The following is a 105996-nucleotide window of genomic DNA, read 5'->3' on the forward strand; positions in this document are numbered from 1 at the left end:
ATCCACCCACCCGTTTAACATATATTAATTTTTTAATCAAAGAATTTTAATAATAAAATATGAAATGTGCAAGAAAATTATATGTATTTTTTGTTGCAAATTAATTTTTCAAACAATATATTGTTATTGTTTCCTTTTTAATTAATAAAATTAATAAAACTATTGTACAAATAACCAAATATTAAAGTTTATGTGAGTTTTTTTTCAACTTTAATACTCATCCATTAGTCATCCGCTCCACCCGTTTCATCCGCGGATGATGGACGGATGGATATGGATGATGGGTGAAGCGGATGATGGATGGATGTGGATGGAGCGATTAGAGTAATGGATGGATGCGGGTGAAGCTCCACCCGATCCGAATCCGATCCATTGCCATCTCTACTTGCAACATACTCTTAATTGGGATGTGTTATTAAGTTAGAGCTACTAACAATAATTGATTAAATACACATTAGTGGAGTAATTAGCTTGTAGTGGGTCCATTTCCAAGCTGTTGAGATAATTGAATTTGGCAGTTGGAGATACAATTGACAACTTTGGAATATGCAAGTTTTCTGTGAGTTTGTCACATACTTGACATCTTTTGGCCCACAGAAATATGGTTTAAACTAGTGGTCACCAATTTATGTATCTTTATTAAAATTTGATCTTTATGATTTTAGATTCATTTGTAGGATTTTTAGTGTATATTGTAGAATATATAGGAATATTAATATAGGATACAAAAGAAAATCTGTAGTTTGACACTGATAATTTAGAAAATAAAATTAAAAATCAATTTAGGGCATGTTCACATTTACTGAACTGAGTTGAACTGAACTGAACTGATTGGAGCTGACTGAACTGGACTGATTGGAGCTGAACTAAACTGAACTGAATGAACTGAATTGAGCTGAAATGAATATTTTATGTGAGAGGGAAATTAAGAGCTGAACTAAACTGAACTGAACTGATTAGAGCTGAACTGAACTGAACTGAACTGATTGGAGCTGAACTAAAATTAAATAAATGTAAACAGAGTCTTAGTCGTTATGTCATTTAAGAACATTTTGTTGCACACTTGCATAGCCAATTAGCCTCACCAATGGGCTGGTTTTGACATCGATCAATCTAGTCGACTCGAAGATTAGAAAATGTTTATTTCATCGATAACTGGCATTACGAGTAATTATTTCACGATCTTCAAAATCTCATCCGCCAAAGATATAGATAATGGCTCAAGATAGATGTGCAATTTATTCCAATTGAGGGGAGGTAATATTGATGAGAACGTGTAGATTTTACCGCTACTACTCAATTACGATTGCACTTTGATATTGTTTACTACTCATCTTATGAAGTGTACTTTGGACTTGACTGGTCCAATTGGCACTATCCAAAAGTTTGAACTAATTAACCTAGTCACATGACAAAGAAGTCCAAGTTATTACTGGATTATCAACTCAAATTAGCATGATAGCCTCAAAAGATTTTAAGACATTATATATAGTTCTTAGACCACATTATATTATCGGTGAAACTTTCTTACAACCTCGTTCTATTATCAAGAGTTTTTGAACTTTTTTTCCATAATTTATTAGATCTTATTTGAATTTATAATCTGAAAATAAATGAATGTAAGGTGAGCAAAATAGGACATATATACATTTATTGTAAAATTATACAAGATATTTAGGGCCTGTTCTCTTACGTTGAAATTCAGTTCAGCTCAATTCAGTTCAGTTCAGTTCAGTTCAGCTCCTAATTTCCTTCTATTATAAAATATTCATTTCAGTTCAGTTCAAATCAGTTCAGTTCAGTTCAGCTGAGTTCAGTTCAGTTCAGTTCAGCTGAGTTCAGTTCAGTACAGTTCAGCTGATTCAGTCAATGAGAACAGGCCCTTAAATGAATTATTTGTTGTACATGGGTAAAATTAGGATTTTATCACACGATTATCAAAACATGAGTTATTTTAGAGATTATATGGACTTGCAGGAACAAAATCATTCAATAGTTTTGTAAATAAATAAATAAATAAACATTTAATAGTCTTACCTCTTACTATTTCTAATGATGGCAAATGTGTCATTGGACACCAATTTGGTGCAAACTTGTAATTCTAGATTTCTAGCGATAAGTTTTATTTTGTTTTTGTCCATTTGAGTCACATTCAAGTTTGATGTAAACTAATCTTCTTAATCGTGTGATAAACTATTAAATTAAGTGTTATATTATGATATACTTGTACAAATCAAGTATTAGTTGGAATGTTGGATTATATTTCGAGCCACATACGTTGAGATCGGGTAATTCAGATTAGATATCATGTTTAGTCAATTTTAAATCTTTAGAGGTGTACTTATGAAGTTATGAACGACCCATACTAGACCATATAAAACTCCAATACCCTCAAATTTAAGACATAGATTTTGATGCAACTCACCATCTTCATTAATGTATGTATGTGTCTTCTTCTCATATGCCAAAAAAAACTACAACTTAATTATAGCTTGGATAGTATGTAGGCAATGTAGCATTCAGCATGGATGTGGCCGGTGCAAGGTTTCACAATTGTTCGGAGGAGAAATTTCGAGTGCCAAATTAAATAAATATAAAAAATTGTACTCGTATGAGTTGTGTCTAGTTGACTAGTTTGATACTTCAAATGTTAATATCTTTAATTATAATAATGTGTTCAAGAAAAATATATTAAAACAATGCATTAAAGAAAAATTTAAGTTTTTTTTTTTTCTTAATATAAACTATCAAAATTCAAAGATATCACAGTAAAATATGTTAATAGTGTTAAAAATATATTTTACGGCTATTTCACCAAATGCCACTGAGCAATTTAAAAATTCACCAAATGCCATCGGACTTTTCAGAATTCACCAAATGTCATCCAATTTTAAAAAAATTTACCCAGTGCCACTAATGACCAACGACCGTTAAAAAAATTCACACTGCCCCCTTTGCTACACCCACACGCACCACCACATCAGCCACGATTAGCACCACCCAGCTCCCTTCGCTGCTCCCACGTGCACCAATTGGTCTAAATCCTCAACCCCGATGCACCGCCACTTCACCGCCACATTACAAAACCCATTTGGGTTTCGGGTTCAACCCAGAAATCCCATTTTCTAGGGTTTCGGGTTTTCTGGGTTAAGTCGATTTTTGGTGGTTTAAGGTGAGGGAATGGGGTTTATAGGAGCCGGAAAACAGGGGAGGGGGTGGTTTCGAGGCTGCGGTGGTCGGGAAGGGGTTGAATCAGAACCGTTGCTCGTGAAGGTGGAGGTTGGTTGTGGTTTTCGCGGGTTAAGGTTAGATTGGATGGGTGGCGCGTCAGGTAGGGGAGGTTAGAGTAACAATGGGTGGGGGTCAGTCAGAGTAACAATGGGTGGGGGTCGGCGACAGCGAGTGATCCCGACTCCGGCAAGTCGGTTTCTGGGCTGGGGAGAGGTGATCGAGTTGCGTGAAGGGAGGGAGAGAGGGATAGGGAATGGTGGTGAAGGTGGTTCCGGTGGTGACTGGCCGTTTTCCGGCGAGATGAGGGGAGGGGCTAGGGTTTGGCGGTGGTGGGGGTGGTTGGGAAAATTTTGGGTTTTTTTTTATTTTTTATTTTTTGTATTTTTATGAATTAAGATAAATGGTCCAATTATATCATGATGCGTGTCATGATTAACCCCTAATTACTAACGGAGTTAACGACCGTTGGTCATTAATGGCACTGGATGAATTTTTTAAAAACTGGGTGGCATTTGGTGAATTCTGAAAAGTCCGATGGCATTTGGTTAATTTTTAAATTGCTCAGTGGCATTTGGTGAAATAGCCGTAAAATATATTTTTAACACTATTAACATATTTTACTGTGATATCTTTGAATTTTGATAGTTTATATTAAGAAAAAAAAAACCTTAAATTTTTCACTTATTTCTAGAATTGAAAAAATAAATTTAAATAAGAGTTATTTCGTACTTCGTATTTTGTATTAATTATGGCAACTGTAGATAAGATAAACTCTATAAAATAAGTGTTTCTAAGGATTGCTTTCAAAAAAAAAAAAAAATGAGAGAAAGAAATTAGGAGCTAAACTAAAATAAACTAAACTAAGCTGAACTGAGCTTGACTGATTGGAGCTGAACTGAATTGAAATTAAGCTAAAGTAAACAGGCACTAGGGCCTGTTCTCTTACGTTGAAATTCAGTTCAGTTCAGTTCAGCTCAATTCAGTTCAGTTCAGTTCAGCTCCTAATTTCCTTCTCTTATAAAATATTCATTTCAGTTCAGTTCAGTTCAGTTCAGCTGAGTTCAGTTCAGTTCAGTTCAGCTGAGTTCAATTCAGTTCAGTTCAGCTGAGTTCAATCAATGAGAACACAGAAATACTTGCGTGGACCTGGTTCACAATAATATTATTGTGGACCCGAGATTTGTACACACGCAACTGACATTATATTGAACATAGTGACCTTTATTTTTAACATAGTAACCTTTATTAAAAGTTGTAGAACGTTTAATACAATTGTGAACTTGAAGTATGACGTTATGACCCTAATTTTAACATAGTGACCTTTATTATTAATATTGACCTTATAAAATATTTCATTAAAAAAATTAACCTCTTATAGCTTATATATTACCAAATGACTTTTATTTTCAACAAATTAACCTTCATTTTATTATAGTGACTTTTTTTTTATTAATAAAACAACCATAATTTATCTAATGTTAGTGGTCCACGTACAATAAATTAGTGTGAACCAGGTTCATTTAAGAATTTGTAATGAGAACATGCCCTAAGTTTGACACAGTATATAAACAATTAGAATAGTCCACATGATATCAAATAAGTAAAATCATGTGATCAAAATACAATCTAAACTAAAACGAAAGAAGTACTATGAAAAGTACCCAAGGAGCTACTGGAAAGTATTCTTTCGTGTTGATATAAATACAATTCAAGTGAAAAAAAGGCAAAATTGGACACGTAATTCATGTCCAAAAATTAAATGAACGTTCATTAATAAACAAAATATATTATGGACCACCTCTTATTAATTCATATCTACGAGCTAAATGAATCATTTAATTGACCAAGTTAGTAATCTCAGTACATAATCATACCACGGAGCATCAATGACAATGACCTTACTTTTTAAAGCTTTACATTTACATATAATGTAATGTAGTTTTCTTAATAAAAATGTGCGACCTACATTGATTATTTCTTAGTTGATATGTCATACCCGTACACGTTAATGAAGGCACAATGCTAGTCCTATTACTTACTCATATAGCCACAGTTTATTGTGACAATCTAAACAAACATAATTTGGGTCAAATTCTGAAACATCGTGTCATTTCGAATTCTAATCATACTAAATTATTGTGCTCTATAGGTCGAATTCTGAAAATGGTCATTTGAATTAAATCGAATTAGGTTCTCGTCTGATTACTGAACTGAGCTGAACTGAACTAAACTGAATTAAGCTGAATTGATTGGAGCTGAACTGAACTAAACTGAATAGAGCTGAAATAAATTGTATATGAGAGAAGGAAATTAAGAGTTGGACTGGACTGAACTGAATTGATTGGAGCTTAAGTGAACTGAAATTAAACTGAAGAGAACAGACTCTTAGTTATATTAGGTTTAGGTCAGATCAGTTTGTTAGTATTTGATATGCACCTCTATTTGTAGCTCACTTGTACAAAACAGTTGACATAAATAGTGATTTGGTCATAGGAATTTTCTACAGTATGATGAAATATCTTATTGGATAAATTTTGGAATTCCTTGCCTATTTTCAACAACTATGTAAAAATTTGGAGTTCCTCACCTTTATATATAGCCGAGTTGAATTGGACATTCCATCTACATTATCTTAATTTACTTGTCCAATGAACAAATGACACAGCTTCAAAGAAAAAAAAATATTGGGATGTAGTGAGAAAATAGCTTACCATTATAGAAATATAACTTGTAACGCATTGAAATTTGTTAATTTGAGATGGAAGAAATTATGATTTATCAATTTAACAATCTTAATTAAGCTGGTTTGATTGATTGTTTTATTCTAATTAGGCCCTATTCACTTCACCTTAAAAAAATAATATTAAGTAAAATAATTTCAGTTCAATAAAAATAAGTTCAATTCAGTAAAATTAATTTCAGTTCAGTAAAAATAAGTTCAATTCAATAAAATTCAGTTTTCTTAAAGAAAAATTTTAATAGAAAATAAGTATAAATAATTTCAGTTCAGCAAAAATAATTTCAGTTCAGTAAAATTAATTGAAGTTCAGTAAAAATAATTTAAGTTCAGCATATATAATTTTGTTTCAATAAAAATAATTTCAATTCAGCAAAAATAAGGCAAAGTGAACGGGGCCTTACAATGCCACTCAACAATTAACACAAACTACTTCAAAGACTTGCAAGAAATAGAGTCACTAACTAAAGAAAATCTCAGTAAAATCGATAGAAATGCACTTATACTATGTGTAATGTGTCACAAAGTTATTTCAATGATCTAATTAACATGTATACTCAAACTAGTGACTACGACGTGAAGGTCATTTTAGTCATCAATGTATACCTTATACCTTATACCTACTCTTTCTTAATAATATCAATTTAAGTTAACAATCACTACACAAAATAAATTGTCATATACTGTACTCAACTTAGAACTTTTACAATTTAGCTTTCTTTAACTAATTATAAAGGTTTCTACATACGTACAATATTTGTTTTTTAACTTGATCACTTTGCATTTTATCAAGTCTATTGTGAATTTCTTAACTAGACAAAGTAAACTGAAGGTACCTGCGTAATAAACGGAATTATGGAGTTCAGGAAGAGAGCTAAGGCTTAAGTCTTAAGGACGCCCAAACACCTTTGCTGCTGCTACTTTGCAAGGATCCACAGGATATGATGTTGTAACTCGGTTTGACTATTGACGCGGAAGAGACTGAAGAGGGTGCTTAGGAGAGTACAAGATGGAGGAAGTTGATTTCTCTTGAAAAAAAAAATGTACTATTGTTTTGGTAGCGGCCATAGCATAGCAAGCAAGCTCATGTGCAATGACATTGTTCTGGTCCCTTGGGATGTGGCTCATAGCAATATTCCAAGATTTCATTTGCAGCAGATGTGCAAAATCCTTGACAGCAGCAGCTGAGACCTGACATCAGTCTCAACGTCGAGATTGTGATTTTGAAACCCTTTGCTACATTAAGTACTTCCTTGAGAGTCTTGACTGTCTATCTCTATTTGGTATCAATGTCGAACTTGGTTGTGTTGCACTGTCTGTAACTTGCTCAAATTCAATAATCAGTAGTAAAAAAAATTTGGTTAGTTTTTTTTTTTTTTCTTTTGATGTGCCTCTCTGCATCCAATCTGCTATTCTGATTTCTCAAACTTATTAGTCTTTTCCAAGCAAGATTTACACAACTCTTTACATTCCTTTTTTTTTAAAACCTTATCATTGCACATTCATTCCCAGACTCCACTTGACTAAATGCCCAGATAAGGTGGATCCTGCTCTTTATTTGTAGCTAAATTGTTCAATTTCGCCGAATTTTTGAGATTGTGTTTAAATTATGTGAAGAAACCTTGCCTTGTGCAAATCTAGAACTGTTGAAGTTTAGATTAAAAAATTAAAACAAAGAGGTTTTACATGGTGATCCTGTTTTCGCAATTTTGTAGCTAAAGTTTATGGCTGCAATGAATCAGCGTTTTTTGTTCATTTAACTAATGGCAGTCTATTTTTTGATGAACTTTATAATACGAAGTAGTCTGTAAATGTATTTTCAAGTTAGTTGAGTTTACTATCAACTGCTAAAAAAATTAGTTGCTTATAAGTATATTGTGGAGACTAGGGATGAAGACGGATTAACAAAACACAACATCAGAGCTTGAACTCAACTACTTAAGCACATATTTATGCAACACTTACTCAGCTCATTGCATACCTTATTTTCTTTCAATCTAGTTCAGTATGACAGTTCACTAGTAACTTCTTTGGTAAGAGCGCAAAACAAGGCAATGCATTAGAACAAATTTAAGACGGTGATCTGATCAAGAATAGAGTCTGTTTTAGTAGGAAAAAGGGTTTGGGTATTTCAAAAAACAAATGCCAATAGTCAATATTACTACTAGCTCTCGTTGTAGTTACACTGAAAATAAAGACAAGGATACAAAACAAAGGCCACGCCCACTAAAAGCGCTTGAAATTGTACTCTTATAGCCTAGTAAAAAGAAACCACTAAAACAATCCAGCCTGGGTGCCATACGTAAGCCTAGTCCTGATCTTAAGCAAAAGAACCTGAAGCACCAGGAGCACCAGGTGCACCGCCACCAAATCCTCCAGCTCCACGACCAAAGCCAGTCCTCCTGCCACCCTGTAGATTCAGAAACAAGCAAGTCAATATACAATGAAAGTAGATGGTCAGGGTGATCAGGCTTAGACAAATGATTAAAAATGCAAGCTATAGTTTCATGAAGGATTCAAGGTAAGTAAGACAATATAAACAGATGTCTTGTAGAACTATCCTCAGGACTAAAAAAATATGTTCAGCTTAAAGGAAGCATACACTTTCAATCCATCATACAAATATACGAAGTATACCGCTAATAGACAGTTGTTAATTACACAACATTTCACTCCTTTCACAAGGGAAGCTCTTTCTCCTTGTGGTTGACACCAGGGACCCATCAGCAAGTCAAAGCAATGGGATAATAATTGATCATATATACTCTTCATTTTGAACTCAATATAATTAATCTCCATATGGTCCAATAATAATATAGATAGTATAAACTAATTCAATATTTAAATAATTCTGAAACACAAAAAAACACCGTACCAGGAAGAGGAGGATAATATTCACACAAAATAAAGAATATACATGCAGAGAAAGTAATTAACCTAATAGGTCTAGTACAACCAAAAGTTAGCCAATATCATATTTTTTATTATGTGTTCTTTTCAATATAGATAGTAGTGTTCTTCAAAACACTTACACCAAATGAAGGCTGGTAATCGGCTGGAGCTCCACCCTTCTCACCACCAAATTCACCGGGTGGACCACGGGGACCTCCACGGTATCCCTCACGATCACTGAATCTTGGTCGGTCTCCTTCAAACCTGGGTGGGCCACTGTAAACAAACAGCAAACCAATAGACATTTTAAAACTCTCACACCAAGCATGAAAACCCTTTGCCACAAAGGGCAGAATACAGATAAGCAATGAGTAATAACATACCGTGGGCGATCACCACCAGGACCCATGGGACGACCAGCAGGCTTAGTCTGCTTCTTCAAGGTAGCAGGAACAATTTCTGATGGCAAGTTGAGGTAAGTCCTCAAGAACTCAATACCGTCATTCGTCAAGTACCAGTAGTAATGCATCCAGGCAAAGGTCTCGCGGACATACTCCTTTGACTTAAAGCTCTGCATGAGCTTAATCACTTGCAGATTTGGGACATCGATGTCGGGGTGCTTTGCAAGATTGTAGTCCTTCTTAGCAAAGCATACACCCTCTGCATTTACAAGGCGACAAATTCAACAAGGCATGTATAACATCAAGCATAATTTGCACACACCCAAAACTAAAAACATACTACTTCGTACACCACTAATTCAGAAATTAAATTTGCCACTCTAACTCTAACATCTCTATAAATGGCATCAGAAATCAATTAGGGGTATGATGAATTATTGAAATTAACTCCTAAATGTATCCCAAATTCAAGAAATCCAATTAGCAAGTAGCCAAGTATATAAAAAACTAGCAACAAAATTCAATCTTTAAATTGCTATTAATTAATCCAATTAAGCTCAATTCACAAATCAGACCAAAGGAAAATAATTTATAACTGCTATATAACATTCTATAGCCAATTGACAAATTATATGCACATTTCCTGAATAATGTTCATCTTAACCAAATTCCATGTAGAAATATATTCATCAAAATTATGAAGAAACAATAACAAATTACAAAATAATAAAGTAAAATGAAGCTATAAACACATACAAGCATATAAAAAATTAAGCAATAACAGGACTAAAATTAAATCAATTCACAACATAATTTAGATAAAAATCCATTCAAAATTAAGAAGGATTTAAAGACAGACCTTGGAAGAGGTACTTGCAGATCTCCTTACGATTCTTCTCTGGGATAATCTGGAAAAAAAACCAAAATCAAAATCAGAAAATCAACAATGATAGTAATTGGAAAATGATAAGATGATAGAAATTTGCAGAAAAATTAAGGTGAAGAAAGAGAAAGAGATGAAGAACAAACCATGGCTGCGCTTGAGATTGAAGAAGCGAGGAAGAAGAAACAGAGGCGTAAGAAGACTCAAGCAGCAGTGTAAAAGGATCTCCTTCAAAACCCTAATTTTGATTGTGGTTTTATTATGCCAAAATTATTCAGGCCTTTTTAGGGTTGGGCTGGGCCTTGTTGTTTTCAAACCTTTTTTTCTTTTTTTGTGTGTAGCTAATATTTGGGTCCAAATATATTTTTTTTTTTTTTTTGGTAATCCAACCCGGTTGACCTTTTGTGCTGATTCGGATTCATGGCTCAATTCTGAGTGGTTAAGTTTAAGTCTCTTCTCAATTGTTGTTGCAGGGGATCGAACACACGGTCCTTCTTGTCAAGTGTAGCCTCAGTTACTACTGGACCAACAGTCAATTGGTTGGATCCAAAGAGTGTGTTGTACATTATACCATGTTATGTTGCCATGTACTCCGTAGCATACAATATCCGTTACAATAGAAAAATGTAAGTAGGGTACTTGAGAATACATGGGGTATTATATGGAAAGATAGTGGTGTTAATATTTTTTAAAAAATAAGGAATATGAAAGGAAAATAACTAACAAGAAGTAGTAAGAGATTGGAATGGTGATTATGAGAAGATATAGAAAATTAATATTTAAAAAAAAAAAAAAAAAAAAAAAAGGAGATATAACACTTATAAAAAGATGTAAAATAATTTTCAAAAAAAAGATGTAAAATAAAAGTGTAAGACTAAAAAAAAAAATTGAAGAGAATAAAAGTAATTAATTGACATCTTGTTAGATTTGTCTCGATTTTAGTTAGTTTTAAAATCAGTGTAAAATTACTTCTCAATCCCAATTACATATTTGAGTTAATTTAAGTCTAAATTAAAGAGTGATATAATAAATCGTTGGAATTGCTCCAAAAATATGGCATCAAGATTTCTTGTGACCATAATAACGATGATAATAATGATACCGTACCCTCGAAAATTGTCATCGAAGCTATTCTCATCTTTGATTATTATTATGAACCCATAATTTGTTATCGTACAAACGGTCGAAGATTGGTGAGTAAAAGAAAAATACCTATTACGATCATCCTTTTAACCGTTTTTGCTCTTCATGTAGAGCAACTCTCTCTTACAATTTATTCGTCTCTAATGAACACATGTCTAAGAGCCAAGTCATGAAACGGTTGAATATTATATGCGACAAGGTATGGAACATAGCTACGACCATGGAACTAACCGATGGTATATGACTATATGTTATGTATTTGAACTTCTAAATCATGGGATTGTTCGTTTTGGTCATGAACGAGTTTGCAATGAAGAGGAGTTCGATGAGTGGACTAAAGATGGAAACGATGGTGATGGCCGGTGATGTTGAGGAGGAGGAAATACCATTAATCGACGGGTTGGAAAGGGTTGATGTTGATAATGAGGATGGTAATAATGGTGAGCTCTTGGGAAGGGAGTGTTGTATATGTCTACAAAGTTTAAAAATAATGGTGGAGGACGAAAATTTAAAGGTTGGTAATAATGTTGCTAGTGCTACTAATGTTGGTACTATGATAAAGTCTCTTGTGAAGTTGCCTTGCGAACATGTGTTTCATGAGACTTGTGTACTTAGATGGCTCTATACAAATCACGTTTGCCCATTTTGCCGACTTCAGTTGTCTCAACATGTTGGTAGTGATGATTCTGATGAGAATAATGATGATGGTTTTGATGACTTTAGTGATGATACTTTTGATGAATGAAACTAGTATGATTTAGGGTGTTGATTTATTTACAAAACTAGATTAGACTCGTGCGTTGCACGATTTAAATAATTTTGTTATTATGCATATGAAATAAATTTGTTATCATGCATAAACAATTAATTTTATTATTTATGTAAAAATGAGTGCCAATTTTTTTTTAATTCAAAATTGTGCAGTGTAGATTAAAATAATAATTGTTTAAAAAGAAGATTAAAATAAAAATAATAATTAATGACATCATCAATAAAAATGGAGAGAAACTTTTTAATGTGAGCCTGACTCGTAGGATAATTTATGGGGATGATGATATCAGCAATGTTTTGTTTTAAGGTCTGTTCACATTTAATTAATTTCTGTTCAGTTCGGTTCAGTTCAGCTCCAATCAGTTCAGTTCAGTTTAGCTCCAATCAGTTCGGTTTAATTCAGCTCCAATCAGTTTTGTTCAGTTCAGCTCTTAATTTCCCTCTCTCATAAAATATTCATTTCAGCTTCAATCAATTCAGTTCAGTTTGGTTCAGCACCAATCAGTTTCAATTCAGCTCAATTCAGTAAATATAAACAGACCCTTAGTGATAGTTAATAGATACGGAGTATGTGATACTTGAATGATTTAGGGTTTTAATTTAGAAACAATTCATAATAGTGGATGTGATCGATGATGAGCTTATTTTTTAAGTGTTTCATAGTTTTTACAAAAAAATACGAAGTACTTAGTTATTACTACGGAGTAGAGGTAAAAATCGAGCCAACGTCGTGATTGTTTTTTTTTTTTGGGCCCTTACTCTTACACCACTCAAATTTGTATGGAGAGTAAAAAATATTTGTGCTACACAATTGTTAGAATTTGTTATATAAAGCCGGATGTACCATACAGTTGTTGCTATACAGTTTTTGCTATTTATTGATAAAATGAAAAACAAACGGCAAAATGGGTGTAAGCTACACCCGTGGGCCGTGGTATATAACAGCCTCTCGACAACTGTTGAAACACTGCACGTATGGAACAGCAACTCAGATTATCAATCTTTTTTCTTCAACAAATCCTAAAATTAAACTCAAATTGATATTTCACTAAATTACTATCAAAGAAGTTCAAAAATACACAAAATTATTCCTAAAAATACTCTATTAAATCCAAATTCCTCCTAATTTTCAGTAAATTAGTGCGGAAGAAGTTAAAACTTCCGTCGATTTCTTCCCAGAAAAGTGCCGTCAAATTGCGAAGAATTTGTGAATTGCAAATAATTTAATTTTGTGGGTCGCTTTTCTTGCTGCAATGTTGGTATCTTTATTTCGTTATCCTTTGCTCAAGTTTTTAAATTTTAATGAATCTGGGATTTCTGAGTTTCTTGATAATTTTTGGAATTTAGTTGTATATACAATGTAGTACCCTCATTAGTGTTTAATTATGGTTTGATGTTGTTCTTTAAATTTTTGGTGAATTTGGAGTAGTGTGTAGTACTCTCAGAAACTATGGTTTAAGCTCAATTCTTTTTTAAAGACTGTTAATTCATTAATTCAATGTTATTCATGATTTTTAAACTATGGTTTTTGCATTGATTCTATGATATATATCCCTTTGATAAATGTTGTTGCTAATTAATTGGAAACATGAACTCAAAGTGAGGATTTTAATGGAAGATTGTGGTAGATTTTCTGGAAAAGATCGACATTTTGACTTCAGAGGTTGATGGATATTGCAAAAATTACTGATATGGAGTATTCCTTTGCATCACCATTGGGTAGGGTTAGTGTTTGATGGTTTAATTCCGAGTATACGATATTGAGTTTTGATACCAATGAGCCACATCCTATACTGACCTATCATAGAAATTGGCCACTGCCTAGTTAGTTAGGCATTGGGTTAGACATTGCTTTCTTCAAACTAGGACTTAGTTGAGAATACATTAATATATACTATGACACAATATCTATTTGAACCTGCCTGCATTGCTGAGTACAACATGGAAATTACTTCGTATGATACTACAAGCCGAATAGCTGAGGATCTTCCTCAAAACACAAGAGTTGCCTTTTGCGCCAATGCTTCTTCACCAATTGTACCACCACAGTGACACTTAAGCCTTCTCTACCTACGTATGCTAGCATGGTTTGTGATTGCCTATCTCCTCTGCCTTCGTTTTGGCCTACCTACCACACGGCTTCCCTTCTTCCCAATAGCCAAAACTTTTCGCATTTGCAGCTTCAAAGTGTACCTTTAGTAGTCATGTATGTTGGAGAAATTATCAGTTTTGCTGTTCGTCTTATCTGATTTCCTGACCATTATGATGAGTTTGGGAGCAAGCATTATGATACTCTTCCAGCATGATAGAAAGCAGAAAGAGGAATCTCTGCAGATTATGATCAGTTTATCGTTATGTCACCTTATGACTTATGTGTCTTCCAAACCTACAAGGCCACTATTGAAAACTTTTGCATACTAAACTTCTATATTCTTGTGTAAGCAAAGTTGAGGTTTTATCTGCAGCCAAATGTCAGACGTAATTTTATTAAGCCTCAATGCTCTTTTATTCAAGGATTTTGACTCTACATTTCTGTTTCATATCACTGCCTATTTATGGTCGAAAAATTGTTGGTAATCTTACTTCATGGTTGAAATTGGTAGAGCCAACAAAAACATCCAAACTACTAATGCTAGTGTTTTTTGTTTCAGTTCCTTTTGGTGAGAATTGCCGCAGAGTTTACTGTAATCCCTAACCCTCACCTCCACTCTGTGCTTAAGGCCTTAAGCCAATAATTGGTTTGATTTGAGGATGGAACATTATGTGGTATCACTGTGCTCTTATGCTTATAGTGTTCGCATCTGTATGTTTGATTTATCAGCTGTGAATTCAGCTTATTGCCGTAGTAGTTGTTAAGATATTTTTGAAATGTGAATTATTAAATGTTATTCAAAAAATTGGTGGTTCTCATGCTCAAAAGATTATGAGTTAAAGTTGATTCCAAAATATGAGATCTTATAGACAACTGCTACGTAAAGTCTTTTGCCTGAATGTTGTCTTGTGGATTAATTTTTTGTTCATTGTTGATCTCACTTAAGATTTTCTAGGTCCTTTTCAACTGAAGTTTAAGGTTTATAACTTTCAACATGAACATGTTCTCATTTAGTTGTGCTCATTTCTATCTTAACATGCTAATCTGTAGGAGGAAAAAAAAGTCTATCATCTGATATTCTGATTTGGAAGACCCTTCTGATCTGAAGTAGATTACTGGTACCTTCAACATCAGTGATGAACACTTCTATGGATGGTATATTGGAGGCAGAGGAGCTGTCAACTTCTATAGATGGATTGAGTGATTCTGAGTTCTCTTCACAGGATTCTGCGGATGATGAATTGTACAGTGAAGCAGGCTCCCAAACCAAATTGCAATTCAGGTATGTATTCCAATATGCAAAAGTTGGGGAATTTTGAATAAACTCAGAATGACTAAACAGCATGTGATCTTTCTATTGTAGGAGTGTTGTCTGTAAGGCTTGTTGGAAAAATGAAATGGGTATGGCTGAGATCATGAAACACAAGGGCAATTTGTTGAAATCGATGGGGATTAATCGTAATGGCAAGATATATCTTTCAATTGAAGAGACCCTGTAAGTTATTTGGTGACCTTTTTTGGCCCATGTCTTTTTTATCGTTGTATTTCCCTTACCTTAACAATGATGCTGCAAGGAATCAATATGATGTATACCTTTTTTTTATTTCCTTTCACTGCTTTGCCAAATGCCAAGTGGATTTTGTGCAAGCCTTTTGATTTGTTGCCTTTTATTCTATGAGATTGTTTTGCTAAATAATCTTAGCCTCTCTGACAACTGAAGTTTGTCAATTATTTAAGGTAGATTTCTCGGGTCTGAGACTGAGTACCATGTGTACTCTGCCAACTTCTTATTATCGAATCTTTTTGTTAATCAATGATTTGTTTAAATCAATGTTGGCAAGCTTCCTTTACTTGAACGCCTTTAGTTGCACTTATAGGTGCTCTTTTGCAGTCACTAAAACATAATGAAACTACTTTTTGGACAAGTAATTCTCAATAAGCTTAGTCTTACCTGATAAATTTTATCCAGCTGATGTTTTGGAAAAGCTATTGACACGTCAATTGTCCATATTAAAGATATTTATCTTTAACTGTTTTAGTCTCTGATAAGTGTTCAGCATGATAGGTTTTTAATACAAATAGGGGCATTGCTTCTTGTTGATGATAAAAACACTGCACTTTCTTTAAGAGAGATCTATCCAAAAGTTGAAGAAGATAAGAATGGTTGCAGTTGGGAAGGTTTCAAAATATATCAGCTTCTTAAGTCTCTTGGCTACATTGTAGGGAGGCTTGGCAATCCATGGAGCCTGAAGAGCGTAAAGAGTTGCACACTGGTTCCTGATAATGCATCCGAAAACGATAATGCGACACAAATTCTAGTTGCTGGGACTTCCATTGTTCAATCATTGAAAAATTTACAACTCAAGGAAGCAAGTCCTTATTCTGAAGATGATCTTCTAAATAGTTTTAAGATGACATTTTCTGAAGAATCAAGATTGGTTGTCCATTTACCTGTTTATGAAGTTTATCTTCCGAACAGCCAGTTCAAGAAGACATGTCCTGGAGATCCAAATTTTGTTGTCTATCCTTCCAGGTAAATGCTTCTGGAGAATCCTATTTTCGTTTCATAGCTGGAAAATTTGCAATTTTATTATTGAGTCGAATGAAATTTCTGAAAGTCTTAAGCTTTGCAAAATCCTAGCACACACTTGTCTAAAATAACAGATGAGACTTATATCCTGAGTGTTATAGAACATAGAAAGCATGCAATATCTCAAATTTGTGAGGATCACGAGGAAATATTGCATGTGGTCAAATCAGTCAGTCAGAAAATTTGGGATAACATCATATCAGAGGAATATAATTAATATTTGACATATGCTATTTTGCTGTCAGTTTATGATGTAAGTTTCATAGTGTTTTGTAAATTGTTTTTAGTTTATTAACTCTAAAATAGCAATTTCTTTGCTGAAAATAACAGTATTGTGACGATGCTGAAAATTAATTTTGCATTGGAAGATGATAAAATGATGTAGAAGATAGGAAATCTTAATACTAGAATTTGGTAAGCATGATTGCATGACATTAAGTGATCTAATTGTGGTATTATAGAGTGTGTTTGATGCACGAAAAACCAAGAAATAGTGTTATAAATGATAGATATGTTACCCTCCAGTCTCCTAGTCCATTGCAAGTAGAAAGATGCTCTTGACTTTCTGCATTGGCAGTGTTGTACTGATTTTGGTCAATATCTCATTTGAAGCACTGCTCTGTTTTTTAGATACATATAGTAGAATTGTTTTTTTTTTCCCCCCCCCCAAATATATGCATGTAAATTACTTTAATATTGTGTCATTCAGTGGCCATCCACCTTCACTATCTGATATCAAAGAACTGGAGAGACAAAGCAATGCACTTCCTTTCAAAATTGGTCATGTAGATGATGGACGAATTAGTTTGTTCTCCTTTGACAAAATGGAGCTTCCTGTCTTACTGTGATGGCGTGAATTATAGTTTTCTAAGAACAAGGTACAGGGAATGTCAAACTCTTTTTTGCATTAATTTTGTGATCTCAGAAAATTTCCTTTTTTTTTTTTTTTATATGTACTTTGTTAAAAAAGTGTTCACTACGTAATTCGCAGTTGCCTGGGTGGAATCCACAAACGCCTCTGTCGTTCAGTGGTAGTTTTTAGGTTTTGTTTGAGCTGTGTTAATGATTTGGTTTGGGCGCTATAGTGGTGGCTGTGGAGAGGAGAGGTCTAGTGGGGTTGGCGAGGCAGCATGATGATGGCAGGCTGAAAGTAGTGATGCATGGAGTGTTGGTGGTGGCTGGCAGTTGTGGTCAGATGCATGGAATGGTGGTGACAAGTTAGCAGCTATGATCAAATGGGGTGCTAGTGATGGGGTTGATGTCTTTACGGCGAATAGCAATTTACTTCTATGAAAGCCTAACAATACAATTGAGATCCTCTAGTACGGAGTCAAGATGTTGGTGGGATGTAAAAACTGTAGATTAGTAGTTTATATACAGTATTTACTGGGCGATAAATTATTAAGGATGTTTGTATTTTTACTAAGTGTGAATTACCAAACCTTTTTCTTTCTTTTTACTCTTTTGACCCGAACTATATTTAGACGAATTCAAGTACATTGATCAAAGAAAATTATGGTTTTTACACACTTAATTGATTACATATTCTAATAGCATAATGATCAAAGAGTGATCACTAGCTATCACACTTGATTACCAATTTCTAATTTGCCATATGATATAAACTCACCGACAAATTATATGATCAAAGAAGCAATCAAGTTTCTCAGAAAATAGGTAATTTTGAAGCATCACTGCAACACGTCTTGTATTTACCGGGTAGCGCCCGTATTTAAACAAAAACCCAACCTAAAATGTACTCGTAAGACGGAACAAAAAGCAGAGATGATGAGTTATTATTATATTATTTCAGAAAAAACCTACATTATTATTATTATTATTATTATTATTATTATTATTATTATTATTATTATTATTATTATTATTATTATTATAACTAGAAACTTAAATTAATTACTCTATGGCCTTGCCTTTTGGTTCAAGAAATTAACAAAAATTATATCTTTCAACCGACTAGTAACATCATATCATATCTTATCCAACGCAAATTAGGAAACCAAGATCATATATTTGGTAATTATTTTATTTATTAAGATAAGCTTCCTCCTAATGTTGGCCAATATTCTCACCTTTCTTCTATACATATATATAAGGTCTCCTCTAACCCCCCTAACAATTTACACAATAGAAGTACGTACGTACGTACAACTCTCAAATTTTTTTTTTTTGTTGTTCGAAGGTTCTTGATCATCATTCAACAATGGAAGAAGTCGTAGTCGGTACGTCGTTCGAATTGCTCCATAAGTATGGCATCAAGATTTCTTGTGACCATAATAGTAATGATACTATAACCCCGAAAATTATCGTCAAAGTTATTCTCATCTTTGATTATTATTATGAACCCATAATTTGTTATCGTACAAACGGTCGACGATTGGTGAGTAAAAGAAAAATACCTATAATACCCAATTACGATCATACATTTAACCCTTTTTGCTCTTCATGTAGAGCATCTCTATGTTATAGAATGTATGTCTCTAGTAAGCACGTACCTAAGAGCCTTATGGTGAAAAAGTTGAATGATGTACGCGAAAAGATATGGAACATGGCTACGAGCATGGAGTTATTTGATGGTCGTTTGATTGAACTTCGGGATCATGGGATTGATCGTTTGGATCCTGAACGAGTTTGCAATGAGGAGGAGTTCGAGGAGTGGACTAGGCATGGAAACGACGAAGATGTTGAGGAGGAGGAGATACCATTAATCAACGGGTTGGAAAGGGTTGATATTGATCATGAGGATGGTAATAAAGGTGAGCTCTTAGAAGAAAGGGAGTGTGGTATATGTCTACAAAGTTTGAAAATCATGGAGATTAAGGAAGGCAATGAAAGTCTAAAGGTTGATGTTAATGTTGCTAGTGCTACTGGTGTTGGTGCTATAACAAAGTCTCTTGTGAAGTTGCCTTGCAAACATGTGTTTCATGAGACTTGTGTGCTTAGATGGCTCCATACAAAAAATCATGTTTGCCCATTTTGCCGGTTTGACTTGTCTTGGCTTGACATTAGTGATGATTCTAACAGCGATAGTGATGATGATTTTGATGACGTTAGTGATGATTCTGATGATGATAGTGATGATGATTCTGATGACGTTAGTGATGATTCTGATGATTCTGATGATGATTCTGATGACGTTAGTGATGATTCTGATGATGATAGTGATGATGATTCTGATGACGTTAGTATGATGTTTCTATTGACGTTAGTGATGATAATTCTGATAACGTTAGCGATGATAATTCATGATTTAAGGTGTTTGTGTTTTTTTAAAGATATGTGGTACTTGTATGATTTAGGGTGTTTTCCAGAATTTAGGAAACCAAGTATAATATGGTTTTTTTAAGTGTTTCACTTATTCAATTGGTACAGAGTAAAGATATCAATTGATAAATAATCGAGCCATTGTATTGCGTTTTTTTTTTTTTTCTCTCTTACTGTTACACCAATTTGTATACGGACGACATACGGTGTATCACATTTGTGAATGCACAAAATAAAAATAAAAAAATTTGGTTTTTTTTTTTGACAATTTTTTACCCATCTATTGAGCGTTAGCATAATAATGCCAACACACTTCACTCAACTATTGAAACTGCAACAATGCAACAGCAACTGCAAATTCAAAACCAAATTCATCAACAAAAAATTCCATGGAAATTAAAAATCAAAACCAAAAACTTTCTTCTCAATTTCACTCTTAATTTTAACTCACACAAATTTCCTTTTTCTTTTCTCCTCAATCTTAAATTCCCAAATTTCCATCTCTTCCTCTGCTCAGATTATCAATCTTTTTCTTCAACAAACCCTAAAATTAAATCCAAATTTCTCCGATTTTTCAGTAAATTACTACCAAAGAAGTTCGAAAATACCCCAAATTATTCCCAGAAATCCTCTATTAAATCCAAATTCCTCCGAATTTTCAGTAAATTAGTGCCGAAGAAGTTCAAAATTGCGAAGATTTCTTCCCAGAAAAGTGCCGTCAAATTGCAACCAGCTAAAAGTTTGTGGCTCGCTTTTCTTGCTGCAATGTTGGTATCTTTATTTCGTTACCCTTTGCTCAAGTTTTTAAATTTTGATGAATCTGGGATTTCTGAGTTTCTTGATAATTTTTGGAATTTAGGGCCTGTTCATATTTACTTAAATTCAGTTCAGTTCAGTTCAGCTCCAATCAGTTCAGTTCAGTTCAGTTCTAATCAGTTCAGTTCAGTTCCAATCAGTTCAGTTCAGTTCAGCTCTTAATTTCCCTCTCACATAAAATATTCATTTCAGCTTAATTCAGTTCAGTTCAGTTCAGTTCCAATCAGTTCAGTTCAGCTCCAATCAGTTCAATTCAGTTCAGTTCAGCTCAGTTCAGTAAATATGAACAGGCCCTTAGTTGTAAATTCAATGTAGTACCCTCATTAGTGTTTGATTATGATTTGATGCTGTTCTTTAAATTGTTGGTGAATTTGGATTAGTGTGTTATGTTTATGGGAAGTTTCAATGTAACAATTTCGAGTAGGGTTTAAGCTCAATTCTTTAATTTCTTAAAGACTGTTGATTTTTTTGTTAATCTGAAATGAAATGTTATACATGATTTTTAAACTATGGTTTTTGCATAGATTGTATGAATTGTTCTTTGATATTTGTTGTTGCTAATTAACTTAAAGTGAGGATTTTAATGGAAGATTGAGGCAGGTTTTATGGAAAAGATTGACATTGCATTAGACTTCTGAGGTTGATGAATATTGCAAAATTACCGAATGGAGTAGTGCTCTGTATCACCTTTGGGTAGGTTTAGCGTTTGATGGTTAAATTCCTGAGTATCCGAGATCGGGTTTTGATACCGGTGTGCCTCATTTGATACTGACCTACTATAGAAATTGGCCACTGCCCAGTTAGTTAAGCATTGGGTTAGACAATAGACACTGCTTTCTTCAGACTTAGACTTAGTCGAGAATACATTAAGATATATGACACAATATCGATACGTACCTGCCTGCATTGCTGAGTACAACATGGAAATTATGATACTACAAGCTGAATAGCTGAGGATCTTCCTCATACATAATTCAAGAGTTGCCTTTTGCGCCGTTGTTTCTTCACCAATTGTACCACCACAGCGCCACTTAAGCCATCTCTGCCTCCATATGCTAGCATGGTTTGTGATTGCCTATCTCCTCTGCCTTCATTTTGGCCTACCACACGGCTTCCCTTCTTCCCAGAAGCCAAAACTTTTCTCATTTGCAGCTTCGAAGTGTACCTTGAGTAGTTGTGTATGTTGGAGAAATCAGAAATGATCTATTTTGCTGTTCGTCTTTTCTGATTTTCTGACCATTAAGATGAGTTTGGGAGCAACATTATGATACTCTTCCAGCATGATAGAAAGCAGAGAAAGGAATACAATCTTTCTTCAGATTATGATTGGTTTTTCGTAATGTCACCTTATGTGTCTTCCAAACTTATAAGGCTACCATTGAAATTAGCAGGGTAAACGAAAACATCCAAACTACTAATGCTAGTGTTTTTTTGGTTCAGTTTCTTTTTTATTTCCCAATTATGCAGTCAAGTATCTGCTGTGGATTGCTGCAGAATTTAGACTGTAATTCCTAACCCTCACTTCCACTATGTGCCTGAAATATTGATTGGTTAAGTTATTTTTGGTTAGGTTCGGTAGTTTAACGATTAACATGTGCATGTTGACATATCACATATTCACATATCTACTGATGTATTCTTGTTGATGGAGATGAGATGTTATCCTATTGCTAATGACCCTTCCAATCATATCAACGAGGCCAAGCAAAGTGAATTGATTGAGGTATGGGTGACATCTTCTCCCCGTGGGTTGAAATATTAAGGCACATACGCGTCCAGTTCTTCTGTCAATACTTTAGTGTCGTGCCAATGTAACAGTGACCCCATCTTTCACAGTGAAAGGTTCAGCCAAAGTGGTACATCAGTGTCTTGACTTGTAAGAGTTTGGGATTCCAAATGTTTGTAACTGCATTATATAAACGGGGTCATCAGACAAGAAAATATTGTACTTGTAGTTGTTGTTAGCTTGATTACATTGGATTTGTGGAGAAAGCTTTGAACAATGACTAACCAATTGCAGCACCTTTTGGTTGAAAGTAGCAACTAGCAAGCATATGGAGCAATTATTTGAGAACCTTAATGTGTTAACTGATGAAGTTTTAAACCCTTTTTGAGTGCTATAACCAGTCAGATTTGAAGCAAATGAAATATTGAAGTGTACTGTATTCAGTTGATCACCTGTCTCTTTCTTTCTACTTTTTTTTTTTTTTTTTTCACTATGTCTCTTTATCTCTGATCTTAGTCATCTTACCCCCAACACCATCTTCTGTGTTCACCAACAATAATCTGGGTCCTCGACTCCTAGGTTTGTGTCCTGACTATGTCTCAAAATTAAAAGAAAAACAGGCGGAATATATTCAATGTACGTAGGGACATATAATCTTGACTCACAATTTAGAGGTGACAATTAGGTCATTGGTTTTTAGTCATCGCATATTGAGTTTGAGCGATGTCCAAATGGATCAAATCATGTCAGGTCAAGAAATGTTTTTGGTTTCAAGTTGGCTCTAGCGTCAATATGGCTTTAGGATTGAAAATGATTATATTATTATACTCGTACTATACACTATGATTGTCGAGTCAATCAAACATAGGCCGAATCTTTAGTCAAATGATTTCTTGTTGAGTTGGATATTTTAAGTAGTGATCAATCTTAAGAGTCTTAACAAGTTGGAGTATGTGATTGTGTGCACCAACAATCCCAAAAGAAGTTGGATTACAAGTAAATGGAAAAAAAGGCCCAATTGTATTTGCAAAAGTTGGTAAAAGCAGAAAAAGAGAAATGATTTAAAAAATATCGTCGCCTGAGAGATTCGAACTCTCGCGGGGAAACCCCATGTACTTAGCAGGCACACGCCTTAACCACTCGGCCAAAGCGACTTCATGTACAATGTTGAATTTTTAAAATATTTATTACTTTACAACACTGTGTTTTTTGTTTAAGATTGTGTTTGAGTTTTTTCATGAATCACACCATCAACATTGCCTAGTTGGAACTTAGGATCTAAAGCAAGTCTTTTAAAAAAGTGTTAGTTGAGGCATAAATGCATGGTTATACTAACTCTATTTTAATTTGTTTGCCCTATATATACTTCATTTTAGATGTCCCTTAAAAATTGCCATTTTCCAAATATTATAATTACGCACATCCACCACTTAACCCACTTGCATACACTCGTAAAAGTGAAAAGACAAATACACCCTAATCTACTTGCAATATTTTTGGTTCATTTCTTATTAAAGCACATTTTGCTTATTGATAAACAAATAAGAACAAAAAGAGTATAACATAAACATTAAGATACAGAGGAAATAAAAAAATGATACTTTCTTCATCCCTTCTTGCTTGCCCCATAATTGCATATTCACTTTATCACATTATGTGTGGTAGCATTGATGAAGGTGAAATGTTGTGGAACTAAAAAAATAATATTAAGTAAAAATAATTTTAGTTCTGTAAAAATAATTTCAGTTCAGTAAAGATAAGTTCAGTTCAATAAAATTCAGTTTTCTTAAAGAAGAACCATAATAGAAAATCAGTAACAATAATTTAAGTTCAGCAAAAGTAATTTCAATCCAGTTAATTAATTTAAATTCAGTAAAAATTATTTAAGTTCAGCAAATATAATTTTAATTTAGTAAAAATAATTTCAGTTTAATAAAAATAAGGTGAAGTGAATAGGGCCTTACAAGAGTAAATGATAAAAGCTCAAATAAGGTGATCGGTCCAATTTCAATAAGCCCTAAATATTTTTTTTTGTCTATGCTAATCTGATTTAATTTTGGCAATAATAAATTAAAGAGGATAATATGTCCATAGTCATATACTCATATAGAGCACACTTAAAGAGAAAATCAAACTAAAAATCGTTGGGACAATTTAAAGAGACGAAAAGAGTATTAATTTTAATGACAAAGGTAACTATACCTTAGAATAGCTACAAGCCGTCTCAAACTCTCAATGGCGTCAACCTCAAGTGAGTTGTACATAAAATCCAAAGACTATGTAAAACATCTTAAACAAATTTTGAAAATTTAGCACGAAGTGGGTCCCACTTATAAAAGAGGATCATACTACTTCAATTGGGGCCCACTAAACACTTTCGTCTACAATTAGAATATACCTTTGCACGCGTGCTACCGCGCGTGAGGGTACATATAATATCATTATTAAAACATTCATTTAGTAAAAGTGGGGTCCATAATACTTATTTTGGACCGTCGATTGATCATCTTTCTTCTTCATCCAACGGCTGATATTTAGAGTCAAAGACCTCTTTCGATGGGTTTCTTTGACTAAATATACTGATAATGAGTGATGAAAATAGAAATAAAAAACATATGCTTTTTATAATTTTTTATTTATTTATTATTTATTTATTGGATTTGCCTTTTCACATACTATAGTTTATTTATTTATTTATTTATTTATCTATTTATTTTAATTAAGTTTATATCTCCGACCTTTGACTGGATTGTCACTTCAATCAAGGTGCTTTTCTTTGAAAAATTTAGACACCTACTTTCATCCAATTTCACTATTTTATTCCAATTTCATCCAATTTCTTCTATTGTCTAAAATGAGTTTCGTGTCTTCACGAGGATTACTAGATTATCATTACTAAGGCCATGTTCTCTTACGTTGAAATTCAGTTCAGCTCAGCTCAGTTCACTTCAGCTCAATTCAATTCAGTTTAGTTCAGTTTAGCTCCTAATTTCCTTCTCTTATGAAATAATCATTTCAGTTCAGTTCAGTTCAGCTGAGTTCATTTCAGTTTAGTTCAGCTGAGTTCAGTCAGTGAGAACAGACCCTAATACTCATACAATCATGCTCCTTAATCCTATCTTAATGTTTAATAGCAACCGCTTTAATTGTTTAGAGTAATTCTTTGATTAGAATCGTTAAATGTGACATTGTGATACTCCTATTTAAATTTTTATAAGTAAACGCTTTAATGGTATGAAATTGTTAGAGATATGATATCATCCATAGGTGTGATATATTTTCCGTATTGACCCTATTAGGAGAATAATAAATTTATCTTTATTTATGTTAAGAACATATCTTTAGGTTTATGGTCAGATTAGTATATCTTTTCCGATATTGATGATATCATATCTCTAACAGAAATAGATCTTTTTATTATAATTGTTAAATGAAATCTTGATTAATTTGTTAACTTCATTTGTGAAAAGAGTAATAACTAACAAGTAATGAAAAAATGAGGAAGTAATAATTAAATACCATTATGTTGAATTCAACAATACATGGAAGGTGAAAGTGACATTCATGCATGAATAATACATGATTTTGTATAAATTTAGACTAGTAAAAACTACATGTAAGGTGCATGACATGTTGAATAATACCAGTACATGATATTTTATTTTTTTTCATACTTTATACGAAGTATATGTTTAAGGAATTAAGAGGACGCATAAAATTTAAATTTTAAAAATTAAACTAATTGATACACTTGTCATCTTGGTACCCATGATTTTTATTATCAAAAGCATAAAACTACAAGTTGATGTACTCCGTATAAGATTATAGATAACATTTACACCTGTTATATTTGATTATTATTCGGATTCTAATGGAAGGGGATGAATAGTCAACATCAAGAGTATACCTCGTTAATGCTTGTAACATCAGGAAGTATTATAGAGAAGGTTTGAGTTGATCATTCCAGTTATAACAATATTTATACTTCAAATTAATGACTAGATTAATTACTAGACAACAAAAATATTTGATAATGAAAGCAACTTAAATAAAAAAAAAAAAAATAGTAGATCCTAGTGATTCTTAACATTCAAATGTTCATCATGTCTTTAGACCATTCAAAATGAAACTTGTTCAACTCTTTGTAAATCCATATAACCTTTCATTCTTTCAATCAAACTCCATATAACTCCTTAAATGATGAGGGGATGTTACTCGAGTACAATTATCCCTTTAAAAAAGGTTACATAATATGTACAGGACAATGAAACAGCTAAATATGTTCATTGAATATAATTTAAATCTTCAACTTCAATCTTGTTGCTTGTAACACTTGATAGCTAAACATATTTCATCAAAATAGAGAATTTGATTTCCACAATCTATTTAGTTTTTGTTATGTATAGATAAAGAATGCCTTGATATTGATCTTAGCTTTGCTAATCCAACTTAAATTGTTAAGTTAGGAAAATTGATTTTAACACACCATTACACTAAAGCTCATTATTGTTAAGTTAGGAAAATTGATTTTAACACACCTCTTTGTGAGAAGATGTACACCGTATTCTCACAAATTCTCACAAATTCTCAATAAGTGTCCCAAAATAATTTATGTGATTTAGTTTGTTATTACCATTTTAGGAAGGTTACTAGAAGTAGAGTCCAAAATCCAATGATATAAGGGCGAAATCATCATTTCACATAGGGGCAAAACCGTCTAAGATACATAATTTTTAAAAGGGTAGTACAATAATCTGTTGTCTTCATTCCAATATTTTTGATTACACAACCTCTTTTTACTTCATCAAATTTAATGATGCAATCACACTAAATTTATTAAATACACAATACAAATCCTTCATAATTAATACTCCTATTCTATAATTTTCTTCCAAAAAAAAAAAAGAAAATCAATTTCATAAAAATATTAAATTAATTTAAAAAAAGGTATTTAAAAATCCAAGTTCTTATGGTAGGTTTGACCACTGCCTTATTGGGTCCGCCTTTTCTCTCTCTACTTTCTCTCTCTATCTTTCCTCCACTCCGAAACTTGTTCAATTCATAGTATTACTAGTACTTGTATATTTTCCCTTTTTTTTTTCTGGCATTTGGAAAAATCTTTATGACCTTTCCTCATTTCTTCATCAGCTTTCATTTGACTTGTTGGGTTTTTAATTTTTCATCTCATTTTCTACTTCCTCACCAATAAAGATCATAGCTTTGATTGTATAAAGTTAGCTAATTTAAGGTACGTTTCTTCTAATTTTCCTTGTATTTTTTTGGATTAATTTGTTCAATTAAAGTTGTGCAATTTGTTTACATTTAATTTAATTAAAGTGAGCTGCTAATTTGATCCATTATACTTATTGGGGGTTTTATTTTTTATTTGGAGTTTATGGTTATCTTAATTTTCTTTTAATTTGGGGTTTGTAGTAGATTAGTTCAATTTTGGGTTTTTGTCATTAATCTTGTTTTTCAGGATGATTTATGGGTGTATTTTGGATCTGGGTATTCTTAGTTTCCCCCTCTTTTGGTTGTACAGTGAGTTACAAAGGGTACTGATGTAGACGGGATTCGATCTCGGGTATCGGGTTATGTGTTAATGATGAATATTGATAGTGTACTTGCTGTAATAACCTACAGGTTATTCAGATTCGTTTTAACTTTTTGCTGGCGGATTTTCAGGGGGAGTTACAGTTGAATACTTGAATGGATAAAAACTTTGACAATTCTAATTTGGAATTAATATGCTTTTTGAATGAGTACTTGTTTGCTTGTGATACTTTTCAATATCTATTCATGGATGTTTTTTTTTATTTTTTTTTACATTCAGTTCATCTTTAAATCAGAGGTGAGTGGGGCAGTATGGTGTTGAGAATTAATGGAATAATTTGGTGTTAAGCTCCTTAATTTGGTGTTAAGCTCCTAACTTATTTCTGGATTCTGTTGTAGTTTAGTGCTATTAATTTGAACATACATGGAGTTTTAATCTGGTTGAGTGACTGATGTGAATGAGGTTGATCGAGTTTTCCGATTTTTGTGTTCATCTTGGGGCATAGGAATGTTTAATTGGTTCTAATTTGTTGTCTTTTAGGATAGGTGATGTTATTGATTGAATGTAAGTAGTTTATTGAGATGTAAGAGGCAATGCCACAAACTTTAGGTTTCTTGGCTGTAGTTTAGGAGCTTTGGTTATTAGATAAGGGCATAAGGCATCATTCTCGGTTTGACTTCTTATTTTACATTTGTGTAGCCGGCTCCATCGGTTCCATCCTATTAGGATTAAGGCTTTGACATTATTGTTGTTTGTACCTGTATGCTGTAAAATGTATTCAATTTTGCTGTTGTTTGGTGTGGTGAGATTTCTGTAATTGATACCAAATGGTGTTTTTTGGTCGATGCTCATTTTCTGATTTCGCATGTGTCACAGGATTCTAGATTGAGTTACATGCTTGAAGAGTTGTGAATAAAATGGGTTGTTTCACAGTCTTAAAAGGTAAAAAGAAGAAGACTGATCATAGTGTACATATCAAACGTGTACTCCCCCAGGAAAGTACACCAACAACCCTTCCTGAACCACAAATCCGCAGTCATGCCCTGCAATCAGCCCCCCCAAGTTTTCGCACCCGAGGGCAGCCTGCTCAACCCACAGAAAAATTGACTAGTAATAGGATGCGTGCACTTTCTGCGCCATCAAGTTTTCATGGAGATAGAGAGTTGTCATCAACTGAATGTGAAGAGAGAGAAGAGTCGAAATCCCAATCACTATTACCACAAGAACAAAGGTCACCTAGTCCACAGCCTCTCCCGCTTCCTTCGCCTCATGTTTCTGGTTCCCTGAAAAGTACAGGGAGCTTTAAAGTGAGAAATTCCAGTGCCCCTTCTTGCGCTTCAGGTCCACTGCCTCTACCCCCATCAGGAACACTAAGAAACTTTTCCTATGAAGAAATTACATCTGCTTGCCACAGTATTTCATCAGAAACTTGTACATCCGAGAGTCTTTCTTCAACCATGTTTAAGGCTTCCTTCTGCGATGTTTCTTCTAGTGCGAGAAAGATTGAGGCCACTGTTACCCGTTTTTACCCTACAGCTCAGGTAATTTGAAATTGTTTGTTTTAGCATGTATTAATATGCATGCATTGAGACTATAATCGTCAACATTTTTGAGGATATTTTACTTAGCAAGCTCTTTTGTGGATTTTTACTAACACACTGTTGTTTGGGTTTTATAGGGTTTAAGGGATTTTGTGAGTGAGGTGAACACACTTGCATCTCTTCAACATCCCAACCTATGTAAGTTGCTTGGTTATCATGCACGAGATGGCTCTGACCAGAGGATATTGGTCTATGAAAGGCTACACCATGGAAGCTTAGATCGGTTATTATATGGTAGATCAGATGGCCCTCCGATTGATTGGAATACAAGAGTAAAAGTAGCTTTATGTGCCGCTCAAGGACTTACCTTCTTACATGAACAAGGTCCATTCCAGGTAATTGCAATTTATATCCATGCCGGCATTATATGAATATAATCAATGTTTGCTGTCTATTGGAGCATATTATATACTCACAAAAACACTTAGCCTTGTGACAATTATGCTTTGAAACTTTCAGAGAAATTTTTTAGAGTGTAGCAATCAAGTTTTTTATAGTAAAAGGTTTCAGGATTTGTCTCTATTTGTCTGATTGTCTCATTGTTGACAAAATCGATTGATCTCAGTTGTTAAAGAGAGTAAAAGCTTGCATGTCTGATGAAAGCTATCTTCCTACTTCTGCAGGCAATGTACAACGAATTTACTGCGGTAAATATTCAGATTGACAAGGATTTTAGTGCAAAGCTTTCAGGATATGGCTGTGTTGGCCTCCTTCCAGAAACAGATGTCTCCAATACCTCTTCGGTGAGTATTGAGTAATACTGCAATTGCTCTTGGTATAATAGGTCATACTCTTGTTGTTGATGTTTACAGATTTGCAGGTTAAAAGTGATAAACATAAAAATAACTTATTGTTTGTCTCATATTGCTATACAAACCATTTTGAAATAGTCTCTAGAACCATGAGATTGAGTTGAGAATATACTAAGTATACTAATCATTTGTTCCCTAATCGACAACCTTGGATTTCTATATGGGGTGTTTTTTTCCCTGATGGATACAGATTCTAGATTTCATAGTGATGATTTTTACCTATTATATTCTGCTTGCCTCAATAACCCTGCGTACTAAGGATGAACACAAATAATATCCTTTAGTTTGGTTGAACCATCATCGTGTAGAGGAATGTGGTTTTTGTTTTACGAAACCATTCATCTAAAAGTGGTAACAAGTTTTGCTTCCTGATTTTCAGGCACTAGGAAATCTTTCTGTGGAGACTGTGGAGAAAGGGTTACTCACCCCTAAAAGCAATGTTTACAGCTTCGGGATAGTTCTCCTAGAAGTTCTCACTGGACGGAAGAATATGGATAGTCGACGATCCAAAGAGGAGAGGAACTTGGTCAAATGGAGTTGGCCATTCCTTGCCGATGAATGTAGGCTCTCCTTAATAATGGACCCTCAGCTGAAAGGGCGATTTCCCATAAAAGCAGCAAAAACAGTTGCTGATATAGCTCAAAAATGTCTTCAGAAGGACCCTTCAGAGAGACCCACGATGAGAACAGTCGTGGAGAACCTTAAATCCATACAAGATATGAAACATTCCTGCCGGTTTCCTCTTCAAGAACCAGGAACTGTTACTGGAAAGCAGATGTTTCGATCACCCAGTCTACCACCTCGCCAAAGTTATTCTCACCCCTCACCATCTAGGGCCAACACCTCTTCCGTCTCTCCAACAAGGCCATTCACCTTGCCCTTATCACTTCCTCCTCGTGCTTGTTCTTCACTTCTTTCATTGGATGACATTGAACGGCAAGAGGCCCGAAAATCATCATCATCAGTGGGATTCCGAAGATCTAGTGTTGAAGGGTTCTGATTGTTAATATCTTGAATTTTCCCCCCATTTTCTTCGTCCTCGTATCTTTTTTTTTTTTTTTTTTTTTCTTTGGGTTTTATCTTTTTTCGAGTTATACATGATTTATTATACAGTATAAATATGGCGTTCCCCTCCTATACCACATGCCTCATGAATAGCCTTGGAGGATAGTGGTTTTGTAGATATCGAGTTCGAGTGTAACCCCTCTACAATATGCTGCAGTTTATGAGAGAAATGTGGTTTTCTTACGATTTTTTCGCCCTTGCCCTCGTTTGTTTCTAGCTTGATCACCCTGAGCTCTTGACTCTTGAGTCAGTCAAGTCGGCCTCAATAATCACACTGCAAATGGTATACTCCCTTCCAATTTTAAGTCGTTAACTTCATTTAGCAAATTTCATATGGTAAATCTATGTTGCTTGGACTCGGGAACGGGTTTCGGACACGGACACATGTCCAAGTATCCAATTCTGCAATTTTCAAAATTATAGGCTACGGGGACACTGTCTAAAATTTGGACACGGGTGCAGGGACAAATCATATATATATATATATATATTTTAAAACAAATAAATCGTACATTACAAAATTATTAGAATTTCATTAATATTAAATTGAATTTTGTTAATCCCGTTCCAAAAAAAAAGTAAATTATGTTAATAGTGTACTAACAAGTCCTTAAGTAAAACAATAACAAAGTGGAGAATGAGGTGTGAGTGTGTCCAAAGAAGTAGATTTCTCCTATCTCTCACGTGATCTGATAACTTTTTTTTTAAAAAAAAAAAATCTGACGTAGAGTTACAGCTGTGACCCATCCACCCCCTATTCGTCCTTTCTCCTTCCTTTTTTATATCACTTTCTTCGTAAAACATAGCTATGTCCGCCATTTTGTGTTTAAAAAAAAAATGTCCGCCATTTATAATTTCTAATCATAATTCTCTAAAATCATGGCATAGAACTTCAAATTTCAACTCCAATTATGAGGGTTTTCCACGGTTTTATATCTGAATGGCAAGGAAGTATTTAGTATGGTCTTTTCTTGTATTTTTTTTAGGGATGTCATTTTATATCCTATGTCCAATAAAAAGAAATTAAAATATAGAATATCATTACCCATATTTTGATTTCCTTTTTTATTGGACATAGGATATAGAATTCATCCTTACACTCCGGAATTGTTGTCCGACTACCTGCATGATCAAATTGTTGTACATTCATTGGGCCTTTGTTCTGCTACAATTTTGTGGAATATCATCGTCCACATACTGTATCAAGACATTTTCAGGTGCTCGATAACATTGATCTTGATCTAACCATTGACTTCAAAAAAGATTATCTAATAAAGGAGTTGAGACAGTGGCGGGAGATGGATAGTCGGTTAGCACAAAGCTACCGGCCTCCAGCCACCGAAGTTGCTCCCTCCGTAATCCTCAATAAGCAGTCCACACCACATCCACTTCGCAGCAGCGATCCCCCCTGCCTCCTCTCTGTTTCCTACCCCTTCTTTTCAAGGTGATGGGAGTGAGGGGCCTCATACCTCTTCTAAAGATGGAGGGATGGGGAGCCTCATACCTCTTCAATTGAAGGTGATGGGAGAGAAAAGACTCCAGTTGACAATCCAGTTAAGGACGATGGGGGTGGGGAAAAAAAAGGTAATAAAGAGGCGTGGTATGCTGCCTCCCTTTAGAGAACCTGTATTGGACCCAAGAATTAATAAGGGCGTACTTGTATAAAGCTATACATTTACCTAGGATGGTGCCGGAGAATAAGGCCTAGTTTTGTGCTAGGATAGTGTCTTTTATTTTGTTTGTTTTGTTTCTTATTCTTATAGTTGTTTTTCTTGTAGTTCCTAGCTTTGCTTTCTCTTGGGGCTTGCCCTCGGCTTCACAAAAAAAAAAAAAAAAAAAAAAAAAAAAAAAAAAAAAAAAACCTCCATATTTGTGTTTCCCTCCATAACAAATCATCCTTAACGGCTAGTAAGATGCTCAAGCTTTGCTGCAACAACAATGGCGTCAAAGCTCTCAATTTCATCATCTATAATTTCCATAATCCACTATTCTATTCATCTTCTTCGTCAACCTCCATTAAAAAATTCCCCTTTTTGGCGAATTACTTGGTTGATCATCTAGGGTTTTCCAAGCAACAAGCTCGCTACACTTCCGCCAAATTCGAACAACATCCTCGAGTCAATAAACTTAAACATGGGGTGAGTAGCTCAAAATTCATCTCTAATTTTGATTTAGTTGTTGAATTTTTTAGGCAAAATGGATTTAACGATTCCCAGATTCGAATTGTTGTATCTGCTCATCCTAGGGTTTTGCTCTGTAGAGTTGATATAACCCTAAAACCTAAAATTGATCATTTTCTGAAAATTGGGCTTTCGAAACCCGATTTCGTTGAGGTTGTCTCTGTTAATCCTTATGTATTACTCAATTGTCACCCTCAATTTGTTAGGGCAACTGAAGCTTTGAAGGATGTTATGGGTAATTATGAAAATGTAATTTCTATTATGAAGAAATCACATTGGACATCAATTAGTGGTATGAGTAACAATCTGATATCCAATGTTGCTTTGTTGCGGAGTTATGGAGTCTCCATTGACTTAATTCGTAAACGCTTTTCATATCAATCACAGTCCCCTTTATTAAGGATAACTGAAAAGTTTAAGGGTTTCTTGATTAGAGCTGAAAAATATTTGGGTATTCCTCGTGATTCGTCGAGGTTCTTGGATGGAGTTCATTTGATGGCTTCCCTTGGTGAAAAGAATTTTGAATCAAAGATTAGAATGTTTGAGAACTTTGGGTGTATGAGATCAGATGTTTTAGCCCTTGGTGGGAAAAATCCAATGTTGTTGGGGTTGTCTGAAGCTAGGATCAAGAGGTCGTTGGAATATCTGATAAAGGAACTGGGTTTTAGCCCTGATTATGTGATGTCTCATGGTGTCTTGTTAAGTTATAGTCTGGAAAAGAGAATTATACCACGGAATAGAGTCCTCTTGGCTCTGAAAGAGAAAGGTTTGATTAAAAAGGATCACGCTCTATATACTATTTTAAACCGGTCAGAGCCACACTTCTTGAACAGGTATGTGCTCCCATTTGAGGAAATCCGTGAAGTTTATGCTAAAGAATTAGCTAAACTTAGAGGTCATTCTTCTGTGAAACGTTCAAATGAAGTAAGAGCAGGTGACAAGCCCTGAAGATGATATCAGCTATCAATTGCTGTTGGTTGATAGGTAAAGTGCATTGTACAATATATGAAGTATGATTGATTTTTCATTTGGGCCATACCTTCTTTTTGTTATCGCAGATGAAACTACAAAAACTGATGATAGAATTAGTCAATTAGTTGCTCTTGGTAGTGAATTTTCTGTTGAAGAGTCTTTGTTGTCAAATGCTAGATATCTCTGTAATAGCTGATTACTAGTGTTTCTTCAATATGTCTGAATTGTTGGTACTCATAAAAGAACTCGAACTTTCAAATTACAATCTTGTATAGCATTGTCTTGGCTACAAGCCTACAATTGCTACATTCTCCTGTGCTTCATTTCTTTTTTGGTGTTTCCACACTGTTCATCCTTTGGGCTAATCCGGATTCGGGACTATTATAATAGTTCGTTTTTTATTGACTTACCTATCTACTGATTTCATAATTTCTTTTTCCAGGGGGAGGGGGTGGTTACTTGGAAAGTATTGGCAGACGTATGTAGTTATGTATAGCATTTTGATCAATTAATTTGGTAACCCTTATTCAAACCTAATGCAAATGAGGCTGAGAAGTGGGGGGGGGGGGGGGGGGGGGGGGGGGTGGGTGGGGTGAGTTGAGGGGGGGTGGGTGGGTGGGAGGAGGGATTAAGTATTAGCTGGCTGGGTATATAAAGTATATTATGTTGCATGCAGTTGGAAATTGGGTTGTTAAAGAAGCTTGCTTTATTGTACCTGACTTATTCTCTTTTCCTTCTAACTGGCCACGTTTCCAGTTTGGTATGTCTCAACTCTCAAAGTAATAGGTCAAATTTCCATACTAGTAGATTAAATTATGAATCTTCCCATATTATCCTTACTACTAGGCTCTTATCACTCTATTCACATATGATCAGTGCCCAACAAATTACTTGGTGTGCTGACGTGATTGCTTTATGTATTGTGTAACTACTTGAAAAGAGGCAGGCTACGATTGTTGTATACTAGTAGAGGTATTGCTGATTCTTAGTATGTCTGTGTTTTAGGAAATTTCAGCATGGAAGAGAGGCATGATCAGTTAGTGTTTTGTAGAAAATGTAAGTTGAGTCTTTTTACAAGATAATCAGAAACTGTTTGTGTGTTAGTGCTGAGATCTGTTCCTGTGTGCATGATATATGTAATACACTGCTTATCTGACTTTGTATTTCTGATTTAACAAGGCAGATAAATATAAACGAAAGCTTGAAGTTTTGATTGATAATGGCAAAAGAGGTTACAAATGATAGGTAAATAGCTTTAGGCTATTATTACTCTCTTTGATAACTTGGTTATCACTTAGTTACCCGAGGTTGCCATTCTCTCTCATTCCACAGACCACAATACAAAGCTCATACCTTTCTACTGCTATGCTAATTCCCTTTCATATTCAAGCAAAACTACATAATAACTTAATATTAATAATAATTGTCCGCTACTGCTCAAGAGTATCAAAATTCAGTCCTATGTTGCCACACTCCTTAAGTCCCTAGTGCTTCCTTAATTAGTTTTGTCTCATAATGCTGTTCCTTACACTGGGTCTATTACAGTATATAATCAGATATGTGTTTATTCTTAAATCTTCTTGAACAATCAAGGATATGTAGTATCTTACAACCCAATTCCTGAATAATTCCACTTACCAAATGAGCCCTATTATAGAGGGATGGAGGGAATGTTTAACTTTCTATTCATTCTGTTGGTCAGTTGCCTCATCAGCAAGGTGGCTGTGATCCAATTGCGTTTTGCAAAGACACCATATTTTGTTTGTTTTGCTTTCCTGGAAAAGAAATGTCTGCAATTTAGTGATATTTGCTTAAAGATTTGGAAATCACTGTGGACCTGTGGCTGTCTCGCCTATCTTTTGCAGATATTGGAATCTATAATCTGTGACTGTTTTGCTGGGCTCTTCTTGCCTTTTTTTGCTTTTTGGAATGTAGTATCACTGTCCTATTTCTATTAGAAAGTGTGAGCCTTTGCTGGTTTTCCCTAGTTGTTTGTAAAAGAACCAATTACGTATACTTTTAGTAAGAGTTTTTGCTTGAATAAGCTAGCTAGCAACCTTTCAAAAAAAAAAAAAAAGAAGCTAGCTAGCAATAAATCATAGTCAAGGGAGGATTCAAAGTCTTATCCGAATGTACTGAGGAAATATTGTTTCGTTTGTGAATTGCTCCTGTTAGAAAATTCATTTGTGAAATGCTCCTGTTTGCAATCTCATTTATGATTAGAAATTGGCAAATTGAACCTATTTTTCTCTCTCCTTATTTGCAACCCTATTCCAACCTAAGCTATCTATAAATGGCCTATCTGCTTCTTGCAAGCTGTGTTCCTGTGTAGTTTAAACTTCTAATGTACTGCTAGATCTACCTATTTACCATCTGTATTTTAATATTTTAAAGCTGAGGGTTTATTTTTTTTGTTGCATTTAGAATTCAAGATACAATTATCAAGAACTTGAAAATTTTATTTGATTAAGGCCTGGTGCTGAATTGCTGATTCAGCTATAAAGTAAGCGGCTTCTCTGACTGTGGTAGCTTTCTCTTTTTAAGCTTTATTGTTTTTGTGACTGTTGCTTCTTCTGCACTTTCAGTTTTATTAACCTTTTTCTCTTTTTCTTTCTGTGTGATGCTGTATGTTGCTCCTTCAATTAACTTAGATTTTTCTTTAATCTCTTATATACAGATTAAACTGATGCATATGATCTAACTGACCAGTTACAATCCAAATTTTGTCAGGGGTCAGACTGTGGGAGAAGATCATGATATGTAAGAATTTTTTGAGAAGGCTGCCAAGGATGTTCATTGCATGAGTTGAGTCGTGATCATTGATTCCTTGATTGAAGATACTTCAATGGTGCAACGATGCATTTCGTAGCAACGACCTAGGAGGCTAGATAAGGTGGGTGGAGACGACCGATAGTGAGGATGACATTGGAGGCCAATTTGGATATGGAGATGAAGAATCTTACCATTGTAAGGAGAGAACTGTATAGCTGTATAGGAGTGGAAATTCTCTTATTAGTCTTGGTTTTGAACTCTATAGAATATCTTGTATTAAAGGGTGTAATTGGCCGTCCGTTAAGTAATCAGTTATAGGTAATGGTAAAGGAAATGGATTTAACTGTTATAGTGTAATTAACATCTATGCACAAGTTATGCTCCTAAATTTTTATATTGAAGAATTTGGTAAAGTAGATGTGGGCTTTGGCGGATAATTGTCTAAAACTTGTCTAGCAAATTTCTCCCTTAACTTGATTAGATTTCTTTGCCTAACTTAACTAGTATTGCAAAATTATAGGAAGTACTTCTTTTGTTTGTTTTATTTATTTATTTTTATATTTTTATTGCACTTTCGACTCTTTCAACACTATGGGAGAAAATCACCTGTCCTATAATTTGTGTCCCACTGGTGTTCCACTAAATATGATTAGTTCTTAACATATTTATTTGCCTTTTAAAATTTGAGAAGTGAGACCTTATAATTATTACAATCAATGATATTAAGTGGAGCACAAATGGAACATGAAAAATGGGACAGAGGATTTCTGTACCTATTGGTTAGGGGAAGTCATAACTATTTCAAAACAATTTCTTATCTATTGTAAATGATCTCAACACTCAACACCACATCTCTAGCAATTTGTTTTGTTTGGTTAGGGAGATGTGTAAACACTATTTAATTCAGTTTATTTCATAATAATCGCAACTTTTTTAACATCTATTTTCATACTTTCTCCGTTTTTTAATAGTAACATTTTCCTTGTTAGAATCTGCATATTATTTGTACCATTTTTCTTTTTGAAAAATTGCATATTAATTACACCATTTCCTTATGACGGAGTATTTTTTTTCACTTTTTGATCGTGTTAACACACGATATTATCACATGTTATAACAACCTCTTTTATATTTTTATCCCACCATTTCTATCTCCCATTTGTCTATTTTTTTTATTTTTTTTTTTTATGACATGAACACTTTTAACATACTCCATGTTTTACGTTTTTTTTTTAAATCCAGTACCAAACCTAAGTAGTATTTTTGTTTTAAAAAAATATTATATACGGCCTAAAAATTGCACGTAATATATAACGGACGTACTCGGAGCAATCAAGACTCCACCAAACCCCAGCCCCTAGGAACTAACTACTCGGCCACTCCCTTAATACTGGGTTCGAAAAAATAACATATACTCCAGTTACAACAAACACAACAGTTACAACAAACACAGGGTGTTTGGAAGGGATGCTCAAAATTCGCAGCAACTTCAATGGCGTCCAAGCTCTCAACTTCATCCATGGATTCCGTCATCTTGTACTCTACTCAACTTCAACGTCATCTTCATCTTCAATCACAACAGATGTCAATTCTGGTTTCACCAATTACTTGGTTGATTTTCTAGGGTTAACCAAGCAACAAGCTCTTTCCGCTTCCACTAAGCTCGCTCAAAATCTCTTACGTCGAGGTAGGAAAAATGTCAGTGAATTCTATTTCAATGAAAATGCTAATTCTGTAGTTAAGTTCTTCAAACAAATTGGATTGGAACAATCACATATTCGAAATGTCGTAGTTTCTGAACCCCAAATTTTGTTGTGTAGTGTTGATAAAACCCTAATTCCTAAGACTCAAGTTCTTCGTGATTTGGGGTTTTCTGAGTCAGATTTTGCTGAGCTTATAAGGGTCAATCCTTCTATATATTATATTGGTTTAGATTCCAATATTGTTCCTGCAATCCAAGCTTTGAGAGAAATTATGGGTTGTGAACACCTAGTGATTAGAATTCTGAAAAAATCGAATGGTTTGAGGCTTTCGTGTGTACCCAAAATGTTGGTGCCTAATGTAGCTTTGTTGCGGAGTTATGGAATTCCCATTGAATCAATCCGGAAATACCTACTTAGGGATGTATCCCCGTTTGTTCGGAATATCGAATTTTTTGAGAATGCAGTGATTAAGGTTGAAGAGGAATTGGGGATTTCTCGAGAGTCTCCACATTTCTATTCCGGTCTCCATTTATTGACCCGTAATAGTGAGAAGACTATCGAGTCGAAACGAAAAGTGTTTAGAAGTTTTGGGTGGACTGAGTCTGATATTGCAACTCTTTTAGCATCAAGTCCTTTTCTTTTGGCACTCTCTGAAGCTACCATAGAGAAAAAGTTGGATTTTCTTATGAACGAGCTTGGTTACGAACCTAGTTACTTGTCAAAGAGGTATAGCCTGTTAGCTTATAGTCTGGAGAAGCGGATATTGCCTAGACACAAGACTCTCATTGTATTGATGGAGAAAGGTTTTATTAAGATGGATTACCTTCTTGAATCTTTCCTTTCAATGACCGAGTCTCGATTCTTGAAGAAGTTTGTACTACCATTTAAGGAAGTCCATGGAGTTTATTCCCGACACGCAGGTATTAGTTTGGAGTTGCTGACTCTAGGATCATCAAAAACAAATTCCAAAGCTACTTGATGCTTGGTAAGCCTGCAATTTAGCATGTAGCATTTAATTTATTGGGTTCAGTAATCTCACCAAAAACACTCTAATGCATCCTCCTAGCTACTGAAAGATAGATGGAATAACTTTGGTTTTATTACTCATCTTGGTGATTCTTGTTGATGTATCATGTTGAAAACCGCTATGATGGGATTTAGAGCTTTATCCTTATGCTATGGTTTCCTGAATGTACCTGTGTTAACTTTTGGACCTCATTATGCATTGTAGTTTAGAGCTTAACCCTTTAATTATGCATTGTAGTTTATGTTTAACCTATTTCTACGTAGTAGTAATAATGAAAGAAGAGCTCATTCCACAGACCACAATACAAATCTCATACCTTTCTACTGCTTTGCTACTTCCATTTTTTAGTCAAGTAAAACTACAAAATAACCCTATATTAGTAATGGTTGTCCTCTACTGCTCAAGAGTATCAAAATTCAGTCCTATGCTGACACACTCCCTAAGTCCCTAGTCTTAATTTGTTTTGTCTCCTAGTGTTGCTCCTTGTACCAGGACTATTACAATATATGCTTATTCTCGGTTCTTAAATAATCAAGGATAATTTTAGTATCTTACAACCCAATTCCTTAACCAAGTGTGCCCTATTTAGGAAGGATGGAGGGAATAATTAAATTTCTATTCATTCTGTTAGTCAGTTGCCTCGTCAGTAAGGTGGCTGTGATTCAATTGTATTTTGCCAACTCGTCATATTTTGTTTATTTTGTTTTCCTGGAAAAAAAATGTCTGCAATTTAGAGATATTTGCTTAAAGTTTTGGAAATAACTGTGGAAGTATGGTTGATCTTACCCTATTTTTGCAGATGTTGGTTACTGTAATCTGTGATTGCTTTGTTGGGCTTTTCTTGCCTATTTTTCCTTGTTGAAATAAGGAATCACTGTCCTATTTCTCTTAGAAAGAGTAAGCCTGTGCTGGTTTTCCATAGCAGTTTTAAAAGGATCAATTATGTATACTAAGTAAGTTTTTACTAGAATAAGCTAAATCATAGTCAAGAGAGAATTCAAAGCCTTATCCGGATTTATTGAGGAGGAAATATTGGTGCGTTTTTGAATTGCTCCTGTTAGAAGGTTCAATTGTGAATTGTTCCTTTTAGCAATCTCATTTATGAGTATAAATTGGCAAATTGAACCTATTTTTATGTCTCTTCTTATTTGAGACCCTATTCCAACCTAAGCTAGATATCTATTAATTGCTACTTGCGGGCTGTGTTGTTCTAAACTTCTAATTTCCTGTTATATCTGCCCTTTTACCATCCGTATTTTAATATTTTTTAGCTGAGGATTTTGTTGCATTTAGATTTCAATTTACTATTATCAAGAACTTGAAGGTTTTGTTTGAGTCCTTAAGGCCTGGTGCTGTATTGCTGATACAGTCAAGCTGGACTTCCCTGACTTTGTTAGCTTTCTGTTTTTAAGCTTTATTGTTATTTATATAGCATATACTGCTTAGTGTTTTTGTGAATGTCGCTTCTTCTACACTTGCGGTTTTGTGAACCTTTTCTCTTTTTGTTTCGGTGTGATACTGTATGTTGCTCCTTTAATAAAGTTAGATTTCTCTTGAATCTCTTTTATACAGATTAAACTGATGCATATGATCTAACTGACCAGTTACGATCCAAATTTTGTCAGGGGTCAGACTGGGGGAGTAGATCATGATATGGTAGAAATTTTTTGAGAAGGCTGCTAAGGATGTACATTGCATGATTTTAGTCATGATCATTGATTTCTTGATTAAAGATACTTCAATGGTGCAACGATGCAATTCATAGCAACGACCTAAGAGGCAAGATATCTATTTTAGATATGATGATGGAGACCAATAGCGAGGACAACATTTCCATTTTTGTTGTATATGGAGACGAGAGTTAGTATATCACTCCTCATGGAGATGATGAGTCTTACCATTGTAAGGAGTGAACTTTATAGGAGTGAAAATTGTCTCTTATTAGTCTTTTCTTGAACTTTATAGAATGTCTTGTTAGTCTTGTTTTGTAATGGAAATGGTTTTAACTATTTAAGTGTAATTCACATCTATACTAATGCAATCTCATCTGACCCAAGTGATGCTCCTAACTCTTTATGTTTTAGTATTTGCTCAAGTAGATATGGACTTTGGTGGAGAATCTACACTCTTTAAAAAGTGAGAAGTTCACCAGCACTGTTTCTTATGAACAGTGGGTCAGTGTGCAGATGATATTTACCCTCCATCTAGGTTTGTTTTACGGTTCTGCCATCCAATACATTTTGCTGTTATTGCTCTCCCGTTTTCCCCCACCATCACTCATTTGGCTCTCTCTCTTCCTACTCTCTTTGTCTCTCCTCCTCTCTTTCCCAACAACTTCACAGGACCGGATCCATGGCCTCCACTCCCAATGTCTAAGCTCCATCTTTCACCTTTCTTTTTTTGTTTGATTTTTTTTTTTTTTTTAATATTTTGAATTGAAAGGAAGAGTTAATTTTGATGCAATTGTTTTAGGGTTTTATTGTTTTTTGGGGAGAAGGGTTTGATCTTTTGCTTATTTTGTTGTCAATTTCCTCTTTTTTGGGACTTTTGATGTAAGAAGGCAGAGAATTAATTCTCCATTAGCTTGAAGCTCTCTTTCCTCCATTTTATTGAAAGCATCTTCTGAGGTATGCTGATACTTTTTTCAAAACCATCGAATATCAATTTCTGTTTTGGGTTTATCGTTAAGTTAATTGTGAGGTAAGTCGACTTTTGGTTGTTCTATGCTAGATTATTGAACTATGGCTACAATTAGTGAAGCTATTAGAAATTTTAAAGGTCTATTTTGATGCTTTAATTGTGATACGTATTATTTACTTTGATATTCTGAGGCAACAAGAATTTAGTGTGGTTTTTAGGTCTCCTTAAATTATTTTGTGGTTTTTGGGTCTCCTTTGATGATTTTGTACTTTTTGTTTGAAATTGGGTGTGTTTTGATTTTAAGGTTTAATTTGGGTTCTTACTTTGTTTTGGGATGTAGGTGGGACTGCATCAATTTAAGGTGAGTAATGGGGATTACATCTATGTGGAGAAGCTCAAGTACTGTGACTGTTTGGGTAATGACAAGGTAATTCGTTTTTCTGCTTGATTTTATGTTCAGTGATTGATAATTGTAATAGTGATAGATTATAAGTCGGTGATGCATACGGTTTCCCTGTGGTTGATGTGACGTGTTATGATGATGTAGAATTGTATGCTTTTGTTGTTTCAAAGCTGATGTGACTTGTGATTATGTAGAATTGTAATAGTGAATTCTGAATAATATTTACAAATTTGGGTGTATTCCTTGTAAGTTTTGCTTACTTTCGTAGACAAATTTTTCTGCTTAGATCACCTACTCTTGGATGAGTGAAATGACTTCTTGACTCTCCTTTACAAATAGGTACGAACAAAGTATTATGTGAAAATTTGTCAGGCACAACACCAGAACCGCCTGATTGTGTTATAAATTGAGTGAACTGATTTATTTGAATATTTTTGGGGATATGAAGCTAAGCTTTAGAAACCAGCCTTTGGAAAAGAAGCTAAAGAATTTCTACAGAGTATAGGCATAATGTGACTTTTATTTGGAGGTTCCTATCTCAATGATGGGCAGTGGTACAGATAATTTCATTGTTATGGTCCACTAGATCTTGAGGAAGATTTCTTTATGCAAAGCCCTATTTCAGGTTTGAATTTTGTTTTTTTTTTTTTTTTTTTTTTTTTTTTTTTTTGAAAATTATCAAATTCTTGTTGTTGGTACATGGAATTAAAAAGCGGCCGTTCCGTTCTATAACGACCGCTTTGTAACGGGTTTGGGACTTACCGTTCCGCAAAAAGCCGTTATATAACGGCGCATTGAAAATACACCAAACTCGCCGCAACAGCCGTTATGTAACGGTAGAACGGCGTTATATAACCGTACTATAATTGTAGCGGCCGTTAAATGTAGAAAATCGATTCATATTCAGCTCAATTTCCAGATCTAAGGATCGAAAATAAAATCCAAGATCTATTGATCAACAACTAGACTAGCCATAAAAGGAAGAACGATATTGGGGCTTTAAGTTGTGGGAATGAGGCGAGGTGAAAGCAGTTTGCACTCCGGCCAAATTTCTTTCCCAACAATGACTATTTGCAGTCGCATGTCCTATTTTCTCTCTCCTCTCTGATGCGGCTGGCTTCCTTGCTTGTTTTCTCTTTTCTACCTTTTTCTTCCTTATCACGTGGCCTTATCTTAATTCTTTCTTTCTTTTTCTTTGATTTTTAAGTTTTATTTGTGGTATGAAGGGTTAGCCTTTTCTTTCTGTTTGGACTTTGGAGTACTGTACACTATACTATGCTGACTGTAGCTCTTATTTTATTTGAGTGTAACAAAAAATAAAGCTCAAATAATGTTAAAACAATTTATTAATGCCATATCTCATATTGGGGTCTTTATTTAAGGTAGTTTTGGCAATAACATTGTATAATTATATAAAAATGAATTTAAAAGCTAAAAAATGACTTATGTGAAGTTTTTTAAAAAAATCACGCCGCGAAATCCTCGATCCGTTTGATTTGATCGTTACAAGCCGCTTCCACGACAACGCGTCCGTTATCGCGAACGCTACCGCGATTTTTTTCCATGGTTGGTAGAGTTATGTGCTATCTAAGGGAGCTTTTAAGCTATGTAGCTTAATCTCCCATTTTTCTTCTTCTTCTTCTTCTTCTTTTTTTTTTTTTTTTTTTTTTTTTTTTGGTGGGTGATATACACATGGTTGTGAATACCTTTCTTTATGCAAACAATTTATAATCGGATCAACTCTTGATTGGCACTAAAGAGGTATCAACTGAATACCTATGCAATTGGTATTTTTGTTTTTCCTTATTTTTGCATGCATTTGCTTCAAGTGTATGATATCTGATCTTTTCAAGCATATTGTGATTTATGTGCATGGTTGATGTATGAATTACTCCTTTTCTGACACTTTACTTTTTACTCCTGTATTGATAAGCTTATGTTGGAGTTGCTCTCACATTTCTGTTTGTTACTTGGATCCTTTGTATGTATAATAGAAAGACCCACTTGGCTACATGAATATGTGCCAACCTCATCCTGAGCTCTGAAGTATAATTAAGGTGCTTTGAAATCTGAATTACTAAAATTTCAGGAATCATATGTATAATGCTCAGTGCCCCATTGACTAGAATTTTTGTGTGACCATTTTTCAGAGTTGAGGTGCTACTAACTAAAGAGTTTCTGAATGCTTGTTTGGTTTTACAGAATCGTTAAGATTGTGAAGTGTGTTTTGGCACTCTTATGGAGTGTAATAAACTATAATCATTGATACCCTTGCTGGTAAAACCTTTTGCACTTATTGATGTTCTTGATACTTCAGGATTCTGTTTCCAAGAATCGAGTGGTGTTCTATGAGAAGGAAAACAAGAGACATGGTTTATGGTTTTCAATTGATCCTATGACTGAAATATGCTAGGGAATCTTCTGTGAAATTGTTGACTTGCGGGTTTGGGAAATTGGAATTATGTTGTAGTTGTTTGAGAGTTGTGGGAATTTTTTATATACCAACATTATAGAAAATGAGAGATATAAGTATATCATATATGAAGAGTACTTGTAGTTGCTCAAGATCAATAATGCGATGACGCTTTGATCATTTCATATCAATAGAAACATTAGACTTTCATAGGGGAAAAAAATTATGTTAATTCATAGGAGTAGTATTATGCAACATGTCATTCATATCGGAAATCATATTGATATTTGAAAGCCTGAAGACGCATTCTTCAAGTTCACAGCTTTAATATTTCACTAAGTATGACTATAGTTATGCCAGACAGCTATTATGAACTTTTAGTATTGTAGAGGTTGTTTGGATGGTTGGCTATTACGGGCTTGCAGATCTGTTTGAGCTCACTTTTGGTGTTATAGATGATAACTAACAATTGTATGATATAGTTTTAATTTTTTAGTTTTGTATATTTGTTTGTTCATTTTAAGTATATGTTTATACTTTTATATTCTTCTTTCATGTAATTTGAATCTCATCACTGTTGTGGGATTTAGGAATTTGGTTTCAATGTGGGTATTTGATTTTGTTACCTTGACAAAAACATAATCTTGTCCTTAGGGTTTTAGCCTTAGTGGTTCTACAATATGCAAAAGATGGTGAATTCCCCCTTTATAGATGGACAGATCTAATTAATTCATTTAAAAATGGGTATTGGTGTTTCTCCATTCGTCACATAGCTGTGATATAGACGATTGCGTTTAGACTCTTCTATTGTTGGCCACTTACATATGACACCAATGTTAGCTCTTTTCTTTTTTAAGCTCTTCTTTCCCCTCTACTGTAAATTGGATTGTATGGACTCTTTTCTATCTATCATTAAAAGAATAGACGAGTTTCCTGGTTTGAACATGTAATTTGTTGGATAAATGTGGATAGGAAAGTAAATTATGATATCTTTATCTATGTGTGTGTGTGTGTGTGTGTTTTTTTTTTTTTAGCTATACAATGTACTTACAACATGTCCTTTTCTTAAATTGTACTTTTTCTACAACAATAGTTTACTCTTAAATGTACTTTTGGTTCGAAAAATAATGTAATATAAACATTTAGGTTATTTAAAATCCCTTATCATTCTTGTTATAAACATTTTAAAAAGATTCTATATGATTACAATATTGATTTTGTCTTCCAAAAAAAAAAAAAAAAACGTTCCTGGTATTTTGAATCTGATATATTAACCTTTTCCCGTTCTTGCTTTCTCGTTTGCTCTTCAATTTTTTGCAATTTTTCAGTCACATTAGGGAAACAGACTGTACATGTGTTTGTTTAGACTTTAGAGGGGATAATGTAGAGACATAATTAAAGAGAAAGAACTAAAACCAGCAACAGTTCTTGTTTGGTACGATGATTCAGGTTAATTATTTAAATCTATTCATCGAAAGCTTAAGTTCTTGGTTAAGGTTTGTTTCATTTTGAATTAAAAATTAAATGGCATTTCACTCTCCATGATGCTCTCTTATATTTGATACTTCGTATGACTCAAAATTGTGATTCCAAGAACTGTTTGCATTTTTACTCTTGCTGTCTTGAATGCCTCTTTAATCCCATCTGAAAAAGTAACCCTATGAGTGAGTTGATACTAATTGCTTATTCCTTTTAAATTGCTTGCCTATACTCAATTTGCTTTGCATCTCGTGGTTAATATTCTGCCAATCTATATTTGTTGGTGTTCAAGTTTTGATCACTTAACTTATTTTATCATGCATCTGATCATACTTTGTTTATGGTCTCAAGTAGCGAACTTGGGATACTTGAATCTGTTGTTGTGATTAGACTTTGTAGCTTAGTGTGTATAAGAATGAGGGACAGAGGGGAGGAAAGAAAGAGTGAGAAAGGAGAGGGGTTAGAGGGGGTGATAGGGATGGGAGGGATCGGGCTTTCTACAACCCTTTAAAAGTTGGGAATTATTGTTATGAATTTGCAAATTTCATAGATTATTACCAAGAAATTTTGGTAGATTGGTGGATTCATTTGAGTAGGTTTTGTGTTACTGATTTAAGGAATTATTGCAACTAAAAGCTGGGAGCAGTGTCAAATTTAGGAGTTATTATTGCCACTGATGTTACCCTAATGGCAGGATTCTACCTGGAAAAACTACAGGACCAGGTAAAAGTCTCCTTATATAATTGTGCAACAAAATTCTTTGTCTTTTAATTTTTGTCTCTTTAAGTCTGATTTCATAGCGGAGTATGAGCTTCCTTTTTTTTTTTTTTTTGTCTTCTACCGACTTGTGCGAAAATGGGAATTCAAAATACATGTCCATCTTAGACTAAGTTAAAAGAGATGCATAACTTTTTTTTTTTTTTTTTTTTTTTTTTTTTTTTTTGAAGAAAAGATGCATAACTTAATATATCAGATTGATTGAATGTTTTTGCACCTAGAAACAGAAGTAGATAACTAAGCAAAATAACCAACAAGATTAGAGCGCTGTGATGAAACACAAATTACCAAATCATGAGTAGCAGAAATCAACGCTTTTGTTAATTTATTTTTTTAACTTCCAACTTTTATATCAAAATCAAACTGAACCCAAGAATCACCTTTGATAAAAGAAAAAACCAGACTATTTGAGCACAAATGGGAGTGACTTCTCTCACAAATTTACAAGTAAAATATTAAGAAGTTAAATATGAAAGGGACACAACCTAACATATATTCCTATAGAAACTAAAATGAATTTTCTTGGCAGGTATAGTTAATTTACTTGCCTATTCTTAATTTTTTTAAATTTATATTTAGTTTCTCAAATTTAATTGATTTAGGGGTTCTGATGGGTTTTGTTTGTGGTCTGCAGCTTATCAGGAGCAATTCGTCTCTTCATCTCTCTATGCAGCTACTGAGTAGATAGGCGACATTGGTGATGGCTTCGAAAAGGGGAGAGAGAGAGAGAGTGGGAACTGGGGTGAAGGATTGTGTAGTACTACTCAGAATCAAACAAGTGTGACCGAGAAGAATCAAGAGGAGGAGGAAGCTCGTGCTACTCTGCCTAGGAGAATCTCAGTTAGGTCTAATGGATTATTAAATATGAGCTAAATTGCGGCTACTTCAACTCAGAACAATTCCACTCCAACTCGGTCGATCACTCAGCTTCCGGCCAGTAGACTTCTAAACTTGATAATTACGGAATTATTTTTAATTTGCAGACTATACATTTCTTTGATTATAATTTTATTTGTTAAGTATTATTAAACTCATGATTGATTGTTTGGTTGAAAAAGGGGTTTTATTTTTGTGGGTCTGCTAATTTGTTTTTGTTTTTTGTTTTTTTTAATTTTTTTGTCAAATGGGTCTGCTAATTTGATATGTTTGAGTGTCTGGTAATTATTTACGTAGTACTCGGGTAGTTATTTATGGACAAAGATAAAGTTCATTTTTTTAAAAAATGAAAAAACTAATTTTTTCACTTCGAATCTGTTTTCTATTTTATTTTTGGGTTGAATGTTGAGTGGACTAGATTCTTTAATGTTATATACCCAAGAGACTGTCAGACTGATGCTTCAATTGTGCATGTTTCAGGAGAGATGATGGACCAGATAATATCCCTATTTCTCTGAATTTGAAGAATGTTAAGCACGAGGCAAGACAACACCTTCAAAGGGACCAAAGTCTAAGCTCATGGTATGAATCAATATTGTTCTGTTACTGATGCCAATTATTAGAATATGATCATTTGCAGCACCTTACAGACTGTATTCTCAATGCAGGTAGCCTGGTATATTCTTTTTTTGTCAAGGTTGTGAGATTGATTCCAATGTTGTTACTTGATATTAAACAATACTGGATAAATTAAACTATACCAGGCCTAATTTTGGCAGTAAATTGATGAGAATGAGTGTATTGTACCATCAATCTCAACATACTATTATGCTAATCTTAATTGCAGTGGTTGCCGGTTCTTTTGTTGGCAAACCAAGTTTTGTTAGGCTCGATCCTCACACTATTTTGAGCCTCCTTATGCTGGAATTTCCCTGTTGTCCTCCCTTGCCAAGCAACATAAATTCTGCAAAGTGTTTATCGGAATCCACTTATTAATACTTATTGTTTTATCTCTACCGAGAAAGAGAGATTTTACAAGAATTGGGACAGAAGAAGACATTGAGGGATGAGCTTGATGAGAACAACATTGAGAAGCTGCAAAAGTAGGAAGAACATTGGATGTGCTCTGGCTGTTAAAGCCTTGCACACTGTCTAGCTAATGAACACAGTTTTAAGCATAATCTTTCTTTTAATTTTTTCATACATATCATCATTATTTTTTTTTTTTTTTTGGGGTGAAAGAAGAACATAATCCCAATAATCCATTCAAATTGTCAAATAGCAGTACATCTGTAGGTTTTGTGTGATTTAGATTTTTTGGGTCTAGAGAAAATTAAGATTTAGGGTTTCTGACGGGTTTTGTTTTGGGTTAGCAGCTAGAAGACAGAGATGTTTGTGCCCCATTCTAATGTCGTAGTATTACTTCTACTACGTACTACAGGAAGTCGGTTTGGCGAACTGGTTCCGGTTGAGAAGCTTGACGGTAGATGGGTTGTCTAATAAGTAATAAGGAGAGCTTTATTGTGCAGAGTTATGAGGTTGGGATTACTAGCTACTGATGCACTAGATTGAAACGCTTATTGCAGGCTGTTTTTTTAGAAGGGTAACAATGATTGTGATTTGTTTTGTTATTAGTTATTAAGGAGAGAAAATTTTTGGAATTGATGAACGGGGGACTATGTATAGATGTGGGATATATACAAAAATCTCATTACAATCTGAAAGATATGTTTTATTTTTATTTTTTTACGGAATGTATTGTTTAATTACATGATTTCATCTTTATGAGCTAGATTCAAACTCATTAAATGCTCTAAAGAATAGTTAGTATAGAGTTCAATCTTGTCTATTTGATGGCTTGAAGCAACTCAAATCAAATCAAATCAAATTAAATACTACGCACTTCTATTGATCTATTACACGGTCCTTTATACAGACATACCATACGTGGTAAGATATGTCTTTTCGAATCAAATAATTCCCCAAACCTAACTCTAGACATGCAATATATCATAACTCGTCCTTGTGGCTCTCTGGTAAGCACTCGCACCCGAACTCGTAATATGTTTAATTGTTTATCACTAAAACCATTCACGAGCAGGTCGGTTTCAACTTTCCGCACAATTTAGTACGAAAGAAACAGGGAGTTTCCTTTCAAAAAAACCAAACAAAACAAAACAAAACAGGGAGTTTGGAAGGGATGCTCAAAATTCGCAGCAACTTCAATGGCGTCCAAGCTCTCAACTTCATCCATGGATTCCGTCATCTTCTACTCTACTCAACTTCAACGTCATCTTCGTCTTCAATCACAACAGATGTCAATTCTGGTTTCACCAATTACTTGGTTGATTTTCTAGGGTTTTCCAAGCAACAAGCTCTTTCTACTTCCACTAAGCTCGCTCAAAATCTCTTACGTCGAGGTAGGAAAAATGTCAGTGAATTCTATTTCAATGAAAATGCTAATTCTGTAATTAAATTCTTCAAACAAATTGGATTGGAACAATCTCATATTCGAAATGTCGTAGTTTCTGAACCCCAAATTTTGTTGTGTAGTGTTGATAAAACCCTAATTCCTAAGATCCAAGCTTTTCATAATATAGGGTTTTCTGTGTCTGATTTTGCTGAGTTTTTAAGGGTGAATCCTACTGCATATTTTGTGGGTTTACATTCCCATATAGTTCCGGCAATTCAAACTTTGAGGGAAATTATGGGTTGTGAACAACTAGTGATTAGATTTCTGAAGAAAAAGTGTCATTGGAGGCCTTCTAGTGTTCCCAATGTGTTGGTGCCTAATATAAATTTGTTGCGGAGTTATGGAATTTCCATTGAAGTAATCCGGAAATTCCTTGTTAGGGCACCAACCCCTTTTTTCGGAGTATTGAGTTTTTGAAGAATGCAGTGATTAAGGTTGAAGAGGAATTTGGGATTTCTCCACAGTCTCCACAGTTCTTGCCCGTTGTCATGTTACTGTCCTCTGTTAACGAGCAGAATATCGAGTCGAAACGAGAAATGTTTAGAAGTTTTGGGTGGACTGAGTCTGATATTGCAACTCTTTTAGCATCAAGTCCTTTTCTTTTTGCACTCTCTGAAGCTACCGTCAAGAAAAAGCTGGATTTTCTTATGAATCAGCTGGGTTATGAGCCTAGTTACTTGACAAAGAGGTGTAACTTGTTAACTTGTAGCCTGGAGAAGAGGATATTGCCTAGACATAAGACCCTCATTGTATTGAAGGAGAAAGGTTTTATTAAGATGGATTACCTTCTTGAATCTTCCCTTACAATGACTGATTCTCAGTTCTTGAAGAGGTTTGTACTACCATTTAAGGAAGTCAATGGAGTTTATTCCCAACACGCAGGTATAAGTTTGGAGTTGCTGACTCTAGGATCATCGAAAACAGATTCCAAAGCTGCTTGATGCTTGGTAAGCCTGCAATTTTGCTTGTAAAATCTATTGATTTCAGTAATTTCACCAAAAACACTCTAATACATCCTCTTAGCTGCTGAAAGATCGATGGAATAACTTTGTTTTTTTCTTACTCATCTAGGTGATTCTTGGTAATGTATCGTGTTTAAAATTGCTATGATAGGATTTAGAGCTTCATCCTTATGCTATGGTTTCCTGAATGTACCTGTACTTAACTTTTGGACCTCAGCTTTTTTTTTTGGTTATATTAACATTGCTCTCTAATGGCTGAATTTCTAAAAGCTTGCTTTGTGATACATAAAATATATATCAATTCATGACACACATTTCCCTACGAATTGTACAGGTTATCACATTTAGATTGGACCTAAACTCCCACACTCTAACTAGTCTTATATTCTCCACTCATTTTGTTTTTCATTTTATTTTTTTTTCTCTCTCAAACTATTGTTCTCAATAGCTTTTCTTATGGGCGACTTCTGTTACTTTAGTTATTAGTAATCCTTTTTCTTCGTGTTGTGTCATTGTGCTGTGTATGAATCCAACAGACACAAAAGATGAGGTTGTGTTACATGTGCTAAAACCCAAAGTTTTTTTAACGTCTGATATTAACAACTCCTTTGATGTCTGTGACTCTGTTATTAGAGTTAACTCCTAAGGAGTCTAGTCTCCACCTATAAAAATTAATATGAAGGAATATTATGCACTCTTTTAAAATGGTTGTCATACATATTTTTTGAATTTTGAATTACGCATCCAGTGTAAAGGTGGAATCGTTATTGAGATTGTGTAAAACCTGCAAATTTCAGAAAGAAATAAATATGGGGGTTTAAGTGTAAGTGTACAACCTCGCTCTTAAGTCTTAATCTTTTGTCCCACCATTTTGTATCACTATATTTTTTCATGAACAAAAACTATGGCCGTATTTTCATTTTACCTTACGTAAATAATCAACCCATGAAACATTGTGAATTAATTTGACCGTTAATGCATACCACATAAATGTTTTGTGAGCCTGGCAACCTATCACTCTATCTTTAGCATTTAACTTAACAAAAAGTTTATTTTACGTTAGTCAGAAAGTTTTGTGTAGCGTAGAGCAAATGGATCCCTTGAGAATTGCCAACGAACCAGCAAAAGAGCTACTGGGTGCTCAAACTCATGTATGGAATCATATTCTGTCTTATCTAAGCCCCATGGCATTAAAATGTGCAATTCAGCTAGGCTTCTGAGATGCCATTCGAAAGCATTGCAAGCCTATGACTCTTAGGGAGCTAGCTGTTTCTTGTCCCTCCATCCATACAAGGCTCTTTCTCTAGGTCGATTAACGAGCCTTCTTGTTCATTCCAACTTTTTTTTAAGCAAACATTATCGAGTAGTAAAAAAGCCTTTGATCTTACTGTAAATTCCCCAGTCTTAACTTTTATTGAAGGAACACCCTCTCACAATAGCTCCTTTCGCATTTATTGTTCTTGTTCCAATATATGTTGAATCGAACATAATTTCTCTAATTGGTTTCAAAATCAAGATGATACTCCTTTTCTTGTTGCTAATAGAAAGACTATGGGAATATACCTCTTGTGTTATCGAGTTTAACAAGATTTTCTACGGTGCTATGGCAAGTGATACTCAATATGCTATGAGTTTGTTGATGTATAACGACGAGTTCAAGGGCTTATCGGAGGGGTTGAGTCATTAGTTGATGTTGGTGGCGGAAGTGGAACCATGGCTATGGCCATTGCTCAGCTGTTCTCTGATTAAGGTGTGTCGTGCTTGGTCTCCCACATGTGGTTCAGGGATTACTAGGGTTTGCAAGAACTTAATATATGTTGGAGGTGATATACTGATATGCTTGAGGCTGTTCCTCCTGCTCAAGCCGTCTTACACAAGGTAAAATCACTAATTGTCATTTAGTTTACCTTTCCTTGTTAGATAACTCGGAAGTACTTCTTTATAAATAATAGGTTATATAAGTTGGTTTTATACTCAACTTCATCCTATATGATCTTATGTTTTGTATGTTATAGTATAATTTTCTAACCTTAACTGATGTGTTGTACTCTTGTTTTAGAATACTTCTATTAGTTTCATCGACACACCTATTACTGCATAAGTTTAACCATAATTATATGTTATTGTAACTTTTGTAAGATTACGGTGAGACCAATTAAACAACAAATAGTGTATTGCACAGTAATTGTAAGAGTAAGACAATGTTGTTGCAGTTATGCTTCTCTGAGAAAAAAAAGTTATTGAAGTTATAGTATGAATAGGAAAGTCGAATTGCTGCAAGTTTTCTATAATTATGCGTTGTAGTTACTGTTTAACCTATTTCTTCGTAGTACTCCAGAGTAGTAATAATGAAAGAAGAGCTCATTGTATAAACTTATCTATTATAGGTTGTACTGGTTTTATTTCTATGCTACTTCCTGCATTTCATAATACAAAATTCAGATTGTTTTTTTACTTGGAAACTTTTTTGTGACACAAAATCGGTCAAAAACTGAGGCAAAATCTCTTTTATTTTATTTATTTTTTTTATCACAAAGTATTACCTTTTTTTTTTCTTTTTTTTTTTTTAAAGTCAGTTTAATCAATAGATCTATCAATTTTTTTTTTAATTTTTAATTTTTAATTTTTTTTATTTTTCATTTTTTATTTTTATTTTTAATGAATAAATCTCATTTAGCACTTTTGTTTTACATACTTTTGATTAACCAAACTCTGCAATTTGTTATTACCTCTCTTAATTTAGCATAGGTTGAGCATATGAAAGACTTTTATTATAACTAGGGCAGCTAATGCGCGCATCAAAGCTAGTCATATCTAGAAGGTTTTTTTGGTTTGGCTTTTAAATCACAAATTTAGTTAAATTAACAAGGAAATATATAATCAACTAAACATGGGCACGGGTCGTGCCCGTGCCGCCGCGGGCCGTGCCTGGCCGTGCCGGGGTGGTGGCCGTGCCGGCTCCGCGGCGTGCCGTGCCGTGCCTGAAATTGGCACACCCCAGCCCACGGCACGGCACGGCCCACGTGCCTAGCGGGCCGTGCCGTTCCGGACCGCGGGCCAAACCGTGCCACTCTTATTTTTTTATTTTTTTTTTTTAAAAAATAAATGATAAAAAAAACGAATTAAAAACAACAATGCATATAATAAAAAAAAAAATACGAGTGCGATAATCCGAAAACACAAAAAATTGAAGAATAACTTATTTTATTATATGACTGTAGCCGGTACGAATGTACGATAATTCAATAATACAAAATTACAAAATAAGTGATGATAATTAAAAATCGTACAATAGTGTATGAATATTGAATAACTTCATTTATTATACGGAATACGAAGTTCAATAATACAAAAAGAATACAATAGTGTATAATGTAAATATGTAATCATGTAATTATTATTGGTCGTCTTCGCCTTCGTCTTCGTCTCCTAGAGGTTCAAGTTCATCCGCCACTTGAGTGGATTGAGAAGTATGAGAACTAAAAGAAGTCGACGTTCCTTCATCGTCGTCGTTTTGTGCATAAGTACGATCTTGAGAACGAGTTTCGGCATCCAACCAATCCTTGAAGCAAACACACATTTCAAGTGTTTCGGGTTTTAGTCTTGTTCTTCTATCGTCTAGAACTCTTCCCGACGCACTAAAAGCTCTTTCGGAAGCATCGGAGGAGACTTGGATAGCAAAAATATCACGAGCCATTGCCGACAAAATTGGATGTTTCACGGCTTGTGATTTCCACCAATCGAGGATGTCGAGGCCAAACTTCTCTTCATCGTCCATGCCTTTCATGAAGTCGTAACTTAAGTACATTTGCAACTCCGAAACATCGCTTTGTGTTCTCCTAGATGATGATGATTCTGTACCTGAATACTTAGACATCAAGTTAGCAGCTTGTGCAAATAAACCTTTGGCCCGTTTACTTACATTTTTGGATATTTGAGAAGGGGCAAATCGAGACACGGTTCCATATTTACTTTCATAAACTCTATATAAATTAAAAAACTCATCCGTCACCTTATTCTTAAAAGTTTCAACATCATCTTCAAAATTCATGTTACTATAATAAATATCAATTAATAAAAAGGTGCCATCATATTTTTGTCTAGGATCTAAAATAGAAGCAAAAATATAAATCATAGGAATATCGGTGTAATATTTACGCCATTTATCCTCCATGGATGGAAGATATCCACGATAAACATGTTGTGATCGGTCATAAACGGCTAGTTTTCCAACGGTAAGGCACAGGCCGTGCCGTGCCGTGCCGTACCGGGCCGTGCCTGGCTGTGCCACGTGCCGTGCCGGCGGGTCGTGCCAGCGTGCCGGCCCACGTGCCGGCCACCGTGCCACGTGCCGTGCTCGTGCCGGAATCCGGATTTTTGTTCACGGCACGGCCCACGGCCCAAAGGTGGGCCGCCGTGCCGTGCCGTGTCGCCACCCGTGCCTGTGCCGGGCCCGTGCCCACCTTTATAATCAACTATATGTAGGAGGTATAAATGTTTAAGATAATTAACATTAATGAAAACATAAAAGTAAATAAATATTATAGAGGGTATAGTTGTCTAAACACTATTCATTAAAAATAACTTGTATATATTAATGAGGGTATGTATGTAAATACACATTTTAAAGGGTATAATTGGCATTACACTATTTATAAGAGATTAAGAGTAGTTTTCTACTTTTTATAAGGTAGGGGAAAGAGAGGGAGTATTTAGTCATTTTATCCATGCACTAATTGAAATAACTTTTGCAGTGGATATAGCATGATTGCTGTGATGATCCAAGAGGCAATTCCTAGCAAAGATGGTGGTGGCAAGGTAATTGTCATTGATACATGATACGTTGGTGGAGAACAACAATGATAACAACATTCCCAATTACTTCAATTCCCAAATTTGTTGGATGTGAGATGATGAATCTTACCCGGGGGCATGGAAAGAACTGAAGCGGAATAAAGAAACTTGTTTATAAGTGTTGGTTTTTAAGACTAAGATTTTTTCTTATTTTACGGTCAATTATTGTTATTGAGGTTTATCTCTGATAGTGCGCATGGTACATTTAAATAATTTCATATTAAGTTGTTTGTATAGTTAAAATTGTCAAAATTGACACTAGGTCCTATAAAACGCATGTAACTTTCAAAATATTATTCTCTTGTAAACTCTCTCCCAAGCTCGAACTCTAATTTCATCACTTGTTCACCACCTAGCTTGCTTGTTGGTGGCTTGAGCATCCTTGCTCACTCAAGGTCTTTGAATGGTTCAACCATGTCTTCACATACTATCATTATAGGTACGTGGTTTTAACCGATTGAGTAGAAGTAGGAACCAAGCCTCATACCAAAGAGAGTTTCTACCTCTTATTGTTCCTTTCTTCACGCTTGAAGTTTCTCATGGGCAGGTTGTGTTGCCATATTTAGCTATGCCGTGTTTTGGTGAGGAAGATTTAGTCATTTTTGTTTCCTCAACCTTGGTGTCATACTTGCAAAGCTTTCTATTGTTGTTTATAATTTAAACCCTAAAGTTTAGAATGAGGGTATCCAATTGTGACTTGTGAGAGATAGGAAGTACTATCTTAAAGACTTAAAGGTTGACTGTTATAATGTCTCATCAAGTTTTTTTTTAATGGAAACGAGGGGCAAGCCCCAAAAACAAAGAGAAAACTAAAAACTAGAAAAAGAAAGCAAAGCAACCAAAAGAAAACAAAGAAAAACAACTACAACTACTTAGTCCTAACCACCCTCCTCGGAGTCGCAACTCCCCTTAAGTCCTCCAATAAAACGGTTCGAAAATCCTCCGGGACTGCCTCAAAGATGATCATAACTTGGTCCATGGTAACCCCATAATTTGCCAACCAGTCAGCAACTTTATTGGCTTCCCTGTAGCAATGTCCGATAGTGACTTCTCATCCTTGTCTAGCAATTAGGGATTTGCACTTATGGATAAATGAATATAAGGAGAGTTAGAGGGAATAGGATCCTCTAACAAGTGAACCACAACTTCTCAGTTAACTTGCACTTGAAGTTTAACTAATCTTACTCAGCTTGAACTATAACATTAAAAAGCCTTGTTACTTTGTTAGGAAAATTAAAAATTGCTTCTCTTAGCAACTACTTGTATGACATTTTGAAAGATTTGTATCGTTTTTCTTATATTAATGACTTCATGAGAAAAATTCAAACTCATTTAAGTATCCCTACCTTATAAAAAGTACAAGTACAAGATTACTCTTATAAATAGTATTATGCCTATTATACCTTTCAAGATATGTATTTATATATATACCCTCATTAATATGTATAAGATTTTAATGAATAGTGTTTGGACAATTATACCATTTAAAATATTTATTTACTTATTTACCCTCATTATGATTATTACCTCTTCATTTTTAACTCTTAAGAATAATGTGTGGACATTGATACCCCTAAATATATTTATTTATATATTTTATTTCATTATGTTGCCAATTATTTTATATATTTTGTGATGTAAGGTTAAATCGAAAGGGATTCCGGATATGACTAGTTATGGCGCGTGCGTTAGCTACCTTTTTTTTTTTTTTTGAAGGGGGGAGATTAAAATTCATTAATAATAAGCCATACGGCACTTACATAAGAAATCCTAATCGAACAATACAAAGACAAAAGAACCAATTACAAGTTCAAAATAAAGGAAACTACAATTGCACGCGCAAAATGACTTTCTAAAATACCCTTGGCTCATATAACGCTGTCCTATGCAGCCTCTTGCAAGGGGGTCTGGCAATATGTTGTAGTTTCTGACGAGAACCTTCATTGGCTCAAAATCCTGTACTCCTCGACCTGAAATCAAAATTGGTGTCGTACACTTCACCCTTGATAAGACAATCTCCGATTTAAACACAAAAATCGGCATGGAAGCATAACCCTTTAGCCCAAACCAACAGAAGATCAAACCAAAGCCCCATAGCCAAAAAACCCGGTTCAAATCCTGCACCAGAAGATCGGTACACCGATCTGCACACCCCATAGCGCACCAACACACCACACAAAGAGAAAAAATAACAAACCCAAAAAACACACAAAGACGGAAACAGGAAACCCAAACACTACACACACCACTAATAGAAAAAACAGGAACAAACTTAAAAACAAAAACTACGAACAGAACCCTAACAACCCACCCCGCCGCCACTCCGAGCACAATCACCAAAGCTCCGAGGTTCACCAACCCAACCCACCTACCGCCTGACAATAAAACCCGAACCACCAAGGCCCGCCCGAGAAGCCCAAACCCCCCACACCCCTGAACCGCGGCCGCGACGGCCCTACGCGAGGGACTCAGAGGGATCTCCCTCCCCGTTCTCGAAAACAACAACGCAACGACGGTCAGAAAGGAGGGGCATAGACACGGCGGGGAAGCGGAACCCAAAACCGGCGGCAAGCCGGCAGCAAGGCCGGTGAGGAAACGGAGCGGCCGAAAAGGGGAAGCGGTGCACGATGCTAGGTCGGAAATACAAAAAACCAAAACGAAAACTAAAACGCAAACGAGAAAGGAAAAAAACAAACTAAGGGAGTAGATCGGAGGCTCGCCGACGCTTTGGCATGGGCGGTGAGCCGCACGCCGGCCGGCGAGCCTCATGGCCGGAGCAGTTAGGGGAGGCGAAAGGGTTTTTGAGAGAGAGAGAGGGGCGCTAGAGAGAGAGTCTCGTAATATAAGATAATGCGTTAGCTACCTTAGTAATTTAAAGAGTAGTGTAGGGTGCTTTTCGATGAAGAAAACAGACTTTAGTATAAAACTTATTAATTTGAAATAAGTCTAACCAAACAAAACATTTACTCGATGTAATCCAAAGTAATCACGAATCACGAGTGGAGCTGTTAAAAAATACCCAACTGATCCAACCCAATCTAACCTAAAAATCCATCTGATTCTGATTTCAACTCATATAAACACAATAATCTAACATAACTCTACTTTAGAATAATCCCGACTCGAGTATCCAAATTGTGAGCGACACGGTTTACACTTCCTAGCCACCCCAGGCGGCCAGAACCCAACCCGTAGCCCCCAACTCAGTATCAGTCTGAGTGTAATTATAGAGCGAGCATACTAAGAACAAAAACAGAGATTTGGAAGGGATGCTTAAAATTCGCAGCAATTTCAATGGCGTCCAAGCTCTCAACTTCATTCATGGATTCCACCATCTTTTACTCTATTCAACTTCATCTTCAATACCTACCCAAGTCAACTCTGGTTTCACAGATTACTTGGTTGATTTTCTAGGGTTTTCCAAGCAACAAGCTCTTTCAACTTCCTCTAAGCTCGTTCAGAATCGCTTAAGTCGAGGTGCAAAAAAGGTCAGTGAATTCGATTTCATTGAAAATGCTAATTCTGTGATTACATTCTTCAAACAAATTGGATTGGAACAATCTCATATTCGAAATGCTGTAGTTTCTGAACCCCAAATTTTGTTGTGTGATGTTGATAAAACCCTAGCTCCGAAGACCCAAGTTCTTCGTGATTTGGGGTTTTCTGTGTCTGATTTTGCTGGGCTTATAAGGGTGAATCCTTCTATATATTTTATGGGTTTAGATTCCAATATTGTTCCTGCAATCCAAGCTTTGAGAGAAATTATGGGATGTGAACACCTAGTGATTAGAATTCTGAAAAAATCGAATGGTTTGAGGCTTTCGTGTGTACCCAAAGTGTTGGTGCCTAATGTAGCTTTGTTAAGGAGTTATGGAATTTCTATTGAATCAATCCAGAAATGCCTACTTAGGGATGCATCCCCATTTCTTCGAAAACTCGATTTTTTTGAGAATGCAGTGATTAAGGTTGAAGAGAAATTGGGGATTTCTCGAGAGTCTCCGCAGTTCTTGGCCGGTATTGTGTTACTGACCTCAATTAGCGAGAAGAATATTGAGTCGAAACGAGAAATTTTTAAAAGTTTTGGGTGGACTGAGTCTGATATTAAAACTCTTTCATCAGCAAGTCCTTTTCTTTTGGCACTCTCTGAAGCTACCATCAAGAAAAAGTTGGATTTTCTTATGAACAAGCTGGGTTACGAGCCTAGTTACTTGTCGAAGAGGTGTAACCTGCTAACTTGTAGCCTGGAGAAGAGAATTTTGCCTAGACATAAGACCCTCATTGTCTTGAAAAAGAAAGGATTTGTTAAGGCAGATTACAACCTTCAAACTTGCGTTTCACTGACCGAGTCTCAGTTCTTGAAGAAGTTCGTGCTACCATATAAGGAAGTCCATGGAGTTTATTCTCAACACACAGGTATTAGTTTGGAGTTGCTGACTCTAGGATCATTGAAAACAGATTCCAATGCATCTTGATGCTTGGTAAGCCTGCAATTCAGCATGTAACATTTAGTTTATTGAGATTAGTAATTTCTCCAAAAACACTCTAATGCATCCTCCAAGCTGCTGAAAGAATGATTGAATAAATTTGTTGTTTTTGAGTTTTGATTCATCTTGGTGATTCTTGTTAATTTTCCAATTCAATGTTGATGATTTTATACTGCATCTTTAACTTTAGGACTTCTTCCTTTTTTGGTTTAATTAACATTTGAATTTCTAGAAGTTTGCTTTATTATACCTAACATAAATATTTTTTCATGACAAATATCTCTCTCATGGATCGTACACTTAGATTGGACCTAATTTCTCAAACAGAGCCTTTACAAGCTTTCTAACTAGTCTTATTTTCTCCACTGATCTTTTTTATTGTCGTATATTTTGCTCTCTCAATCTATATTATCAATTGCTCTTTCTTCAAACTTCTCATTTAACAATTCCTCTCATCTCTTTTATTATATAAGGTTACTCTTAAAGATTTTGGTGACCTCCTATAATTTATATGCCCTTGTTTATTATGTACTCATTGAAATATTTTCCGCACATAATTTTGAAAGTTGAAACTCATAAAGGGGGGATTCATTACTTAGATAGTGTAGACACTTGCATACCTACAAATTTCAGAAAGAACAAAATAAATATGTGACTCTGAGTCTCTGAGTGCAATTGTACAACATCACTATTGAATCTTAATCTTTTGTCCCACCATTTTGTATCACTATATGTTACCATTTTTTCAGTGTACCATAAACAGACACTCACAAAACAACGTGAGTTGTATTGACCAATCCTGGCAGTTTGTCACAGTGTCTTTGACATTTAATTATATTTGTGTTACATTAGCTAGATAGAGTATTTTGCGTGTGTTGTATAGCACAAATGGATCCCATGAACATTGCCATTGAACCAGTGAAAGAGCTACTAGATGCACAAACTCATGTATGGAATCATATTTACTCTTATCTAAGCCTCATGGCGTTAAAGTGTGCAATTCAGCTAGGCATACCAGATGCCATTCGAAAGCATGATAGGCCTATGACTCTTGCGGAGCTAGGTACATCACTGTCTCTCCATCTAAATAAGGCTCTTTCTCTAGGCCAGTTAATGTGCCTTCTTTTTCATTCCAACTTATTTTCCAAGCAATTATTATCAAGCAGTGAAGAACCCTTTGAGCTCACCTTAAACTCCCAACTTTTATTGAAGGATCACCCTTTCTCTCTAGTTCCTCTCGTGTTGATGGTACTTGATCCAATCTTTACAGAATCCTCACATATCTCTCTAGTTGGTTTCAAAATGATGATGACACTCATTTTTATACTGCTCACAGAAAGAGTTTATGGGAATATATTTCCTGTGTACCCGAGTTTAACAAGCTTTTCAATGATGCTATGGCCAGTGATACTCAATTTGTTGTGAACTTGTTGATGCCTAATGATGAGTTCAAGGGCTTATGGGAGGGGCTTGAATCTTTAGTTGATATTGATGGTGGCAATGGAACCATGGCTAAGGCCATTGCTAAGCTCTTCCCTGAGTTAAGGTGTGCTGTGTTTGATCTCCCACATGTGGTTCAGGGATTAACAGGGCATGGCAAGAACTTAATATATGTCGGAGGTGATATGTTTGAGGCTATTCCTCCTGCTCAAGCTATCTTACTCAAGGTAAAATTACTAATTGTCATTTCCAAGTTTAATCTACCTAGCTCTACTATATTTCTTATTTTCCTTCACTCAATTAATATGCAGTTTTCATCTTTTGTTAATTATTTTTGAGTAAATTTACATTGAGCAAATGAAACTTTTATCTAGGAATAGAGGGAGTAATATAGTTGTCGTCATTTCGATGCACTAATAGAAACAACTCTTGCAGTGGATATTGCATAATTGGAGTGATTAACATTGCATAAAAATACTTGAGCGATGCAAAGAGGCAATTCCTAGCAAAGAAAAAGGAGGCAAGATAATTATTATTGACATGGTGGTGGAGAACAACAACGATAATAACATTTCCAATTACTTGTATTCCCAGTTATTGTTGGACTTGCAGATGTTGAATATTACCACTGGGGGCAAGGAAAGAACTGAAGAGGAATGAAGAAAGTTGTTTATCAGTGCTGGTTTGAATGACTGTAAGATGTTTTGTAATCTAGGGTCATGGTCTGTTATTGAGGTCAATCCCTTATAATTTCCTAGATGCTCGTGATATCTGTAAAATATTTCACTATTAACTATAAAGATAATCCAAATGATTACATCATTAAGTTGTAATGTTTTGTGTATTATGCTGATTAGCTTGTGTAAGTGAGTCAAAATTGTTTTATTATTAAGTTGTAATGTTTTGTGTAATGAAGTTATTTTGTTTGTATAATTGAGATAATCACTTTATTATAGTGTAATGTGATTTGTGTGTGCAATTGTGTATGTACTCGTATTGGCAATTACTAGTATTTCATTTGCTAATTAGGTTACTTTATTCTATATTTATAGGCCATACTTTTGTATGAACTTATTTTACTGAACTTGTTTGGAAGTAAAGTTATTTTGTTTGAATGAATTTACTTTTATGAACTCAATATGACTTACACATATCTCTTACACACACCTTTGAACATTAACATCTTTAATTAATTAGCTATAAGTAAAAACTATAAATTTGAAAAAAATTTCTTATATGCACCCGTATGCAAGGTGCATCTGAGGTAATTCTTGCTCAACTAATGGTTGGTGTAAGGGTATTAAATCATCGAATGAGTGAAAAAGCCCTCTAGGTGCACCTTGCACCCGGAATATCAATATGCTATTTAGTGTCAAAATGAACAATGAGTAAGCAAAAATTATAGAGTTAGCAAGCTGCAACTCATGATCTTAAGTAGGTCTATGAGGGTTGTCGTCGAGTTTGAAATCGATAATATATTCATTTAGGACCTAGATCAGATTTGTTATGTTTGTATTCAAACCTGATTGGATCAATAAAACAACTAGACTGAATTGATCTTAGGGTGTTTTTTTTTTTTTTTTTTTTTTTTTTTTTTTTTTTTACCTCCATTTTTCATTAAAAAATTGTAAGATTAGATAATTGATGGATCATTGATTGTTCTATCCTTGCTTGAAAGACTAATTACACATATTTAATATCAAAATTTCGCAATATTTTGAAGGAAAATATTAATCGTTTTAAGTATTTGTATGCATATTTTTTTTGATATAAACTGGTGTGATCCAAGACCGGCTTTGAAAGAGTTTTGAAACGGAAAATGAAATTTTATCTTTTCTATAAATTGCATTAGTTGTCTTCACTCTATACAAACTGGTTTTTAAACACCCCTAAAAGACTAAGGGCCTGTTCTCTTACGTTGAAATTCAGTTCAGTTCAGCTGAGTTCAGTTCAGTTCAGTTCAGCTGAGTTCAGTTCAGTTCAGCTCAATTCAGTTCAGTTCAGTTCAGTTCAGTTCAGCTCCTAATTTCCTTCTCTTATAAATTATTCATTTTAGTTCAATTCAGTTCAGTTCAGTTCAGCTGAGTTCAGTTCAGTTCAGTTCAGTTCAACTGAGTTCAGTCAATGAGAACAGGTCCTAAGATCATTAGTATCTCACGAAATTGAAAGGAGAGTTGGTGAACTATAAAGGCTCCATAACTATAAATAATAATAATAATAATAATAATAATAATAATAATAATAATAATAATAATAATAATAATAATAATAAATTTCCAAGTATAACTTAATTCACTAAAATGTTTGATGGTTTAAATAGTTGTGTCTAAATACTCACAAGGCCACAATATACTCTTGACTATCTTAAATTGAGCAAAATTAATCGGAATACTCCGAAAAAAAAATGAGGATAAAATAGTGTAAAACCGTTAACACCATTTACACCAGGACATTTAGTAGTCGTTTTAGGGCCTGTTCACATTTACTGAACCGAGTTGAACTGAACTGAACCGAGTTGAAATGAATATTTTACAAGAGAGGAAAATTAAAAGCTGAACTGAAGTGATTGGAGATGAATTAAACTAAATTGAACTAAAATTAAGTAAATGTCAATAGGTCTTACTCTTATTCTGTAATCACTATTGATGTTAACCGTTTTATCCTGATAACCCAAAATCGGCTTTGATAATTTTATTTTTTAGGAAAAATCAGCTTGATACCCAAAATAAGTAGAAAATTTGTTAAAAATAGACTTTAATACAAAATGGAGAACATCCGAGCTCTGGTCGAACACTTTCAATACTCTTTGCTGTCCCCTTTCTTCAATTCGAAGCTAATTATTCGCCTTTACCCATGAAATTTGGTGTGTAATCAAGCATTATATTCTATTACTTCTTAATTGAAATTAGTTGTTTTGATTATATTTGCTTATGCATTTTGATTCTCTCTTTTAGTTGAATTTGGGTTTTTCGTGATTATTATTCACTTATTTAGATGATTGTCTTGAAATTATGTTCATTCTGGTTTAAATCTCGAGTCAATTAGAGCGATTTGTGCTTAAATTTATGGAAAATTTGATTATGTATAAGACAAGTGGCCTGAATTGCAAAATGCTAGGAAAGCATTTGAATTTGTTTAGGGTTTTTGTTAATTTGTCAAATTTTAATTAATTCATGTACTCTTCTTGTTGCTTAGCTGGTTGTTGATCATAACAGTATATGCTGCACGTCTTTGGTGCAATTGCTATTTCAGATGGAGCCCATTGAGGGTGGAAAATTTGATCATTTGAGTATGTACTACACGTTTTTGTGCAATTGCAATTTCAAATGGAGGGTGGAAAATTTGATCATTTGAGTATGTACTACACGTTTTTGTGCAATTTCGAATGGAGGGTGGAGAACGCCTTAAAGACAATGCAGGACATGGGTGATTGTGAGGTGGAAAATTACAATAATCATGTCGATGTAGTGTTATCGACGTGTAGTGTTTGAGGGTGAGTTTGCTTCTGAAAATTGAAGTTTTTTATAGCTCATTTTTTAGAAATATTATGTTTGGTGAAGTTATTGCTAATTTAGACTTTAGAGGCCTAGGGCCCTAAAGTCATCAACATACATGTTACTCATGATTTTGTAGACATTTGCATTTGACACTGAGTGCAATTGTATAACCTTTATTTTTTAGTCTTAATTAATCTTTTGTCCCACCATTTTGTATCACTATATGTTACTCATCAACATACATGTTACACATGAGTCGAGGACACATTTTCTTCCGCTTCCATCTTTTCATTGTAGCATAAATCGACATTCTACCCACGAAATAAATTTGAATTGTATTGGTCATGCACACCTGTAAACATTTTGTAACTTTGTTATTTATTGATGAATCAACCAATCCTGGCAGCCTGTCACTTTATATTTGGCATTTTGCTAAAAAACTTTATGTTACATTAGCTAGATAGATTTGTGTGTGTGTGTGTGTGTGTGTGTGAAGAGCAATGGATCCCATGAGCATTGACATTGAACCAGCGGAAGAGCTACTGAGTGCACAAACTCATGTATGGAATCATATTTTCTCTTATCTCAGCCCCATGGCATTGAAGTGTGCAATTCAGCTAGGCATCCCGGATGCCATTCAAAAGCATGGCAAGCCTATGACTCTTAAGGAGCTGACTATTTCATTGTCACTCCATCCAAACAAGGCTCTTTCTCTAGGCCGGTTAATGCGCCTTCTTGTTCATTCCAACTTCTTTTCTAAGCAAATATTATCAAGTAGTGAAGAAGCCTTTGATCTCACCGTAAACTCCAAACTTTTATTGAAGGATCACCCTCTCACCCTAGCTCCTTTTGCGCTTATGGTACTTGATCCAATCTTGTTTGAATCATCACATAATTTCTCTCGTTGGTTTCAAAATGAAGATGACAATCCTTTTCATACTGCTCATAGAAAGAGCATATGGGAATATATCTCTTGTGTACCCGAGTTTAACAAGCTTTTCAGTGATGCTATGGCCAGTGATACTCAATTTGTAGTGAGCTTGTTGATGTCCAATGATGAGTTCAAGGGCTTATTGGAGGGGATTAAGTCATTAGTTGATGTTGGTGGCGGCAATGGAACCATGGCTAAGGCCATTGCTAACCTCTTCCCTGAGTTAATGTGTATCGTGTTTGATCTACCACATGTGGTTCAGGGATCAACATGGTACGGCAAAAACCCAGTATATGTTGGAGGTGATATGTTTGAGGCTGTTCCTCCTGCTCAAGTTGTCTTACTCAAGGTAAAATTACTAATTGTCATTCCAAGTTTTCCTTTTCTTGTTAGATAACTCAGTTATACTTTATTATACAAATAATAGGCTATATATGTTGGTTTATACTCAAGTACATGTTATATTATCTTACTTTTGTATGATAATGTGGTCTAATTTTTCTAACTTCAAGTGATATGTTATACTCTTGTTTTAAAAAATCTTGTCTTAACTCAAAAGTTTTATTTCTGTTATGCTTGTTTTCTAATGTCAGTTTAATTTATCAAGCTCTACTATATTTATTATATTTTCCTTTAAGTTAATAAAACCCAATTTTCATCTTTTGCTAATTACTTTTGAATAAACGTATATTGAGCAAATGAAACTTTTATTTGGAATAGAGAAATGAATATAGTTGTCATAATGTCGATGCACTAATTGAAACAACTTTTGCAGTGCATTTTGCATAATTGGAGTGATGAACATTGCATAAAAATACTTGAGAGATGCAAAGAGGCAATTCCTAGCAAGGATGGAGGCGGCAAGATAATTATCATTGATATGGTGGTGGAGAACATTAATGACAATAGCATTCCCAATCACTTGAATTCCCAGTTATTGTTGGACATGCAGATGATGAATACTACTATTGGGGGTAAGGAAAGAACTGAAGAGGAATGGAGAAAGTTGTTTTTCAGTGCTGGTTTGAATGAGTATAAGATATTTCGTAATTTAGGGTCAAGGTCTGTTATTGAGGTCTATCCCTTATAAGTTTTTAGACACGCATGATGTCCGTAAAATTATTTCATTGTTAAGGTGCAGTGGTTATGCTATTTAATTTGTTTAGCTAAAATAATCCAAATGAATTCATTATTACGTAGTAATGTTCTGTGTACTTATGCTGTTTGGTTTGTATACTTGAGAGTTTTAAGACAATCAAACTCATTTGATTATTAAGCTGTAATGTTTTCTGTAATTATGTTGTTATGCTTGTATAATCGAGATAATCAAATTATTAAGGTGTAAGGTTTTGTGTGTGCATGTAATAATAGAAGTGATTGGCAATATTAATTTTTCCTTTTGCGAATAAGGTCACTGGTTATTGACATAAGGCTCTGTTTTATTTCAGATAAGTTACAATAAGATCCAATAAGTTTAATAAGGTCTAATAAATTTAATAAGGTCTTATAAGTTCTAATAAGTTAAATAAGGTCTACTAAGGGCCTGTTCATATTTACTGAACTGAGCTGAACTGAACTGAACTGATTGGAGCTGAACTGAATTGAACTGAACTGATTGGAACTGAACTGAACTAAATTGAGCTGAAATGAATATTTTATGTGAGAGGAAAATTAAGAGTTGAACTGAACTGAACTGAACTGATTGGAGCGGAACTGAACTGAACTGAACTGATTGGAGCTAAACTGAACTGAACTGAAATTAAGTAAATGTGAACAGGCCCTAAGTTCCAACCAAGTCTATAAAACACTTAGGAGGGTTTAGAGTATGATGACTTGGATCCTCTTAGTTGGGATGAATATTTGAGGGCGAAAATTCTGGTTGGCATTAACAAACCTCTACGTAGGGGTATCAAAATTGCATCTGATCACAACCCTCAAAATGGTGTAGTATTCAATATGAGTGTCTTGCTAATTTTTGTTACTATTGCCCTATTGTGAGCAAATGGACCACACGGACAATACATTGAATGTCAATTTGTAATAAAAAAAATCTCTGAAGAAAAGGGTAGTATATGAATACGACTCGTGGTTTGGTGCTTCACCAAAAAAAAAAAGCCCGATTCTCTGCTTTTGAGAGGGAGAAGGAGAAGGGGTGGTTGTCCAAGCTCAAGGGCCATATCAATGCAAGACTCCCAAGGTATAATGATCCTAGAGCGGTTCACAAAGGCCCTCCAGGTGCAGAGCCAAAAAGCTATTTTTCTCACCTAGTCCAAATGCAAAGGCTCAATTTGAGAAGAATGCAGAAAATCGCAAGTGATTACTCAACAATATCTCAACATAGGCGAGAATTTGAATGTTGAGATATTGTTGTGTAATCACTTGCGATTTGAGTAACCCCTGACTGAGTAAACCCCTTGAGTAACCCCTCCCGAGTAACTCTTGACTGAACCCCTCAAGTACCCCCTCACTTAGTATCCTCAAACCGAATCACTCAAATAACCCCTGACCGAGTAACTCAAGTAACCCGTATGACATGAACTCGTCACCAGCACGATGGATCGACCCGCTTTTCTTTCTCTCTTTTTTAAGCCTGTGCTAGGCACGATCCACTTGAGTACGAGACACTAACACAACATGTGGGCCTACACGACATATGACCGGTGCCCATTTTTACATGAAGATTATACTTAACCAAATTACCACCATTCCATATTTCCACGGAATAGAGGGAAAAAAGTAAAACCTTTTTTTTTTTCCCGTGAAAAAGAACATCCAAGCTTTCGCCGAACACTCTCTTAAGTCTCACACTTCTTACTCTGTCTCTGCTTTCACTCTGTCTCTGCTTTCTTCAATTCGAAGCTTATTAATCAAATTTAATTATTCTGATTATATAATAATTGAAATTTGGTATGTAATCAAGATTATTTTATTTTATTAGTTTTTTTTTTGAGAAAAAGCATTATTGTTGTTATTTGATTGAATATTTAATTGTTCTAATATATTTGTTTATGCATTTTGATTCTCTCTAATTTTTGTTGAATTTGGCTTTTTCGTGATTGTTTTTCGCCTAATTTAGATATATATATCTTTGTGCTTATGTTTGTTTTAGGCTTAAATTATGAATCAATTAGTGCGATTGTGTTTGATTTTTGAAATTTTGATTATGCTAGTAAAATCATCTGCAAAATGTTTGGAAAGCATTTAAATTTGTTTAGGGTTTTTGTTCAAATTAGATTTTTTTGAATAGTTTATGTATGCTTCTCGTTGTTGAGGATATCATTCCTATGCTAAACAGTTTGCAATTGCTATATCAGATGGAGGGTGGAAATTGAATTGACAATTCAGGAAATGGGCGATTGTGGGATGGAAGATTACAAAAATCGTGTCGACGTAGTGTTGTCACATGTCAATAGGGTGAGTTTGCTTCTGAAATTGGAGTTAGGTGATTACTTGCCTAATTAATTCTCATTTCAATGGTTATATTTGTTTGGTGATTGCTAGTTTAGAGGCCTAAATCACTTCAATTATGCAACTATGCAAGCTCATATGATATTCGATGATGATTGCTTTGGTCTCTTAAAGTAAAATAAGAATTGTTAGCATTAAAAGCATGCTCAATGTAGTTTCATTTCACATAGTATTGGTTTGGTATAAGGTAAATCTACTAAGCAGGAATATATTCATGTGTAATTTGACGCACAATGTCCCATGTGAATATCTATTACATTGCATTTGCACCAGCACACCATATGATTTTGTAGTGATAATGAATATTAATGAAGATAAATACATATGTGTCCTATGAAGTTGCGCTTATGCCCTCACCTCAATATCCATATGGGATTATTTATGTAAAATCATACTTGGTTTCGTATACACTTTCGTTTAAGTTATTCTCTTATACCTTACAAGCCACGAGGTAAAGCCAGAAGGCCTTTTTGTGGTTCCATGATATAGGTTGCACACATAGAACCCCCTATTCAGCATTCGAGCTTCTAGTGAGAGTTTTGTGATTGACAATGAGCTGATGAAATGGTATGGTGCTTAAACAAATCACAGATTTAATATGAAATCATGTAATGGAGGCACTGAATAATTATGTATGACACCTATTCCAACCTCTAGTTGATTGATATGTGGCTTGACTACAGTTGTATCTGAAGTCTAAAGTTGGTATTGTCTCAGTAAAAGAATTTTATTGGCTAAAACTTGAAAGACTTAGGCATATGGCTGCATGATTTATACTCCATCTTTGTTGAAATGTCTAACTATATGTTCATGATTGTAAATTTGTAAGCGTATTGATTGGCACAAATTGATGTGCCTCATGCTTGCTACAATGCTACAGTACTAAAAAATGGTTGTAAATAATTGATACTGAAATTACAGGTATATGGGTCAGATTCCCTCCTTAAATAACTTGTGATGTTTCATCTTATTTCTTCTTGCATTTTTATTTTTGTTGGCATTAATTTTTAGATTTTTTTTTTCTTAAGGATTTTGTTTACATCATTTGAATTAGCAGTATGTGTCCTATGCTGAACTCCTGAATTCCTGGTATAAAATGTGAAACTAGGAAACGGTTTGTTTAGGCTTTTGAATGTAACATAGATAAGTAGATAACTAGTGAGGTAACATGCAGTTATAGATTGTTCCATTAAGATTCTATCTGCTATATATCTATCTCACAAAATTTTTACTTGAGCATGCTTTCTTTGTTGAGAGTCATTTTTGCACTTGAACTGTATTCCTGATGTTGACTGTCATCTAGACCAGTCTGGAGACTGGGAGTGTTGTTTTTCTTTATCTTTTTGTTTTTATTGTTTGCATGAGATAGAATAACATTGTATATATACATATATGCAGATAGAGCAAAAAGTTCATGAGATTGAGCAATTCTACTTTAACAGCAGTAAAAAGCAAGCAAACAGCTCGAAAGGTGGCTTGGCTTCCAGAGACAAAGACAAGGATAAAGAGAGACATGTTGCTCTCACTAAAAAGCAGCAGCAGCAGGATGCAACAAGCAAGGAAACAGATGCCACAAAGAGAATGCAGGAGCTGATATGTCATTTTGGCAAAATATTACATGAGGTCATTTTCTTTTCTTCTCATTTCTTTTAAAGGAAATTTGAAGTACCTTTTAGATTGTTCATTGTCGTAGCACTAGGATTTGGATCAAAATTCTGAATTCAAATCGATTACAAATGAGACAAAAGGGTATTTGTGACTGCTCAATAGATGAAATGCAAGATTTTTGTGTGAGCTATTCAACTTGAGTTGAATTAGTTTGACTTTTATCAGATCATAAAAACCCACTTTCTGCAAATCTCTTCCTTGTCGTCGGCACCGAACATCAATTGCAACGGTTCGATAGACTGCTCATTGGGGTAGATTAGATCAATAACACTCCCCTAGAAATGGAGGGAGAGAGAGGACAAATGATGTAAATGTGGGAACCATCCCTAAGATTTTAACCAACTAAGCTAGTAAATGTGGGAACCACCCCTAAGTTTGAAGCCAACCAAGCTAGTTGCATCCACGTGATTTTTTCATTGGAGAGATACAATTCTTCTGATAGTTGTTTATCTCCCATATATTTAGAACTCTAGAATTCATGTACTCGTTAGGGAAATGCATGGAACTTTTGTGAGTTTGCTTCCCGTGCTTGATTGAAGTCAGAACTAATTGATTTTATTTAGTCTTGTGAGAATTTTGGAGCATGATGACTTGGAATTAGCAGACTGTAACAGATATGTTTAGCTAAGGCCTGAGGGATGTAAAAGTGCACGGCAGCTCAATGGTTTAACCCGTAAAACAACACCCTCAATTCTAGCCTCTTTGTCCTTGGGGGAGGGGGGGGGGGGGATTCATATAGCTATGAAATTTTTAATTAAGAGCAGAATGACCAACAAGCGGAGGGAAATTTTCAATTAATGGAGGGGTGCGCATATCTAATTTAACTCATTTCACTTAAGTTGTGGTGTCTATACTCATGGACTAAGATCCGCAATCTAGATTAAACTACTAAAAGTCCACATTGTGGGTTTCGTTGTCTGGTTTGAACGGGATGGGTGAATGCTCAAGGGAACTGCTTAGGTACATTTTTCAGCAGAATAGGAGCATAGGACAACGGCTAAGGTGCTCCTTTTTTTTTTTGTTTTTCCTGAAATTAATGCAGCAGTGTTAGTTAAAAGACAAAATTTGATAGAATTGGCTTGATATGCTTTTTTTTTTTTTTTTTTTTTTTTTTTTTTGTTGACAACTTGTCCTCAGTTACATGGATTAAACTTGTGCTGGGTAACTGGGAAGTTTTACTTTGAGCCAGCCAAACATTTTTCAACCTCACTATCAGATTAATCCTTTGAAATGATCTTATCGAAAAATTAATTAAGCTGATGCCTTTGAGGTGGCTAAGAAGTTGTATGCTGCTGTAGGATTAGAGTTATAAAAGAAGAATAAGGTCTCTCCTAAAACATCTTTACTTGATTTTATGCTGATTCAGGAAAAGTTATGAATGTTTTCCGTGCTTTGTATCTGTGGACATCCTCAAAAGCTGCCTATGGCTTTGTACAATTGTACATTTGTACAGTTGTTTTCCTTGTTTTTGTGGTCTTGGATCAATTGCTGCAAATTTATGGGTTGTTATTTAAATTCTCCTGATATTCCCCTTTTTTTCTTTGCTTTTTAGATCACTAAACACCCGTGTGCATGGCCTTTTATGGAGCCTGTAGATGTCAAAGGCCTTGGTTTGGATGATTATTATGAGGTAACATAAAGTCCTTATTTCTTTTTTTTCACTGGTTTAGTTTCATTATGTTCTGTTAACACTGTTTCCAAAAAAAAAAAAAAAAAAAAAAAAAAAAAATGTTTTGTGAACACTACTCTGCTCCATCCAATCAACTTTTGTTTTGATCTTTTGTGGTCAATGTTTGATATTGTTCAACAATAATTTGTTAGAAGTTGTAGGAATATTATTCTTAGATTGTTTCAAGCTTTATCTGCTTTTGCTTGTCATTTTATTTGCCTTATGAGTTATTCCTCAACATTTTTTCCTTGTACCAGATTATTGAAAAACCTATGGATTTCAGTACGATAAAGAAACAAATGGAGGCTAAAGACGGTGGTGGCTATAAACATGTATGGGAGATATGTGCAGATGTGAGGTTGGTTTTCAAGAATGCAATGAAATATAATGGTGAAAAGAATGAATACCATGTCATGGCAAAAACCTTGCTGGCAAAGTTTGAAGAAAAATGGCTACAATTTTTGCCTAAAGTTGCAGAAGAGGTGAGATTCCAGTGAATAAGGCCGTTGTTTTTGTGTGAATAGTAGTTAGCTCTTTGTTATATGTGATTTGCCATATTTTATCCTTTTTTTTCACATGGTTCTGAAAAACGCTGGCTGCTGTTGCAGGAAAAAAGGCGAGAAGAAGAGGAAGCTCATGTACAGCTTAGTCTGCAGCTAGCTCGAGAGGCTACTTATGCCAAAATGGCAAGGGATGTCAGCAATGAGGTTTGTTTATTTTGGAGCTATTGGGCTCTCATTGAAACTTTAATATTTGGCAGTCATGTAATTAACATTCCTGTCAGACGTGATTTATGAGATGTTGAGCTCACTGAGGTATAAATGCTTCTGAAATCACTAGTAAAATACTCCAAATTTGATAAACTTGATGCAGCTAAATAAATTCCACAACCACTTTTTTGATGGTTACACGACTACCTATTTTTAAAGCACCATATTTACTTTCACAATGTCTAATAATAATAATAATAGTACTCTGCATATAAAACATATCACAACTTTTCATTACTCTCGTGCTCTTCTTTTTTGGAGTAGACTAACGGGTGTTTGGTTTATTGTCAAGTAGAGATGTACAAATTTATTTTTCATAGAAAGTTTATCGGGGTAACTGGCTTTTATATCTTAACAATTTTCCCCTTCAGGCAATGTTTATGCATATGCTTTAATCCATTATGCAATGCTATTCATTGAATTATCACACCTAAATTCGTACTTGACCCTAATATATTTCCCTTGAACTAAATTATCAGCTTTTTGAGGCAGACATTCACCTTGATGATCTTAGGGAACAGCTGGTTCAAAAGTGCAGGTAAATGATGTCTTATGTACAGATTATAGTTGCCGTACTTGCTAGCAACCTTGAATCAGTTTTTTTTTTTTTTTTTTTTTTTTTGGCTGAGCACCGGACTATGTGCTCCCTGCATGTTTGAAACTGAATTTGATTCACTAAATTTCAGGAAAATGTCAACCGAAGAAAAAAGGCTGCTTGGCACAGCCCTCACAAGGCTATCCACTGATGATCTCAGTAGAGCTCTAGAGATTGTTTCCGCAATCCTGGGTTTTTAGCAAATGCTGAGGAGGTGGACCTTGATATTGATGCTCAGGTATTCTTTTTCTGATCCAGTTTAGTTAGGATATATTGTCTGCCGTATAGGCTATTATCGTGTCAGATCCATGTAATTTTTGTTTGTCCTTTGACATTGCTTTCGGTTGCACAGAGTGAATCCACACTATGGAGGCTAAAATTCTTTGTAAGAGACGCACTGCAATCTCAAGGCAGCTTGGGTGGCAACAACAATAACGACAACAATGAAAACAATAACAACAATGTCAATAGTATTAATAATAACAATTCAAAACGAAGAAGGGAGACTTGTGATGCCCTTGCCAAGACTGCCAAAAAGCGTAAAAAGGTAGCATCGTGATTGTTAGAATAATGTCCAATAGATGAGCTATGGTCTATATGATCTGCAACTGTATAGTACTATCTTGAAGGAAATATGATAACTGTTTTTTTTTATAATAGTATTTTAAAATAATTATTATTCCCTCTTTGATGCTGTATATAGGCTGTTTGGATGTAGGATGTAGTCTAAACTTGGGGTGTTTGTAGAAGAGCAGGGAATGATTTGATGAGTATCTTTAATAAGATGAAACATTACCGCCTTACCGGACCTTTTTTATAAGTGCCTTAGAATGGTATCAATAGCCCTCACATGTCTAGAACAAGCGTGGGTTGTTATCGATTAGAACTCGAGTGTATGGACTATGGAGTCTATCCCTAACTATATACTATGTATCTTATATCCTTTGACTGGCTAATATCACTGTCACTGGGAGGTTTTTCAAGGGAATCATTGAACTTCATTATTCAAAATTTTCAATTCAAGGAAATTACGTCTCCTTTCTCCAAAGGGGAAGAAGGTGAACGAAGAGTTGAATCTGTGAAACCACCAAGGGACTACGGCTATAGGAGGCAGCGGGAACCCAGTGATCCATCCCGACATCTTTGTGAGTTGTGACACCACCATTATTTTCTTACTCCGTATGACAATCAACATTTTCAACAAACTCTGTAGTATACGACATCAGTGTGTAGATAAGTATAGTCCATGATATCATCTACAGTCTTAGTTGCATACAATTATGTTTTCTACATGTAGTTTGAATTGGCTGCTCGAATATAAATTACACAGCTCACACAAATTTATTTACACCAGTGGAGATTAATTCAGATTGAAGCACAGGGGAAGTTCTACTTTGTTAGCCTAACTTCAAATGAATCGGGGAAAACTGAAAAAGTGTGAGGATACGACAAATGTGATTTTTTGGCTCGGACAATGCCTTGAGTTATCGCATTATTCCATGATTGAAATCCTTATTTGTATTTAATTTTGATAGAATGACATGTAATATGTGGTAGCTTTGTGGCTAACTCTTAAGTTATTAAACTTTATTTCATTTTGAAGCATCAAGCATGTGAAATGAAATACTCGATTAATTGAGGAAAGCGTCATGTGGCTGGTAGTACTTGTTTAGAAACGTCTTTCAATATGTAATAATAAATAAAAATATATAAACAAAAATAAATAGATATAGATAAATATTGTGTATTAAATTCCAATCCTTGCATGATGTAGAAGGAGAAATTTCAACCTTTTCATTTAGAAAATTTGTTTCTTAAATGACAAAATTGTAAATAATTGCATGTTATTCTAGTAAAAATGCTAATTCAAGTAGCGGTTTAGATAAATTAACTAGAGGTAAGCATACTTAAATGTTTTTGGAACCGAAACCGAAACTTGTTGCAACAGATTTCTCATAATGGAAGTCGGAACCTATTCAACAAGTTCCTGAAATTAAAACCTGCAAGTTTCTATTCCTGTTTCAATTCAAGGTATTCTACAAGTTATGATTTAAAAAACTTAAAGCTTGTAGCAACAAGTTCTCAATTTTACTACCTAAAAGTCCAAGAGGATCCGACCATAACTTGTGATTCCGAATGGATTGTGGTTCTGATTCAAGGTACCCTGATTTTTTCTCACCCCTAGAAATTCCGGTTATTCCTAATAGATTCCGGTTTAAATTCAGAGCACCTTGTTTTTTTGTTCACCTCTAAAAATAACCAGTACTTCAAGTGGTGATTTTACCAATAATTACAATTTTACCCTTTTGAGAAGTTTCTCTATATGAGACATAGGGGCTCCTCGTGCAAAGGTAAAGATCACCCGCAGTGTCGCGGTGAAGATGATGAAACTGAAATGTGGGAGCAACTTCTTCAATGGTGTCCAAGCTCTCAACTTCATCCATGGTTTTCGGCGCTTTTTACGCTATTCAACATCATCTTCTTCCTCAACTGAAGCTATTCCATCTTCTTCTTTGACGAATTACTTGGTTGAAGTTCTAGGGTTTTCCTCCCAACAATCTCTCTCCACTTCTACCAAGCTTGCTCAGCGTCGGAAATCAACAAAAGCAAAGAATGTAAGTACTGATTTGTGTAGTTGGGCTAGTGATGCTAATTTAATCACTAATTTCCTCAAACAAAATGGGTTTGATGAATCCCAGATTAGAAAGATCATCTTACGTCAACCTCAAATCTTATTTTCTAATGTTGATAAAACCCTAAAACCCAAATTTGAGTTTCTTCGAGGAATCGGAATTTCTGGGTCTGTTTTATCTAGGATTATAGTCCTAAATCCTACGTTATTATGTATGCGCTTGAATCCTGTAATCCAATCTTTGAGGCAAGTTTTGGGTAGTGATGAGAATGTGTGTAAGGCTCTTAGCTCTTATTGTGGAAGCTTATGGGTCAATCATAAGCATCTAATTTCGAATGTTGAAATGTTGGAAAAATATGGTATCCCATATGATATAATCCGGAAACATGTTATGCAGAGCCTTGATGCCTTTTTCTCAAGGCCTATAACGTTTGAGAATTCATTGGTTAAGGTTGAACAGAAGTTTGGGATTTCTCGAGACTCAACCATGTTCTTGTATGCGGTCCGAGTCCTAAGGAGTTATAGTGAGCAGATTATTGAGTCTAAATTTCAAGTTTATAAGAGCTTTGGATGGACACGATCTGATTTCATGGAATTATTAAGAAGAATTCCTTCTTGCCTAGGACATTCTGAAGCAATGACTAAGAGGAAGTTGAGTTTTTTCATGAGTGAGCTGGGTTACCAGCCTGCTTTCCTGATGTCAAGAAGTGCTTTCATGACTTGTAGTTTGGAAAAGAGAGTAATGCCGAGATATCAAGTCTTTCTGGTTTTAAAGGAGAAAGGTTTGATCAAGAAGAATTACTCTTTTTACCATACTGTATCGATGAATGAGTCTAAGTTTGTGAATAACTTAGTACTACCATATGTGGAGGTTCATGAAATATATGCAAACCATGTTGGTGTTGATGCAAAGCTGCTGACTCAAGGAAGAGCAAATTCCCATTTCAACAAATGAACCAGGAGTCTGATGCTAGTGGATGATTGGTAAGTGCACAATGCTTTTGTTGCCAGTCAGCTAGTTGAATTCATAATTTCAGGGATTATCATAACTGTTTTCCTTAACTTGATATAGATTTATTTTTACTGTAATTCTTTGTAATGTTCAACCTTTAAAGGTGTGTTACTACTTACTGCCCTAATGAAACAATTTCATCACGTGGCATCAGTTAACCAACATTGTTAACTTTAAACGAGCTGAAATATATGCTACTTTACTTAGACGAATTCACAAAACAATCCTTCATTTAGAGGCTTTTGCTTATAGGGACAATAGGGAGGGTTGTTTTTTGTTCTCTGTGGTTCTTTATGCTCATATATGTACAATAAAATAATTTCTTTGCTTGTAAGTGAGTTCTCTCCTTAAAGCTCATGATACATCTCTTTTATATCTGAACTCCTCACTGTTCTGATTGCTTTAATTAATATACCATCCTTGTTTTATTTGCAGGCAAATGTTTGCAACCTGATTTATGTTTGTGTAGTATGCCTGTTCTAATAAGTAGTCTTACCTCAAGGTTTACACTATTGTGATCAATTTGTTTTTGAGAAACATTCTCAAAATGATTCGAATTAGGGGTTAGTGTAGCTTTTTCTTACCTGCTAATAGAAAAATGATTTATGTTGGAATTGATGCTTTATACGCCTTGTAGTACTAGTTTCCTGTATTTGTCAAATGCACTGATTAAAGTATGATTATAGAATTTGTCAAATGCAATGATTCAAATTAGGGTGAAGTGTAGCTTTCTCTTACTGATAATAAAAAATTGAAAAAACATGTTGGAATTGATGCTTTATATGCCTTGTAGTTCTAGTTTCCTGTATTTGTTGTCAAATGCACTGATTAAAATACAGTCTTGATTATAGAATTTTGGAATGGATTTTTATATTTCTCTAGTCATCTGATGGATTACGATCTAGTGAATCTTTTCTTATGAGCTAGGTCATGACTCTGCTTCTTGACATCTTGTATTTGCTTTTTACCATATAGCTTGAGACAAGTAAATGTTCAGATACAGAGAATTATTGGTGGTGAAGAGAAATGAGTTTTATGAGGATGATATAATTTAATGCATCACTGTATGCCTTCTAGTTGACTATACTTTTTCTGAAAAGTTTGTGTTGGCATTCAAGTCTATAGCTAGATGTTTATGCAAAGCTCACACATACTATAAGTACGGAAACCGAAATTCAAGCCCTGTTGTTTGCAGATGCTATTTCATTCTTTAATACTGTAGAATGTGTTGAAACATGATGCTGTGGAGTTTGGCTTGTAGGAATTGCACACACAAGTTCAGATTTTTAGTTGTCTTACTTTGTATATATAGTGAAAACCAACCTCTTTGCACTTGAAGAAATCTCATATGTGTCGAAGACTTGAAGGCAGTAATCTAGTGCTGAGAGCATAGAAAGTAAATCTGATATGTTTAATTTTGTGATACATATATATTCATGGCATCTGGATGAAAGCTCAAGCTACTCAGTATGTAGAACTTATGGTTGCTTCCGTGGGAAATGAAGCCTGAAGGAACTAGTGAGATTTAAGTTTAGTGATTCCCTTTAATATCATGTCTCTTGGCTTTTGCTGATTTGTTTGTTATTTATTTATGAGGGTACCCATAGCATTATAGCAGTTTGATATCAGTTTAGGAGAAAGAGTATCTCTGTTTTAGCTGCTGGTAAGATGATGAAATAGCAAGAACTTGCCGAGTTGTCCCCTCAAAAGCTGGAATTGACAATTTGACTTACATCCGACATGTGGGAAATGAATGGTTGGCAAAAATTAGAGCGGTGTGCCATGAAAATTTTCTCATAAGCTGGATTGGATTGAAAATTTTTTATCCTGTTTATGTCCCGAATTCCAAAGCTTTAGCTTTAATCTACTACATAGTTGCAAAAGTATGGTAATAAGATGGTCTGCTCGCACATTGTGCTGTGTTTACCACTTTGTCTCTATTTTTTTTTTTTTTTTTCGTGATATGGAGAAGATGTTGGTGTTTTGCAACCCTTTCCTACCCAATCTAAAAGATAAGGTATCATGCTCACCTTTGTATGATTTCCTGTTATATAGACTTTTGTTATTTTGCCTTGTGAGACTTGCTATTAATAAAGCCTTCCTTTCTAATTGATATAAATCAAAGAGGCAACTATATGTTCGACATACATGTAGATATTATTGTGCATGCTTATGCATGACATCCAACTGTTCAAGCAGAGAGTGATAAGATATCCATTATGGAGTATTAGATTTGTAAAATTGAACAATCATATCAACATATAATAATGGTGAGCTATGGTGTTTTATGATACTTGAACTCGAAAGCAATTTTTATGCTGTACAGATTTCTTCTTTCAATTATGAGGAGAGCTTAGTGATAAAGGTGGACATCATGCAAGAAGAATCAGAAGTAATCAACTGTAAGTTGTGATGACCATGGAGAAATAGCAGCTAAATGCTTTGGAACCAACTTGTAGTTGGGAAAGCCAAAGATAATGCTTTCTTGTGACCGGAAGAAACTTGTAGTTGCTCGTGGCTGGCCTTTATGGAGAAAAAAAATACAAGTTTATCATCGTGATACATAAACAAAACATTGTAAAAGAAGGGGTCCCACTATTAGTCAAAGTATTTATTGACTAAATTCTTTTAACGAGCCCATCAGATTTGATCCCTAAACCAGAAGTTGAATACCGATGTCACTATTATACCACCTCATTAACCCCTTTCTAGTTTTTTAGTCTTGATGAGACTAAATAATAATACTTCAATACAGCATCAAAAGTTAGGATGTAGGCTAAGTAATTGCATTGAAAAGCCGGGTCGATTTGTTAGTTTTCCTAATGTTTATTTTTCTCACTTTTTTTTTTTTGAAAAAATAAATCTCAAAAAATGGAGTAGAGTAGAAGTGTTGTGGTAATTATACCCAGCATATTCATTATATTGTTGTAAGTTATACTTGTTCCCATAACCATTGTCGAAGTATCATGACCTTGGTGGACCATGTTTTACTTTTACTTTTTCTGGGTATTATGCCCTTCTCTTGCAACAACAAATTATCCCTTCCATTTTTTGCTCACTTGAAATTAGGGTTAGAAAGGTTGAGCTCACCCAAAACTTGCAAGTTCATCTTGGGATTTTTTAATCCATTCAAGTTAATGATTTAACAAGACTTAACCATATTAAGGGCCTGTTCTCATTGACTGAACTCAGCTGAAATGAACTGAACTGAACTGAATATTTTATAAGAGAAGGAAATTAGGAGCTGAACTGATTTGAGCTGAACTGAACTGAACTGAACTGAATTTCAACGTAAGATAACAGGCCCTAATTAAATGAGTTATGTTAAAGGTTAATTTAGGCTTTTAGCCCCAAATATGATATTTAAAAATGTGACCAAAAGAAATTTTAAGAGTAAAACATAATTATTACGGAGTAATAACAAATTAAATTATGCAAAATTTTTGTGAAATCATTTTTAAAATTGTTGAAATGTAATTAGTTTTAATACAAGATATGGTGTTAAAGCAATTGCTTACCTTTTGACTTCCAAACCTAAATAAAGCCAAGGGTCAGATCTCACCAAACTCATTTTATAAGAGATGAAATTTCTTATATCCTTCCCTTTCCCCCTCTTTCTATGATGGACCTTCTACTTCCCATAAATAACAAAAACAAAAATAAAGTTTTATATTCCATATAATCATAGCAATACTCTAAAAGAAATAGATGAATAATACGGAGTACCATTTCATCCTTATTCCTGTTAGGAATATGCGTCCTAAGTCCCATATGAAAGAAATAACGAGGAGAGAGCTCCTTATTATTGAGATGTTCACTACACTAGTATGAGACATTTTGGCTTTGCCGGCCCAAAGCAAACAATATCATACTAGTGGATGTGTGAACGTCTACGGCGGCCCTAGCAACTTCTAGTACTTAGGTGCACCAAAGTTTTAAGACTACTCAAGTCTCATACTCTCAAGTCTCAATAGCTCAGCTCAAAGTTATTCTTACACACTGAAGATGATGCGACTGAAATGGGGGAGCAACTTCTTCAATGGCGTCCAAGCTCTCAACTTCATCCATGGTTTTCGGCGCTTTTTACGCTATTCAAAATCATCTTCTTCCTCAACTGAAGCTATTCCATCTTCTTCTTTGACGAATTACTTGGTTGAAGTTCTAGGGTTTTCCTCCCAACAATCTCTCTCCACTTCTACCAAGCTTGCTCGGCATCGGAAATCAGCAAATGCAAAGAATGTAAGTACTGATTGGTGTAATTGGGCTTGTAATGCTGATTTAGTTACTAATTTCTTCAAACAAAATGGTTTTGATGAATCCCAGATTAGAAAGATCATCTCTGTTCAACCTCGAATTTTATTGTCTAATGTTGATAAAACCCTAAAACCCAAATTTGAGCTTCTTCGGGAGATCGGATTTTCTGAGTCTGATCTATCTAGGTCTGTAGCCAAAAGACCTACAATGTTATGTATGCACTTGAATCCTCTAATCCAAAATTTGAGGCAGGTTTTGGGTAGTGATGGGAATGTGCGTAAGTCTCTTAGCTCGTCGTCTGTTTGTAGTCGAGGCTCCTGGATCAATAGTCATAACAATCTAATTTCGAATGTTGAATTGTTGGAAAAATATGGTATCCCATATGATATAATCCAGAAACATGTTATGCAGTGCCTTGATGCCTTTTTTTTAAGGCCTATAACGTTTGAGAATTTATTGATTAAGGTTGAACAGAAGTTTGGGATTTCTCGAGACTCAACCATGTTCTTGTATGCGGTCCGAATCCTAAGGAATTATAGTGAGCAGATTGTTGAGTCTAAATTTCAAGTTTATAAGAGCTTTGGATGGACACGATCTGATTTCATGGAACTAATAAGAAGAATTCCTTCTTGCCTCGGACATTCTGAAGCAATGACTAAGAGGAAGTTGAGTTTTTTCATGAGTGAGCTGGGTTACCAGCCTGCTTTCCTGATGTCCAGAAGTGCTTTCATGACTTGTAGTTTGGAAAAGAGAGTAATGCCGAGACATCAAGTCTTTCTGGTTTTAAAGGAGAAAGGTTTGATCAAGAAGAATTACTCTTTTTACCATACTGTGTCGATGAATGAGTCTAAGTTTGTGAATAACTTAGTATTACCATATGTGGAGGTTCATGAAATTTATGCAAACTATGTTGGTGTTAATGCAAAGCTGCTAACTCAAGGAAAAGCAAATCCTCATTTCAACATATGAACCAGGATTCCGATGCTACTGGATGATGGGTAAGTGCACAATGCTTTTGTTGCCAGTCAGGCAAATGTTTGCAACCTGTTTTTATGTTTGTGCAGTATGCCTGTTCTAATAAGTAGTCTGACCTCAAGGTTTACACTATTCTGATCAATTTGTTTTTGAGAAACATTCTCAAAATGATTCGAATTAGGGGATAGTGTAGGTTTTTCTTACCTGCTAATATAAAAATGAAAAACATGTTGGAATTGATGCTTTATAAGCCTTGTAGTACTAGTTTCCTGTATTTCTCAAGTGCACTATATTTATGCTAGGTTTACACTATTGATGCTTTATACGCCTTGTAGTACATGTTGAAAAACAAATATTGAGCTTTAACCGACTTACCAAAAGATACTAATTGTATATGATATGCTATATAGAAAATGTGTGTTGAGATCTTTAAATTACAGCTATGTTTGTTCATATACGCTTCATGTAACATATCCTAGGCGGTGAGTGTAAGTAACCCATTAGTTTAAACAAAACTATATCTACCGAAAACATTAAAACATATCCTAGGCGGTGAGTGTAAGTAACCCATTAGTTTAAACAAAACTATATCTACCGAAAACATTAAAATCCGTTAACATGATCCCCCTGACATTTATTAGAACACAAACTACTTTGGAGCATAGTCTCTCTGTTTTGGAGCAGCTGGCTTCTTTGTAATGACTGCATATTTGGAAGAAATAAATACGACCCAAAAATAATTTTGAGTCAAGCAAAATCATGGGTCATAATATAGGAGAATTCAGTATAAACCCTATCCTAAGGACTACTATAGGAATCGAGAGCAACAGCAAGCAGAACGAATTATAACCTTGAGTACTAAAGAAAAACAGGGTTGGTCTTTAATCCTTGCCACAATAGATGGAGCATGGAAAAGCCTGAAGGGAAATATACACAGGGAAAGGGAAGCAGGTAAAATCAGCTTCATAGGGGTCGGGTTTTATTACAAAGCTTTAACAAGGTTTTTGCAATTTCCCCAATACAAGCAAGCAGAAGCTATAGCAGCCCTCCACGCAATCAAAAGCATTGAGGATCTATCAGCAGAGCAGTGATGGAGACGGATTCCAGCAACCTAATCCAGAGAGATGCTACGAGAAGAAATTGATGCACCAACAGAGTGTAAAACAATCATTTGCTAATATGCAGCAATTAGCTTATAATCTCTCCTCTTGTACTTTTAGGAAACTTAGTAGAGAAAGAGTTGAGAAAGCTCACTCCTTAGCAAGTTAGCAGTCGAAGCTAGGAAAGGGCCGTAACCCCTTCTCTGTTTCTGTTTTTCCATTTTGTGTTCTTCTATGTTGAAAAAGGAAAAAAAAGAAAAAGCTGCTCACAAATGGATAGTACGCTGTAAATAAGAGCTAGGATGCAATCGAACACGATAACATAGCTGATAGAATAATGCTGCATATCACATAAAGCTTTGGTCTTTGAAAGTCACAAGGTAGAAATAGCCATAGCAGTAAAAAAATTTAAAAAAAAATAATAAAACAAACCTTAGAACCAGAATATTGTGATCTCTCCAGCACCAAATTGAAATTATTTTGCAAATTAGGGCCTATTCATATTTACTAAATAGAGTTGAACTGCACTGAACTGAATAGAGCTGAAATGAATATTTTATGAGAGAAGGAAATTATGAGCTGAATTGAACCGAACAGCAAAGAACAAGCTATCATAAAACTATATCACCAAATAAACAAACAAAAATGTTTGTTAACTCAGAAATAAAACATCCAAACAAAAGGAGCCAGAACAAGCATTCTGATAAAAGTCATAGAATTTCCAATCATGTGCTAATTAAGTATGAATTTTGATCCCATAATTCTGCAACAAAGCTAAATTTGGCACCAAATTTTTGGAAATACAATGAAGTCTCCTTTTTTCGCGATTTCTTCAAAATTTCAATGACATGGTAATCACAACCCATATCGTCTTCAAATATTGGATTGCAGGAACAATCTGAAGACTAGCATATAAAACAAGCATATTATCTAAAAGATGGCAATGGACATGGGCATCAATGACTAAACTTGAATTCCTTTATGACGAGTTTGATAACTCTTTGGAAAAGTTTAACGAGATTATATATGGAAATAGTCATGATGCTTCATAGGTTTCGTAAGATTCATAAATTTGTCTTGAACTCGAATATAAAAGGTTTTGAATTCGACAATTAGATTGTGTTTCTTCTTTTAGTGATTAAGCAAATTGTGAAACTTGCTTGGATTTCCTTATTATCATCCTACTCCATACTGGCTGCCACCAGAAATTCTCGTATGAATCAATGAAAAAATTAAGCTTAAATCTATGCCAAGTCTCCCCTATTGTTACTGTAAATTGGAAATCACTTTAAACGACACAAGATCCACTCTAAGATAATTGACATGACACTTTCTTTATTAGATCTCTCACCATGCCAAAAGAAATTTTGCCATGCCAATGTAATCGATGTTTAGCGAGGCATGGTGAGCGATCTTATGAAAAAAAAATTGTCATGCCGATTATCTTAGAGTGGATCTTGTGTGGTTTGAAGTAATTTCCAATTCACAGCAGTAGGGGAGACTTGGGAAAGATTTATGCTTATTTTTTACATTGATTCACACGAGAATTTCTAGAGGCAGCAAGTATGGAGTACGACTGATAACTAGTAAATCCAAACAAAGTTCCTACTTCCTTAATTACTAAAAAAAATAGACACAATCTAATTATCGAATTCATGAAACTTTTATATTGTTAGTTCAAGTCAACCTTATGAATCTTACGATACCTATAAAATATCATGGTTGTTTCCATAAACTCATTAAACCTTTCGAAAGAGTTATTGCACTCGTCATAAAAGGAAATTCGAGTTTAGGATCGAGGCCCACTGTTCATCGCCATCTCTAGACGATACACTCATTTTATATGATAGCCGGAGATAAAAGTTTAAGGATCTACTTTGACAACATCAATATAATCGGAACCAGAAAACCCCGTCTTCAGAAAACTTCTTAAGCATTAGAGTTTTATCAACTGTACACCACAAAATTCAGGGGTTAGAATTTATTGTATTTTGTTATATGAATTTTTTCTAAACCATTTTGATTAAGAAATTTAATAATTGGATCAGCATTTTGAATGAAATTGAAGTCACAAACCTGGGACATGTCGAGAACAAGCGAGCTCGGGGATGTTGCCTGGAAAACCCTAGACATTCACCCAAGTAATGTCTGGAGAGAGCATTTTTTATTTATTTTTTTGTTTGTGTTTGTTTTTGTAGGAAAATTAAAGCAAAATTCATAGCAAATTAGAATGGTGAGCTAGGGATAAGATAACGCGGTTTTAATTAGAAGGGGTGTTATCCAAGGATAAGATAACGCGGTTTTAGAAGAGTGTTATCCATGGATAAGATAACGCGGTTTTAGAAAGGTGTTATCCACGGATAAGATAACGCGGTTTTAGAAGGGGTGTTATCTAGGAAAAAATAATGCGGTTTTAGGATTAAAAGGTAAAACCGTTAGTGGAGGGCTTGTTTGGTATCATTTTTAGTTTTTAGTTTTCTGTTTTTTTAAAAACAAAAAACCAAAAACAGGAAACAAGAAAAAGGTGTTTCTTCTTTTCTGTTGTCAGTTTTCAAAATAATCATGATTTTAATAAGTTTGACTAATTTTTGATGTATTATAGGACATTTATCATATGGTTTTAAAAAAACAAAAAACCAAAAAACAGAAAACCACAGTAATACCAAACGAGCCCGGAGTTAGTGGTTTTATCCTTATATCTCAAATAATACCAATTTTGACCTTGATATACTTAACTTGCATATCATGCTGTTTTGGACTTGATAGATATTTTAAATTCATAATATTTGTCGCAATTTAGAAATATATTTTGCATATTTTGTTTTTCTAACACAGTTACGAAGTGTCGTCTTGTAAGTTGTAACCTTATATATTGATTAATAATGACATACACTCCACTTTGAGTGGTTTTTTCGAAATCTAACTGGACTATTTAGAAGGTCTAAACTGGATAGATAGTGAAATTCGAAAACAAGTGTTTTTCAGGCTAAAAGTAGCAATAAGGTCGCTTAGGCCTGTTCATATTTACTGAACTGATTGCAGCTGAACTGAACTGATTGGAGCTGAAGTGAACTAAAGTAAAGTGAGCTGAAATGAATATTTTATGAGAGAAAGAAATTAAGAGTTGAATTGAACAGAACTGAACTGAACTAAAATTAAGCTGAAGTGAACAGGCCCTTAGATCAAGATGAACTCTTTAAAGTCAAGTAATATTTTTATTGATTTTGTGAAAGTCTTTTGAGAGGATCAAAACAATTAAAGTTTAGGTAATGTTTAATTCAATTTAATAACTTTAATTCAGTATAACTTGCGAATAATATTAATGTACATCCTCCGTTTTTTTTATTATTGCACCATAGGGTTTGGGTACAAATATTTTGGTAGTGGAAAAAAGTGAGAGAGAGAAAGGTAAAAATATAAAATTACTCATGTGACATATTGATAAACTAAAAAGTAAGTTTGAAAAGGCAAGGGTATATTGGGTATTTGTAGTGTGAATACAAATAATTTTTTTCTTAAAGAGGAAATGGTGTAATATTTGTGAAACTTGTTAAAAAAGCAAGTGGTGCAATAATAAAAGAACGGAGGAAGTACTATATATTTCTTATGTATACTATATATTAAAAGGTGTTCCTCTTAAAGGAAGAGTGCCACGTGGCACTCTTCATAGTATATACGCCATGTCACAATACCACTGCACTATCCAAAGTGTATGTGCCACGAAGTCTTGCCATTTCTCATTTAACAAAATAAAATATGCCTTAAGCTAGATTCAAACCTATAACCTCCAATACATAAATGTAATACATTTACCATCTCAACCAACTTTTATTAATGTTTCAAATTTCATATAATATTATATATTCCTTTCATTATTAAGTAAAATAGAGGTAATATAATTCATTTATTTTTTCACAAGACTAGAATATATTACATATGAGGTAAAAAAAAAAAGTGACAACCAAGACAATTCTCGAACTACACACTATATACAAATAGTAGAAATACACAAACTAGCAATCAGGGGCATTGCCCGGGGCTCACACTAGTTATATATTAAGATGTGAATTTTTTTTAGTATGCCCCACCCAATTCAATAGAACTTGGTATCCGAGTCGCATACCTGCTTAACAAAAGTTTTTTGTATTCGGCGAGGCTCGAATCGAGACCTTTTTTAAACGACATTAAGCTGCTCAGCACTTAAGTCAACTCTTGTTCGTGAGCCTATAAGAATCAAACACATAGTTGTTCAAATTGAGTTCTTTTGGTTGAATTTTATTAAAAGCTCATTTGTAATAATAACTAACGAGTCTTGACTAGGCTTTGATTGAGCTTGTACACAACCTCTTAACGAACATGTTTCAGGGTTTTTTGTGAACTCCTCGGATACTGGTCACGTTCTCCTGGCAACGAGACGTGGACACCTGCAAAACAATGAATATTCCGTCTATCGGAATATTCGCCTCCGACGATCAAGTTAGAGATCAGAAATCGGAAAAGCTAGAGAGAGAAAGTAGAGAGAAGTTGGAGCTCTTTAATGCTCTATATTTATGTTATGTCACAATCCACCCCCCCCATCATAAATGATTGGGGTATTTATAGGGGTGGGAACATGTGCCCCTCTAGGGTTTATGCCCTAGAATCTCGTGACATGATTGGTTGCGCAATCAGAGGTCGCCACGTGTCATGGGGGGCGCCGTTTTACGGCTTTCAAGGGTTTCTCGGGATTTGGGCCTGAGGTCATCAGGGCCTTTTTCTCTTTCTGATGTTGTATTAGGGCGTTTAGAGATGGCTGACATGTGTCACCCTGACAGGTGGACACGTGTCTCACTCTCATAGGGCCACGTGTCGCCTTTTTACTGGGCCACGTGTCACTATGAGATTGGGCCACGTACCTGGGGTATTTTTACCCTAAACATTTGCCCCTCAGAGGGGGTGGCTCGTACACTTACTGGCCGCCTCCTCTGAACTTGCATTCTGGACGTCCTGGTACTCTGGGTTAGGTTTGCCTCCCATCTGCCCTGGACGTCCATATACTCTTGATTCAAGGCTCTTTTTGCTACATGGACGTCTATATATTTTGCTCTGGACGTTCTCGTAGTCTGGAATGATCTTGGCTTCTTGCTCATTTGGACGTCCACACTTTGTACTGGACGTTCTCGTACTCTGAGAGAGGCTTAACCTCTGAGTTCATTTGGACGTCCGCTTACTTCGGGCTGGACGTCCTCATACTCTGGGAGGAGTTGATCTCCTAACTACCCAGAGCGGCCACAGCAATGAGGCTGGACGTTCTGATACTCTGGGAGGAGCTTATCTCCTAACCACCCAGAGCGGCCACATCAATGGGGCTTCCATGATTTCAGACGTACCCTCCGGCTCTTTAATCATGCTGCGTACGTCTGAATCGTCTGAGAACTGGGCGGACGCATTGTTCTCTTAGATATTCTCAAGTTTTGGAGACTAAGTGTTGAAGGTGTAAAACTCTTTAATTTGTCACTTAACTCATTTCAACTCACTTTGACGTGCCGTCAATTAGGGGAGAGCATGGGACGAGTACCCGTTCCAATAACGTTATCGGTTCGGGTACCCAATAACCGTTAAGGCTAAAACCAATTCCCGAAACCGATCCAATAAGGTTCGGTACCCGAAAATACGAGTACCCGAACCAAATATCCGAACCGAACCAATAAGCTGATTTTTTTTTTGTTTGGGTCTTTTTATGTATTTAACACCTGCTTTTTTTCTAGTTTTTTTTTTTTTTTTTTTTTTTTTTTTTTTTTTTTTTTTTTTTTTTTACTTATGTTTTTTTTTTACTATAAATTCAACCTGAATATCTTATCAAAAAAAAATAAAAAATTCAACCTGAATACCTGACAAGTACATTAAAAATCCATGATTTCAAAAAATAACCATCTGAACAAAGAAAAAAAAAAATAGTCCATGAATTAAAAAAAAAATAACAACCAAATAGTCTCATACTTAATTACAAACATAGAGTTTCTTATAAAAAAAACTAAAAAATTCCAAACTCCAAACTCCAAACTCCAAACATACAATTTCTTATACAACTCATTACATAACCTTAAATAATGTCTGATTAAAAAAAAATGTTGCCTTTAGTTAGTCCAATCACCAACAAAGAGGAAAGGTTCCTTCAAGCTAATAACAGCTCCTGCCTCTAACAACTCCTTCCTCTAATCATCATCAACAAAGAGGGATTGTTCCTCACCAAGTGGTAACATTTCTTCAAAAAAAAAAAAAAAAGAGTAAGGAAAAGGAAGATATCAGGCTTAAAGGGAAAAAAAAAAAATGTTACCTGATTCAATTTTTTCCATGTCTTCAAGTCTCTCCTCAAGTATAAGTGGACCTTGAGATGTACGTAGCCAATCTTGTGCACAAATCAAGGCTTCTACCATCTTAGTTGAAAGTGAGCTGCGAAATGAATCAAGCACTTGACCACCGGTGCTAAAGGCTGATTCAGAAGCGATTGTTGAAACGGGAATAGCAAGTACATCTCTAGCCATGAGAGCTATTGTTGGGTACCTTTCACCATATTTTTTCCACCACCCCAAACAATCAAAGCTTTTTCCAGCAGGATTAACTTCTCTATCATCTTCTAAATACTTGGCCAACTCATTTTTCCCTTGCACTCCAACACTTGAACCCACATCCTTTTCAAACTCTAATTCCGCAACATCTACATCAGAGTCCATATTTTCTACTTCCTCCAGAAAATCAGAAGTTTTGGGGGGAATGGAATCATTTAAAGGGTTCTCAGAAACATAAAGTTCATACATTTCATTCAGAGTTTGCATCACTTTAGCACACAAATACTTAGCTTTTTCAGAATCATATTGTTGATTAATTGCCCATTTAGTATAGCCCATTTTCCGCCTAGGATCAAGAATGACAGCAATATACAACAAAAGATTCACATTATCAACATTCTCCCAATACTTATCATGCTTTTTCTTCATTCCACTAGCCATTAAACTCACCCCCACATCATTACTCAACATTTTTTTCTTGATTAACACACTAATCCCAACAAGTTCTTGTAAATACACATTAGAGGTGATATACAACGAGCCAGAAACTCTTAGAGTAGCATCATAAAATATTTTAAGGAAAGGAAGAAAAGAGGCAACACGATCCCAATCACTAGATTCAGGCACACCATCTGACTTATTTAACTCAGACTTAAATTTACCACCATCAGAACATTCAAGCAAATCAAAGGCCCTACGATATGCCAAAGCACCTTCCAACATTAAATAAGTGGAATTCCACCTAGTATCCACATCTAAACAAAGAAAACGTTTTGACTCCAACTTTTCTTGTTTAACACAGCTCATAAACTTTTTCAATCTAGCACCCGATGATCTTACATACCTAACAGCACAACGAATTCTTTTTATAGACACATCACTTTCTTTCAATCCTTCTTTAACCGTTAAACTTAATATGTGAGCACAGCATCTCATGTGTAAAAACCGACCACCCAAAACTAAAGTCTTCCAACTTTCAAACCTCCTTTTCAAATATTGAATGCCCACATCATTTGAACTAGCATTATCTACCGTGACAGTCATAACTCTAGAAATACCCCATTCAAGTAGGCACTTTTGGACAGATTTGCCAATAGTTTCACCAGAATGACCAGAAATTATACAAAAGTTTATTATTTTCTTGTGCAATTTCCAATTTTGGTCAATAAAGTGAGCGGTTAAACACATGTCATTCATATTTTGGCAAGAAGTCCAAGTGTCAGTGGTCAGACTTATACGTGAAGTGCATTTGCTAAAAAAACTCTTCAAATTTTTTTTCTCATCCAAATAAATCCTAAAACAATCTCTAGTCACTGTCCATCGAGAAGGAATAATGAAAAAGGGTTGTGTTACCTTCATAAAGTTGCGAAAACCTTCATGCTCCACCGTTCTAAAGGACATTTCATCCATAATCACCATCTTTGCCAGAGCTTTCCTACTATCTTCTTGATTGAATTTCCATAACTCAAGTCTACCTTTCTTTTGATCCACAAGATTCCCATCAAGAGTTTGCTGACTAAGGGACAGTAGTTTCTGATTTTGATCAATGTTTGGGGGGTATGCCTTACATCGCGATATGTGGTTCTTCATGCCGGAGGTACCATGAAGTGATGCACAACCAATTAATGCATGACAATAGATACATTCAGCCTTGTTTTCTCCATCCTTCTTTATAAAATGCTCCCAATGAGGAGACCGCCTTTTTCTACTTTTTTTTGAAGTTTCACCAGAGGGGGCAGCAACATCAGCATCTTCAGAAGGTTCATTTGATTGATTTTGTTGCACAAAGGGGTCATTATTTTCCGTCATTGGCTCATACTCCCAAGGCTCAAGAGGAGGACTAGGAATTGGAGGAGCTTGACTTGTAGCCGATGAGTCTTCCATCTCCCCACTACTTCCAAATTCCATACACTCCTACAAATGAAAAAAAACAAATAAGTTCACCCATGTAATCATGTATAGTTGTATACACAAATAAGTGAATAACACTATAACAGGACTGGAAATCTAGTTAGTAATGGAAAGAACCTAAACAAAAATTCAGTCTAACCAAAAAGTTCACTCATGTATATACAAATAACAAGACTGGAAAATCATATAAAGTTATAAACTATAAAGTAATAAGCCTAAAAAATAATCATTTTAAAAGACTCAAAAAATCTAGTTAGTAACCACTAACCAGACACAAAACAATGATCAATAAGCCACTAAGTGCAAGCTACCAAAGTTCCAATTAAATGACATACTGAAAATCTAATACTAACTTACTAAGTATTTGCTTCAGACAACTACTAGTTCCATCAGATCATGCATTGGTCAAGAGTCAATATATGAAGTCAACATGGAAAAATGAGAGTTGAGCAATAACATGATGGAGAGAAGCAGTGAACAACTGAACATTACCATACGAGCTAAAATATGCCAACATTACATATATATTTTGAGAAGAGGTTTGACTATAAATAAATAACATAGGGTACCCTTATTGCTATTGAAAATCACACATTACCAATTTAATTGACAATAAACCAAACAATTACCTAACAACATAGCCAACCAGCCCTAGTCTTAACTTTTGGAACACATCATTATCATCATTACTATCAAACTATAAAATACTCATCCACGATCCTTGTCCTTAAGCCAAAGTAACAACGCACCAAACCTATCGAACAATGATTTCTCCTACAATAATTATCGATTAAGATTTTAAAACATGCTCCTTAGTATGATAGCAACATCACCAAAGCCAGTCTCCAATCCAATTATCCAAGTCTTAATTTAGGAAATTAGTTAACTTCTAGGCACTGGCACACGAAAACCAGATGCACGAATCATAAACAATGAACTCGACAGACCGAACAAATTTAACTTACACCATATCACATCCTAATCCAAAGTTGTACCTAAATTGAAGAATTCATCCCCTTTGCTTTCATCCCTATTCCCCCAACTTTTTCCAATGAAAAAACCTATTCACTTCAAACTTCATAACATGCATACCAGATCAATTCATGTCATAGTTATTAAGAAGAGTGAAACAAACCTATCTTCAAACACATTCCAAACTATCTCAACAAAACCAACTAAATATTGCTTGTAGTTCATTTTCATTGGAAAAGTTCAGGTTCTTCAATTAATTTCAACACCCACAAATATTTTCGATGATTTTAAGAAAAACATCTTACCTTATAATGAAGTTGCCTCAAATCTCAATGGAGCAGAGAAAGCTCACAAGCCGCTTCAATGGAGACCTTAGTCTCAGAGTACGCTTCAATGGAAGAGAACGAAAGCTCACAAGCCGCTTCAATGGAGACCTCACAAGCGACTAAGCGTAACGCTGTAGATCTGGAAAACAAGAGTTTCACTAATTAGAGGAAAAATTGAATTCATTGCAAATAATTAGATCTTGAAAAGAGATAATTACCTGAGATAACTGGATAACCGCTGATAAAGAATATAGATCAGAGAACCAGAGATTAGAGAAGAGGAGGAGGAGGAGGAGAGAGAGAGAGGAGGAGGAGAGAGATGGTGATGGTTTGATGGAGGCTGAGTGAGTGAGTAAGTGAGTGAGATTAGGGTTCGTTTCTTTTGTTTGTTTGTTTTTTTTTTTTTTTTTTTTTTAAATACAAAACACGGCTTTCAGGAGTTTCAGCATTTCAAAACTTTCTGTTTCAATTTTTTCAAAAAAAAAACTGACATTTTAGATATTCGGGTAATTCGGGTACCCGAAACTGTGTTAACGGGTACCCGCTACCCGAACCGTTAATTCCTAAACGGTTCGGGTACCCGACCCGAATCCTTTAAACGGTTCGGGTACCCAAATTTTCGGTTCGGTTACGGATCGGTTTTTCGGGTTTTCGGTTTTTCGGGTACCCAAAGTTAACAGAACTCTAACGTCGTTCTGTCCCTTTCTTCGAGTAATTTCTCAAGAAATTACCGTTTGAATGTTTAGGCGGGAAAGATGGTTTTACCATTTTGCCCCCATGAATTCATTCTATAAATATGGGAGGTGAATTCTCATTTTCACACTTTACCCAACTGTGAATTCTAGAGAGAAGTCAGAGCATTCTAGTGAGAGAAAGTTATTTTTCCCTTAATCTTCAAGAACGCCGCCGTGAGTTTGAGTTTTCCGGGAATTTTTGAGTTTTCCGGTCAATCTTCAAGAACTTCACCACCACCTTCAAAGTTTTCAGAACGTACAAAGGTAGGCCGTCTACATTTTCTCTTTTACTTTTACTTGTTTTCTTTTTCTTTTTCTTTTACTTCAATTCTGGATCCATACTCGGCTTCGTCCGACTCTCCTCATGAGGCCAGCCGTTCGCCTGGGACTGAGGAGTCTAGAGTGGACGGAGAAGAGTTGTCTCCTCCTTGGAGTGAGTCCATGTCTGATGTGTACATACTCACCCCCACTTATTCTTCTCTGTCCCCTCAGGCAATGGCAAGAACAATGCGTACGCGCGATCTTCATGCGGCCAGGAACCCAGACGGTAGTCTGGTTCACCCTAGGGTCCCTTATGACCCTAGTAACCCAAGTACAATGGTGGAGACCGACTCCACCACCCAAACAACGACCGCCTCCACTGGCTCTCATCACTTGGCCATGGAGGTCACTTCTTCCTTCGAGGAACGCCTACAAGCTGAAGGCGCCTCGTCCGTACCTGCTCCGGAACTTAGGTTCCCTCAATTTGCCAGTTCAGTCATGGATGGGGCCGAACTGGTAGCCTGCAAAGACAACCCTTCCAATCCTGGGGCGGACGCTTCTGGTTCGTCCGTCCCCTCTTCTTCTCAACCCCTGCTTCAACTGGGCGGGGCGGACAGACCCTTGACAGGAATCTCAATCAGAGAACCGTCCGTCCTGCCTATTCGCAGCGCCCCTCCTTCGGGAAATCAGGCGGACGCTGCCAAGGACAACGACAAGCGTCCATTAGTTGAGGAGGGCGTTCCTTCTTCCATGGGCGTACAAAGCTCAAGAGGCCGAAGCTCGGCCGAGGCAGCAAACCTGGACAGGGTGCTGTCTTCAGAGTTTGGGAGTGCACCTTCTCACCAAATGGAAGAAGAAGAAGTTGAGAAAGAGGCCGTGGGTGAGACGGCCGAAGGTGAGGCGGCGGCCGAGGAAAACGTCGCCAACATTGACAACTTCAGGGACCGGTACGCTTGTACGGTTGGGGAGACAGCCCTGAAGTTCCTAAAAAGGATTTTGAGAAGTACAAGGAGTCCCTCCATTTGGGGGAGGGATTCGAAATACAAGTCCCCAGGAAAGCCATTGCTGTGGCTACCTGGGATGAGGAGAAGCCGCGCAAACGGGCGTTTTGCGTTTACAGGGCCGCCTTGGATGTGGGCCTTCGCTTCCCTCTTCATCCATTCGTCCGGACAATTCTGGACGAATACGACATTGGCCTCTTCCAACTGACGCCAAACAGTTGGTTGAATATTTTTGGGTACTTAGTGACGTGCATCTGCAAGGGTTTCACGCCAGACTTTGCAGTCTTTTGTGAGATGCACTCACTCACTCGGCTGGAGAAGGATGTGGATGGTTGGCTCATCTTGAGTGCGACCAGGGATTACATGGTTGTGGTCGACCGTGTCAGCAAATGGAGGGACTGGAAGCACCGATTCTACCGCATCAAAACTCAAGATGCGGAGTTCAACCTCCGCATGAACAAGTGCCGTCCGGATCCCATTCAGCTCGGACGCGGGGACCATAAACCTGACAAGCCGCCCATCCATCCAAGCCACGAGCACCAGCTTGAGTACTTCAAGGTCAACCGAGTCAAGCGGGGTAACAAAACTGAACGTGTCCCTAGCCATTGGGTTCCCCTTGCCAACTAGCTTAGGGACACTACCTTCATGTCTGCGTACGGCCTGTACCAGAACATGCCCCAAGGTGGACACTTAGATATATAAACTTTTTGTACGCACGTAGAGTTTTTAGAAAAATATTCTAACACTTTTGCTTTTTTCTCTGACTGGTGCGGACAGGAAGGCCATGCGCGAGGCCATGGTTCGCGCGGTCCCCCAAGCGCAGCGTGACAAGCTGCGGGGATCAATGAGGGGTTCCTCGGCCCCATGCTTAACTGTAGTGCCGAGGTACGCTTCTATTTTATCACATTTTCCTTTCCAGCACTTAGCGTATTTCTCTTGTTATTTGACTAATTTTCCTTCTACTGTCCGCAGCTTTTCCTCCGCTTGAACGCCTTCCTTGACTGGAAGGATAAAGAGAACGAGCGGTTGAAGCAAGCTTGGCTCGAAATCAGGAAAGCCGAGGATGTTGTAACTGGGACGGCCGCCGTCCAAAGGGTACATTTTGAGACCCAAATAACCGCGCTGTCCGACAAAGCGGCGCGGCAAACAGAGGTCCTGGTCAAACTGGGCAAGGCACTCGAACAAGAGTCCTTGGCCAGGGAGGCCTTGAGGGTTGAAAGGGACGAGGCCGTCCTAGAGAAGGAGAAGTGGAGGTTGGGCTTCGAGGCGTCTGAAGCCTTGAAGAGCGAGCTGAAGTTGGCCCAAGCCAACCTTAAGTCTGCTCTAGATGAAGCGGACGCGCTGAAGGTCGAGGTTGAGACCTTAAGGAAGTCCATTGCGGACTATGAGGAGCATCTTAAAACTCCTCGGCCACCCAGCGCGGAAGAGATCGTCCGCATTGAGCAAGATGCTGAAGACAGACTTAAGGCATACTTCTTCGATGCCTTTGACTTGATGGTGGACGAAGGTGAAGCCGCCTATTATGAGGAACGCTTCAAGAAGCGGCTTCAGTACGTCTGCCTCAGGGAAGAGGCAAAGAAGGCCGGCATGCCTCCTCCTGAGCTGGTAGTTACTTCCCCCGAGTCCGGAGAGGACAGGGATGAGGAGGAGGCGGACGATGGGGCTGCCAAGGCCGAGGACGCCAAGAATGCGGAGGAGCCTGCCAAAGATAATACGGCTAAGTAGAGCTCAGGTCCTCCAGCTGCCGTCTGCTCAGCTCTCAAGCTTTCCTTCTTTTTTCAGCTTACTTTGTACTTAGCTTATTCTGTACTTCTCTTTTTTTGTATTTAATTTGAAGCCGCCTGTTAGAGCGGTATTGTAAACATTATGGCCGCCTTTGTGCGGTCTTATTAATGAAAATTTTGTCCGCCTTTGCGCGGTTCTTTCACCTTTGTTTCATACTTGGCAATTTTTTGCAATTTTGCGTTTTTTTGAATGATTTTCGTACGTCTCAATATTATGCCTCTTCGTACGTTCCTAGGGGTATGCCCCTTTATTCGGTGTTCGCCTAGTCCATTCTCTAAGTGGTTTGATTAACTTGGTAGTTTTTATGCCTTAAAAGGGTATGACGACTAGCAAGTTAATCAAATCATAGTAATGATTGCCCTTGGACTAGGTGAAGCACCGAATCAATTTAATTGGCCGTTCGGCTATCATGGTACGAGAAGTCCGTTGAATCTATCGCTCGGACGCACCCTAGAAATCCTAAGTATTATCTCAACTTAGAGATTCCTTGCTCGGCCGGGCCAAATGCCTAGGTATGCCCTTGCCCTATTTGTAAAGGACACTTGCTTTCTACACAAGTTCGGAATACCTTGCCTCAATCGTCCGCCTAGAATTGGGCGGACGCATTGTCATCCGAATTAAATCAGTTTTTTTGTTTTTTTTGTTTTTTTGTTTTTTTTTTTTTTTTTTTTTTTTTTTTTTTTTTTTTTTTGTGGCCAAATTGCTATATTGGGAGCAACCTTGCTTCCTTTTCACTTCGGCCATTTAGTAAGGATGATAAGCCGTGTTGCCATATTGGAAGCAACTTAGTAAATCATTTCACTCGGCCTTTAATCATAAATAATAATAGGCAAATAAATACAAGTAAAACAACAAATACTTCAACAATGCCTGACTTTTCATTAATTTTGTCAAAGGTACATTGTTGTGGCCGTATGGCTTTAATTACAAGGCTCGGTCGGTAGACCTAGCTGTATAAACAGCTTTTTGGCTAAGTACTTGAAGAACTAAAAACTTAAACATGATATTTCTTCAAATTGTCAGTGTTCCACGTCCGTGGGATCTGACGGCCATCAATTGCCTCAAGGCGATATGTGTCGTCTCGGACTTCTTCCTTGATTCGGTACGGCCCCTCCCAGTTTGGAGTCAACTTGCCGTCCTCATTGGCACGACCAACAACTTCCATTTTTCTCAACACTAGATCCCCCATTTTGAGCGGTCGCTTAGACACTCGGCGGTTATATTCCCTTGTCATCCGTAAGCGATAAATTTCATGCCTAAGCGCCGCATTGCCCCTGGCTTCTGGAAGGAAGTCTAGGGCGGTCTTCATGGCCTCCCAATTGGCCGATTCATCATAAAGAATTACCCGCAAAGTGGGCTCGTACATTTCAATTCGGAGTACAGCCTCAGCTCCATAGACCAAAAAGAATGGAGTCTCCCCTGTAGAACTCTTTGCTGTCGTCCGTATGGACCATAGCACATTGACCAACTCGTCTGCCCATAGGCCGCCTGCTTTTTCAAGCTTGCACTTGATCCCATTTGAAATCAACTTGTTATAGGCCTCAACTTGACCATTGGCTTGTGGTCGGCCGACTGAGGCAAAACAATGAGTAATGCCTTGGTCTCCCAACCATTCCTTGAGTTGACGCGTCTCAAACTGGGGTCCATTGTCGAACACCATTTACCCCATACCGAGTGATTATGCTCTTCCAAATGAAGGCTGACACATCCGTCCATTTAACGCCCCGGACGGCCTCAGCTTCAACCCATTTAGTGAAGTAGTCTACTGCCACTAGTACATATCGTCTCTGGCCGGATGCAGGAGTATACGGCCCCAAAATGTCCATGCCCCATTTAGCAAAAGGAAGCGGACTACTGATGGCTGATAGACTATTTGCTGGACGATGAATAAGGGTTGAAAATCTCTGGCACTTGTCACATTTTTTCACCATTTTCATGGCGTCCGAATTCAAGCTCGGCCAGTAATATCCCAAATGTGTCGCTTTTTCAGCTAAGGCCCGTCCTCCAATATGCGAGCCACAATGTCCCTGATGAAGGTCGTCCAACACTTCATGCCCTCTTTCAGGAGTTATACACTTAAGGTAAGGCTTCACAAAGGCTCTTTTGAATAGCTCCCCATCCTTCATCTCGAACCAGGCCGCTCTCCTCTTCATTAGCCAACTCTCTTTTGGATCGTCCGGAAGTATTCCATCCCTTAAGTAGGAAATAATTCCATCCATCCAGATTGAACTTCTATCTATTATCTGAACGGGCTCGGCATCAATGATCCTTTTCTCCTTTACTTCCCAAAACACTGATCTTGGAGTATCACATGATGCCGAGGAAGCCAATTTGGAGAGGGCGTCCGCTTGATGATTCTCTGAACGAGGAACTTGTTTGAGATAGAAATGTTTTAGGCCCTCGGCCTCATCCTTGACTAGCTGCATGTACTTCATCATGGCTGGCTCCCTGGCTTCGAAGCCACCATTGACTTGGTGAACTATTAGCCGGGAGTCCGAGCATACTTCAACTTTGGTTGCCCCGGCCGCTTTACACATCCTTAGGCCGGCCAACAATGCTTCGTACTCAGCTTCGTTGTTTGACGCTTGGAACTGAAACCTCAACGCGTACTCATACTTGTCTCCCTCAGGAGATTCACATATAATACCAGCGCCACACCCGGTCGCTGTTGCACTACCATCCACAAACACTTTCCAGACTTGGTCCCCAGCCGGCTGAAGATCAGGCCGTGTCATTTCAGCCAAAAAGTCCGCAAAGGCTTGCCCCTTGATTGCCTTCCTTGGTTCAAACACAAGGTCAAAACCCCTGAGCTCCAAGGCCCACTTGAGCATACGGCCACTTGCCTCTAATGTCGAGAACGACTTCTTCAAGGGTTGGTCTGTGTAGACCACAATTGAATGTGCCAAAAAGTATGGCCGCAGCTTCTTTGATGCCATGTACAAGGCCATACCAAATTTTTCAATTGGGGGGGTACTTAAGCTCAACATTGTGAAGTACATGGCTGATAAAATACACCGGGACCTGATGGCCGTCCCTTTCAGCAAGAAGGACGGTACTTAGAGAGTGTTCAGAGATGGCAAGATAGATGTATAGCTTCTCATTCCGGAGCGGACTGACGAGGCGAGGCAATGTATGCAAGTGACTCTTCAACTGTACGAATGCTTCCTCGGCCTCCTCTGTCCACTCGAACATGGCTTTCTTCTTAATGGTTTGAAAAAATTAACGACACTTATCCCCTGACCTTGACAAAAATCTTCCAAGGGCTGCTAAACAGCCGGTCAGTCTTTGCACTTCCTTGATTGTTCTCGGAGACTTCATGCCAAGGACGGCTTGAATTTTTTCAGGGTTGGCCTCAATTCCACGTTGATCAATCAAAAATCCGAGAAACTTGCCGGACTCAACACCAAATACACACTTCTTTGGATTTAACATCATCTTTGTTTGGGACAAATGTTAGAAAAGGGTTTCTAGGAATTTGTTAAAGGTTTTATGGGGTTTTAGTAATCAAATCTGCCAAAAGAAATAAACACAACCTCCAAATGAATTAGTAAGAGCAATAAAACAATAGAACTATAATAATAATTATAAATCAAAGAACAAGGCTCAAGATAAGAGAGGCATTTCTGAGTAAAGACGAACTAGTGTCAGTAAGGACGAACTGATGTCAGTAGGGACGACATAAATCAGAGATTTCAGTATAAGAGTGTAGTAAATTATATTAGACAATGTGTGTATATGTGAATTACAATGAGCATCCTATTTATAATAATTTATAAGTCTAATAAAGGTAAATATTGAAGAATCCTTGCTATTATGCTAATGTTGACAATATTGATTGGAATCTTCTTATCTTAGGAAATGTTGACTTGGTAATTGATATTTCCTTGATTCGCTCCTTCAATCATGGAACTTGATTGTGCTTTTTTCCCAAGCATTCATTACGTGTCTTCAAATGGTCCAAGCTTTGCAGGGAAGTTGCCTTTCTCAGAAAGGCTCAGTAAGGCGGTCGATTTACTCAGTAAGGTGCATTGAGTCCGTGCTGTCCGTACTCAGTAGGGACCACTGCGGGGATAATACTCCATCAATCAAGTTATTCATTTCCCGATTTAGCTTTATTTGATTGATTCCATAGTCCTCATAAGATCTTTGATTAATTATTGACTTCTTAATTGGACTAATTAAATCCTTGATTATTATTCTTTGATATCTTTGACCATGTATGCTTCCTCGTTTCCTTATTGAGTGTAATTGATTCTTTTATTATTATCTTTTTCCTATTTTGTAGCTTGCTTGGAATCCACTCCCAACAATCTTATGCCGCCTGAGTTCGGTGAACGTTTCTCGTAGATCCTCTAGATGGTCGGCCAGTTCTTTTGACTTGACAATCATGTCATCAATGTATGCCTCCATGTTCCGGCCGAGCTGGTCTCTAAAGAATGTATTAACAAGCCTCTGAAATGTAACAGGGGCGTTCTTGAGGCCGAATGGCATAACTTTGTAACAATACAACCCCTGCTCGGTCACAAACGCTGTTTTCTCTTGATCTTCTTCCCACAAAGGAATTTGGTGGAATCCGGAGTATGCGTCCATGAAACTCATTAGGGCGTGTCCGGCCGTAGAGTCAACCAAACGGTCAATCTTAGGCAAGGGGAAGCTATCCTTAGGACACGCCTTGTTCAAGTCCGTGTAATCCACGCACATCCTCCAAGTCCCATTCGGCTTTTTCACAAGAACTACATTGGCCACCCAATCTGGGTAGAAGCATTGCCGAATGAAACCGGCGTCCAGCAGCTTTTTCACCTCGGCTGCGGCCGCCTGATTCCTCTCTTCTCCGTGATTTCTCTTCTTTTGGCGGACAGGCTTTATCAGAGGGTTCACGGCCAACTTGTGCACGGCCAGGTCAGGACTTATTCTTGGCATTTCACCAACTTCAAATGCAAACACATCTTTGAATTCTCTTAACAGCTGGACTAACTCATCCCCAAGCAATCCCAAGGCTATAGTGCCAACACTAACTGTCCGTTCTGGGTGGTTGGAGTAAAGCACTATATCCTGGTGGCTGCCGGCCGGTTGGGGCCTCAACTCATCTGGCCGGCCGACAGTCAATAATTTCTAGGCTTCTTCTGCCCTGGCCGCCTTACGCTTCTGGCCGACCTGGTATGCTGGGAGTGAGGTTCCTTCTTCCTTAGGCTCGGACAATTTTGGGCCGCGTGCTGTTGGCTTCACGGCCAGCTGATTACATTCCTTAGCCATTTTCTAACTTCCTTGAATTGTTCCAATTTTTCCGTCCGACCTTTCAAACTTCAGCAACATCAAGTGGGGCACTATGACCGCCTTGGCTGCATTGAGAGTGGGGCGACCAAGGATGACATTGTACCCGGTTAACTCTTTTACCACAAGGAAACGGACGACCATGTCTCTTCCTTCTCCCTTCTGCCCGAAACGGATGGGAAGGTCAATCCGTCCGACTGGATGAATGATATTCCCCCCAAACCCTACTAAGGGGTGAGTTATATCCTGGAGAGCATCTTCTGGGAAGCTTAAATTCCTCAAGGCAGAGAGGCTGATGATATCGGCCGAACTCCGCGTATCAATCAATATTCGTCCCACCTTCAAATTCGCTATCTTCATTACAAAGACCATGGGATCATTGTGCAAAGCCCTGACCTCTCCACGGTCAGCCTCACTTATGATCACTTCAGGAAATGGCTTGGCCTTAACGGCGTCCGTTTGCATCACATTTGACAGGTTTCGAGCGTCCTGCTTAATTCCTTTCATGGTAGGGCCGCTTGAAGCAAAGCCTCCTGATATCACGGCCACAAAACCTGAATCAGTGCTATTCCCATCATCTTCCTTGTCATTTTTCTTATCACTTTGTTGCTTTTTCTCGGACGTGTTGTCAGTCCGTTTGAAGGTGAATTTGGACTTGGTCACATAGGGTTTCAGCAGATCCTTGTCGGCCAACTTATCCAACAGCCTCTTCAGATTGATACACTCGTTCGTGTCATGACCTACATCCTTGTGGTAATGACAATACTTGTTCTTGTTTCTGTACTGGGCCGAGCCTCTCAAAGGCTGAGGCTTCTCAAACTCAAACTTGTCTTTTATCTCCATCAAAATGGAGTAGCCATCCTTGTTGAACTCATACTGGGGCTCGTACGTCTTGCTTTTCTTTGACTTGGGTTGCTTGTCATCAGCCACCCAGATTTCTTTTCTTTTGTTTCCTTCTCTCTTTCGGCCGACCGAGTCTTGCTGAGAAGATTGTTTCTTCTCAGCCCCCTTGGCCGGCTGTTCTGATTTGGTGAGCGAACAAAAGTCCGCGGCCTCAATATAGGCTTCGGCTTCCCGCAATACACCTGCGTATGACCGAATCTTTTTTCTTACCAAATCAAACTTAAAGCCATTATGCCTTAATCCCCGGAGAAATTCTGAGTAAGCCATTTCGTCCGGAAGATTATGAATTTGGGCTTTTTCTTGGTTAAATCTTTGGACGTACGAGCGTAGTCCTTCATTCTTTCCTTGGACAATTGTAGCCAAGTTGAGACTTGTCTTTCTTGGTGGGATGTTGTATGAGAAGTTTCCCACAAACAACAAACTGAGGGTGGTAAAACAATTGATGCATCCGGCTGGAAGGCTGTTAAACCAATCCTGGGCAACCCCTTTGAGAGTGGCCGGGAAGCATCTACACCATGTAGAATCATCTACACTTTGCAAGTACATCAAGTTCCTGTACGAGGTAATGTGCTCCTTTGGGTTGCCCGTACCATCATAGGCACCCACTAGTACACTCTTCACTTTTGCTGGTTGAGGGGACGCTAGTATGTCTTGCGAAAACG

General features: G+C 36.0%; 9 protein-coding genes, 3 long non-coding RNA genes, 1 other non-coding gene and 2 pseudogenes across 16 annotated transcripts; 12 read left to right on the forward strand and 3 right to left on the reverse strand.

Moving 5' to 3' along the window:
- Positions 1-8052: 8052 nt before the first annotated feature.
- On the reverse strand, positions 8053-10405 carry LOC145617695 (small ribosomal subunit protein eS10z-like). The gene is made up of 5 exons (XM_081672434.1): positions 10291-10405; positions 10121-10169; positions 9244-9520; positions 9001-9136; positions 8053-8378 (listed from the first exon to the last, which is right to left on the reverse strand). Exons 1-5 carry the CDS (start codon positions 10291-10293, stop codon positions 8289-8291), a joined length of 555 nt encoding a protein of 184 aa, XP_081528560.1. The 5' UTR covers positions 10294-10405; the 3' UTR covers positions 8053-8288.
- Positions 10406-14944: 4539 nt separating this feature from the next.
- Positions 14945-15888, forward strand: LOC145616377 (uncharacterized). Its single transcript, XR_014107634.1, has 2 exons — positions 14945-15432; positions 15514-15888. It is a non-coding gene; the product is annotated as an uncharacterized LOC145616377 (long non-coding RNA).
- A 166-nt stretch (positions 15889-16054) lies between these two features.
- On the forward strand, positions 16055-18304 carry LOC145617151 (uncharacterized). The gene is made up of 4 exons (XM_081671833.1): positions 16055-16075; positions 16190-16683; positions 17450-17618; positions 17732-18304. The coding sequence occupies exons 1-3, from the start codon at positions 16055-16057 to the stop codon at positions 17586-17588; spliced, it is 654 nt and encodes a 217-aa protein (XP_081527959.1). The 3' UTR covers positions 17589-17618; positions 17732-18304.
- Positions 18305-23636: 5332 nt separating this feature from the next.
- TRNAS-GCU (transfer RNA serine (anticodon GCU)) lies at positions 23637-23718 on the reverse strand. Its single transcript has one exon. It is a non-coding gene; the product is annotated as a tRNA-Ser (tRNA).
- Positions 23719-27543: 3825 nt separating this feature from the next.
- LOC145617527 (putative serine/threonine-protein kinase PBL1) lies at positions 27544-31785 on the forward strand. Its single transcript, XM_081672235.1, has 5 exons — positions 27544-27812; positions 28995-29659; positions 29797-30054; positions 30343-30462; positions 30911-31785. The coding sequence occupies exons 2-5, from the start codon at positions 29036-29038 to the stop codon at positions 31529-31531; spliced, it is 1623 nt and encodes a 540-aa protein (XP_081528361.1). The 5' UTR covers positions 27544-27812; positions 28995-29035; the 3' UTR covers positions 31532-31785.
- Positions 31786-32421: 636 nt separating this feature from the next.
- LOC145618506 (transcription termination factor MTERF15, mitochondrial-like) lies at positions 32422-37933 on the forward strand. Its single transcript, XM_081673281.1, has 2 exons — positions 32422-34760; positions 37479-37933. Exon 1 carries the CDS (start codon positions 33510-33512, stop codon positions 34722-34724), a length of 1215 nt encoding a protein of 404 aa, XP_081529407.1. The 5' UTR covers positions 32422-33509; the 3' UTR covers positions 34725-34760; positions 37479-37933.
- A 999-nt stretch (positions 37934-38932) lies between these two features.
- Positions 38933-42306, forward strand: LOC145618157 (uncharacterized). The gene is made up of 2 exons (XM_081672948.1): positions 38933-40208; positions 41876-42306. Exon 1 carries the CDS (start codon positions 38988-38990, stop codon positions 40200-40202), a length of 1215 nt encoding a protein of 404 aa, XP_081529074.1. The 5' UTR covers positions 38933-38987; the 3' UTR covers positions 40203-40208; positions 41876-42306.
- Positions 42307-47935: 5629 nt separating this feature from the next.
- LOC145618158 (uncharacterized) lies at positions 47936-50612 on the forward strand. The gene is made up of 3 exons (XR_014107857.1): positions 47936-48899; positions 49319-49420; positions 49507-50612. It is a non-coding gene; the product is annotated as an uncharacterized LOC145618158 (long non-coding RNA).
- A 9784-nt stretch (positions 50613-60396) lies between these two features.
- On the forward strand, positions 60397-61599 carry LOC145617152 (uncharacterized). Its single transcript, XM_081671834.1, has one exon. The coding sequence runs from the start codon at positions 60397-60399 to the stop codon at positions 61597-61599; it is 1203 nt and encodes a 400-aa protein (XP_081527960.1).
- A 900-nt stretch (positions 61600-62499) lies between these two features.
- On the forward strand, positions 62500-63971 carry LOC145618620 (trans-resveratrol di-O-methyltransferase-like; annotated as a pseudogene). The gene is made up of 2 exons (XR_014107956.1): positions 62500-63278; positions 63487-63971. The product of XR_014107956.1 is annotated as a trans-resveratrol di-O-methyltransferase-like (transcript).
- A 1803-nt stretch (positions 63972-65774) lies between these two features.
- On the forward strand, positions 65775-68774 carry LOC145617228 (trans-resveratrol di-O-methyltransferase-like). Of its 2 annotated transcripts, XM_081671920.1 has the most exons (4): positions 65775-65914; positions 66304-66544; positions 67138-67828; positions 68255-68774. In XM_081671920.1, the coding sequence occupies exons 3-4, from the start codon at positions 67142-67144 to the stop codon at positions 68567-68569; spliced, it is 1002 nt and encodes a 333-aa protein (XP_081528046.1). In that variant the 5' UTR covers positions 65775-65914; positions 66304-66544; positions 67138-67141; the 3' UTR covers positions 68570-68774. The 2 variants fall into 2 exon arrangements, with proteins under 2 accessions (XP_081528046.1, XP_081528045.1); XM_081671919.1 differs by having other exon boundaries at positions 66304-67828.
- Positions 68775-70309: 1535 nt separating this feature from the next.
- On the forward strand, positions 70310-76335 carry LOC145617406 (transcription factor GTE6-like; annotated as a pseudogene). The gene is made up of 9 exons (XR_014107722.1): positions 70310-70386; positions 70794-70893; positions 72346-72570; positions 74168-74245; positions 74542-74766; positions 74893-74991; positions 75534-75592; positions 75741-75887; positions 76002-76335. The product of XR_014107722.1 is annotated as a transcription factor GTE6-like (transcript).
- Positions 76336-77968: 1633 nt separating this feature from the next.
- Positions 77969-81742, forward strand: LOC145617654 (transcription termination factor MTERF15, mitochondrial-like). The gene is made up of 2 exons (XM_081672378.1): positions 77969-79265; positions 81620-81742. Exon 1 carries the CDS (start codon positions 78031-78033, stop codon positions 79234-79236), a length of 1206 nt encoding a protein of 401 aa, XP_081528504.1. The 5' UTR covers positions 77969-78030; the 3' UTR covers positions 79237-79265; positions 81620-81742.
- Positions 81743-83298: 1556 nt separating this feature from the next.
- LOC145617153 (uncharacterized) lies at positions 83299-84894 on the forward strand. The gene has a single exon (XM_081671835.1). The coding sequence runs from the start codon at positions 83299-83301 to the stop codon at positions 84514-84516; it is 1218 nt and encodes a 405-aa protein (XP_081527961.1). The 3' UTR covers positions 84517-84894.
- A 448-nt stretch (positions 84895-85342) lies between these two features.
- Positions 85343-87866, reverse strand: LOC145617689 (uncharacterized). Its single transcript, XR_014107770.1, has 2 exons — positions 87699-87866; positions 85343-87573 (listed from the first exon to the last, which is right to left on the reverse strand). It is a non-coding gene; the product is annotated as an uncharacterized LOC145617689 (long non-coding RNA).
- Positions 87867-105996: the final 18130 nt, after the last annotated feature.

This window comes from Chenopodium album, chromosome 26 (assembly GCF_948465745.1).
Source record: "Chenopodium album chromosome 26, dcCheAlbu1.1, whole genome shotgun sequence".
Classification (NCBI taxonomy): domain Eukaryota; kingdom Viridiplantae; phylum Streptophyta; class Magnoliopsida; order Caryophyllales; family Amaranthaceae; genus Chenopodium; species Chenopodium album.

What these genes read in the sequence shown, in the direction of transcription:
- LOC145617695 (XM_081672434.1), bottom strand. An exon ending in CCTGGTGGTGATCGCCCACG is followed by an intron (nt 9,137 to 9,243) that starts GTATGTTATTAC and finishes GTTTGTTTACAG; the next exon opens with TGGCCCACCCAGGTTTGAAG. An exon ending in ATTACCAGCCTTCATTTGGT is followed by an intron (nt 8,379 to 9,000) that starts GTAAGTGTTTTG and finishes CTGAATCTACAG; the next exon opens with GGTGGCAGGAGGACTGGCTT.
- LOC145617151 (XM_081671833.1), top strand. Translation starts at nt 16,055, where the DNA reads ATGAAACTACTTTTTGGACAA. An exon ending in TGAAACTACTTTTTGGACAA is followed by an intron (nt 16,076 to 16,189) that starts GTAATTCTCAAT and finishes TAACTGTTTTAG; the next exon opens with TCTCTGATAAGTGTTCAGCA. An exon ending in TTTGTTGTCTATCCTTCCAG is followed by an intron (nt 16,684 to 17,449) that starts GTAAATGCTTCT and finishes TGTGTCATTCAG; the next exon opens with TGGCCATCCACCTTCACTAT.
- LOC145617527 (XM_081672235.1), top strand. Translation starts at nt 29,036, where the DNA reads ATGGGTTGTTTCACAGTCTTAAAAGGTAAAAAGAAGAAGACTGATCAT. An exon ending in ATGAACAAGGTCCATTCCAG is followed by an intron (nt 30,055 to 30,342) that starts GTAATTGCAATT and finishes CTACTTCTGCAG; the next exon opens with GCAATGTACAACGAATTTAC. An exon ending in ATGTCTCCAATACCTCTTCG is followed by an intron (nt 30,463 to 30,910) that starts GTGAGTATTGAG and finishes CCTGATTTTCAG; the next exon opens with GCACTAGGAAATCTTTCTGT.
- LOC145618506 (XM_081673281.1), top strand. Translation starts at nt 33,510, where the DNA reads ATGCTCAAGCTTTGCTGCAACAACAATGGCGTCAAAGCTCTCAATTTC.
- LOC145618157 (XM_081672948.1), top strand. Translation starts at nt 38,988, where the DNA reads ATGCTCAAAATTCGCAGCAACTTCAATGGCGTCCAAGCTCTCAACTTC.
- LOC145617152 (XM_081671834.1), top strand. Translation starts at nt 60,397, where the DNA reads ATGCTTAAAATTCGCAGCAATTTCAATGGCGTCCAAGCTCTCAACTTC.
- LOC145617228 (XM_081671919.1), top strand. Translation starts at nt 67,049, where the DNA reads ATGGATCCCATGAGCATTGACATTGAACCAGCGGAAGAGCTACTGAGT. An exon ending in CTCAAGTTGTCTTACTCAAG is followed by an intron (nt 67,829 to 68,254) that starts GTAAAATTACTA and finishes CAACTTTTGCAG; the next exon opens with TGCATTTTGCATAATTGGAG.
- LOC145617654 (XM_081672378.1), top strand. Translation starts at nt 78,031, where the DNA reads ATGATGAAACTGAAATGTGGGAGCAACTTCTTCAATGGTGTCCAAGCT.
- LOC145617153 (XM_081671835.1), top strand. Translation starts at nt 83,299, where the DNA reads ATGATGCGACTGAAATGGGGGAGCAACTTCTTCAATGGCGTCCAAGCT.